Raw genomic sequence first — 144,179 nt, forward strand, 5'->3', positions numbered from 1 at the left:
AACAAGTTTTCTCTCCGAGTCAGCACGAGCAGGAAGACGAGCAGCGCGCCTCCCAGCTGGCCTCTCGCATCAGCATCCAGAGCTGCCCTGCGCGGTGTGTAGCTTCAGTGGAGCTTCAGAGTGCAGAGTGGAGCTTCAGAGTGGAGCTTCAGAGTGGAGCTTCAGAGTGGAGCTTCAGAGTGGAGCTTCAGAGTGGAGCTTCAGAGTGCAGCTTCAGAGTGGAGCTTCAGAGTGCAGAGTGGAGCTTCAGAGTGGAGCTTCAGAGTGCAGAGTGGAGCTTCAGAGTGCAGATTCAGAGTGGAGCTTCAGAGTGCAGAGTGGAGCTTCAGAGTGCAGAGTGGAGCTTCAGAGTGCAGAGTGGAGCTTCAGAGTGGAGCTTCAGAGTGCAGAGTGGAGCTTCAGAGTGCAGAGTGGAGCTTCAGAGTGGAGCTTCAGAGTGCAGAGTGGAGCTTCAGAGTGCAGAGTGGAGCTTCAGAGTGGAGCTTCAGAGTGCAGAGTGGAGCTTCAGAGTGGAGCTTCAGAGTGGAGCTTCAGAGTGGAGCTTCAGAGTGGAGCTTCAGAGTGGAGCTTCAGAGTGGAGCTTCAGAGTGCAGAGTGGAGCTTCAGAGTGCAGAGTGGAGCTTCAGAGTGGAGCTTCAGAGTGCAGAGTGGAGCTTCAGAGTGCAGAGTGGAGCTTCAGAGTGGAGCTTCAGAGTGGAGCTTCAGAGTGGAGCTTCAGAGTGGAGCTTCAGAGTGGAGCTTCAGAGTGGAGCTTCAGAGTGGAGCTTCAGAGTGGAGCTTCAGAGTGCAGATTCAGAGTGGAGCTTCAGAGTGCAGAGTGGAGCTTCAGAGTGGAGCTTCAGAGTGCAGAGTGGAGCTTCAGAGTGGAGCTTCAGAGTGCAGAGTGGAGCTTCAGAGTGGAGCTTCAGAGTGCAGGGTGGAGCTTCAGAGTGGAGCTTCAGAGTGCAGAGTGGAGCTTCAGAGTGGAGCTTCAGAGTGCAGAGTGGAGCTTCAGAGTGGAGCTTCAGAGTGCAGAGTGGAGCTTCAGAGTGGAGCTTCAGAGTGCAGAGTGGAGCTTCAGAGTGGAGCTTCAGAGTGGAGAGTGGAGCTTCAGAGTGGAGCTTCAGAGTGGAGCTTCAGAGTGCAGAGTGGAGCTTCAGAGTGGAGCTTCAGAGTGCAGAGTGGAGCTTCAGAGTGGAGCTTCAGAGTGCAGAGTGGAGCTTCAGAGTGCAGATTCAGAGTGCAGAGTGGAGCTTCAGAGTGCAGATTCAGAGTGGAGCTTCAGAGTGCAGAGTGGAGCTTCAGAGTGGAGCTTCAGAGTGGAGCTTCAGAGTGGAGCTTCAGAGTGGAGCTTCAGAGTGGAGCTTCAGAGTGGAGCTTCAGAGTGGAGCTTCAGAGTGGAGCTTCAGAGTGCAGCTTCAGAGTGGAGCTTCAGAGTGGAGCTTCAGAGTGCAGCTTCAGAGTGGAGCTTCAGAGTGCAGCTTCAGAGTGCAGCTTCAGAGTGGAGCTTCAGAGTGGAGCTTCAGAGTGCAGCTTCAGAGTGGAGCTTCAGAGTGCAGATTCAGAGTGGAGCTTCAGAGTGCAGATTCAGAGTGCAGATTCAGAGTGGAGCTTCAGAGTGCAGAGTGGAGCTTCAGAGTGCAGATTCAGAGTGGAGCTTCAGAGTGCAGAGTGGAGCTTCAGAGTGGAGCTTCAGAGTGGAGCTTCAGAGTGGAGCTTCAGAGTGGAGCTTCAGAGTGGAGCTTCAGAGTGGAGCTTCAGAGTGGAGCTTCAGAGTGGAGAGTGGAGCTTCAGAGTGCAGATTCAGAGTGGAGCTTCAGAGTGCAGAGTGGAGCTTCAGAGTGGAGCTTCAGAGTGGAGCTTCAGAGTGGAGCTTCAGAGTGGAGCTTCAGAGTGGAGCTTCAGAGTGGAGCTTCAGAGTGGAGCTTCAGAGTGGAGCTTCAGAGTGCAGAGTGGAGCTTCAGAGTGCAGAGTGGAGCTTCAGAGTGCAGATTCAGAGTGGAGCTTCAGAGTGCAGAGTGGAGCTTCAGAGTGCAGAGTGGAGCTTCAGAGTGCAGAGTGGAGCTTCAGAGTGGAGCTTCAGAGTGGAGCTTCAGAGTGCAGATTCAGAGTGCAGAGTGGAGCTTCAGAGTGGAGCTTCAGAGTGGAGCTTCAGAGTGGAGCTTCAGAGTGGAGCTTCAGAGTGGAGCTTCAGAGTGGAGCTTCAGAGTGGAGCTTCAGAGTGGAGCTTCAGAGTGCAGAGTGGAGCTTCAGAGTGCAGAGTGGAGCTTCAGAGTGCAGAGTGGAGCTTCAGAGTGGAGCTTCAGAGTGGAGCTTCAGAGTGGAGCTTCAGAGTGGAGCTTCAGAGTGGAGCTTCAGAGTGGAGCTTCAGAGTGGAGCTTCAGAGTGGAGCTTCAGAGTGGAGCTTCAGAGTGGAGCTTCAGAGTGCAGAGTGGAGCTTCAGAGTGGAGCTTCAGAGTGGAGCTTCAGAGTGGAGCTTCAGAGTGCAGAGTGGAGCTTCAGAGTGGAGCTTCAGAGTGCAGAGTGGAGCTTCAGAGTGGAGCTTCAGAGTGCAGAGTGGAGCTTCAGAGTGGAGCTTCAGAGTGGAGCTTCAGAGTGGAGCTTCAGAGTGGAGCTTCAGAGTGGAGCTTCAGAGTGGAGCTTCAGAGTGGAGCTTCAGAGTGGAGCTTCAGAGTGGAGCTTCAGAGTGCAGAGTGGAGCTTCAGAGTGCAGAGTGGAGCTTCAGAGTGCAGAGTGGAGCTTCAGAGTGGAGCTTCAGAGTGGAGCTTCAGAGTGCAGAGTGGAGCTTCAGAGTGCAGATTCAGAGTGGAGCTTCAGAGTGCAGAGTGGAGCTTCAGAGTGCAGAGTGCAGATTCAGAGTGGAGCTTCAGAGTGCAGAGTGGAGCTTCAGAGTGCAGAGTGGAGCTTCAGAGTGCAGAGTGGAGCTTCAGAGTGGAGCTTCAGAGTGGAGCTTCAGAGTGGAGCTTCAGAGTGCAGAGTGGAGCTTCAGAGTGCAGAGTGGAGCTTCAGAGTGGAGCTTCAGAGTGCAGAGTGGAGCTTCAGAGTGCAGAGTGGAGCTTCAGAGTGCAGAGTGGAGCTTCAGAGTGCAGAGTGGAGCTTCAGAGTGGAGCTTCAGAGTGCAGAGTGGAGCTACAGAGTGCAGAGTGGAGCTTCAGAGTGGAGCTTCAGAGTGCAGAGTGGAGCTTCAGAGTGCAGAGTGGAGCTTCAGAGTGGAGCTTCAGAGTGCAGAGTGGAGCTTCAGAGTGGAGCTTCAGAGTGCAGAGTGGAGCTTCAGAGTGCAGAGTGGAGCTTCAGAGTGGAGCTTCAGAGTGGAGCTTCAGAGTGGAGCTTCAGAGTGGAGCTTCAGAGTGGAGCTTCAGAGTGGAGCTTCAGAGTGGAGCTTCAGAGTGGAGCTTCAGAGTGGAGCTTCAGAGTGGAGCTTCAGAGTGCAGAGTGGAGCTTCAGAGTGCAGAGTGGAGCTTCAGAGTGCAGAGTGGAGCTTCAGAGTGGAGCTTCAGAGTGCAGAGTGGAGCTTCAGAGTGCAGAGTGGAGCTTCAGAGTGCAGAGTGGAGCTTCAGAGTGGAGCTTCAGAGTGCAGAGTGGAGCTTCAGAGTGGAGCTTCAGAGTGGAGCTTCAGAGTGCAGAGTGGAGCTTCAGAGTGCAGATTCAGAGTGGAGCTTCAGAGTGCAGAGTGCAGATTCAGAGTGCAGAGTGGAGCTTCAGAGTGGAGCTTCAGAGTGCAGAGTGGAGCTTCAGAGTGGAGCTTCAGAGTGCAGAGTGGAGCTTCAGAGTGCAGATTCAGAGTGGAGCTTCAGAGTGCAGAGTGGAGCTTCAGAGTGGAGCTTCAGAGTGCAGAGTGGAGCTTCAGAGTGGAGCTTCAGAGTGGAGCTTCAGAGTGGAGCTTCAGAGTGGAGCTTCAGAGTGGAGCTTCAGAGTGGAGAGTGGAGCTTCAGAGTGGAGCTTCAGAGTGGAGAGTGGAGCTTCAGAGTGGAGCTTCAGAGTGGAGAGTGGAGCTTCAGAGTGGAGCTTCAGAGTGGAGCTTCAGAGTGCAGAGTGGAGCTTCAGAGTGCAGCTTCAGAGTGGAGCTTCAGAGTGGAGCTTCAGAGTGGAGCTTCAGAGTGGAGCTTCAGAGTGGAGCTTCAGAGTGGAGCTTCAGAGTGGAGCTTCAGAGTGGAGCTTCAGAGTGGAGCTTCAGAGTGGAGCTTCAGAGTGGAGCTTCAGAGTGCAGAGTGGAGCTGCAGATTCAGAGTGGAGCTGCAGAGTGCAGATTCAGAGTGCAGAGTGGAGCTTCAGAGTGCAGATTCAGAGTGGAGCATCAGAGTGCAGATTCAGAGTGGAGCTTCAGAGTGCAGAGTGGAGCTTCAGAGTGCAGATTCAGAGTGGAGCTTCAGAGTGCAGAGTGGAGCTTCAGAGTGCAGATTCAGAGTGGAGCTTCAGAGTGCAGAGTGGAGCTTCAGAGTGGAGCTTCAGAGTGCAGAGTGGAGCTTCAGAGTGCAGAGTGGAGCTTCAGAGTGGAGCTTCAGAGTGCAGAGTGGAGCTTCAGAGTGCAGAGTGGAGCTTCAGAGTGCAGAGTGGAGCTTCAGAGTGCAGAGTGGAGCTTCAGAGTGCAGAGTGGAGCTTCAGAGTGCAGAGTGGAGCTTCAGAGTGCAGAGTGGAGCTTCAGAGTGGAGCTTCAGAGTGGAGCTTCAGAGTGGAGCTTCAGAGTGGAGCTTCAGAGTGGAGCTTCAGAGTGGAGCTTCAGAGTGGAGCTTCAGAGTGGAGCATCAGAGTGGAGCTTCAGAGTGGAGCTTCAGAGTGGAGCTTCAGAGTGGAGCTTCAGAGTGGAGCTTCAGAGTGGAGCTTCAGAGTGGAGCTTCAGAGTGCAGAGTGGAGCTTCAGAGTGCAGATTCAGAGTGGAGCTTCAGAGTGCAGAGTGGAGCTTCAGAGTGCAGAGTGGAGCTTCAGAGTGCAGAGTGGAGCTTCAGAGTGCAGATTCAGAGTGGAGCTTCAGAGTGCAGAGTGGAGCTTCAGAGTGGAGCTTCAGAGTGGAGCTTCAGAGTGGAGCTTCAGAGTGGAGCTTCAGAGTGGAGCTTCAGAGTGGAGCTTCAGAGTGGAGCTTCAGAGTGGAGCTTCAGAGTGGAGCTTCAGAGTGGAGCTTCAGAGTGGAGCTTCAGAGTGCAGATTCAGAGTGGAGCTGCAGAGTGGAGCTGCAGAGTGCAGATTCAGAGTGGAGCTTCAGAGTGCAGATTCAGAGTGGAGCTTCAGAGTGCAGAGTGGAGCTTCAGAGTGCAGAGTGGAGCTTCAGAGTGCAGATTCAGAGTGGAGCTTCAGAGTGCAGAGTGGAGCTTCAGAGTGCAGAGTGGAGCTTCAGAGTGGAGCTTCAGAGTGGAGCTTCAGAGTGGAGCTTCAGAGTGGAGCTTCAGAGTGGAGCTTCAGAGTGGAGCTTCAGAGTGGAGCTTCAGAGTGGAGCTTCAGAGTGGAGCTTCAGAGTGCAGATTCAGAGTGCAGATTCAGAGTGGAGCTTCAGAGTGGAGCTTCAGAGTGGAGCTTCAGAGTGGAGCTTCAGAGTGGAGCTTCAGAGTGGAGCTTCAGAGTGGAGCTTCAGAGTGGAGCTTCAGAGTGGAGCTTCAGAGTGGAGCTTCAGAGTGGAGCTTCAGAGTGGAGCTTCAGAGTGGAGCTTCAGAGTGGAGCTTCAGAGTGGAGCTTCAGAGTGGAGCTTCAGAGTGGAGATTCAGAGTGCAGCTTCAGAGTGCAGAGTGGAGCTGCAGATTCAGAGTGGAGCTGCAGAGTGCAGAGTGGAGCTTCAGAGTGCAGATTCAGAGTGGAGCTTCAGAGTGCAGAGTGGAGCTTCAGAGTGCAGAGTGGAGCTTCAGAGTGCAGAGTGGAGCTTCAGAGTGGAGCTTCAGAGTGGAGCTTCAGAGTGGAGCTTCAGAGTGGAGCTTCAGAGTGGAGCTTCAGAGTGGAGCTTCAGAGTGGAGCTTCAGAGTGGAGCTTCAGAGTGGAGCTTCAGAGTGGAGCTTCAGAGTGGAGCTTCAGAGTGGAGCTTCAGAGTGGAGCTTCAGAGTGCAGCTTCAGAGTGGAGCTTCAGAGTGCAGAGTGGAGCTTCAGAGTGGAGCTTCAGAGTGCAGAGTGGAGCTTCAGAGTGGAGCTTCAGAGTGCAGAGTGGAGCTTCAGAGTGCAGATTCAGAGTGCAGATTCAGAGTGCAGAGTGGAGCTTCAGAGTGCAGATTCAGAGTGCAGAGTGGAGCTTCAGAGTGCAGATTCAGAGTGGAGCATCAGAGTGCAGATTCAGAGTGGAGCTTCAGAGTGGAGCTTCAGAGTGGAGCTTCAGAGTGGAGCTTCAGAGTGGAGCTTCAGAGTGGAGCTTCAGAGTGCAGAGTGGAGCTTCAGAGTGCAGAGTGGAGCTTCAGAGTGCAGATTCAGAGTGGAGCTTCAGAGTGCAGAGTGGAGCTTCAGAGTGCAGATTCAGAGTGGAGCTTCAGAGTGCAGAGTGGAGCTTCAGAGTGGAGCTTCAGAGTGCAGAGTGGAGCTTCAGAGTGGAGCTTCAGAGTGCAGAGTGGAGCTTCAGAGTGCAGAGTGGAGCTTCAGAGTGCAGAGTGGAGCTTCAGAGTGCAGAGTGGAGCTTCAGAGTGGAGCTTCAGAGTGCAGAGTGGAGCTTCAGAGTGGAGCTTCAGAGTGCAGAGTGGAGCTTCAGAGTGGAGCTTCAGAGTGCAGAGTGGAGCTTCAGAGTGGAGCTTCAGAGTGCAGAGTGGAGCTTCAGAGTGGAGCTTCAGAGTGGAGCTTCAGAGTGGAGCTTCAGAGTGGAGCTTCAGAGTGGAGCTTCAGAGTGGAGCTTCAGAGTGGAGCTTCAGAGTGGAGCTTCAGAGTGGAGCTTCAGAGTGGAGCTTCAGAGTGGAGCTTCAGAGTGCAGAGTGGAGCTTCAGAGTGCAGATTCAGAGTGGAGCTTCAGAGTGGAGCTTCAGAGTGGAGCTTCAGAGTGGAGCTTCAGAGTGGAGCTTCAGAGTGGAGCTTCAGAGTGGAGCTTCAGAGTGGAGCTTCAGAGTGGAGCTTCAGAGTGGAGCTTCAGAGTGGAGCTTCAGAGTGCAGATTCAGAGTGGAGCTTCAGAGTGGAGCTTCAGAGTGCAGATTCAGAGTGGAGCTTCAGAGTGCAGATTCAGAGTGGAGCTTCAGAGTGCAGATTCAGAGTGGAGCTTCAGAGTGCAGCTTCAGAGTGCAGAGTGGAGCTGCAGATTCAGAGTGGAGCTGCAGAGTGCAGATTCAGAGTGCAGAGTGGAGCTTCAGAGTGCAGATTCAGAGTGCAGAGTGGAGCTTCAGAGTGCAGATTCAGAGTGCAGAGTGGAGCTTCAGAGTGCAGATTCAGAGTGCAGAGTGGAGCATCAGAGTGCAGATTCAGAGTGGAGCTTCAGAGTGCAGATTCAGAGTGGAGCTTCAGAGTGGAGCTTCAGAGTGCAGAGTGGAGCTTCAGAGTGGAGCTTCAGAGTGCAGAGTGGAGCTTCAGAGTGCAGATTCAGAGTGGAGCTTCAGAGTGCAGAGTGGAGCTTCAGAGTGCAGATTCAGAGTGGAGCTTCAGAGTGCAGAGTGGAGCTTCAGAGTGCAGAGTGGAGCTTCAGAGTGCAGAGTGGAGCTTCAGAGTGCAGAGTGGAGCTTCAGAGTGCAGATTCAGAGTGGAGCTTCAGAGTGCAGAGTGGAGCTTCAGAGTGCAGAGTGGAGCTTCAGAGTGCAGAGTGGAGCTTCAGAGTGCAGAGTGGAGCTTCAGAGTGCAGAGTGGAGCTTCAGAGTGGAGCTTCAGAGTGGAGCTTCAGAGTGGAGCTTCAGAGTGGAGCTTCAGAGTGGAGCTTCAGAGTGCAGAGTGGAGCTTCAGAGTGGAGCTTCAGAGTGCAGAGTGGAGCTTCAGAGTGCAGCTTCAGAGTGCAGAGTGGAGCTTCAGAGTGCAGAGTGGAGCTTCAGAGTGCAGAGTGGAGCTTCAGAGTGCAGAGTGGAGCTTCAGAGTGCAGAGTGGAGCTTCAGAGTGGAGCTTCAGAGTGTCAAGAGCAATGCCAATAGCTCTAACTTTAACAAAGGCAAAACCATTGCATTGTAAATGCTTGTTTATCCTTAAGGTTCAACGCCTTTCTCTGTAACATATATTTCAGAGCAAGCATTCTAGGATGCCCTCCTCCGAACGAGAAACAGGAGAGATACGAAAATCACCCCCACAACCCTACAGAAAATGTTTGCCATTTGCATATGTGAAACAGCTGCATCAAACATATTGCTTTATATCAGAGTGAAAATCAGAGATTTAAATCCACCTCTGCCTGGATGATGCTGTGGATGAGCACAGAACCCCTCCAGACACAGGTAAAATGTCATGGGCCTCGGACACTAGATGATTGACCCGCTAGGTTATTCTATAAGGTCATTGAAGCCCATCCTACCCCAGACTAGGGCTGAGCGAAATATTTTGTGGAATTTCAAAACTGGCGAAATTCTCCATTATTTTTGTCTGCAGAGTAATATTAGGGTTGCTCACCTGCTCCACAGCAGCATAACACGACGATTGGCAAAGCAAATAGATCTCGAGGATTGGCAAAGCAAGTAGATCTCGCTAGGTACCCATTGGCTTTGCACATGCACAGGGCCGGACTGGCCATAGCGGTCACCAGGCATTTCCCCATTGCGCTGCCAGGGCTGGGGGCCGGTTTTGGGCCCTTGGGGGCCGATCTTGTTACAGGGCCGTTTTTGCAGCATAGTTGCAATATCGGCAGTAGTAACGAAATCGGCAGAAACCGGCCCTGGTAAACAGCTCGGCCGCAGCTCCAAACCCCTGGGGGGCTGGCCAAGCACTTTGCCAGGGCTGGTTTTGGGTTCCAGTCCGACCCTGCACATGCAAATGGTTTTTAGTGATGCTATATAGAATCCCTGATGCTTTGCAGCATGGCTAAAGAGAGCCCAAAAAGACATAAAGGCTTCTGACACTGCGGCAGCGTCACTTTGTATGAGGACGCACCATGCACGAGCTCACAACAAAATTACACAGGTGCTTTTTTTGGATCAATAACTAAATGGTGAGGGTGACCTATTCAAAATATTTTCTCCCATGTCATCGTGATTCAGGATAATACGGGCCTATGTATGTATCTATTGCAGGCTTGAAAAAGTCTCTGTGACGAAACATGTGTCGGCTGGTATTCTTTAGTTGTTGTCATGCTTTATCCACAACTGTGAAAAATATTGAGAAAAACTAATATGACCAACACGTTATTTAACTTTTGAGTACTTTATTACTGTTCATACATTTTGTCTATTGGTCTTCTTTAAGTGCTTTGGTACTGTTTCCCCAATTGTTTTCAACATAGTTGTTTAATTGACTAATCACAACCTTTTCTAATAGCTCCATTAGAAGTAGAAGCAGGGATTATGGCTTGTGAATGGAAACATGCTGACGTTAAAACCACTCCTCAAAAAACTATCCATAGACCCAAAAGATCTCAAGAACTACTAACCCATCTCCCTGCTCTTGTTCCCTGCCAAAGTCCTGGAAAAAACAATCAACTGCCAACTCATCAACTATGCAGCGAGCAACAAGCTCCTGGATCCACTGCAATCTGGGTTCCGCTCTAACCCCAGCACAGAAACCTCCCTAATCGCAGCCACCGACAACATCAGGACTTTCCTAGACTGGGGATTAACTGCTGCCCTGATCCTCCTCGACCTCTCAGCAGCCTTCGACACCGTATCTCATGACACCCTTCTAAAGAGGCTCCATCAGATGGGGAGTTAAGGGGATGCCCCCAAGTGGATCGCATCCTTTTTCACCAGAAGAACCTAGAGTATCCGCCTTCCACCGTACACCTCAGGCCCCAATTACATCATTTGTGGTGCCTCTCAAGGGCCCTCCCTCAGCCCTACCCTGTTCAACGCCTATAAGACCCCACTGGCCAACTTGGTCAGGACCTATGAACTGAACATCATATCATATGCAGATAACACTCAGCTCATCCTCGCTTTGTCCCCAGACCCCTTAACCACCAAGGCAACTTTCACCTGTGTATGACCAGCAGGGCTGGACTGGGAACCCAAAGCAGCCCCGTCAATGTTCTCGGAACAACCCCTAGGAAAGCACTGACAGGCTCTAGGAGGCTGGAAATGCTTGCTTGCTGCTTTTGTTACTGGGGGCAAATATTGCAGCACTGTTGCAAAACCAGCCCCCACTGCTGCAAAAGCAGCCCCCACCTTTCCAGCATCCAAGGGAATTGCCCGATGCCCGGTATGGCCAGTATGGCTCTAAATGACCAGTGTTGCCCATTGGAGGCAAACCAACTGCCTCAAACTGAACACAGACAAAACAGAGAAACTCATCTTCTGGGGCAACATATCGCAGTGCGAAGACTCCTGGTGGCCAGCAAAACTGGGACCCTCACTCACACCCACGGAACATGCCAGGAACCTTAGCATCATACTGGACAGCAAACTCACCATGAATAACCAGATCAACACAATATCCTCAGTCTGCTTCCTCACTCTCCACACATTATGGAAACTCTTCAAGTGGCTCCCAGTCAGCACCAGACGCACTGTCGCCCAGGCCCTTGTCACCAGTCGCCTGGACTACGGCAACACTCTCTAAGTAGGAGTCACCTCTTACCTGTTAAAGAGACTACAGACCATTCGGAGCTCAGCTGCCAGACTCATCGTCGATCTCACCAGATGGGCCCACATCACCCCATACCTCAGGAAACTAAACTGGCTCCCCGTCAAGAAGAGGTGCAAGTTCAAGATGCTAACCCAGGCCTAAAAGTTCCTGCACAATCCAGTGGTTCCAGTGGTGAAAGCAAGGAACCTTGGGTTCATTTTTGATAAAGATCTGGCTTGGAAGCCACAGGTGAACCAGGTAGTGTCTGCATGTTTCTTTGTGCTTAAGGGGCTGAGAAAGATCTTGCCGTTTATCCCTTACCATCTCAGGAAAACGGTTATAATCGCCACTATCTTTTCAAAAATAGATTATGGCAATGCCCTGTATTTTTTTAGCAGGGTGTGCACGACTGGCCAAATTGCAGTCTATCCAGAACGCCTCTGCCAGATTGCTACTCTGTCTGCCCAAATATCATTCCACCTCACAGGCCATCAGGCAGCTACACTGGCTCCGAGTCCAGAGGAGGATTGACTTTAAAGCGCTGTGCTTAGTGCACAAAGCACTGGCGGGAGTTTCAAGGTACATGCCAACCCGCCCGCTGAGGTCTGCCTCCCGTGGGCTGGCTTTGGTGTCTAAGATCAATAGACAACGTTGGGGAGGGAAGAGCTTCTCCCATCTGGCTTCTAGGCTTTGGAATGCATTACCTCAACAGCTAAGGCAAATTTCCAATCATCTGCGGTTCAGGAAGGAAATTAAAACATGGCTTTTTACTAGATAGGATAGTGGCAAGTACTTCAGTACGTAACCCTGCATAGCGCCAAGACGCCTCAGCATTAGTGCGCTTTACAAATACCAGCACTCACTCACTCAATCAGGGGACTACATCAACCAATATGTGAGCTTCCACCAGCCCTCCAGAGAACTGGGCTCCACCTCCCTCTCCTAGACCCCATGAATCTACTGAAGCAAAAGCGGTGGTCCCTCTTTCTCCTACCTGGCCACCAAGACCTGGAACAGCTTCCCCCTCCTCTTCCGGGCCTCCTCCTCTCTGCAGGAGTTCAGAAAAGGTCCGAAATCCTGGCTGTTTGACTGACCCCATCAGCAGAAAAAGCCCCAGCGCCTGGATACCCTTGCGGGTGATAAGCAGCGCTCTACAAATCCCTTTTGATTGATTAATTGCTCATTCTGATGGATGTAAGGTGGGCTTTTTTAATAGAGACGTAATCAAGGCATTTTCCAAGGTTTAGGAATTATACATTTCAGCTGTTCAATATAGCTAAAACTATTTTCGAAACGAACGAAATCAAAGATTTCAGCCATTTTGCTGGGTCTGGATCATCCAGAGAACCAGAAGGATGAATATGCGTTAAAAAGTTACGAAACTGTGGGGATAGAAATGTTGTCAAACTGTTCTACTTTTTTAAGTCATTATTCAGGATGTCATATTTAATTTTACCTAATACACTGAGATTAAACTCCACTTCATCAGTTTGACCCTTGTCTATTCCTACTCGAATTTTGTTAATCTTACTTTCAAAGAAGGAGGAGAGCTGATTACACAATTCTTGTGAAGGAGTAGATTCGGACAACAGTGCCTGCGGATGCTGTGATTCATTAATGAATCTACATCATTCTTTTGAAGTAGTCACAGAATTTACAATATTGCCTGAAATATATTTTTCTGGGTCTCTTTAATCGTACACATTTAGGACATAACGGATATATCACTCTGGCATCCATACCATGCAATGGCAAGAGAGCAGTAGAACATGCGAAGGTCCAGAAAGATGATGATGCCACAGGACACATAGAATCAGGGCCTCCCAAAACTGACAGGGCAGTTTGAAGCTAAATAACAACAGTGGTTCTGTCAGGAATCACAAATAATTTGAAAAAACAGTAATCAATACATATCGAGAAAACATATCCTGTGAAGGATATAAGGAGACACACACTACCAAATGTGGTTCTAAAGGTAAATCTTTAGTATAAACCTTGATGTGAATCAATCCACAATTTATAGATAACTGTCCAAAACAAAGAGACACATAGACTATGTAAACATTTAGTGATCAGGTCGTGACTGGTGACATGGTGCTGTACAAAGCTAAAACAAATGATACATATTCATGCATATAGACAAAACATTAGGTCATGGATGTCCACTTTTGAATACAATTGTCACAACTGGATGAAATATTCCCTTGTTTTTGTTGAGACTTTGTGTGGACGGATACACGTAAAGAACGTCGACGTTTCAACCCTATATCTTAGTGCAGACTCGTGTGCATCTGTGTCGGGTCTTCATCAGGAGTCAAGAAGGGGGTAGGACAGCCTGTGAATGTAAGACAAGAGGGGGAGGGATCAGAACCATGTGTCAGCGATAATTGATGTAGGTAAAGGGACCCAATGGGGCTCACCTGAATGAAGGGAAAAAGCGTGCTTACTTTCTTCAGCGGGTCCTTCACGGAGGGAGAATGTCAGCCGACAAACTCGATAATCATTCTTGGAGTCGTAAATTCTATAAAGCAAGCAAGGCACAAATCAGGCCTCTACTAAGGATATCAGGTAATGTATTACCTAAATACATACGTGGTTAGGGAAGCTCATACCTTGTTTGCTTATTTAATCGATCTTCTACATCAGCTCGTGGAATAATCTGTGAGGGTGCCGCCGTAGCGATGACCTGGAACGAAAAATAAGGGTTCTTCTAATTAGCCCAAAAGAGGAGAACCTCCGGATTGTCGCAATGCATAGTGGTGGTGGTGGAGCTGTTAACATAACATCCTGCTAACAGTCTACAAGTCTGTTCTTCATTTTACGGAGTGCCCAAGGACAAGTTGAGGTGTACAAATTATGTATCGTGCCTATGGCGCTGTTGTAAGCAATACTCAGTGGAAGTGATTGCTGTAGCACGATTTACATTTTAATGTAATTTTAAAAACTGATGTAATTTTTTTAACTTGTATGGTAATCTGAATTTATTTCACGTACTCACTCGCACGGATCACTCAGGGAAGTCTGAGCTCAATCACTAGCCTGCACGCCTCGGTCCGACTCGGTGATTATCACCGTAGAGCGGAGGGCAGACAGGCATAGCCAGACACTTCCGCCTCACGAGCGGTTAGCGCTCTAGCTTTCCCAACTGCGAGGGCTACATAGGCAGCGAGGAGCGGTGGGCTCTTTGCGGTAAGGTGTGGACGGTGGCAGAGTCTCCTCTGACCCGCTTAGACGCCAGCAAGCGCTGTTGTAAGCAATATTCAGTGGAAGTGATTGCTGTAGCACGATTTACATTTTAATGTAATTTTAAAAACTGATGTAATTTTTTAAACTTGTATAGTAATCTGAATTCATTTCACTTACTCACTCGCACGGATCACTCAGGGAAGTCTGAGCTCAATCACTAGCCTGCACGCCTCGGTCCGACTCGGTGATTATCACCGTAGAGCGGAGGGCGGACAGGCAGAGCCAGACACTTCCGCCTCACGAGCGGTTAGCGCTCTAGCTTTCCCAACTGCGAGGGCTACATAGCCCTCTCGTCGCTCCGAGCGTGCAGCGGTCGCGCGCAGGGGTGTGCCTAAGGACGCGCCTAAGACAAGCCAAAGAGCAGCCCGTCTGCGCCCGTCCGCGACCGGACGGGGCAAGGGGCTATGGCTCTTACATCTGCTGATCCAGCCTGCCATGTCACAACTCGGGTAAGCTACTCATCATTGGACCTTTTAGGCTTATGGACGCCCTTTCAGTTGGGTTGTTCAGGGGAGGGGGGTGCACCCCCGGAGGGCCCTTTCTCAGGTCGAAACTGTTACTTTCAGGCTCAACACAACAGAATACCCTGTGACCATTATCATGTTCCCATTAAGGGGGTGGGATCAAACACGCAACTAGGTGGTAGGAACCTGTTGTGTAACATCAGATCCTTGCCTAAGCATTATAGTGAGGTCTGGGATTTAGTCTCATCGCTACAACCAGACCTTTGTTTCCTAACCGAAACATGGTTAAAACCCCATTCGGTCCCAGCTATCACCTTAGGGATTCCGGAGGGCTACAAAATAGTTAGGTTAGATCGCCCAGTTAAAACTGGGGGAGGCATAGCAATTGTTTATAGAAGCGATCAATCGATCTCTATTTTAGAGGAATGTAGCACTCCTGAGTTGGAACTTCTGATTTTTAAGGTCTGCACTTCCACTAAGATCAGCCGTAAAGGGGCACTAGTTTATCCCCCCCCCCCCCCCCCCCCCGGCCCCTGTGCTAATGTTTCAATCTCGCTGCTGGAGGCATTGGCTAGACATGTTAATTCGGAGAGCAAATTCATTCTCCTTGGAGATTTTAATGTTCATAGTGAACTGAAGGAATGTGGGGAGGCACAGTCTTTATTGACTGATCTCTCATTACTTGGCCTAGCACAGATGAACATTGGTCCCACACATCAGGCAGGACACACCCTGAACCTTATCTTTTCTATTAAACCCAATACCATTAAGTGCTCTCCCCCTACACAAGTACATTGGACAGACCATTTTGTTATGGAATTCCACACATTGTATTTAGGTAAAACCTCCTCTCAGGCACTAGTTCTGCCCAGTATACGGAGGCAATGGCATAAGGTGACTCCAGAAGCCTTTCAGGAGAGGTTTGTTAAGCCCCCTATTAGCTCCTCGGAGGGAGTGGAAATGGCTTTAGTCAATTTCAATCAAGCTATCCTCGCTGCTATGGATACTATTGCTCCTATGAAAGTGTTCAAACCACGTCCAGCACACAAGCAGGAAGTATGGTACTCTGAGCACCTACGATCTCTTAAACAGTCCGCTAGAAAGCTGGAGAAGGTGTGGAGAACAACCCACAGTGAAGACGATAAGAACCGTTACTGGGTGGCCCTCACCATCTATCATAAGGCTATTCAACGCGCACAAAAGAATCACATTGCATCCCTACTTTCAGCTGCGGGCAATACCCCTAGGGTTCTGTACCAAATCCTGCAGTCCTTTGTGAAACCAGTTGCGTGCGAAAGCCCTGAACTGTCTTCGCAGCAACTGTGTGATAAAGTATCACAGTTTTTCACAAACAAGATAGACAGGATATATGATAGCATTACCAATGCTAATCTGTCTTCCATAGGAGGTGTATTTTTGCCCCTGGGTGAGGAAGAAGTACCATGCCCGACCAACTTTAGTACATTCCCCCCTATCTCTCTGGAAGAGGTTGAATGCTTTGTAAGCCAGATTAAGAGTGGCAGCCCTTCAGACACCATTCCGGCTAGAATGATGCCGGTGGTGGGGAATACACTGGGCCCAGGGATCCAGCGCCTGGTGAATCTCTCATTGACCGAAGGCAGGGTTCCCGGGGAGTGGAAAAAGACATTGGTTAGACCCATCAGGAAAAATTCCGCTATCCCTTGGACGTATCTGTCTAATCTTAGACCGATATCCCTGCTTCCATTCATGGGAAAACTTACAGAAAAACATGAGAATAGGCACTTATCGAACTTTATCGAACAGGCCGGCAGTCTAGATCACTCTCAATTTGGCTTTAGGCCAAAACATAGCACTGAGTCTGCATTACTGTCAGTGACAGATGACCTTCATATGTACCAGGACAGGGGTCATTCTGTTGTCCTGGTGCTGCTAGACTTATCGGCGGCGTTCGATACGGTATCCCACAACATCTTGCTCGGACGGCTTGCTAAGATCGGCCTTGAGAATACTGCATTGGCCTGGTTAAGGAGTTTTTTATCTAATCGCACCCAATCTGTCAGCATGGGTACATTTCGAGCGGCAGAGACTGAACTCACCAAGGGGGTGCCACAGGGCTCTTGTTTGAACCCAACTCTCTTCAACATCTACGTGGCCCCCTGGCTAGAATCTTGAGAGAGTTCGGTTTCATCCCGGTATCTTACGCGGATGATACTCAGCTCTTGTTCCCATTCAGAGCTCTCACCGACGAAGTGAGGACGTCCTTTTCCGAGGGGATGAAGGAAGTGGCCAAGTGGATGTCATCTAATTGCCTCCAATGTAATGTAGGCAAGACGGAGGTCATGCTCTTTGGGGAGGCTAGGATCATGTGGACACCGGATTGGTGGCCGCAGGATCTTGGCCCAGTGCCTGAACCTAAGCAGGTCCTGAAAAACCTAGGGGTGCGCCTAGATCGTGAGCTCTCCCTTAAGCAGCATGGCAATTTTGTGGTGGGCTCCTGCTTTCACGTCATTGGTCTTTTGCGGAAAGTCTTTCCCCTGCTGCCTGATTTCACCAGAAAACCCTTGGTGCAGGCCCTGATACTTAGTCGTTTTGACTATTGTAATGGGCTCCTGTTGTCAGCCAATGATGGAGTATTAGCTAAACTTCAGGTGGTGCAAAACACGGCAGCTAGGCTGGTGTTAAACGCCCCTTTAAGATCGCCGTCAAAACCCCTCCTGGATAAATTACACTGGCTCTCAGTCCGAAATAGGGTAAAGTTCAAAACCTGCTGCTTAATTCATAAGAGTTTAAATGGATTAGGGCCATCATACTGGACAGATAAGTTTATACCATACAACCCTGTTCGGTCTCTTAGGTCCAGCAGCCAGCTTCTCCTGAGAGTGCCAGCGGTAAGGAAGGTCAGACAGGGTGGCAAGGCTTTGTCCGTTGTCGGGCCTACTTTATGGAACAAGCTCCCTCTGGCGCTCAGGCAATGCTCAGAACATCTGAGCTTTAGGAAACAACTCAAAACGTTTTTGTTTCAGAACTAATCTACTAATCTACTTCTTTACTGACTGTTTCGACTGTGCTTCTGGTTTTTTTTGGGCACAGAGATACTCCTCCGGGAGTCGATTCCAGCGCGTTATAAACCTGCAAATAAATATGGTGGATGGGGCGGGTAAACTGTGTGGTTAGTTGGACATGAATTAAAAAACGATCCTCTAACACTGTGGGGAGCTAATGAGGCCGATCGATTACGCCACCCCGGTTGATTAATCGTGAAGTAATAAGTGAATAGCACAACGAAAGTGATTGGTAACGTCCTAAGGTTTCCAATACAAGTGAATTAACGACGAGAAGGCAGACCTAATGATTAAACCGCCCCCGTCAAAGTGAAGTTAAAAATTATTTGTACACACTACAAACACGGTCCTACAGAGCTCGCCAGACCGCGCATTAAAAGTGTCAAGTGCATTCGCTGGTTGAAAAGGGGATATAATTCCAGCTTGGTCTTACGGAGCTTAAGTAAAATCAAAAGTACAGGGGGTGTTTAAAAAGTAGAACAGTTTGACAACATTTCTATCCCCACAGTTTCAGAACTTTTTAACGCATATTCATCCTTCTGGTTCCCTGGATGATCCAGACCCAGCAAAATGTCTGAAATCTTTGATTTTGTTAGTTCCAGAAATAGTTTTAGCTATATTGAACAGCTGTCTAATGAAATGTATAGTTCGTAAACCTTGGAAAATGCCTTGATTAAGTCTCTATTAAAAAAAGCCCACCTTACATCCATAAGAATGAGCAATTAATCAATCCAAAGGGATTTGTAGAGCGCTGCTTATCACCTGCAAGGGTATCCACACTCGGGTTCTGAGGGTTACTGGGTTACCCCATTAATACTAAGGGCAGTTTGAAGGGCAAGAAGGAATTCAGCTACGGTTCAGAGGTGATAGCATCATGTGAGTTGCTATGCCATGGAGCTTCAGAGTTCCATCTCAACCAATGTTAAGCCTAGCAATGTCAATGCCCACGCCTCGCCAATGAACCCCCAGAGTAATAGCAATAATCAAATCAAATGCATAAGCACTATTAAAAAGCAAATTATAGGGCCCCCTTCCCTTCTCTTTAAATCTGGACCCGAGTGAGCTGTATTTGCACATGCAAGTGAGCATCATCACAGAGGAGCGCATGTCGAACGTATGGAAAAAAAAAATACAAAATACTTAAAGAAGATGTATGCATTTTTCAACTTTGTGCTCTTTTACATTAAACGTAAGCAAAAACAAAATCATTGCAATATGCATTTCAATTTCATGTTTAGACATACTCATTTAGGGTGAACTTTCTAACGTATGACGGATGCTTGATATTTTAAGTGAGCCTTTCAGTGCTACTTGAGCGCTGAAAAAATGATAAACGTGTAAAAAATGTTCTTAAAATTAAAAATTAAAAAAAGGAAAACAATTTTTGCTGTTCTACAGTAAAAGAAACAGAAAATAGATAATGAAGAAACATATTGCTAACAAAACGAACTTGTCTTTGTTAGCAGTTAAAAGCACAGTGTAATATTTTGGTTAATTCTCTTAAAAAAAGAATGGTGATATTTTGAGTAAAGCACAGAAGTAACAACGCTCACAAGGCTGCGGGCAGAAAGGAGAAATGCAATCAACTGACAGAGCTGGGAGGCATGGCTGTTCCACACAGTTAAGTTGTTGTCCATGGATCATGCATTTGCAATGCACATTGTATGGCTAAATCTAAAAGGAGCGTGCAGAGCAGTGGCTAGCGAACAGTCATATTAAAGCTACTCATCACACGAATACGAGTGGGAAGTGGACGAGGTGGGTCAGCTGCAGCCTTTCTTCTCACATGAGATTGTAGCTGGGCCTGCTCTCTTCCCGTCCTGCTAACCTTGCCTTTACCATACAGTGAAGAGATGGAATACTCTCATTATAATGCTCCCTCCTCCTACATTACTGCACCACACTGTGAGTGTGATTCAGTGGCGTAACGCAAAATCCCCCCCCCCCCCCCGCAGAATATGGTGAATGTCCCCTGATTCTGCCATATCCCACAGGATATTCATTGGCCCTGGGCTGCATGGGGCTCCATTGAAGTGTTGGGGCTTCCCTAGTGAGTTGTGGGCCCCGTGTGCCGCAGGGGCCTCCGTTACGCCCCTGGTGTGATACTGTCAGTGGATCATGGTGCAAGTGATAGTGGTCACTTTGGGATGCTTTGTTCTGTACAACTTTATGGTGAAACTCAGGAATCAGCCTCTCTGGTTCTGCAGGTGAGAGTCTGCAGCTCTAAGACGGCTGCCGAGTGAGACACTGGTGTCTTAAGACTAGGCCAAACAGAGAGCAGGCAAAGGAGGAAACCACTCTGCTCCATTTGCAGGGCCGGACTGACTACCGGGCGTTTTGGAATGCTGCCGAGTTGGGGGTTGATGTCACTGCGGTGGGGGCTGATTTCGTTGATGGAGGTCCCCATCAACGAAATCAGCCCCCAGCTCAGCAGCATTTCAAAACGCCCGGCAGCCAGTCCGGCCTTGTCCATTTCAGGACAATTCATTTTATTGATGGGGCAATTATTGACACACCCAGGAAGACTTTAATCTAGGTGTGTAAATACAGACCATAGAAATACTTCTCAACTGAAGTCGGCACTGCAGCATTCAATATTTTTCAATGGTCATATCAAAAAGACAAAAGTACGTAGTGCTCAAGCGTTCACGGAGAACAAATAAAAACAAATTATAGCATTAGACTGATCAGAAATATAAAAGTGTTGGCACAAGATTAGTTAATTGCATCACATTACCCCATATATTTACTAATTGTCAATTGTGTCAATATCAGTTCCACCCAATGGTTCATCCTCAGGACGAGGTAATGATAGAGTAAAAGAAAATTTGATTTCAAGCTGAATTCGCACGGAAATTCAGGGTAATTTAACCTGCTCAAAAAGGGGGACTTGAAGTGATAATTCACAAGCTTTCCACCACTGAATTGTTTCAAACTCATTTTGCCTGCGGTTACCAAATAATCAAGTTCACATTCACCGTTCCTCTTGACAGACGTGGCCACTGTGTTGCAGCAGAGACAAGCTGAGTCAGGACTGGGCAGGCAGGCCAGACTTTGACAAGTGACATGGGTAGCAAAGTGTGCGAAAAGTGAGGCAGGCAAGGCTGTGTCCAGGGAAACCGGCCAGGCTGTGATGGAGGACAGCAAGGCCAGATGAGGTGTGCCTGGAAATACAAGCAGGGCTCTCAGGGCAGGTGGGCCAGACTAGGCAGCGGCCCACCTGGGTAAGTGTGGTGGGGTGGGTGGGGGGGGGGGTGTATTTCGGCAGACGACGTTGAGGGAAATTTACTTATTTATTTAAATTTCCCTCGTGGCCGTCTGTCAAATCCCACCCCAACTTGGACCCACTCTCTTACCTTCACGGGCCGCTGGCCAGACTGTGTCCCATTTGAGGGGCTTGTTTTGCCAGGACTGGGACATCACCTCACCAGACAGTATAGCAGCGTGAGTGAATGATCAGTAGTTGCAGATGGTCGTCAGTCCGCCTGCATGCGAAGGGCCAAACTGAAAACCAAATTCAGTTCTGCCAAAAAGTTTGTCAGCCCCATACTGCAGGGGGTTGTGACTATAATGTGTCAATGGGGCATTTTTGGGCCATGGCAGTATCCCCCATTGCCCTTACACCCACTTCTGAAAGCAGCAACCTAGCCTGCAGCCTATCAGGCATATGCCAGAGAGGCAGAATGGATGGCTTGTATAGCCCTGTGAATGGACTATGGACTTCCCTAAAACCTTTAGTGCTCTGCTTCGTCTCCAAGAGGGGCACACAGTCATTATTTAGTCCACTCCTGAACCTTTCACTGCGCTTGCTATCGCACCATTACAATTGCAGACTTATGCTCTCTATGTGCTCAGAACATGATTCTCCTTTACCACCGGCAGTTCTCATAAGCTGTGCATTCAGACCAGTCAGCCACAAATCTCATTACTTGGGCAAAACGGTGGAGGCAGGACATTTATAGATGGGGCAAAAACCTCGCCACCCCACACCAACAACACCACTAATCACCACATTGAGTTAATAATAGAAAATCAATACCCAATGCACAAATATTTGTACAGACTATTTTGGACCCACTCCAGATGATACCTGTTTGATCAGGCAGACTCTTGGGGGTAGATTTACTAACACCTTGCACCAGGTATACATCACAAAAGTGATGCAAAGCAGCGCAAAGTGTAGAATTTCGATTTACTTTCCAGCACAAAACGTGTTTTACTCTGGAAACTAGCTCTAAAGTAACTCAAAGTAGTGCTATGTGCTGCTTTTCATTACCTTGTGTCATGGGGCATACAATGGGTGGTCAGCCGCGGTCGGTAGTTGCAGCACCTGCAGGGCAGTGACGTGGGGAGGGAGAGGGGGAGGGGCAGGGTGCCCCTCCCACGCCCTGCAGGTACTCCCACTACGACCGCGGCTGTGGGTGGTACATGAGTGTCCCATGCAACCACCCATTGTTTTAAATGCAAAGTCCTATCTATGCAAAGTCCTATCTAATAATGTTTGTAGACAGGGCTTTGTTCCAAAAAACATAACGCTGGCCTTAACTTGGAGAAATTATGTAACCACTCGAAACATTTCAAACTTTGCATGTTTGCTCCACTATACAGCACACATACAAAGTGAGAAAAGTATTAACAGAGGGTTTGTACTGGAGGGGTCCTCCTCCAGCACAAAGCCTATGCTTGATCGAATACACAAATACACACACCCTTACACTACAGTGGAAGGAAGTATGCATTGGTGCCCGGCAGCTTAAAGGGTCTCAGCTCAGGGAGAGAGAAAAACAGTGGCACTTAGTAAATACGGTGCTGTTTTCAACCCTCCCTTTCATGCAACGCACTGCACTAACTTTGCTTGCTGCACTGCACTGTATTAAAATCTGCTCCTTAATGTTACATTACTAATAACCCACGAGCTTAAAACAGCTCTCATCCTCTTCATTACCCAATCCCATGCCTGCTTGCTATGGATATCGCATCATGAAAGGTAATTATTAGAAAAGCTGAAGCTTCTAGGAGTTAATTTTTTTTTAATCAGTTCCAGTATTAATTATAAGTCACGGGCTGAAATCCTTTGGAAAAAGTCACTGAGTCAAGCAAAGCCCAGCTTTGATCCTACAAGTGAATATAAATAAAACCAGCAAGTAGAAAGGGGCTGATGTTATTGAAAGTAAAATAAAAATATTGCTTTAAAAAAAAAACTATTTAACAAAAAGATTGTTAAAGTTATGCCCGCCTAGCTATTATTTAATGGTAAGTGATTAAAGAAAGTTTACTTTCTGTCCATATTTTATATTCCAATTATATCTAGTTTTCTGTCCTTGAAGAACAAAGAGCGTGCATGTGCGGGTGCAGGGGCTGCCTTAGGCATGTGCAAGCTGTGCACCTGCACAGGGCCGCCAAACCCCAGGGGCCGCCACGCCAATATATATCCTTAATATAATAATCCTCTGAGGATGGATACATATTTGGCAGGGATTTGGCGGTCTCCGGCTCTGTTCCACTTCCAAACACCCTGACCCCCCCATCTTCAACGGCCTCCGCGACTGCGTTCCTCCTGGTTCCTGATTGGCTGCTTTTTTTCCCTACCCATTGCTGGCCTGCTGGTACAGGCTTATATAACATTGCAAGCAAAATGAAGAGAATTCGAGTATATGAATCTGATTATTCGAAATGAAAGAGAAAGGCGGCTCAGCAGGCTTTCGTAGCATCACAGGAAGGAGCAATCCTGAACTTTATCACCCAAGGGAAACCTAAAGATGGAGAATCCTCCAGCCAGAGTACTGCTGATGCACTAGGTAAAACAGGCGCTGACGACCATAAACAAGAACAAAAAATGATGATATCCACAAGCAGAATGATACTCGTGGCGGCCCCTGGAAGGGATGTTTCCGGGCAAAGAGGCCACTGATTCTTTCTCTGTGGGGGGCTGTGGGTCTGGGGCCCCTGTTATGGCCCTGGCATTGCAGCCGTCTGTGCCAGTCCCTCATGTCGTGTGTAAAAACATACCCTCCTCCTACTAAATTTTATCGTTCTGAGACGAATTCGGAAGGGTAGGAGACGTCGCAGGTACTGATCATCTAATGCCTTTTCTGGACATTTTATTAAAACACCTTCCTGAGCTCCAGGGGGCTCTACCTCGCCCGGACCCCCTCTTCCGGGCCCCCTACCTATGCTCCCTTCCCTTGGCCGCCATGAGCCTAGAGCTGACCCTAGCGGGTGGATGCATGTGCATGAGTGTGCATGCGTGTGTGTGTAAGGTCACAATGGTACATACTGCCCTACTAGTGTATGAGGAGTAGATTTAAGTCGCTGTTGAAAATGATGGTACGTTCAATATGTGCAAAAATAGTGTACAATGTTTTGCTCCGATGCACAGATCCACAAAAACATGGTTCGCTGCAAGAGTTTGCTGGGCTTGAACTGCCCCTCATGTTCACTCCTCTCCCCTTATTGATTATTCCACAGATGATTGCGCGGCTCTTCTCTGCTTCATGAACCTTAGTGTGCAAGCGCCATCGTTATTTTAGTTTTTTTACCGACTACATGCGAAATATGTTTTTTGTTCATGCACAATACAAAAAATTATAGTTAACATGGCCTCCAACTCAAGAAAGTGCCTTCCATTTTTGTAACCCTTCCCTGGCAAAAGTGCAAACAAGTTGAAGTATGTGAGTTTCAATACCTGGGCTCTAAGGTCCTGTGACACAAACTCCCCCCATTGCTTTATCTTCATCAACCATCCGCCTATATGGTGCCTCCACCTTAACACCATTGCTAATATGGCGTGTTGAAATCCCACAGTGCATCCTTCTCCGACTGTTCCAGTTCTAGTATGCCTCCCACACAGTCATTGTTGACTTCCTTACTTTGACGGCAATTTGTTATCAATATTGATATAGATTTTATAATATTAGGTTTCCTTGCTTTTGCTCTTTTAGGCCTGAGCCTGTAAGATTGGTGTAACCTATGGATTATGTCAATTTACAAGGTTTCAGTAATCTGAATGATTGCTCTGGTGTCTAATCCTTTGAGATCTGTGTGCCTGAGCCTTGTGTCTAATGCCTCTGGTTGTGAGATCAGTGTAACAGTTCATTTTTACACCCTGACTTTTGGAAGTAGAGCCTCAGTCCTGGTATGCAGCAACTAATCTAAATAAAATGAGCAGGATAGGAAAATGAAAGGATGCTGACAGGAGAAGTGATGTAAGTTGATCTATACGTCTTAATAATTGTAGGGTAGTCATGTAACTTCCATACATAGATAATGTGAACTACTTATAAAATGCACTGTTTTGCCACCATGTTCTCAAGGTGTGGGCAGTGTGCTACTACTGCTTGGCAAACCTTGAATTACTAGAATATTTCAAGAGAGCCACTTTACACCTACGGTGGCATTTTGCCTATATGTGTTAGAGTTGTAATGTAAAATGCCCCAATTGGCCTTGTTTTCTCAAAAACGTTGTTGGGGTAACTCCCCCAAACCTCCATAAGGGAAGTCGGCTTGCTTGCTTCACTCATTTTATGCAATTCAAGGATCCCTTTCAAAGATCACCAGCTGATGCTGGAAATAATTCATACACGCCCACAGAAAACCCCTTATGTGTTTGATTTATGTTTATTTTTAGGATGCTGCCACGAAGCCGCTTTACTCTCTTCAGAGTAAACATAGAAATACGACAAGAAATCTCCTCAATGAGGGAGGAAGCTATATAATGGATATATTATTTCTACATTACTCCTTTGGGGGAACTCGTTAAGGCAGCGCCTTGATGCCCTTGGGTTTAGTCTGCGCTTAATAAATTTCACATTCATTCATTCAGGTACTCAATATGCAGAGTGGAATAATGCCTTTTCTTTATGCGGAATCATCAATCAGTAGCTGGTGTACATAACAAGCCCATGCAGGGAAAAGCATTTATATTCAGGATGGGAAGAGGTTTGTCTTGGAGGGCAATATGTGGGAGTGTGACTGCCCATCTGTTACCACCCAGAATGTTTCTTAGACCTAATACTTTCATATGTGAAAAGGAAAGGTTAGAAAGCCGGGGTGAGAGGCCTGTTTGTTGTCGCTCTCTATTGCCTTGACTTGGTCTAAGCTGTCTCGTGTATGTAGATATGTGTTTGGAATATACTGGTGTCGTAAGGAACACGAAACAATCCAGAGAGGAAATGAAACACAGGACACGTTCTCATCGTTTAAAGAAAGCGCAGCACAGACTGTCCACATCTGGGAAACTTGCAGGCCTGTCATCTCACGAGAGCAGTAGAAAGCCAGTTCCTTGATTTATTATCGAGGCCTCGAGATACATTTTCAAAGCCCCTTCCCAACATCTGTTTCCCTAGGAGTCAGTTCTCTTTATCAAACGGAGACTTCAGTTTTTATTTATTTTCTGTTACGTTCAGTTTTATCCACAGCTAATATTTCTCTGCATGATTTATATTACGAGTTTGGACTTCCAGTTTTTGTTTTAGCTGCAACGACCAATAGATGGAACTGCAAGCAATGACATCAACCTGGAGATGTTTAAAATCGGTTTTGTGCCTGTATAGTGTATGAGAGCTTTCTTTATCACACCGTGTATCTCTTCAGAATGTTGTCTCAAAGGAGCCTTCTTTACACCCCTCACAGGGCAGACTGTTGGGAATGCCCTTTGTGTGTTTATTTTAAATATTCAGCTCTATCAAAGGTTATGAGTGTAAATCATTTGTGAGTACGGGATCCGGGCACAGCAGCCGCCAGACATCTTTGCCGAACACATTTACTGGACTCGAATGCCCCCCCGTCCCCTGGTTGTGTAGTAAAAGGCAGCCTTGCCCGGTGCCTCTGCACCTGCTGCACCATTGAGAGCCTCGCCCCTGTGGATGGCATAAACTGATACTGGTGATCGGACACAATCTCCGTGTGCAACCATGCTGTTGGGGGCATATCTCAGGCAGGAAAACACTGTCAAGAGCACAATCCGCCTGTGACTGCTGCGATGTCCAGACTGACCGTCTGTCACTGGCAGTTTCCAACTGGGCACCAGGATTAGCCACTGTGTGACGGAACCAGGGTTCTCTTCTGCTGGCAGCCTTCTGCACTTTTTGCCAGGGCTGATTTTGATTTCCAGCCCGACCATGGTTGCTGCCATGGACTTCATTTATGGGTCGCCCGGAATCGCAGTTGTAGCTTCTAGCTTGCCTACCACTGGCACTGCCTTTGCAACCCCTGGCCTCAGTGGTGGCAAAATCAGTGCCAAGAACACAGGGTATCTAGCATTATCAGAGTCAGGTTCTAACCTCGTTTTCTGCTCAATTTTACTCCATTAATAGTAAATAATTGTTTATTAGTGTAATACAAAGTGGAGCAGCAAGATATAGACCTTCACTGGCATCTTAGATAAGAAAAATAAAATGGTTTTAATGTATGTTGTGTGCGTGCATGTGGGTGAAAGTGAGTTTGGGTGAGAGAGTGTGTATATGTGTGAGCATATATGTTTCAAATAGGATTGTGGATGTGTGTGTGTATGCGTCATAATGAGTAAGTATAAGTGAGTCAGAGTAAGAGTGAGTGAGGAAGTGCGAATGAGTGATTCAGGATGAGAGAGTGCACACGAGTAGGTGAAAATGAATAAGTGCAAGTCATTGCATGACAGAATGAGTGTTAATGAGTGAATGTAAGTGAGCATCTGTTGTTATGCTTGCTTCTTGGCTTATAGAAGCACCCATGACAGAATGTTGGCATGAGGATACAGGAGGCAATACTTGCATATGGGATTCCCTCGGTAAAATGCTACTGCTGGCACCTTGTCGGTAAATTATGGCGTGGAGCACCCATGAAAAAATGCCACCGCTGGCCTCCTGGAGGAAATTCTTGGCATAGTTGGCACCTGTGGCAAATTGCTGGTGATGGCACATTGAAGGATATTCTTGGCATATGGGAAGACAACTGTGGCAAGGTAATGGGGTCCTCCATGACAAAATGTGATGCTTGACATATAAGACATCACCTTTTACAAAAGGGAGCTCCATAGTGGAAAAGAAGCAGTATTAGGCAAATTCTGGCACTGGCATATTGTATATGTTTGGGTAAAAGGGGCCACTATGACAAAATGCTGGTCATAGCAATGGAGATAATTTTTTACATAAGGGGGCACCCATAGGACATTTTAGAAACATAATTGGGTGAACTCATTAAAATGCACTAGTAAAGCCCATTCTTTTCAAACCTCTCTCAGGGATGAGAACCCCCACCCTTTGTTCTCCCCTAGAAGAATATATAGTACTAATTATACAATTATGTAACTTGAGTAATGTAAATTATTGTGCTGTCATCAGGATTAAGGTTATATGACATCACTTCTTGGGATGATGGAGGATCAAAGGTCATATGATGTCACTTCTTGTGACATCATTATGGTCAAAGGGTATATGATGTCACTTACGCTACTTTACAAGAGAACAGAATTAGGGAGTGAAGAGGTTATGCCCCTCATGGGCACTAAGGTGGATGCGTCCTCTTCAGCGCGATTAATTTTAGAAACAAAAGGATCCACCTCAAAGAGGTTGAAAGTAAAGTATGCCCAGAAACTTGGTAGGGCATACACTGTTTTTGTTAAAATACCCCTCACACACCAAAAGGGCCCTTGGTGTCATGCTTCATCATAGGGGTCTTCCTGCCTCGCTGCGGTACGGGCGTGCTACGACTAGCGACTACGCTGGAGCACTGTTATTGTAGAGCTATGTGTGGTGTATATGTAGTGAGCGAAAGGGTCAGGGGTGGATGAGATGTGTGGCTTAAAAAGTACCTGGCCTTATAGACTAAAGGAATTTTTTTCGGTCACAGGCTGGTACTGTTAAAAAAGGTGATTCGGAGATATCACGCCTTTAATGTGCTGATACTCCTAGGTATGTATGTTTCGAAGCATCAAGGCTTCTTCATCGGGACTGAAGATGATCCCTTAGGTGCTCACTATGTTGCTTTCAATTGGTGCAAAAATAAGTGTTATATACAAAAAGTGACGTTAAAATACAGTACCTAGTTGGTATAGTTATCATGTAAGCTCTATCAGTATTTCTGAAAATAAGCTAGAAACGGAAGGAGTCAGTGCTCCATGAGCCTTCTTTTCGGGTGGGGAGGAAATGGCTATTGTATTTCAGTGTTTACGCCATCCCGTGGCTCCACGGAGCCGCGGGATGGCGAGAGAGGAGGCGAGAACTTCGTAAACACTGAAATACAGTGGCTTTTTCCTCCCCAACCGAAAAGAAGGCTCATGGAGCACTGACTCCTACCGTTTCTAGCTTATTTTCAGGTGTGTGAGGGGTATTTTAACAAAAACATTGTATGCCCTACCAAGTTTCTGGGCATACTTTCCTTTCGACCTCTTTGCGGTAGATCCTTTTGTCACTTACGCTATCCCTGGCATTTTGGTGAATCAATGTCCATGGTTGCTGCAGCACAAAAAAACAGAATGTTCTCTTCCTCCTCCACTTCCTGGGTAGCTGCCGAGTTTGGGTGGCACCATAAACAACTCCTGGCAGCATTAGTAGTGACTTCTGGGACTAACAGTGTCCTGCAGACATGGGTGATGCCATGTTTGGGTGGCACCATAATCAACTCCTTGCAGTGCTAGTAGTGCCTTCCTGGGGACTAACAGTGTCCTGCAGATATGGGTGTTTCGCCCACTTAATATATGTGAGCTCAATCTGACAATCAAATAGTTTCATATTGAAATTGAGGTTTGCCTCAATAAAAGCCTTCATCATTCATTGATTTGGTATTTCACCTATCAATTTGTAACTTCCTGCTTACTAAACTTTACTATTGCTAAAATTACCTCCCATGGCCAGAACTCTTTATAGGGCCAAATGAAGCAGCAATCAACATTCAAGTGGGCAACAAGGCCATACCCTAACTTGCTAGTTATCTTGGTTAAACCTTTTTATCCTTATGGTCCCTCAGGCTCCCATGCACGCAAACAGCTACGGCTGCTCCCTTGTATGGAGACCAGACAAGAAAGCAGACAGGTCAGGACTGGGAACCCAAAGCAGCCCTGCCAATTTTGTTAGCTGGCCACCCCCACAGGAGGTGGCAAGCGTGAAGCACTGCTACTTACCAAAACCGTCCCCCAGGACTGCTGCTTTTGTTACTGGGGGCCAATATTGCAGTATCGCCGCAAAACTGGCCCCTGGAAACAAAAAACCAGCCCACGTCTTTGTAGGCCTCTGGGCAAACGCCTGGTGCCAACTACGGCCAGTCCAGCCTTAATAGTAGACTCTGTCATCACCAGGAGCACCTTTTTCAATTCCCTGGTGATCTAGCCATCAGTACTCTGCATGTTGGACCTTGTAGTGTCATTGTTTCCATTGGTGGTACGGCCCTGCAAGCCCTAGCAGGTAAATGACTGGTGTCTACAGGGAATAAAGGTCTGACATGGAACCAGCTGGCAACTCCAAGATACACAATTAGCATCTCCATAAGTGCAGCGGACTCTGCTTTTCTTATAACAATCAAGGGTTGATGCTGCATCACTGCTGCCTGTTGTTAACCTAATAATGCCTGGGGTATAAGTGGACAGGGAGATGGTCTGTTTGCAATTATGGAGAATGTGGCCAATTTGGTGAGGTCAGTTTTCATCAAGTGTCATTTGCAAGAGTTCCTGTTTCATCGTCCTTTCTGTCATTTTGTGCTGTCATCCCTTCGGATTGCCCTTTCCACTTTCCCTTTGCCTGCAGCCACAGCAGGCACATGTTATGAGAGTCTACACACACACCACTTGACGGACTTAAACAGCTGGCCAATTTCCGGGCACTCTTGCCTCTTTATTGTCTCTAAAGTATTGCAAATTAAAAAGTGTCAGTTGTGAAAAGCACCATCCTTGACCTTATGATGTTAATGCACACAGATTATTGAAAGCGTTTAATAAATGATAGCACAGAAATACAGAGGGATGTGTGTCAATAAATAAATAATAGCCGTGCTTTATGTAGCATTCTCGGTTAAGCGAACAGGCAGATGCTACCCCTCTCCCACCGAAGCAGGAATCTAATACAGCCACGGGCCTACATTATGGACAGGCGCGGGCGGCAGTGTGCGCTGGAAGCAGTCATAGCCCTGCTCGGGACATACCATCGGCCTATGTCCCATTTTTGTTGATGCACAGAAAATGCTTACATGAGAAATACGTTCTGCCCTGTATACCAAACAGTTACAATTAAGAAGTATTCTTGCCTATCCCTATGAAGGCGACAATCCGATGCCCCCTTAGTTTATGAGACATTCTCTAAACAGAGCAGGATTCGCACCAAGAATAGGCACAGCCACCCAAAAGGTGGCCACATTTTTGGATTGTGACCTTTTGTGAAGCATCAGGTAATAGATTTTGGGAGAATTTTAGGGTAAACATCATTTTTCTTTTTGGAGGGTCAGTAGCATTGATCAGGACTGAAAACTCCATTAGTCCACTGAATCCCACCCTCTGGTTTCCTGACACTGATCTTCATACCATGAATTTCCCTTAACCCATGCTCCGCCTCATATTTCGGAGTCCCCTCTTTGCCATTAGGTCCTATAACACCTGCTGATTCATAGGCGAAAACAATCACAGATATTTTCTCATCTTTACTGCTCAATATACAAATATAATCCATACAAGTGTGAGACCATCACAAATAATTTACAAAATGTCATCATCTTTTTATATCAACCAATATTTAGGAACTTTATATTTGATAAGTACATTGCAGAGTAGACTGGAAAGATGTAAGAGAAGTGGTCAAATAAGACTAGTAAAATTAACAAAGAATGCAGGTAGAGAATCGATTTGTCTCCTGCTCAATAGAGAAGAAATGTGAAATGTAAGTAATTGATTAAAATAACATCTTGAATTAGATTTAATAGCTTCCCTCGCATGACAAAAATAACTAATATGCAGATTGGTGATGGGAATTAAACAATGAATTGGTATACAAGTCATAGCACCGAACACTACATACTCCATCTATCAGGATAATTGCATATGATTAGATTACGAGCAGACCACAGATGATGAAATCAATTCGATCGTAGGAGGCATATTATATATAAATGAAGCCACTGAAAAAATATGGCAAATCATATTAGTTACAATCAAAATCTACGTGTATCCTAATGAAAGCAACAAATGATGAGCAGAAATGTTGTGTATAGAAGTTGATATGTGTTGAAAAAACAGCTATCGAGGAGAAGGTACTATTGGATAGAATTGTCACTAACTAAAGTAATGAGATCATACTGCTCTGTCCCCTCTGACTAGGATTTACTAAGCAGATTTGTGGGAATGAGAAAGGATGGCAGTAATAATATTTGAGTTTTTGTAATATTTATACGGACTAAATGTTATTTGCTAGAAAAGGATGATAAAAAAATATAAAGAACCCTCTGATGGCCTAAAGTTTATTTGGATTCCTTTACAATTCCCTGTTTTTAGTTTCTATTTGTTGTGAATTATGTTGGGGCTTTCATATTTTCCAGTGTTATAAAAATTGTGAAAGTCTGTGGTTATCAGAATGTATTTATGCACAATAGAAAATTGTGTGGATTGTAATTTGTCAGTTCTGAAAGAATTTGGCTTTTTTATTTTCTTCATGATGCTCAGTATATTTTCTTGAATTTGCTTTTTCAAGTAACTCATCAATACTGCCCCTCACCATGTCAGCCTATCTCATTTCCCAGCAATCATACTCCTCTCTCTAGCAGTCCAGTTTCGCTCCATGTTCAGAATGTGGATGTAAGGGGATAGATTGCACCCTGTTTAGATTTGATGCAGCAGAGAGAAGGTTAATGGTGAATATTTAACACACTTTCCAGCTTCTCTATTATTCAAAGATCGACTGAATAAAGGTGTGCTACTTAGGATATACAATACATATATTTTGGGGTGCTTAGTGCTCTATTGCTGCAAGCCAGTGTCATACTTCCTGCTCTTTGTATCAAGATACAAGAAAGCTCGAGGCTATAAATGTTAAATTCCTGTCTGATCTGAGTCTATTTCTGCTTTACATGGTCAAAAAAGAGAGGACTGCTAAAGAAGCAATGTGCATAATGTTAGCTACCAGGTTTGTGGGTACCGCAAACTCTGCTACTATATAAAGAAACAGCTGGGATAGTAAATAAATGTCATGACCTGCTGCAGGATGCATTCTTCATTTACCTGTGCAGTTAACATCATGTATGAAGTTTATTTTACAATGTTCGGCCATGCATATGGGAATTCATGTGGATTTGAAAGTCCACACAGGGACTGCTAAGAACAGATTTTTACAAAGCATGTGGTATAACGTAGTGCCGGAACCGTTCTCCTTCCATTCATATGTGAGTTGTACAAGGCATTGTACTTTTGTGTTCTAAGCAGTGATCTCGGTTCTAGTGCATTTTCTGTCTTGGGGACTTGAAGCAGTAGCGGTCTGTGATGGGAGTCGCTGCCGGCAAGGCCGGACTGGCCGTTGCGGGCACCGGGCAATCCCCCGGTGGGCCGCATCGGTAGGGGGCGGTTTTGAGCCCCTGGCTGCAAAAACGTCCCTGTAACAAAATAGGCCATAAACCGGCCCCGGCAAAGAGCGGGGTCTCACCCTCAACTCCCCCCTCCCCCCTGGGGAGGGGAGGGGGGCGGCCGTGCACTTTGCCAGGGCCGGTTTTGGTTCCCAGTCCGGCCGTGGCTGCCGGGCGGTGACGTGGGGTTGGGGCAGGGTGGGGGGTAGTAATCTATGGATTACGGAGGATTACGGATAAGTAAACATATAAATAAATAAAATTAATTTCGTTGCTCGCACTTCATCCCCAAATGTGATGCAGTGCACGCAACGGAATTTGTTTTATTCATTTATATGTTTACTTACCTGTAATCCTCTGTAATCCATAGATCACTACCCCCCACCCTGCCCCTCCCCCTCCCCACGTCACCGCCCGGCAGCTACTCCCACCACCGACCGCTACTGACTTGAAGTAAAATCAATGTTTTCCTGTTTTTTCTGATAAGGAAATGTTTCCTTTGGTGGTCTTCTCTCAGTTATAATTGGTTTTAAGTGAAAATTAGACACACTAATTATTCTTGAATATGGAACAATAAAGAGATCAGACAATATCAGTGCTTCTCTTCCTTTCAATAGTTGGTGGGATGATATATATATATATATAATTGAAATTGACAGGATTAAATCAATTGAGAGGGCTGATAACAGAGCTATCAATATGGAAATTAGATTTGATGAAGAGTGCCTAGATACTCTCTAGACCTAGCGAGCAGTATCTAGACCTAGCCAATTGTATTATAAATAAGACTCAGACTCTTACCATGGACAAATGAATGGGAGAGGGAGGAGACAGACACGCATTGTAAGAGCTGAGTGGAAGGGACAGATATATCTGGCATGGACAAAGGCTGGAAGAGATCGGGTCTGTGTTATGATCTGTTGTACCTGACTAACAGCAAAGGGGGTACTGGTTCCTATCAAGATAAGAATTAAGAGAACAGTTGGTGTAGATAATAGTGAGGGAGATCTTCCTTAATAGGAAGTGATGCCCTCACACACCCATGTGGGTGCCATGCTTCATCATCAGGCTTTTTGCTCCTCGTGGGGCCGGCGCTGCAATGCCCCACGGGCCCCGCAAGAGGGCTCTTTGTTGGAGATCTTCTATATAAAACAGCCATGATGATACATGCGGGTGTGCGGAGCAGATGAGGGGGTGTGTCAGTGATCTAAAACTAGGTTTATTCGTGGGTCCCTTTGGTAGGGTTAAAAGAAGTCTATAGAGGTTGGGTCCGGCACTGCAATGATCCACAGACCCCATGAGAGGGCTCTTTGTGGGTGATCTTCTAAATAAAACAGCTGTGATGATGCAGGCAGGTGTGGGGAGCAGATGAGTGGGTGTGTCAGTGATCTAAAACTACCTAAAGCAGAGGTCTTCAAACTGGGGCCGGGCCCCCCTAGGGGGGCCTCAAGTGATCCCAGGGGGGGCGCCAGGCTCTGGCCAGAAGAAACATTAGACTTTGCTTTCAGCCCAAAAAAATGAGCAGCAGTAAGCACGTCTGTAATGGGCCATCATTAACATCCTTTGTCATTTAAATCCTGGCTGGGAGAAGGCGTCAAGAGGGAAGGGACTCCAAATTTTCTCTGAAACCCCCACTACCATTTCGAATAATCACACTGTGGATACTATTACACATTACTAAGGCCTGCCTCACCAGAATAGTATGTTTGGAAATCCTGTATTTGTTTGCATTTCTAAAACAGTGATAGAACTTAGCTGCAATGTTTAAATAAGTCTAGAAATATTTAAACATTGACAGTTAAATAGAATAATTAATTGTGAAAAATGTTCAGGGGGGGCGGCAATTTTTTTTCTACACTGGGGGTGGGGCGCGGAATTAAAAAGTTTGAAGACCACTGACCTAAAGGGTACCCAGTGATAGGTTTATTCCCAGGGTCCTCTCAGTAGGGTTAAAAGAAGTCTAAAGTGGACGGTTGGCGCGGAATTATGAAGCACGAATGTCTGGTGAGTGAAGTGCAATGACCGTATGGTTATACTTGGTCAGGTAAACATGTTTCACACCCTAGTGGTCCAGGGGGATCCATGGCATTTCTTCAGGGACAGAAATTGGTGTAGACTCTACTCTAAATCAGAGAGGGTGTCAAGGTGCAATCATATGTAACATGCCCTAGTGGTGAAGCATATGATCAAGAAAGTACCTGTGATATGCTCACCTTATCATGTTTCCTAATCCAACCTGGAGATAAAAAGAAAGGAGAATAAAGAGAGGAAACAACCACAGAATACATTATTCAGTGTCGTGGTTAGGACACTCACAGTAGAAACTTGCTGCAACATTTTGTTGTGTGGTGCAGAGTCATGCTCTAGCCTATAGGCATTACATGTATTTGTTCCAACAATGGGTGCCACCTGTATCCATGTATCTAGGTGTCACCTCCATGTATTCTAAAAAGAGTTTTGCTTTAAAGTAGGTCAAGACAGACTGACATTTAAAAAACATAGAAAACGACTCATCACACAGTAAATTATTTCACATGATATGAGGTATTAGCGCTGACATTCGTAATTCCTAAAAAGGCTGTGCGGCATCTCTTACCCCCAATAGTAGGCCTATGTGTGCCTGAGATCAAGACAGGGGATCGCATAACTACTGCGGTTGTCAGTCTGGAAAAACAAACAAGGAGGAGTAGTTAATGAGAATGAGCTCCTCAGAGTACTGACTAGTATTCACGTACACCCAGCGTCCTTTTTGGTGGCCATACACACAGTCTCATATGCGGAGTGTTGGGTCGGACCTACCCCTATCCTTGCCTTCCTGGAAGTTGGAAATCTGTGATGTCTCTGGTATGTTTAAGCAAATTTGAGTTGCATTAGGTGAGGCCGGTGAACAGGAAGTGACTCACGGGGGCGGTCGGTATGAAAAAAACATGGACAGAGCCTAATTCATCTATTTACAAAGTGTGAAATATAGGTATCCATGCAATATAGTTGTATTTTTGCAGAGCATTTCGATGGGATACACTAGGAAAAGACAAAAAGGAAAAAAGGAAACATTGTGAGCAAAACTTTTAGTAATAAGCAAGGTGTTAGTAAGGCATCTTGTTCAGAGTGCACCTATTTCATTACTATGCTTATTTGTTGTCTTCTGATTTCTTTAGCTATTCGATTCGATTCAATTCAGTAAGCTTTATTCGGTTAAAATGTAGCAACCATAAAAGCACAAGTACAGACATAAATAAAGTAGAGAACCTGACCTAGAGATGGACCAACCTGATTTAAACTTGCTTCTGCCTGTAACCTAAACTGACCCCTAAAGCTATCATAGACCCCACCTCTTCACTAAACCTTGCCCTAACTCTACATGTCACCTTAAACCTACACCTTAAAAACCCAAAGGCTTATCTAAACCTTACAATACCCCTTATTGTAATCCTAATCATTATATGTTATTTGCCTTAGTAGTATATTATCACAAGTGATAAGCATGTATGTGGTGTCTTCTATGTAATTGAATATCCGTTTAGTAAATTAAAATGTTGTCTTTTTTTTACCATTTCCAATAGAAGACTACATCAACCAGATAGCAAATTTGCAGTTTTCCTATACGGATCCTCTCTAAAGTATGATAGTTCCATGAGGGAAAGTCCTAATGGCATTGCTGATTACATTTGAGATCAGTAAATACCATTCTTAAAATCAAAACATCATACAAAATCAAAGCATTTGACCTACATTTCTAATACGTATGTGGATCACATTTCAGGAGAAGAAAGAAGGAGCTTTCATGGCCAAGTGACTATTGTCATACACGTAGACTATTGCAATATGTTGTTTCAAGGAGCCCTAAAAAACTGGAGATCTGCCTTCATTAAAAACGAACCATAAAGCCAGTGGAATAGCACCACTACCCAGAACCAAGCATGTTCAGGGCATATTGAATAATCCACTGAGCCTCCCAGGGAAAAGGACCATTAACCACTTCGACGCTAATGACAAAGCCAGCTCGTCATGGGCGTTACCTGCCCTGCGCTCATGACGAGCTGGCTTTGTCACAAACAAGCCATTTACTCCTTTCTCAGCGCAGGGCAGGTAAACGCGGTAGCGCTGAAGGTGTTAATCCTAAAAAAAGCAACACAAACAAAACAGGGCGCTGAACAAGGTTAGCTCCAAGAATGCACATATTGCCGTACAATAAGAAATCTATTGGAGGCTCCACATTCTTTGTATAAGCCGCCAGGCTCTTGAACTCATTGTCAAACTAGACTTGGTTCATTCAGGAGCATTTAAAGTTCAGAAGAGAGGTGAAAGCATGGTTGTTTCCACTAGTAGCAATTAATGTATAGGCCTTGGGTACATATAGTTCCAATTACTAGGGACTTACAAGTAAATTAGATGTGCTAATTAGAGGTTTACCTTGTTTGAAGGAAAGCGCACAAGCACTTTAGCACTAGATAGAAGTGTTAAAGTGCACAGAGTTCTAATGCCTACAAAGGGTCATTGAGCAATAGAAGACAAACATCTTGGAGAGAACCTGTAAAAAGGGACCAGGTCCAACATATGTGATGACTGGAGATATCTGCCACGTATTGCTAGTCACTACAGGGCTCTAACATATTCAACCTGCTTGTCCCAAATACCCACACACTTAGAGACACTGACAGTGGAGTTAACCAGCGGCCCAGGTGGGCTGACCCACTGCCCCAAGTTGCATATTGTAGCAGGCGGAAGACATTTGCGAGTAGCATCACAAGAGACAAAAGGATAAAGAGGGCTGGATAAAAACAACTACATTTAAGTATACTTGATTGATTAAGAACATCGTTGCACTAACTCCGCTGCTGCAAGGGTTTTAAACTTGTTTATTATATTTAAAAAAATACTGTTTGTCACCTTCATTTGTTAGTGTGCTGACTCCCCGGTCCACCGCAGCAATTTGTGCTGTTTGACGTGGAGGGAGGAAAGCGCCTTCACTTCCTGGTTGCTCCACGGCGGGCGGCCATTTTCCTAGGGTGACGCTCTAGTTTCCCCTCCTCCCCTGACTACAAAAGAGGTCAGCACTGCCGCGCACGATAGATTGATTGAGAACATCGTTGCTCTAGCGTGTTTGCACTAACTCCGCTGCTGCAAGGGTTTTAAACTCGTTTATTATATTTTTAAAAATACTGTTTGTCACCTTCATTTGTTAGTGTGCTGACTCCCCGGTCCATCGCAGCAATTCGTGCTGTTTGATGTGGAGGGAGGAAAGCGCCTTCACTTCCTGGTTGCTCCACGGCGGGCGGCCATTTTCCTAGGGTGACGCTCTAGTTTCCCCTCCTCCCCTGACTACAAAAGAGGTCAGCACTGCCGCGCACGATAGATTGATTGAGAACATCGTTGCGCTAGCGTGTTTGCACTAACTCCGCTGCTGCAAGGGTTTTAAACTCGTTTATTATATTTTAAAAAATACTGTTTGTCACCTTCATTTGTTAGTGTGCTGACTCCCCGGTCCACCTCAGCAATTCGTGCTGTTTGATGTGGAGGGAGGAAAGCGCCTTCACTTCCTGGTTGCTCCACGGCGGGCGGCCATTTTCCTAGGGTGACGCTCTAGTTTCCCCTCCTCCCCAATCTACTTATTTTCCTTCCTAGTCGCGCAGCGGTAACGCGCAGCGGGAGCGCCGTAGACGCGCCGAAGAGGCGCCCAAGAGAAGCCAGTCTGCGCCAGTCCGCGTCCAGACGCTTCCAGGCCTAGCCGGCACCATGGTAGGAAATTTCCTTTCATACAGCTCCTCCTCCCTGCACGCTTTACGTCCCTTCACCAACCCTTTATGCCTTCACTCGGTTCTCCCCATTAACACGAAGGCTCACTGTAAATTGTGTGAGTGGAATATCCCCCTCCCTAATACTGGTAAACCTCATCCCTTATATAAATGGAGAATGTTTCTTCTTAACTGTCGGTCTTTACCAAAGCATCATATCGAACTGACCATGTTGATTGAAGAGCTCAACCCCGATGCCCTCTTTTTGACAGAGACATGGCTCCAGTTAGAAAGCGACCAGACTACAGTATGGGCCACCCCCCAGGGTTATACTCTCAAGCGTCTGGATCACCAGACAGGCAGAGGCGGTGGATTGGCTATCATTTATAGAGATATCTATAGATGCCGTGTCACCTCATCCACCATGCCAACCTGCGAGAGCCTACACTTCATTCTAGAATTCTCTCCTACCACCACCTTCTCTGGCATCCTAGCTTACCGACCACCTGTTACCCTTGGTAATTTTGTTACCAACATAACGGACTTAGCCGCCAATCTAGTGCTCACCTCGGCAAATTTTACCTTGCTGGGTGACTTAAATCTACACCTGGATGATCCCCATGACTCTGCAGCCAATAGTCTCCGATCCAACCTTCAGGCTATTGATCTGCGCCAAAAAGGCTTTCACTCGACACACACACCAAGTGACATCTTCTAGATCACATCTATAGTAATCTAGATAACCTTACGGTCGAGATACCCATTCCACTGCCCTGGACTGATCATTTTTTTAATACCTTTCACTTGGTCCATAAGCTCCCCCCCCCCACCTCACAAAATCGCAAGAAACACTGGGGAAGAAAATGGGCCTCGCTCCCGCTCCCTGAATGGGAAGGGGCTCTTACCAAGCACCCACCTCCGAAGGTGACCAATCCTAATGTTGCCCCGGTCAATTTTGTCAACTGGATCTCCAGTAACCTTGATCAAGTTCTCCCGAGGAGTTCCCTGAAATCCATAACAAGATCCAAAGTCGCCCCTTGGTATTCTCCCGCCCTTAGAACGATGAAATAATCCTGCCGCAAACTTGAGAGAGCCTGGAGGCAGGACCGGTCTCAACTGAAGAAGGCAGAGTACAGAGCCGCTATAAGGCTCTATAAAAATGAAATAAAATCTGCACAGGCCCAGTTTTATGAATCGAAAATTAGTCTGGCTGTGAACGCCCCTAAAGAAAATTTCAAAATAGTTACATCTTTAATCTCTCCCTCTCAGGAGCGTCTGTCAGCCGACGGCGCACAAACCCGTTGTAACAATCTAGCTACTTTTTTCTCCCAGAAGATTCAGGGCATCTATTCCTCTTTCAGTATAGGTAATGATGACACAGACCCCACCACCACAATAGATTCCGACTCTCCCGTCCCCTGTCTGCTGGACAGATTTCCACTTCTTGATTCCATCACATTAGATAAATTGATTCCCAAAATCACCTCGGAATCTCCTAATGATCCAGCACCTCCACAGACTCTCATGAAGGTCATTGATGCCATCTGTCCGGTCATCTTGGATGTCCTCAATGCCGCCATCACTTCTAACTCCGTCCCAGCCCCTTGGAAGTGCGCGATGGTTAAAGCTTTATTGAAAAAGCCCACATTGGACCAGAACAACTTCGCCAACTATCGCCCAATTTCCTTGCTTCCCTGGATGAGCAAACTGCTGGAGAGGCACGTCAATAACATCTTAGTAAATTATCTAGAGTCTAACAATCTGCTCTGCGCGTCTCAGACGGGGTTCCGTCCTCAGCATGGAACTGAAACTGCTTTGTTAGCGGTGACGGAAGAAGCCAGAGCTGTGCTGGACCAGGGTGGGAAAGCAGCCATCATTTTTATCGATCTCAGTGCCGCGTTCGACACGGTCAGCCATGCCACACTATTACATCGATTGGGTGGTTTGGGCGTGTCGGGCGTGGCCCTGGAATGGCTGACCTCCTTCCTGGAGGAGCAATTCTTCCAGGTGTTTGAAGGCGAGACAGTTTCCCCCAAACATCCACTTACTTGTGGGGTCCTCCAGGGCTCCTCCCTAAGCCCCACCATTTTTAATGCTTATATGCGACCTCTAGAAAAGATAGCTCTTCCCTTTGGTGTGCGTATTGTCACCTACGCCGACGATACCCAACTGGTGGTCTCTTTGGACCACTCTGATGGGTCGTCTAACACCCTAGGCCCCTGTCTAGAGGATGTCGCTAAGTGGATGCAATCTTCGTGTCTTAAACTTAACGGGGAGAAGACGGAGATCATGCTGCTGGGCAACCCTTCTCGGTCCGCCCTAACATCTATCTGCCCCACATGTCTCGGTCCTCCTCCCCCTCCCAAACCTCAGATAAAGAGCCTTGGAATCTGGCTTGATAAAGCGCTTGACTTTTTGGTCCAAGCCACAAAAACAGCCTCTACATGTGTGGGGCTAATGAAAATGCTTCGCAAAGTGTTTCCTTTGCTTCCATTCCAGGCGAGGAGGGTCATGGTTCAGGCCCTGATACTCTCCCGCCTGGATTATGGAAATGCCCTTTACATAGGTGTCCCGGCAGGAGTGATCAACAGGCTTCAAGTCACGCAAAACTGTGCTGCCCGACTACTGTATAATATCCCTCGCTGGCAATCAGCCAAGAAAGCTCTAAAAGAACTTCATTGGCTCCCAGTAGCGGCCAGAGCGCAGTTTAAGGCCATGTGCATTCTGCACAAATCCTTCCACCGTACTGGCCCTGCTATCCTGCATCCCATAGTTGTGCCCTACGTCCCGTCTAGAGCCTTGCGCTCTAGCGCATTACACCTAGCAACCACAACTAAAATTAACAAAGCCCGCTGGGGCGGTCGCTCCTTTTCCCATACTGCGGCTAGGCTCTGGAACTCTCTCCCGCTATCCCTCCGAGAGAATAGTAACCGGATGTCCTTCAGAAAGGCCTTGAAAACCCATCTGTTCGCTAAAGCGTGTTGAATCACCCTGAGCTCGCCACTGCAATCAGTTAAAAGCGCTGCGAGGCCTCCGGGTAGTTATGCGCTATAAAAAATGCAATTTTTCATTTTCATACTACCTATATATTTTCAGCAAAATCAAAAGGTCTTAGCAAACGCCAGGCCTAAAAATGATCACTGCAATACACAGACATACAGAGCTAATCAGTGCTTCCAGCATACTGCAACTATAAAAAATGTGCCTGTCTCTCACACTGCCTCATATATCATACTACCGAGCCCTGCATCCTATAACACAGTCTCTGCACCTCGGTGGTCATCATGCATAACATTAAAATACTTCCCGGGGCGTGGCTTAGCTAGCGATGTGGTAGGACGTGACTCTCGGGAGCTCCCGGCGTCCACCACCCTTATAAGCGATTTTCAGCGGACCCCGGGGCGATCACTACTTACCCAGAGGTAGCTGCAGTCCTGTGGTGCCCGGGGAGCCTTGAGTGCCCTTTCCTCGAGGTCTGTGGCCGCAGCAGTGCCCGGCCGTGAGAAGACGAGGATGGCCCTCCGGCGGGAGCCGCCATTTTGCCTCGTCCGTTCGGAGCCCAAACCGGCGCTCTGTTGCTTCCGGTGGGGTCGCTGGCCCCGAGAACGTGCTCCCTTGCTGGTGTCTGCGGGCTGAGGCATAGCGGCGGCGGGCTTGACTGCGGAGCCCCCAGGCTTCTGTACTCCCTCTGGCCATTTTGTGTCCCTAGTGAGGGGACTCGGCCTACTGCCCGTTGGCTGCCGGTCCTTGAGGCGGCCCTGGGGCCCTGAGGTGTGGGCTCCCCTCCCCGTGAGCTGCAGCGTAGGACCTGGCGAGAGGTGTGGCCCGATGGTGGTGGTGACGGCGCCTCCTTCCCGGGGATGACGGCGGACCCCTGCTGGGCAGTGTGCCCCTGTGGTGACGGGACGGCAGGAAGGCTGCAGTCGGGGCCGGGAAGACACTCCCTACTGTCGGTGTCGCCCGCCTGGCGGGTCGACCCTGCACACACTGGTGAGGTGAGGAGTGGGTTTGGAGGTGGGGGCCCGCGCTGGTGCCTGTGACGGAAAGTTTCTGGCGCCTGTGTCCCTGTGAGCCCCCGTATAGCGCGGCTACTGCTTGTTGGCCGGTGGTGAGGTGCGGGCTTCAGAGGTGCGGACCCCCCTCCCCTGACAAGGCGTTCGACGGCGGAGCTACGCCTGCTGCTGTTGGACCCTGGGCAAGGGCCTTGGTGCTGGCGGGGCCCCCCTGGCCTGTGGTGGCCCTTCTCTGCACTATCTGGGGCCCCCTACTGCGAAGAGCGCTGGCTGGTGCACGTGGCTGGTGATCCGTTGCCCCTGAGCTGCTTGTGGGTCGGCAGCGCAGGCCCACTGCGAGAGGACATATAGCGGTGCCTTAGACTGAGGGGCCCGGGCGGGTGACGGCGCCTGGTGTATCTGGGGCTCCCCCTTCCCCCCTATGACTGTACTGCGAACCCCCCCTGGCCTGGGGACCCTGCTGCCTGCCCCGTGGTGCTGGACGGGCTCTACCTGTGATCGGACCGCCGCCTTGCGTGCCTTGGAGGGGTGACCCTGATATTGAGTCTTTGCTGCGGGACCTCTTAGCGACTAGTGCTTGGGTTACCTGGGGTCCTGTTTTGAAGTGCTCTGGGGGGCCTGTCGAGAGGACCATATCCCACGATCTGATTGTCGCCTACAACAGCTCCGACCCCGGCTCTTGAGGAGCTAGTGGACCGGCGGGGTCCCGCCATGACGCGCTCCAAAGGGAGCAAGGCTGAACCGACAGTGCCCCCCAGGGACAATTCAGTGGTGGCAATGTGGGGCAAAACGGGGGCAACGGCACCAGCGGCGGAAGCGCCGCGGGCCTCGGGGGACACAGCCCCGGTAACGCAGGCATTTATGACATCCTTCATGTCGGAACTGAAAATGGAGATCGGCTCCCTTCGCTCTGAGGTCCACACTTGTGTGCGGGAGCTGCGCCGGGAGGTCATGGACCTGGGAGATCTCGTAGACGGCCTGGAGAAGACAGTTGATGCCGGCACTGAGGATCAGGAGCTCCTGTGGCAACGCCTGGCGACGCTGGAGGAACAGCACATAGAGCTGCAGGCCAAACAAGAAGACCTGGAGAATAGGAGCCGCCGGAACAACCTCCGTATTCGCGGCGTACCACTCGGAGAAGAAGGGAAGAATGTCCTGACTTTTGTTGCGCAGCTCCTCCATGAGGTTTGGGGTGACAGCGATGCCTCACCACTGACCCTGGATCGCGCCCACCGGGTCTCCGGGCCGCCAGGGCGCCCAGGACTTCTCCCGGATATCCTGACGAGGGTCCACTTTTTCACGGAGAAGAAGGCCATCCTCCGGGCCGCGCGAAGCAAACCAAACCTTACTTTCAGGGGTCACAAAATCCTACATTTTCAAGACCTAGCGCCTAACACCCTCCAGCGGTGGAGAGCGTTCAGACCGGTGACTGAAAAACTGCGGCACCTGGGCATTGCTTACCAATGGGGCCATCCCTTTGCCCTTATCTTCCAGTGGGAGACCAAACGGAGAGTTATGCGGAAATTCGTGGAGGCGGCGCAGCTTCTGCAGCTCCCGACATCACCGCCAGCGAGTCCGGTGCGCCCACAAAGGCAGGAGCGTATTCCCGCTAAATCGTCCTGGACCACGGTCCAACGCCACCGCCAATCGCCCTGAATGGATGAGCAGTCTGCCTCCCAGACCAAGCAGGACATTATCACCCACATCAAGTCCCTGGAGGGAGACCGAGAGGAGGCTGCTTCTCGCTCTCCAACTCCCGTGATCTTGCAGGAGACTGTTCAGGACGGCTCATGATCTACTTGTTCGGGGGGTGAGTGCTCTCCCCCTTCCCTCAGGGCGCCACTGAGGATGACTGCCCTACCTGATTTTGCACCCCGGCTCCTATCTCTAGGGTGGGCGATGCTGGGGCTCCTACCCACGATGACCCCGGGACAGGCTATGCCCCTACCCCTGGTGATCACTGAGGGAGTGACATCCCTGGGCATACCCGAACCCCTGGGTGTAGGATGCCCGTTGGCGGATCGACTGGACTTGGCCCTGTTGGCCACTGTTGGATCATATATTTCCTCTTTGTTTTTCTCTTCCTTCTGGCCTTCCTTCCTTTCCTTCCTTCCTCCTCCTTTCTTCTTTACTTGTGCGGGGTGGGGGGCGGTGTGGCGATGGCGCCTGGCTCGAGTTGCGCTGGTGTGGGGTGTGGATGCAGATGGGCGGCTGCGGGGGGGGATGGAGGGGCGCAGGCGACTCCCCTTAGAACTTCAATATGACTGCCCCCTTGCCTAGTCCCCTAAACGCTTAACGTCAAGGGCCTCAGCTCCCCCAATCAGAGGCGACAGACCTGGCGATCCCTCTGCAGCAGAACCCTGACATCATATTTCTTCAGGAGACCCATCTTCTGCAGGCAGACGTTGGGCACATGGCTCACCCCAGATACCCCCTTCAATTTTGGGCTGCAGCAAGCACTAATACAGCAGGCGTGGCGATTCTGTGTAGACAGGGCTTCAGGCGGGGGGACACCAAGCCCTTCAGGAGTGACGACGGGCGCTTCCTCTGGGTGAGTGTGGGCGTTGGCCGATGCACTTTCACTTTATGTAATGTGTATGCACCCAACCAGCTGCAGGATCAGTACCTATGCATGCTTTTTAACACACACGTCCAGCGGGGAGATCCCTCCCTGATTCTGGGGGGAGATTTTAACCTAGTCTGGGACCCGATACAGACCGTAGTGATACCGCGGCCTACGGCTCTGGGGCTATGTCCTCTGTGCTGCGTACCCAGATCATGGACCTGGGACTCTACGATGTATGGCCGTACTGCTCCCCAGGGTTGACTGACTATTCGTTTTACTCCCATGCCCACCGCTCGTACTCCCATATCGACTATTTATTTATCTCTCATGCCCTGCTGAGGGATGTCTTGGGCTCCTCCATCTCTGCCATCTCGCTATCGGACCATGCGCACGTTGAATTGCTGCTACAAGATCCGTCCGTTTACCCCACTGAGAGGCGCGCTGGCGTCTACTGCCGAGCGTCCTGAGGGATGCAGCCGATGTAGATAGCATCAGGGTGTCCATAGACTCTTACTTCGCTAGCAACGACCTACCGGAGTCGCCCTTCCCTGTCATATGGGACACCTTCAAGGCGACCATTCGGGGGCACATCACCACTCTCTCGATTGCACGGGTTCGCGCGGCCAGGGCCCTCGAGGATACGCTAGAGAGAGATATAAAACATGAGGAGCAGCGGGACCACAAGAGCACCTCCGCAGTTTCCGCGCCTACTACACCGCGCTCTATCAGGAGGAGCTACCGGACCCAGGAGCTATGGCGGAGGTCCTGCAAGCCTATACGGGGATGCAGCTCCATCCGTGCCATGCACCGGCCTTGGAAACTCCGATTGTCCAGGAGGAGATAGCAGACTCCATACGAGGTCTTCCCCTAGGGAAAACTCCAGGACCGGATGGTCTGCCTTTATCTTTTTACCGTATGTTTCAGGCGCAGCTCGGAACTCACCTCTTGAGATTGTTTAACTCATTTACCGATGCGGCGGGCCCGTCCCGAGACATGAGAATGGCGGAGATAGCGCTGATTCTAAAACCCGGCAAGGATCCAACGCAGTGCGCCTCGTACCGCCCTGTAGCCTTGCTGAACACTGATTTTAAGATCTACACCAAACTACTGACGAGGCGTTTGGACCCCCACATGCCGGGTCTTGTGGACCCGGATCAGGTTGGCTTCATCCGCAATCGGCAGGGGGCAGACAACATCCGCAAAGTGGCTCACCTGGTGGGGAAGGCGCGTCACTGGAAAATTCCGGCCTGCCTCCTCTCGCTGGACGCGGAGAAGGCCTTTGACCGGGTGGCCTGGACCTTCTTACGGTCGGTCCTGGGCAAGATTGGATTGGGACCGGACATGATCACTAGGATCATGGCACCATACTTTGCTCCGCAGGCCCGAATTCGGATCAATGGACAGCTCTCGGCGCCGATCCCCATCCGCAGGGGCACCCGACAGGGATGCCCCCTATCGCCCTTGCTCTTCGTCCTAGTGGTGGAGCGGCTGGCGGCAATGATCCGTCGACCACCTGACATCCATGGCATCCACATGGGGGGCTGTGAGAACAAGGTGGCGCTGTTTGCTGAAGATCTTCTCCTCACCCTCACCCGCCCTGACGAGATTCTGCCGGCACTCCACTCTGCGCTGACCCTTTTCGAGCGAGCCTCGGGCCTTAAGATTAACCACGGCAAGTCCTGGGCCCTCAACATAACCGTTCCTGAGGCGGACGTTCCTCGCCTCAAGCAGCTGGCGCCATACCAGTGGGCCGCCCAGAGCATCCGTTACCTCGGATTGCAGATAACCCCTTCCCTGGACACATGGTCGCAAGTCAACTGGCGGGAGTGCCGACGATCGGTCCTGGAGGAATTACGACAGTGGAAGCCCCTGACATGGCTGGGCAGGCTCAACGCCGTCAAAATGTCAATCCTCCCTAAAATCCTTTACCTATTTCAGTGTCTCCCCACGCCCATCCCGCTTAGCAACATCCGCGATCTCCAGCGTGCCCTCACAGCCTTGATCTGGGGCGGTAAGAGGCCTCGATTCTCTCAGAAATTGTTAATGACACTGCGGGATAGGGGGGACTGGCTAGCCCTGACTTACTGGATTACTACTGGGCTTCGCACCTCCGCTTTGTGGTGGAGTGGGGAGTGATGGAGAGTGAGAAGTGATGGCATCACATGGACCGGGCTGTTACGGGGCGTACCATCTGGGACCTAGCCTGGCATCAGCGGGCGGCACGCTCTAAGAGTGCCTACTTGGCGGTCCCCACGAAGATGGTGCTCGACATCTGGGATGCGGTAGCGGTGCGCAGAGGCCTGATGACTTTTCCTTCGCCTCACACCCCGATCGTAGGGAATCCGTCTTTTCCGCCGGCACATCGAACGCGGGCCTTTGCCAAGTGGATGCAAGGGGACTGCAGGGTGGTTACGGACCTATTTGAGGGGGGCAAACTAAAATCCTTCACCCAATGTAGAGAGTTCTGTGTCCCTGTGACGGCACAACTGCTGTATACCCAGCTACGTCATTGGGTGACGGCAGATACAATGTACCAGGCACCCACGCGCGCCTTCACCCTTTTTGAGCGGCTGGCCCGCCACCCCATCGAATCCAAAGGACTGGTGTCTCGTATTTACCAGATCCTGCAACACCCGCAGACGCCGCCTTCCCATCCTTCTCAGGACAGATGGCAGGCATTGTCAGACACGGACATTACCCCTGCGCAATGGCATAGGCTCTGGCGGGACATCCCCAAAATATACCGTAGCATCCCACAGCGGGAAAATGCCTATAAATTAATGACTCAATGGTATTATACTCCTCAGCGCCTGCAACAGATGTTTCCTACCTCCTCACCACTGTGTTGGCGGTGTCGATCTGCAACGGGGGATCTCATTCATATCTGGTGGGCGTGCCCAGCACTAACTCTCTACTGGAAGGAGTACCTTAGCCACATCAGGGGGGTGCTGGGGTTCCCTCTGCCTGAACTCGCTCCCACCATCCTGCTGGGTGTTAAACCTGCTGCCCTAAAGGCCCTTACCAGGAGTGATTGGATCCTGGCGCTCCAAATGCTGGGTGCTGCCAAACAGCTCATAGCCTTATACTGGAAGAAGCCCAAAGCCCCTCCAATAGCAGCTTAGTTCGTACACCTCTGGCATGTCCTTACGATGGAGCTCTTCACAGCCCGCTTGCAGACGCGCGACACCCGCTTCCAAGCTGTGTGGCAGCCCCTAGTCAAATACCTTTGTGCAGTTGAACGTGCGCGCTACGTGCCTATCAAACTCAGGGCGCTGAGATTGTTTGAGGATGCTCTTGCCCCCCTTGATCCAAGCAGATTGCTGCCATGACTGCCCCCCTATGCTGCGCCTCACCGCTGCCGTCAATAGGCTGGAACATAGAGTCCTCCTCTCTCCGCGCACTGTCTCTATTCTTGCTCTCCTATCCCTCCTCCTTTCCCTGCTTATCCTTCTCTGGCTGTTCTTCTTCTTGCTGTCACGGTCTGCCATTCGGGCCCTGATGCCCTGTTGCAATGGTTGTTCCATACGGGCCTGTTGCCCGTCTATAGCATAGAACGGCGCCCTGGATCCTACCACTCCACAGGTCTACCTAATGTTGTGCTCTGCCATTAGATCGCGGCCGGCCCCTCTGGGGTTGTAGGCGCAACACTGTGTATAACTCTCCCCCCCCTGGAATTTAATGCCATCTGATTTGCTCTTCTTTTACGCGGCCGGCCCTGAATAGGGTTGTAGGCTTATCGCTGTGTATCTGATTCCCCTGTGGAGTATGACCCTTTCACCTTGCTGAAAATAAAAACAGATTTGAACAAAATACTTCCCACACAGGCTCAAAGCAAAGAGAGCACAAGTCCAAACACACACACACACAGTGTAGTGTGCCATTTGTGTGGATGAGCCCATCAGCACCCCATGACTTTACAAATGCTAAAATGCAACACAATGCAATGATCCAGACACTAAAAGACTGCTCTGGTTACCTCTTACATCTTATTAAAATTCAACACTGCAGTCCTCACTTGTAAAATATCAGGGAATTAAGATCCTAAACATAAAAAATTGTGAAATGTGACGTGGCAAAACTAAGTTTTTGTATAAATGGAACAAGGGAACCCAGGGCGCAATAAGCTAAGGACCTTGGGTAGGTATTTATTCAAGAGGAACAGTGGTCCTTAGACAATGGGGAGAATATTTACAGGAATAAATATAGACTAAATAGAACTATATTATTAGGAAACATATCCAGCCGGATAGTTTTTAATATCACAATAAAAGTTATTCGTAAAGAAATTTACATAAGGTGGAAGTGGGACACCAGCCGATGTCCGACTAACCCAATGGACACACAAACATAACATACACAAATAATAGGCAAAAGAAGGTCATCCAAATATCATAAATTATAAACAGATGATCCGCAGTATACACATATGCATGAGCAATTGTTTGTCAACTATGCAGTTAGTGCATTTATGGTCGACGACGTTTCGAACCGTACAACATTTTTTGGTTCATCCTCAGGACAGACAATTATTGCCTAAAGGAGTGACAATCCAAATCATGTCACACAATGGGGCAGAGCTAATGGTATATTTAGCTCGGAGTCGATAATTATAGAAGGAGGGAATATTTGTCCTTCGGGATTGCCAGTCGACAACTGATAAGTGACCGGAAGTCTTGCCGCGTGACAAGCGCACAATTTGTAAAAATGAATCGTCTGGGTCGGTGCCCAGGGAATGCGATCGGAATATAATTGCGTAGGTCCTCAATGGGGGTCCTTACACGGAGGGGAGATTCCTGCACCTTGCTGAAAATAAAAACAGATTTGAAACAAAATACTTCCCACATAGGCTCAAAGCAAAGAGAGCGCAAGTCCAAACACACACCCACACAGTGTAGTGTGCCATTTGTGTGGATGAGCCCATCAGCACCCCATGACTTTACAAATGCTAAAATGCAACACAATGCAATGATCCAGACACTAAAAGACTGCTCTGGTTACCTCTTACATCTTATTAAAATTCAACACTGCAGTCCTCACTTGTAAAATATCAGGGAATCAAGATCCTAAACATAAAAAATTGCGAAATGTGACGTGGCAAAACTAAGGGCTTATTACCAGTCTGGAGGTCCACGGACCGCCTGAATCAAAGCGGCACTGCAGTGGTAGTTTTCCGACCACCCTATGATGACCAGGATGGTTGGGCCACCCTGGGACCACCACGACCGCTTGTTGGGCGGCGGTATTGAGGCCTCAAAATGCTTGGCAGGGCCGTTGCAGCCCTGCCAAGCTTATTATGAGTTACCTCACTGCCACACTTTTCTTGACAGTGTGACCGCCATGAAAAGTGTGTCGGTGAGGAAACAAAGGGGGCCCTACAGGGCCCGCTGGTGCCTAACACCATGTGGATCCACGCAAGGGGTCACAAAGTGTGCCCCATGCGTGCATGCACACCAGTATCTGCACAGCATGGACTGCATCAGTCCGGGCCGTGCAGGTACTGCCTTTGATGTTCATAGGCACCGCCCTGGGAACGCCAAAAAACAGCCCGCCAGACAGGAGAAAGCTCCTAATATGGCGGGCAGTTCATACATGGGTTTGACAGTGCTGGAGCAGGGCGGTGCCGCTCCTGAACCGCCAAACTCATAATAAGGCTCTAAGACAGAACGCGTGCAGACACTTTCAGTGCCCCAGGATGGAAAGAATTTGAGGTAGAAGGAGTTTTACATTCACAGACAAACCAAAGTTATCTATGGCATACACACAACCAACCAAGTGAGACCATGTTGTGTGTGTGTGTATTTCTGACTGACACTTGGTATGCACTACCCATGAATGTCAGGGAGGAAAGCACTCCCCCAAGTTAAGGAAACTGCTGAAAACCAATTTTTTTTATCATATGGCTTGGTATTAAGGTCAGGGCTCTACCCTTTCCAGGACCTCAACTTTTTTAAACTTGATTGGTTTGCTCATTGTACAAATCATATTTTTTTTAAGTTGTCTGAGAAGAAATTACGTTGTGGTCTATGAGAAGGTAGCTGCATCGCACTTTCGCAATGGACGAGCACACGTGGGTGGGAGGGAGGTACGGAAAGTGTCTCTTGAGTTCCCCTCTTAAATTGTGCTAGAGTGATGGAGTGCGTCTTTGGACCACATGTTTCAGCATTAGGAATAGCGAATACCTAAATGCGATATTCTGCGAATTGCAATTAGGTAATCGCTATTCCAAATGTATGAAACTTCAAGACTTTCATTTAGCGATTCCTAGGGGGTCGCAAATTGACCTACCTCATTAATAATAATGAGGTAGGTGGCAATTTGCGAGTCCCTAAGAAAAAATGACGGGGATGGTGGCCTCCTGGGGTCAGCTGAGCAACATGTCTGTGATTGCTTTTCAATATAGCAATCATTTGTTTTTAAATGCAGTCTATTTTAATAAAGGAAATCAGGATCTGTTTAAAGAAAAAAAATGAAAAGTTTTCTTGTCATTTTTTAAGAGCAGGCAGTGGTCCATGGGTTAAAAGATGTTTTCGCCACCATTGCCAATGGAGAACCCCTTTCCATTTGCGAATGGGTTACCACCAATTTGAAGTTGGTGGTAAAATGTGAATATTTTGCAAACGCATTCATGGTCACAAAACATTCATATATACTGCTGCGAATCGGTATTTGGAATGGATGCCCTAAACACGCCCCTTCCAAATACCGAATCGGAAACCCATTTTGCGATTCGGTAACAGGTTGCCGAATCGCAAAATAGGGTTTGATACATAGAAAAAGCCTTTTTGGCATTCGCAAATGGGCCTATTCTGTGAATCGGTCTGTTTGCAAACGCAAAATAGGTTGATACATGTGGCCCTTAGTTTTGAACAGGCCTAGGATTTAAACTAAACTTTGGCCTGTCAAAAATGTCCAAGTGGTTCCACACTTCTGGAGGCTGTGTCTCGAAAAGGGCAATGAGGGCATGGTTGAATCATGGCAGCCGACCCTGTCCTGAAAGCAGCTTCGCAGCGTGCAACTCGCTGGGGAAATGCCCTGGAGGCTGAATGGCTAGTCCAGTGTCTTTCAGGGGTGATTTATCCACAGCTTACCTGCAAAGACATAGCAAGCTTGCTTCTTTTTAATCTCCTGTATGCTATCAACATCCCCATCCTTAACAATCAGCATCAAAGTATTTGTGGTAAATTAAGGGAAGAGAAGGCACATTTTTAGCATTTGCCCTGGGAGGAAATGTATTTTGAAATGCAACTAATTGCTACCCATCACTCAATCACATAATCCGCTCTCACAACCAGACTCCTGCTGCGATGTAACTTCAAGAATTACTGTTCCTTTGAGTCAAACACATTTCCTCTCAATTCTCTTTAGATTCTCAGATTCAAAGCTCACATCTTCGAGTCATGGCTCTGCAACATTTGCAAAGATTAAATGAAGTATTTTGAGTACATAATTCTTGTGGGTGGTAAACATTTCACATGGTTCCTTTTCAGTGTAGTTCACACAGCCACTGCTGGTAGTCTTGATCTTCTCATTGATAATGTGGGACTACAAGAACTAGAACTTAAGAGTAAAAGTAGGGTTTGATTGCCTACTCTTGCCATGTATGCACAATGGAAGATTGCTTGCCCAGTAGCCAGCCGCATGGCACAGTTCACCTTCCCCTTTTCTGGCTACCGGTCCCCATTTAATCAGAAGCACTGTCATGACTTCCTAATTTTGAAACCAACATAGCTTTGTATGCTGGAACTTGTAGGCCTGCCGCTGTAATACTGAATGTACCTATCCAGACAGCAAACTGCTGTTGACTAAGAAGCAAGAATTGGAAAACAAAGATGAGATGAAACTCCGCTTCCGGCTGGACTGGCCAATCTGGAACTCGGTCATTTCCCGGTAGGCTGCAGGCCAAGGAGCCGGGAGCTGCTCTCACGTAAGGATGGGCTGCGATGAGGCAACATGCCCTCACTGCCTCATCCCATTGGCTGGCTGCACCCTGCAGTCGATGGCGCTAGTTTTTCACTGGGATGAGTTCTGTTTGTTTTCTCTGGGGTTTTTTTCTTTCGCGGAATTCCTATCGTTGCTCGCAACCATTTTGCCTCCCTTCTATAGTTGTTGATTAGGGTGACCAGAATTTTAAAGCCAAAAACTGGGACATTTCACAAAAACAGAAGAAGGACTACAATTTTACTTCAAGTGATGAGAGCGCTCATCAGCAGAGATTTACAGAACAGGCAGTAAGTACATACATAAAATGCAATTTTTAAGCCCAGTAGCTTGCCTTTTTAGGTCGAGGACCTAAAGGCTGCGCTTGCGCAGTCTGGGGTCGGAGATTTAATGTCTCTTAGTAGCTCAGTAGATCCCACCTCCTTGCCCCGTCTCTTCCCTATTGGCTGGCTTCCGAAACGGAGGCCAGCCGTTGGAGGAGAGATCCGTCACTCCGATGTAGCCCCGTCCTTTTAGGATTTGGGGGCGTCATTTTTGATGTTCTTTAGACAGTGACGTTGTCTGTCACTCAGAACTTCAAAACCAGGCCCCCATGTCCGAAAATGGCCGTAGCATTCTAAATGCCATTTTCCCCTGATCGTCTCTGCTAGAAGTCGCTGTTACGAAGCTCTTGAAACGGGTAAGTATGTTGTTGTTGTTTTCGTTTAGATGTAAGCCATGTTTGTTTTTTTAGGCTAATCATATGTTTCTTTTCTTTTTTCTAGGTCCAACATGGCCCGTGGCGTCTCCCTGCAGCCGTGTGCACCGCTGTGCACGAAGCTGTTCAGACGGGTATGTATGTTGTTGTTGTTTTCGTCTAAAAGTAAGCCATGTTTGTTTTTTTAGGCTAATCTTATGTTTCTTTTCTTTTTTCTAGGTCCAACATGGCCCGTGGCGTCTCCCTGCAGCGATGTGCACCGCTGTGCACGGAGTGGTTCCGATCCGCGGCTCTTTTGCAGTTTGAGGTAAGCTATCTTTTCTTTTGCAATAATCTTATTTTTTTTTGTCTTTTAGAGGTCCAACATGGCCCGGGGCGTCTCCCTGCAGCCGTGTGCACCGCTGTGCACGAAGCTGTTCAGACGGGTATGTATGTTGTTGTTGTTTTCGTCTAAAAGTAAGCCATGTTTGTTTTTTTAGGCTAATCTTATGTTTCTTTTCTATTTTTCTAGGTCCAACATGGCCCGTGGCGTCTCCCTGCAGCGATGTGCACCGCTGTGCACGGAGTGGTTCCGATCCGCGGCTCTTTTGCAGTTTGAGGTAAGCTATCTTTTCTTTTGCAATAATCTTATGTTTTTTTTGTCTTTTGTAGGTCCAACATGGCCCATTTTGTTTATTTCGCTAATCTTATGTTTATTTCTTTGTTTTTCAGGTTTAACATGGCCCGTGTCTTCTCCGTGCAGCTGTGTGCTCCGCTGTGCACGAAGTTGTTCCGACGGGTATGTATGCTGCTGTTTTGCTGTTAGAGGTAAGCCATTTTGTTTATTTTGCTAATCTTATGTTTATTTCTTTGTTTTTCAGGTCCAATATGGCCCGTGTCGTCTCCGTGCAGCTGTGTGCACTGCTGTGCACGAAGTGGTTCAGACAGGTATGTATGCTGGTGTTTTGCTGTTGGAGGTAAGTCATTTTGTTTATTTTGCTAATCTTATGTTTATTTCTTTGTTTTTCAGGTCCAATATGGCCCGTGGCGTCTCCGTGCAGCTGTGTGCTCCGCTGTGCACGAAGTGGTTCAGACAGGTATGTATGCCGCTGTTTTGCTGTTAGAGGTAAGCCATTTTGTTTATTTTGCTAATCTTATGTTTATTTCTTTGTTTTTCAGGTCCAATATGGCCCGTGGGTCTCCGTGCAGCTGTGTGCACTGCTGTGCACGAAGTGGTTCAGATAGGTATGTATGCTGCTGTTTTGCTGTTAGAGGTAAGCCATTTTGTTTATTTTGCTAATCTTATGTTTATTTCTTTGTTTTTCAGGTCCAATATGGCCCGTGGCGTCTCCGTGCAGCTGTGTGCACTGCTGTGCACGAAGTGGTTCCGACGGGTATGTATGCTGCTGTTTTGCTGTTAGAGGTAAGCCATTTTGTTTATTTTGCTAATCTTATGTTTATTTCTTTGTTTTTCAGGTCCAATATGGCCCGTGGCGTCTCCGTGCAGCTGTGTGCACCGTTGTGCTCGAACTGGTCCAGATATGCTGCTCTTTTGCTGTTTGAGGTCATCTATCTTTTTGATTTTGCTAATCTTAGGTTTTTTTCTCTCTTTTCTAGGTACAACATGGCCCGTGTCGTCTCCGTGCAGCTGTGTGCACTGCTGTGCACGAAGTGGTTCAGACAGGTATGTATGCTGCTGTTTTGCTGTTGGAGGTAAGCCATTTTGTTTATTTTGCTAATCTTATGTTTATTTCTTTGTTTTTCAGGTCCAATATGGCCCGTGGCGTCTCCGTGCAGCTGTGTGAACTGCTGTGCACGAAGTGGTTCAGACAGGTATGTATGCTGCTGTTTTGCTGTTAGAGGTAAGCCATTTTGTTTATTTTGCTAATCTTATGTTTATTTCTTTGTTTTTCAGGTCCAATATGGCCCGTGGCGTCTCCGTGCAGCTGTGTGCACTGCTGTGTACGAAGTGGTTCAGACAGGTATGTATGCTGCTGTTTTGCTGTTAGAGGTAAGCCATTTTGTTTATTTTGCTAATCTTATGTTTATTTCTTTGTTTTTCAGGTCCAATATGGCCCGTGGCGTGTCCGTGCAGCTGTGTGCACTGCTGTGCAAGAAGTGGTTCAGACGGGTATGTATGCTGCTGGTTTTCAGTTAAGGTAAGGCATTTGGTTTATTTTGCTAATGTTTATTTCTTTGTTTTTCAGGTCCAATATGGCCAGTGGCGTCTCCCTGCAGCTGTGTGCACTGCTGTTCACGAAGTGGTTCAGACAGGTATGTATGCTGCTGTTTTTAAGTTAAGGTAAGGCATTTGGTTTATTTTGCTAATCTTATGTCTATTTCTTTGTTTTTCAGGTCCAATATGGCCCGTGCCGTCTCCGTGCAGCTGTGTGCTCCACTGTGCACGAAGTTGTTCCGACAGGTATGTATGCTGCTGTTTTTCAGTTAAGGTAAGGCATTTTGTTTATTTTGCTAATCTTATGTTTATTTCTTTGTTTTTCAGGTCCAATATGGCCCGTGGCGTCTCCGTGCAGCTGTGTGCACTGCTGTGCACGAAGTGGTTCAGACAGGTATGTATGCTGCTGTTTTTCAGTTAAGGTAAGGCATTTGGTTTATTTTGCTAATCTTATGTTTATTTCTTTGTTTTTCAGGTCCAATATGGCCCGTGGCGTCTCCGTGCAGCTGTGTGCACCGTTGTGCACGAACTGGTTCCGATATTCTGCTCTTTTGATGTTCGAGGTAATCTATCTTTTTGATTTTGCTAATCTTAGTTTTTTTTCTCTCTTTTCTAGATACAACATGGCCCGTGTCGTCTCCGTGCAGCTGTGTGCACTGCTGTGCACGAAGTGGTTCAGACAGGTATGTATGCTGCTGTTTTTCAGTTAAGGTAAGGTGTTTGGTTTATTTTGCTAATCTTATGTTTATTTCTTTGTTTTTCAGGTCCAATATGGCCCGTGGCGTCTCCGTGCAGCTGTGTGCACTGCTGTGCACGAAGTGGTTCAGACAGGTATGTATGCTGCTGTTTTTCAGTTAAGGTAAGGCATTTTGTTTATTTTGCTAATCTTATGTCTATTTCTTTGTTTTTCAGGTCCAATATGGCCCGTGCCGTCTCCGTGCAGCTGTGTGCTCCACTGTGCACGAAGTTGTTCCGACAGGTATGTATGCTGCTGTTTTTCAGTTAAGGTAAGGCATTTTGTTTATTTTGCTAATCTTATGTTTATTTCTTTGTTTTTCAGGTCCAATATGGCCCGTGGCGTCTCCGTGCAGCTGTGTGCACTGCTGTGCACGAAGTGGTTCAGACAGGTATGTATGCTGCTGTTTTTCAGTTAAGGTAAGGCATTTGGTTTATTTTGCTAATCTTATGTTTATTTCTTTGTTTTTCAGGTCCAATATGGCCCGTGGCGTCTCCGTGCAGCTGTGTGCACCGTTGTGCACGAACTGGTTCCGATATTCTGCTCTTTTGATGTTCGAGGTAATCTATCTTTTTGATTTTGCTAATCTTAGTTTTTTTTCTCTCTTTTCTAGATACAACATGGCCCGTGTCGTCTCCGTGCAGCTGTGTGCACTGCTGTGCACGAAGTGGTTCAGACAGGTATGTATGCTGCTGTTTTTCAGTTAAGGTAAGGCATTTGGTTTATTTTGCTAATCTTATGTTTATTTCTATCACTCACTGCTGCACTCTCTCCTCAGCCTCTTACTGCACCATCCCTTCACTCTCTCCTCAGCTCCACTATACCGTCTCTTCACTGTTGCACTCTCCTTAGTCTCTCACTGCGCCATCCTTTCACTGATGCACTCTCTCCTCAGCCTCTCCCTCCACTGTCCCTTCACTGATGCACTCTCCTCAGCCTCTCACTGCACCGTCCCTTCACTGATGCACTCTCTGCTCAGCCCCCCATTGCATTGTCGCCTTAACTGCTGCACTCTCTCCTCAGCCTCTCCCTGCACCATCCTTTCACTGATGCACTCTCTCCTCAGCCTCTCCCTCCACTGTCCCTTCACTGATGCACTCTCCTCAGCCTCTCACTGCACCGTCCCTTCACTGATGCACTCTCTGCTCACCCCCCCATTGCATTGTCGCCTTAACTGCTGCACTCTCCTCAGCCTCTCCCTGCACCGTCCCTTCACTGATGCACTCTGTTCAGCCCCCCATTGCATCGTCCCTTCACTGCTGCACTTTCCTCAGCCTCTCACTGCACCGTCCCTTCACTGATGCACTCTCTGCTCAGCCCCCCATTGCATTGTCGCCTTAACTGCTGCACTCTCCTCAGCCTCTCCCTGCACCGTCCCTTCACTGATGCACTCTGTTCAGCCCCCCATTGCATCGTCCCTTCACTGCTGCACTTTCCTCAGCCTCTCACTGCACCATCCCTTCACTGCAGCACTCTCTCCTCAGCCTCTTCCTGCGCCATCGCTTCACTGCTGCACTCTCTGCTCAGCCCCCCCATCCAGGCTGCAGCCCTCACTCCTCCACTGCACCATCACTCACTGCTGCACTCTCTCTCAGCCTCTCACGGTACTATCCCTTCACTGCTGCACTCTCTTCAGTCTCTCACTGCACCATCCCTTCACTGCTGCACTCTCTCCTCAGCCTCTCCCTGCACCGTCCCTTCACTGATGCACTCTCTCCACAGCCTCTCCCTGCACCGTCCCTTCACTGATGCACTCTCTCTACAGCCTCTCCCTGCACCGTCCATTCACTGATGCACTCTCTGCTCAGCCTCCCATTGCATCGTCCCTTCACTGCTGCACTCCCTTCAGCCTCTCCCTGCACCGTCCCTTCACTCATGCACTCTCTGCTCAGCCCCCCATTGCATCGTCCCTTCACTGCTGCACTCTCCTCAGCCTCTCCCTGCACCGTCCCTTCACTGGTGCACTCTCCTCAGCCTCTCACTGCATTATCCCTTCACTGCTATGCTCTCTCCTCAGTCCCACTGTACAGTCCCTTCACTGCTGCACTCTCTGCTCAGCCCCCCACTGCACCGTCCTTTTAATTCTGCACTCTTCTCAGCCTCTCCCTGCACCGTCTCTTCACTGCTGCACTCTCTGCTCAGCCTCTCCCTGCACTGTCCCTTCACTGATGCACTCTCTCCTCAGCCTCTCCCTGCACTGTCCCTGCACTGTCCCTTCACTGCTGCACTCTCCTCAGCCTCTCCTTGCACCGTCCCTTCACTGATGCACTCTCTGCTCAGCCCCCATTGCATCGTCCCTTCACTGCTGCACTCTCTGCTCAGCCTCTCCCTGCACTGTCCCTTCACTGATGCACTCTCTCCTCAGCCTCTCCCTGCACTGTCCCTGCACTGTCCCTTCACTGCTGCACTCTCCTCAGCCTCTCCTTGCACCGTCCCTTCACTGATGCACTCTCTGCTCAGCCCCCATTGCATCGTCCCTTCACTGCTGCACTCTCCTCAGCCTCTCCCTGCACCATCCCTTCACTGACGCACTCTCTGCTCAGCCCCCCCATTACATCGTCCCTTCATTGCTGCACTCTCTGCTCAGCCCCCCCATCCAGGCTGCAGCCCTCACTCCTCCACTGCACCATCACTCACTGCAGCACTCTCTCCTCAGCCTCTTACGGTACCGTCCCTTCACTGATGCACTCTCCTCAGCCTCTCACTGATGCACCATCCCTTCACTCTCTCCTCAGCTCCACTATACCGTCCCTTCACTGTTGCACTCTGCACCCTCCCTTCACTGCTGCACTCTCTGCTCAGCCTCTCCTTGCACCGTCCCTTCACTGATGCACTCTCTGCTCAGCCCCCATTGCATCGTCCCTTCACTGCTGCACTCTCTGCTCAGCCTCTCCCTGCACTGTCCCTTCACTGATGCACTCTCTCCTCAGCCTCTCCCTGCACTGTCCCTGCACTGTCCCTTCACTGCTGCACTCTCCTCAGCCTCTCCTTGCACCGTCCCTTCACTGATGCACTCTCTGCTCAGCCCCCATTGCATCGTCCCTTCACTGCTGCACTCTCCTCAGCCTCTCCCTGCACCATCCCTTCACTGACGCACTCTCTGCTCAGCCCCCCCATTACATCGTCCCTTCATTGCTGCACTCTCTGCTCAGCCCCCCCATCCAGGCTGCAGCCCTCACTCCTCCACTGCACCATCACTCACTGCAGCACTCTCTCCTCAGCCTCTTACGGTACCGTCCCTTCACTGATGCACTCTCCTCAGCCTCTCACTGATGCACCATCCCTTCACTCTCTCCTCAGCTCCACTATACCGTCCCTTCACTGTTGCACTCTGCACCCTCCCTTCACTGCTGCACTCTCTGCTCAGCCTCTCCCTGCACCGTCCATTCACTGATGCACTCTCTGCTCAGCCTCCCATTGCATCGTCCCTTCACTGCTGCACTCTCCTCAGCCTCTCCCTGCACTGTCCCTTCACTCATGCACTCTGCTCAGCCCCCCCATTGCATCGTCCCTTCACTGCTGCACTCTCCTCAGCCTCTCCCTTCACCGTCCCTTCACTGGTGCACTCTCCTCAGTCTCTCACTGCACCATCCCTTCACTCTCTCCTCAGCTCCACTATACCGTCTCTTCACTGTTGCACTCTCCTCAGTCTCTCACTGCACCATCCTTTCACTGCTGCACTCTCTCCTCAGCCTCTCCCTGCACCATCCCTTCACTGATGCACTCTCTCCTCAGCCTCTCCCTGCACCGGCCCTTCACTGATGCACTCTCTCCTCAGCCTCTCCCTGCACCGTCCCTTTATTGCTGCACTCTCTCCTTAGCCTCTCCTTGCACCGGCCCTTCACTGCTGCACTCTCCTCAGCCTCTCCTTGCACCGTCCCTTCACTGATGCACTCTCTGCTCAGCCCCCCATTGCATTGTCCCTTCATTGCTGCACTCTCTGCTCAGCCCCGCCCCCCATCCAGGCTGCAGCCCTCACTCCTCCACTGCACCATCACTCACTGCTGCACTCTCTCCTCAGCCTCTTACGGTACCGTCCCTTCACTCTCTCCTCAGCTCCACTATACCGTCCCTTCAAACTCTCTCTCTCACTACCTCACTCTCACTACCCCACTCTCTCTTTCACTAACTCACTCACTACCTCACTATCTCTCACACTACTACACTATCTCTCATTCACTCTCTCTCTACCTCAATCTCTACCTCACTACTCAACTCTCTCTTTCTCACAGCATCACAATATCACTACCACAGTAACTATCTCTCTAACACACTACTTCACAACTTCACTCTCTCTATCTCACTACCTCACCCTCTCTACATCACTACCTCACTCTATCTATTACTATCTCACTGCCTCACTATATCATGACACTCTCAAAAATTCACTACAACACTCTCTCACTATCTCACAACTTCTCTCTCTCTCTCTCTCTAACTCACTGCTTCACTCTCTCTCTATCTCACTACCTCACACTCTCTCTATATACTACCTCACTCTATTTCTATCTCACTATCTCTCTCTCACTATATCACGACACTCTCTCTAAAGTTCACTACATCACTCTCTCACTACCACACAACTTCACTCTCTCTCTAACTCACTACTTCACTCTCTCTCTATCTCACTACCGCACTCTCTCTCTCTCTCTCTCAAATAGACTAACTGACTTTCACTCTCTCATACACTACCTCACTCTCTCTCTAGCTCACTACTTCACAACATCTCTCTGTTTCTATCTCAATACAGCACAACAACTCTCACCCTCACTACCTCATTCTTTCACTACCTCACTCTCTCTCACTACCTCTCTATATCTACTTCACTCTCCCACAAAACAAAAATAACTACATCACTACTCAAATTATATCTATAACACTATCTCACTCTCTCTCTCACTAACTCTCTCCATAACATCACTCTATCTATTTCCATATCACTCTCACTACCTAACTATAACACAAGTCACTCACTCAAAAAATAACTACAACACTCTCTCGCTGACTCACTCTCTATCTCACTAGCTCACAAGTTCACTCTCTCTCTCCAACTCACTACGTCACTCTCTATCTCACTAACTCACTCTCTCTCTTTCTATCTCACTAAGTCACTTTCACTCTCTCTTACACTACCTCAGTCCTTCTCTATCTCACTATGTCATAACATCACTCATTGTTTCTATCTCACTACCACCAAAATCACTCTCCATCACTAACTCACTCTTTCACTACCTCACTCTCTCTGTCTCACTCTATCTACCTCACTCTCTCTCTCACTACCTCACTCTCTCTATTTCTATCTCACTAAGTCACTTTCACTCTCTTTCACTACCTCACTCTCTGTCTCTGTTTTCGTTCAGAGGTAAGCCATTTTGTTTTGTTTTTTGCTAATCTTATGTTTATTCTCTCTTTTCTAGGTTCAACATGGCCTGTGGCGATTCCCTTCAGCGATGTGCACGGCTGTGCACAGAGTTGTTCAGACAGGTATGTATGTTGATTTTAGTTTATGTTAGAGGTAAGGCATATTTTTATTTTTACACTGCACTGTCCTTTTACTGCTGCACTCTCTCCTCAGCCTCTCCCTGCGCCATTGCTTCACTGCTGCACTCTCTGCTCAGCCCCCCCATCCATGCTGCAGCCCTCACTCCTCCACTGCACCATCACTCACTGCTGCACTCTCTCCTCAGCCTCTCACGGTACCATTGCTTCACTGATGCACTCTCCTCAGCCTCTTACTGCACCATCCCTTCACTCTCTCCTCAGCTCCAATATACCGTCTCTTCCCTGTTGCACTCTCCTCAGTCTCTCACTGCACCATCCTTTCACTGCTGCACTCTCTCCTCAGCCTCTCCCTGCACCATCCTTTCACTGATGCACTCTCTCCTCAGCCTCTCCCTGCACTGTCCCTTCACTGATGCACTCTCCTCAGCCTCTCCCTGCACCATCCCTTCACTGATGCACTCTCTGCTCAGCTCCCCTTTGCATCGTCCCTTCACTGCTGCACTCTCCTCAGCCTCTCCCTGCACCGTCCCTTCACTGATGCACTCTCTGTTCAGCCCCCGATTGCATCGTCCCTTCACTGCTGCACTTTCCTCAGCCTCTCACTGCACCATCGCTTCACTGCAGCACTCTCTCCTCAGCCTCTCCCGGCGCCATCGCTTCACTCTCTGCTCAGCCCCCCCATCCAGGCTGCAGCCCTCACTCCTCCACTGCACCATCACTCACTGCTGCACTCTCTCTCAGCCTCTCACGGTACTGTCCCTTCACTGCTGCACTCTCCTCAGCCTCTCACTGCACCATCCCTTCACTGCTGCACTCTCTTCAGTCTCTCACTGCACCATCCCTTCACTGCTGCACTCTCTCCTCAGCCTCTCCCTGCACCGTCCCTTCACTGATGCACTCTCTCCACAGCCCCTCCCTGCACCGTCCCTTCACTGCTGCACTCTCTGCTCAGCCTCTCCCTGCACCGTCCATTCACTGATGCACACTCTGCTCAGCCTCCCATTGCATCGTCCCTTCACTGCTGCACTCTCTTCAGCCTCTCCCTGCACCGTCCCTTCACTGGTGCACTCTCCTCAGTCTCTCACTGCACCATCCCTTCACTGCTGCACTCTCTCCTCAGCCTCTCCCTGCACCGTCCCTTTATTGCTGCACTCTCTCCTTAGCCTCTCCTTGCACCGTCCCTTCACTGCTGCACTCTCCTCAGCCTCTCACTGCACCGTCACTTCACTGCTGCACTCACTCCTCCTCCCCACTGCACCGTCCCTTCACTGCTGCACTCTCCTCAGCCTCTCACTGCATTATCCCTTCACTGCTACACTCTCTCCTCAGTCCCACTGCACCGTCCCTTCACTGCTGCACTCTATGCTCAGCCCCCCACTGCACCGTCCTTTTACTGCTGCACTCTCTGCTCAGCCCCCCACTGCACCGTCCTTTTACTGCTGCACTCTCCTCAGCTTCTCCCTGCACCGTCCCTTCACTGCTGCACTCTCTGCTCAGCCTCTCCCTGCACTGTCCCTTCACTGATGCACTCTCTCCTCAGCCTCTCCCTGCACTGTCCCTGCACTGTCCCTTCACTGCTGCACTCTCCTCAGCCTCTCCCTGCACCATCCATTCACTGACGCACTCTCTGCTCAGCCCACCATTGCATCGTCCCTTCATTGCTGCACTCTCTGCTCAGCCCCGCCCCCCATCCAGGCTGCAGCCCTCACTCCTCCACTGCACCATCACTCACTGCTGCACTTTCTCCTCAGCCTCTTATGGTACCGTCCCTTCACTGATGCACTCTCCTCAGCCTCTCACTGCACCATCCCTTCACTCTCTCCTCAGCTCCACTATACCGTCCCTTCGAACTCTCTCTCTCACTACCTCACTCTCTCTATCACTACCTCACTCTCTCTTTCACTAACTCACTATCTCTCTCACTACCTCACTATCTCTCACACTACTACACTATCTCTCATTCACTCTCTCTCTACCTCAATCTCTACCTCACTACTCAACTCTCTCTTTCTCACAGCATCACAATATCACTACCACAGGAACTATCTCTCTAACACACTACTTCACAACTTAACTCTCTCTATCTCACTACCTCACTCTCTCTACATCACTACCTAACTCTATCTATTACTATCTCTCTATCTCATTCTCACTGCCTCACTATATCACGACACTCTCTCAAAAATTCACAACACTCTCTCACTACCTCACAACTTCACTCTCTCTCTCTAACTCACTGCTTCACTCTCTCTATCTCACTACCTCACACTCTCTCTATATACTACCTCACTCTATTTCTATCTCACTATCTCTCTCTCACTATATCACGACACACTCTCTCTAAAGTTCACTACATCACTCTCTCACTACCCCACAACTTCACTCTCTCTCTATCTCACTACCGCACTCTCGCTCTCTCAAATACACTAACTCACTTTTACTCTCTCATACACTACCTCACTCTAGCTCACTACTTCACATCGCTCTGTTTCTATCTCAATACAGCACAACAACTCTCACCCTCACTACCTCATTCTTTCACTACCTCACTCTCTCTATCTCTCACTACCTCACTCTATATCTACTTCACTCTCCCACAAAACAAAAATAACTACATCACTACTCAAGTTAAATCTATAACACTATCTCACTCTCTCTCTCACTAACTCTCTCCATAACATCACTCTATTTCGATATCACTCTCACTACCTAACTATAACACAAGTCACTCACTCAAAAAATAACTACAACACTCTCTCGCTGACTCACTCTCTATCTCACTAGCTCACAAGTTCACTCTCTCTCTCTCCAACTCACTACGTCACTCTGTATCTCACTAACTCACTCTCTCTCTTTCTATCTCACTAAGTCACTTTCACTCTCTCTTAAACTACCTCAATCCTTCTCTATCTCACTACGTCACAACATCACTCATTGTTTCTATCTCACTACCACCAAAAATCACTCTCCTTCACTAACTCACTCTTTCACTACCTCACTCTCTCTCTCACTACCTCACTCTCTCTATTTCTATCTCACTAAGTCACTTTCACTCTCTTTCACTACCTCACTCTCTCTCTCTATCTCACTACCTCACAAACTCACTCACTGTTTCTATCTCACTACCTCAGAACATCCCTCTACCTCACTCTTTCACTACCTCACTTTCTCTGTCTCTCACTACCTCACTCTCTATCTACCTATCTCTCACTACATAACTCTCTACCTCACTACTCCACTCTATCTCACTACCTCACAACTTCTCTCTCTCAAAACATCACTACCTCACTCTCTCACTACCTCACTCTCTAGCTCACAACCTCACAACTTCACTCTCTTTCTCGAACTCACTACCTCAATCACTCTCTATCTCACTACCTCACTCTTTCTATCTCACTAACTCACTTTCACTCTCTCTTTCACTACCTCTTTCTCTATCTCACTACATCACAACATCACTCTATGCTTATATCTCACTACCTCACAACATCCGTCTCCCTCACTACCTCACTCTTTACTACCTCACTCTCTATCTCACTACCTCACTCTCTCTCACTACCTCACTCTCTCTCTATTTCAATACCTCACTCGCTCTCTCTATCTCACTACCTCACTCTCTCTCTGCTAATGCAATAGGCATCACATATGCAAAAAACAAAGCTAATGCCAATACAAATGACAATGCCATTTATTTAGGGATACAAAAAAGATAAAAAAAATAATGAGCAATTCTAATAGCTTTACCTATAATATTGCCGAGACCATTGCATTGTAAATGCTTGTTATTAAATTGTTTTCTTGAAACAACTGCTAACTATCCCTGCTTTGTAAAACATAAAAAACACCTCCCACCGTTTTCAGTCGACCCTCTCTAAAAACGGGGACATGAGCTACATTTCTTGAAATTTGCTGGGACAGCTGGTTAAAAACAGGGACCGTCCTGGCAAAACGGGGACCCCTGGTCACCCTATTGTTAATGCTAATTTTGAGCGATTCTAAATATACAAAACGATGTAACACATTTTTGGCGAAGAGCTATAGACTACTCCAAGTCTTTATTTGCAAAACATTTCCCTTGCATGGTTTCTTGCGAGCACTGAACCTCGGCCACGTGAGATAAGTATAATTTTCAGATAATTCAGAAGAGATAATTACTGTACCAGATGCCGGTGCCAGCGTGAGAGTGCCGTGGCCACAATCGTTTGCAATTGGCTCCTTTTCACACAGCTGTGCAGATGACTAGCAACGCACCCCCGGTTAAATCACTGGCTGGTAATTTCTTTCAAGTCACATTTAATCACATTTTTATTATGACAGAACCTCTTCACGCGACAGCTGGATTCCGGAGTCATGGCCTGCCTGGCGTGCCGCCGGCGCTCAATTGGCGTAACTGAAATGATTTCTAAAATCAGGGAGAGGCAGTTATTGCCCCCAAGGGCCAGCGCGGGAATCTGTTCTCTTAAAAATCCCTTCCCTTTCAACAAAAAGTCTAATTTATGTGAAGACAGCCCTGGCAATTACAGAGCTCGTAATGCAACATACTCCAATGGGGAGTGGATTTTACGCTGTGTTTCCTTGGTTGACATGACAGGCGAGTCCAATTTAACGGCGGCTTCCATTACTGTAACGATCAACTTGAGAAGGGGAGCTGCCAGCAGAGTAACACGTAGGGGCGTAACTTGGCTAGTACGTTTTGCTGGGGGAGGGGTGGTGAGCCTCAGATTTTCCAACAATCACGCTGGCATATCACATAGTTGCCAACATTCGAAAAAAAATTCCAGAGGCATTTTGCAGCACAGCTATCAACTACTTACTTGAAAATTTACCACACCCATTGCCCCACAGCTGTACCCAGTCCGCCGGACCCACATAATTACCGTAATTTAACTCTGCTTACTTATCATACATAGGATCTATTCAATAAGGAGAGAACTGCAGGGAATTGAGACACAAATTTCAAACTTAAGGCCGAAGTAGCTGAATTGGAAAAATTCTCCCATTCAGCTGCATTGGAGAATTTTTCCAACTCGGCTATTATGGCCTAAAGATTGAAATTCTGATCACAATTACCTGCAATTCTCTCTTTATTGAGTAGGTCCTTATAGCACCAAGTTCCCACCAAATCACCTTAGTAACCAGTCGCGGTCGGCAGGACTCTCGGGTAGGGGTAGCGCTGGGGGAATTATAAAAAACAAAAAACTTACTTTACCGGGTCCTGCGCCGTGTTCGCTCCTGGCCGGGTCCCGCATTTTCCTGCTGCTTTTCTGCTCAACAGGAACAGGAAGAAGGCAGCCTCCCTCCCCTCCCCAAAGCCAATCACGACGCTGCAATGGCAGCGTCGTGATTGGTGAGGACGGCGCCAAGCCGGGCACCAATGGGGAGGCCATTTTCTCTATGTACGCTACATGCAGCCAAAATAGAGAAAATCCAGAGTGTGCATGACTGGTTTGGTTGGCCCCAGAGGGCTGACCAAACAGTCAGGGCCCACAGCAGTGAACACGCCACTCCTCCCCAACCCGCCCAACCGCCCGCCCCCAACCAGGCATCCCCTTCTGCTTTTTCACAGAGTGAGAAGCAAAAACATAAAATGGTATTTAAAATACCATTTTATGTTTCTGCTTCTAGCACTGCGAGAAAGCAGTGAGGCGACGCTCCTCCACCCTAATGGAGGAGCCGCCCCTGTTAGTAACGCATTTTAAGTCACTGCACCACATTACCGCAAGTAAAAGGATTGTCACCGTGACAATCCTTTAACTTGCGGTAATACGGTACAGTGTCTTAAAATGCGTTACTAACAAGAGATGTGTCACACTTGGCAAGGCTGGAAGGGCAATTGCCACAACTGTCCCGGGATAGTGAATTACCTGAGACAGTCTTTAACTTGCCGGGACTGTCACGGCAAAAACAGGACAGTTGGCAACTACGATATCAGCGACAAGCTGGGTGCATGAGAGGGGCTTAAGGGGCAGTGGAAAGGGAGAAGAGGGTGTATTGGTGGGAGCACTAAATGAGAGAAAACGCAATGTTTTGGAAAATTGCTGGCATTTTTTTAGGACTTTTAAAACAGAGAGAGGGAGAGAATGTGTTTGCATTTTTGTCTGTGAGAATGTAAACATTCCTGGAGAAATCCGACAGACACCTCACCATACCTGGCTGAGAGCAGCTGAACTCAACTAGTTATCAGAAAATACATTAATTGGGGGGTGTCACACCCAAACCCCCCCCTCCCTCAAAGCTATGCCCCTGGTAACACGTAATACGTAATCAAGGATGAAGTGCCTGTAAATCAACGTGCAACTTCGGACGTAGCAGAGATTAAAGGAAACAGACACAATCAGAGTAATCAATAAGGAAGCAAGACTGTTAAAGAAGGGTACCCAGTAGGGTGTTTTTTTTTCGGAAAAGTGCGAACATGTCCTTTGTGTGCCATCTCAGCAAGCCCAGTCCTCTCCACAGGTTGACCCCAGAAGTGATGCTTCTAGTGGGATACTCATGTTTAAGCCCCTCTGGCATTACAAGCCAAATTCCCCATCCTGTAAACTTTATAGAGTGGGGTTGGGATGTGCCCTGATGTAGGCGTAGCAGGATTAAGTTCTTGTCCCTTTAATGTTGCCCTGTAAGCCACATGATCAGCTTTTTTGGAGCAGTTAAAATTAGTTTCTTTTAGACCCTACTCCATCACATGGATTTTGGGATATTGGCTATTTTAGTCACGGTGAAATAGATTAAGTAAGTTTGGCTGGTTAAAGAAAATTACCTACAGAAACCAATAGACAACTCTGGACATCAGTAATCAGTCCTAGGAGGTGAATCAAATGGCATTCCGAGGCATGTCTGGTACTCCAGAGTAGTGGTGGGGAAATAATAAATCAAACTCCCCTTCTCCCCATAGCGTAAACTTAGAAGGCCCGAAGATATGTACAAAGATGGCCGTAAACAGGAAAATTACAAAGGAGGATAACGAGGGAGCAGATGAAGGCTGTGTCCATCACCCTGAGAGTTACACATGGATGAGGTGCTGCTTGAAGAGACAGTCTTCAATTCCTTCCGAAAAGCAAGAATTATGGAGCTTGCTGGATCTGGCTTGGGAGAGTGTTTCAAATCCTAGGAGCATTTCAAGACAAGTTTTGCTATCTTGTCTCAACATTCATGTAGTTTGTTGTGTTAAACCTGATAAGGTTGTTCCAACAAGTGTTGTATAGGTCACCACAAATCTTGATCGTGCCTGCCAGATATGGTGGTGTACTTAGTTTCACTGCTGTATAGGTTATGATCCATAATTTGTGAAGTGCAAACATATCACCATAAGGTTTCAAGGCACTGGGGGCCATCGGGGAGATTAAGTGAGCTCTTGACCAGAGTCACATGGTGCTGAGTTGAGCTGCTGCCGGTGCTGGGGATCGAACTATGAGCCCCTGCTCTGGAGTCAGCTGATGATCCACACCTCTCTCCAATACTTTGAAGGTGAGGCAGGGTCGCTGAGAGAGATTGTGGAGTTCTCTGTGGATGAGTACGATTCTTCCAAACGCCTTCATACCCCTGATCAGTCAAAGTGTAGCATGAAGACCACTCTTCAGAAATGTAAGATGTTATAAACGCATATCACCACTCAAGGTTTGTTGCCTTCTGACTATGTGAGCTGAGACCAGGGCTTGTAGAGCTGGTATAAAGTCTGGCTGAAGGAGAAAAGCTTTCACTTTGCACAGCACTTAACACAGCATGCTGGGCAGTGTGAGGCTTGTTTGTCATTTTGTTTTACATTTGGTTTGGAGCATTTGGCCAATTAAGAGGTGAAGCTGTCAAACTTAACTCCTTAAAGTCCTTACTGTACACATTCCTTTTGGTTGTATTAATGGCACTCGGGTACAACTTGGACATCCTGGCTAAGGTGGGGGTAACCTGTAAGCAGATAAAATATCCCTTGGAAGTGGAATCACATGCACTCAAATCCTTTTTCACACATTCAAAAGGCTCTATACCAGCGATTGCAAAGTCCTAATTGTTAACCATTAATAAACCCACAAACTGTGGCATAATAATTAAACCCCAAGCTGAAATGTAGTGCTAACACAATTTTATTAATAAAAAAGCAAAAATATGCCTTAATCCATACATATATTAAAAATCCTTAGTCAGTACCACAAAAGGATAAATGTGAAATAATACATACACTTTAAAAACCAATACAGTACTTTTTATAAAGACATTTATCTTGTACATTAAAAACACATTTAAAGAAAAAAAACTGAGACCCAAACATGGCAGTTATCGTATTCAGTTATAACCAAAATATGATCCAAACATCATACATTATACAGAGAGATCTTTTGGTAAAAAATGTTATTCTTATCCAAAGTCCCTTGTTTTTTGGATTTTTTGTAGGAAAGTGCGTCAACGCGTTTCGGTGGTATCGAAGCTCGTTTAAAAGAACCACCATCTTCAGGACAAGATTTTTTAGAGAGTCAAGTTTCTCCACTTTATAAATATTTTATCTACATGAGAAAAGACAGGTATCAGCCAAGCTTTAAACTATATATATTTTCACATCACATCTATAAATGCTCTGTAGCATAATTCAATGGTCCCTGTATCATATATAGACGAGTGTACAGGTTTACATTGTCCTCTAGACGCCCTCTCATCCCCCTAGAGGATATCATATCTACATGCACTACATTCCAATTTAGAGCAAAACCAAAAGAGTGCCACTCCCTTATCTTGCGTATTTCCCTTATTTAGCCCTAATGTGCGTTCTTTCATACCATGCTCAAACATCCATACTTAAAATAGTTTCCTTTTCCTCCTCATTGTACTAACCGTAGCAAGTGAAGGGTTATATCACACAGTCCATGTGCTCCTTGTCTTGTATAAAAAACATTCCTTTAGAGAGGCGACCACACCCCGTTCAATCTATATCGGGGAGAGAGTAGGTAAGAGGCGCTCTTGTTAAGTCTTTGTATTTTTAGCAAATAGAGGTATTATCATCTTTACTACTGCCTCTTGTCTCTTACCTGAGGAGTTGGTATTTATAAAATACACCGCCTCTTATTCTATCTCACCGCTAAATCATCCACCTTTCTTCTTACCAGATGGACGCGGTGCCGTATATATACCAATTTGGCTGATGTACCTTTAATAGAATTCATAAAGAGAGGGAGAGAAACTTGTTTTATCTTAATTTTCATCCTACTAATAAATTTCCTCCTCAATGGATGCTTACAATGCTTACCTTAACTTGTAATACTAGTTTGATCTGCACAACGTAGTGTGGGATTCCATTAATCTACCCTCACACTGCAATGAATCCCGTAGAATTCTGGTCTATCCGGGTTTACAGGCTTTCGGTAATTCTGACTTGCCCGGTGTATCTGTGAATAGTAAGGATATACATACTTGATTTTATTCTCTGACCGTAGCTTCTAAATCTATCTTTCAATCTATTACATTTGTCATTTTATTAGTTTTTTAGGGCCAATATCCCGCTAGCTTTTACTAGGTGCGATGTAAATCTGGCACCTTTTCGATAATCCGAACGCATTGCCTTCATGAAGAGAGCTCTTTCTTTTTGTTATGTTATGACACCTTCGTATCCATACATACGGGGCCGAATTACAGCACCCTTTTGCACACCCCCTATAGTTAGGTCTTCTTCCTGCTCTAAGAAGTGACCCATTTGCAACAGAGAATCCTTCCTGATCCCGCACTATATTCTCACCTTTGTTTCACAACCTCCGTCTCCCGACCGCCTCCAATGTTAAAGCGGCTACTCTGCGCTCCATTCTTATGCATCTCTACTGCTCAAAACCACGCGGGAACTCTCACGTTCTCGATGCGGCACTTCCCCTTGCTGCGCATGCCCCGCGGCCATCTTGAGAGTACCTTATATTACCATCTGTGTTAAAAGTCATCTCGTAAACCTACATTCATATTCAGAGTTGTCTTTCCACCATATTGCAGTTGGTTACCATTACTGCTTTCCTTCCTTTTTAACAGGGAAGAACTACAACCCATATCTCTACGATGTTGACTGTGATCCTTATTAATTTTGAGTGGCATTCTCTGTTCTTCCTCATATTGTTTCATATATAAATGTATTCTTTATCTAACTACAACTGTTTGTATTATTAGAAAGGATTTTCTTTTCTTACTTTATTCTGAGATAATCTTCTCCCAATCCTCCCTGCTGTTCAGACCATTTTTAATAGTGTCAAATTTAATCATAAACCACTGTGTTTGATGTTTTCTACGTTGTGTACAATTTCCTGTTCTTCTCTGTTCTTTCATCTTTTCTAGTATAACCCATCTAATTTCATTTGCCTTATGTCCCTTCTCTCTCCAGTGGCCCACTAGGGGTGCATTTTCCTTATTAGTATTTATTGCAGATCTATATTCACGCACTCTCTGTCTTAGTTCTCTCCCCGTTTCACCTATATATCCCTGCCCACATGCGCATAGGATGAAATATACAATGTTTTAACTTCTACAGTTATTTAGTGTTTTCATAGCATATTTCACTGTATTTAATGTTATACTCTTAGTAGTGATACAGAGATCACATACACTACAGTTTCCCCATTTGTGGTTGCCCATAGCCTTATTTCCCATGATAGTATGTTGGGTTTCCACCACATCCTCTCTATATGTATGTACACGAGAGTTGCGTAGGTTCTTGTTTTTTCTATATGCAAACATAGGTTTGGGCAATCTAGTTTCTTCACCATCATTTAAAATCTTCCAATTATGATTAATGATGTTCTTCAATTTGTTTCTTATGTTGGAAAACTGGCTGACCATCACTATTTTGTCCCTATTCCTATCTTTCCTCTTTCCCTCCAGGAGACTTTCTCTATCGTAGAATCTTGCCCTTTTAAACAAATGATTAATATATTTCTTGGGATAACCTCTTGCTTTAAACTTGCTCTTAGTTTTCTCTGAATGTTTATAAAAATCTTGTAATGAGGTGCAATTCCTTCGTAATTGAAGAAATTCGCCAAACGGTATATTATCTTTTTGTCATTTCGGGTGGTAACTATTGTAATGCAGTAATGTATTGCGATCTGTTTCTTTAGAAAATAGTTCCACCGCCAAATGTCCCTCATTATGTTTGATACTAATATCTAAGAAGTTAACCTTACTGTTACTGTACTGGACTGTGAATTTTAAGTTTTTATCCCCTAAATGTATCCATTCCAGGAACTCCAATAACTCTTCCTCTGGGCCCGTCCATATGAAAAAAATATTGTCTATGAAATGGACACAGTTCTGTACGTTCTCAAACAATGGACTCATTTCATTGTCTATATGTCTCTCCTCAAATGAGCTTACACATGTACATGCCAGGCTCAGCGCACAGGGGGTAAGGCACTATTTGAATCAGGGGATTTGATTTTTAGGTCAGCGACCTGCACATACTGACAAATCTTTTGACATTTTAATGGGTTGTGTATATATGTTGATAACTATTAGAGATAGGATGGGTTCCTGTGGCACTCTGAAGGTCACAGGGTGAAACGTGAGATCTGGGTTCTCATCTTCACCAGCTGGGATCTGTTACTCAGATAGGATGTGAATCCCAGATGGACAATTATATTGACATATTGACACCTTTGTTGAGGAGAGGGTGTTGAGTAGGTTTTGATAATATATTGTGTCACCTGAACAAAATGAAGTGTTAGAATTTTAAACTGCAAAAAAGAGGAAGCGTGTAACAAGTAGGGAAAAAATGACATTCAAAAGAAAAAACACAACAAATAGATTCAACAAGCATTTGCAATGCAATAGGTCTCACATTTTATTTATTGTAAATGACAATACCTATTTCTTTTTTTTAACATAAATAAAAAAATGTTTTAGAGGTGGACAGACTATATGATTCTAGTTGCTAGTAAAATACCTCTAGTTGCTTTACAGTTTTACATTTTCGAATTACATGCTACACCAAAAGGTTTCCTAAAATCATACCTGTAATTCTGACCTTAATTAAATCTTTCGAATATTCCCTCTGTCCTTTTGAATTACCCTGCCTCTCCCTACCAATGTCCTCCACATTCCTTCTCTCGAAGCACAGACTATTCTAAGTTCTATGCCTCACTTCTTTATTATTATGGGTTTTCAGCAAATCTTCTTCAACTCATTTCACACACAGCCACCCTTCTTTCACGCCATATCCATGCACCCCAACAATAACTAACCTCATTTTACCAAATCTATGGGGCATCTATTTGTCTCACCAATAGTTTGCAATTGGCATGCTGAAATTACTGTAAATGATGTTCTGGTGTCAACACTGAACAGCAGCAGAGCACGATAATATTGGCTTAGTGCCAAAGGCAACACCTGTATTAGGGCTACTTTTTCAAGCCTAATAGCATGCCTAGAAAGCTATAACTTCTAAGTGAACTACACAAACATTGATACTTAAAAAAGTGCAGTTTCTTCAGTACACTTACTCGAGGATACAACTTTGTAGTAAATAACTACATGAAGTAGGCTGAGTTACTTCCCAAATACACTGCTAATATTTGTGTCACCACGTTAACAACCAAGTGTATTTTTACTCACAACTGGAAGCAAAAGCCTTCCTAGTTTAAGACAAATAAGCAACGTTCCCTACAAACCAGTGTTCTTAGTCCATGATAATTCCAAAGGCACCCTCTAGTAATGGCGACTGACAGCTGTGACTTAAGAGCAGATGGCAGAGGAAACTTACATCTAGCAGAGAACAAGTATATGACCCACAGCTCATATTGATTATGATACTTAAAAAGTTTGTGTTGTACAACTTTGTGAAAATATAGTTTAACTCTAAAAGAGGGTACTGAGTAAACTTGGCACCAACTATCAAGAGAGCGGGTGTGTTTTGGACAAGCTAACCTAAATGCCATATAGGTCACAATCTGAGACAATCATCTGATGTCATCCACTACTTTATGGGTTGTTGAGGTAAATTCTGACACATAGCCATTTTGGTGAACTGACAATTTTTTAATTATCCTTTTATTCCACTAAAGCATTTCTGGAAGCGTTCACAGCGGACTTTAATTGTACAGGCTGTCCAGTGCAGATTACCAGAGCATTCATACTGTTCGACTACGAATGAGTAGGATTCGTGGAACATTAACAGGGACAAACTGTTTATCAAATCGAGAAAGCAAGAATTGTAATAGTATAGTTTGGCCCTCCCCCAAAACTTCACTGGCTGATGTAAATGAAAGTCGTTATGTCCAACCATCTACTGCACCACACCAAGAGCCATACAAAAGAAAAGCACCTGTAATGTGCCGCAAGTATAATAACGTGTACTTATTCAGATGCAAAAGAAAACGAAACCACGTGGAAAATAAGCAAAACCAGCACTATTCCGATACAACTAAATGTTTAGACCGTTATGCACGAGTTCATAAAGTTTTGGATTCTCTGATTACACACACGCACAAAAGAAGCTTCACTGCTACATACACAGCAAATATTATTTTAGTACAGAAGACGTGACAGACGCGAAGGCCAAGGACAGTGATGGTTGGAAATCGTGGTTCTGTCCGATAAAAAAAAAATAACTTTGCATTCAGAAATGGCTGTTTACGTTTGTCGTGTAGTTATGGGCACAATCATCAGAGACTCACAGGACACCAACGGAGGTTAGATACTTTCTTTATTTGGTTCTCAGTCCCTGCGTGTCTCAGCACGTCTGTCTTCGTCCTCGGTCTGCCTTCGTCTGTCTACTTCCTGTCCCCTACAGGATGTTGTGTCCAGTGACCTGGTCACTGCCTTGTGACCCACAGGGTCCTAGTGCCCTACGTCAGTGGTCACTACATCTCCCCCTTGTCACAAACAAACGTCTTTGTCACATGCGCAAATTCTTGGTATACTATCCGAAGAAAGGACAAAAGAAGAAGAGATAGAGAGAGATAGAGAGAGAGAGAGAGAGAGAGAGAGAGAGAGAGAGAGAGAGAGAGAGACAGAGATTCTCTACATTTCTTCTACTAATCTTCTTGGCTTCTTGCACACTCTTCTTGGTCTTTGTTCTCTGTTCAGTTCTTGTCCTCCGTTTTCCACTTTCAGTGATATTGTCTCTCTGCTAGTTCCTTGCTCTCTTTCTTCCACCTTTGGCGATGTTGTCACTGGTTCTTCCTCTTCCACTTTGAGCTCCTTGAAGTGGGAACTGTTTCTTGTTATTCTTTGATGTTCTGAAGCTGCAGTCACCATTGATCCCTTTATGTTGGTCACAACTAGCGGATCTTTTGAAAATGGACTATCTGACTTCCTTTGTTGTTTCTGTCTCACTACCACCAGATCTCCTTCATTTAGCTGGTGTTCAGATGCATTTTTCCTTTTGTCAGCATATTCTTTCATTTTTTTCTTTGCTTGGTGATCTCTTTCTGCAATGTCGCTTCTATTCGTGCTTGCCGTTGCGTCTATTTGAGGTAGCCTTGTTTTGCTTGATCTTCCCAGCACCAGCTCCGCTGGGCATCTACCAGTGGAGCTGTGAGGGGTGTTTCTATAGTCTTTTAGCACTTGACAAAGTGTTTGTCCAATTGATATCTGTGTCAATTTTGCTCGCTGGATGGCTTTCTTGATAGTCCCCATGAATCGTTCTGCCATTCCATTGGCCTGTGGCCACAGGGGAGTTATTTTCCGATGCTTGATCCCCAAGTATTCCATGAATCTACGGAATTCCTCTCCAGAAAATGGAGGGCCATTGTCTGTTTTTAATGTTTGTGGTGAGCCCCAGGCGGCAAATATGTCGTCTAGCACTGGTAATGTGGCACTTGCTGATGTCGACGATACTTCTCTCACTATTGGAAACCTTGAAAATTCGTCGATGACCACTAGCAGGTATTTTCCAGTCTCCAATGGTCCATAGAAGTCTGCTGCCAACTCGGTCCATACTGCTGGTGGCAGTTCTGACATTTTCAATGGTGCGGGCTTGGCAGGTGGTACTGTTACTTGACAGATATGACAGTGCGATACCTCGTCTTCCACCATGTTGTCCAGTCCCGGGAACCATACTTTTTCTCTCAACATCTTCTTTGTCCCTACAATGCCTCGATGCGATTCGTGAGCTAGCTCAACTGTTCTCTTTCTCAGGCGATGTGGTATTACAATTCAGTTTGAGCGCGATCGCCTCGCGCTTCTGTTCGGTACTGTCGCTGCTCCTGGGCGCTTCTTACCGCGCTTTGTTGAATTTTGTAGGACGCTGATCGGGGTGGGCTCCCGTGTAGCTCCTTGCGTCTCCGTTTAGCTTCCTCGATGTTTTTCATGCACGACGGATGTTTCACGCGTGTTGTGGTGATTCTTTCCCTTCTTCGCCAGATGTCGTGTAGTTATGGGCACAATCATCAGAGACTCACAGGACACCAACGGAGGTTAGATACTTTCTTTATTTGGTTCTCAGTCCCTGCGTGTCTCAGCACGTCTGTCTTCGTCCTCGGTCTGCCTTCGTCTGTCTACTTCCTGTCCCCTACAGGATGTCGTGTCCAGTGACCTGGTCACTGCCCTGTGACCCACAGGGTCCTAGTGCCCTACGTCAGTGGTCATTACAACGTTCTGCAGTTCAAACCTCGATTTCAGCAGATCAACTTTGTAAGATGTTCCAGCACTACTCCATCACTCGCCCCCCTCAGCCCCACCAGCACCACAACACGAAAAAAGCACAAACTGGCGTAATGTTTCGACAGTTCTAGGCTCCTACCTTCCTTAGGTTGCGCGTTGGTAATCTGGAGGTCACAGTCAGCCGCCTTCAGCTTCTCCCGGCCCATGATCTGCTTCTACAGGTCGCATAGGGAGATGTGCATCCCGTCGAAGGTCTCCGTGTCATAGTTCAGTTTGGAGGAAAACTTGTAATGCACTCATGACATGTTAAAGGCTTTTTGACCCCCTCACCCCAAAGATACGGGACCCCAACTCCTTCCCTTCAACAATCACACTCCACCTCCCACCAACCACACACATACAGGGACCCGGGCCCTCCTAGCGGGGCACAGACTCTACCAGAAGGACACCACGGAAAAGCAACATACATACCTGCACAGCGTGTATTAGAGCAAGGGGCCAGGCACAAGGCTATAAGAGAGGAACAGAGGTACAAGCCAGCACCAGTGAAGTAGTGTGGCTCAGTGAAGTAGTGTGGCTCACTGGTTAGAGGCGGCAGACCCGAGAGCAGAGAACGGCCCGGGACCAGGGTTCGATTCCCAGCGCGGCAGGTTTCTGGACCAGGGTCAGCGGACTCGATAATTCTCTCGCCTCGGTGCCCACTCTGATCAGCGTTCACACTCGGCAACTCTGGGCATTAGCTTGCCTCATCTTCACTAACGGCCCCACCAGACCGCCGGGGATGCCTGGTCTCACCCTGGAGATACCCATTAAGGGACCATCTCTCAGGGAAGCCAGGAAGGGTTTCGCAGCGGTCGAAGCGCCTTGGGACCCTACGGGTAAGTAGTGCGCTATATAAATGCCTATACATTCACATTTACATCACCAGAGGGGCAAAGTAGTCTGCAGTCAGAATCCGATGTCTGCCGCCCTAGTGAAGCACCTCAGTCCTTACTGGAAACAGAACGTTGGTGTCGCTCGCTATATTAGTTATTGTGGGCTGCGATTTATTTGAAAAGTTTTATATAACGCTGGCTAGACCCGGAGGTATCAGAGCGCTTTACATGAGACAGGACATTGTTTCAGAACATTGTTACATAGTTACATCAGTTACTGTTACCAGTATATGCTTAGGAGAAAAACGTGAGCTTACACAATATTACAAGATATTAGCTCGTAGCATATCCAGGACAAACGTCAGATGGGGAATGGGAGGTAGTGGAGGAAAGGTAAACCGGGGAGAGGAAAGCAGACAGAGTCAGGTAGATCTGAAGGGGGAAAGTACTCCAAGGGGAACAAAGCAGTCAAGGCAGTCGAGGAGAGAGACAGATAAAGCCGGGAAGAACCGTGAAATACAATGTCCGATGACCGGCTGGGTAGGTGACGGCTGAGGAGGTGACCCAGGGCCAGGCTCCGCTATAGCTGCATAGGACAGCTTCACCGGACAACGTCCAAGGGTACTCGGGCTTCGCTGTCAGTACAAGCAGTTGTAGTTTCAGCCCGTGGGGCATCGGCATAGTTTAATGATATCATATTTAATCATATTTAATGATCCCTTCTTGGCCTCAGCCCCCCTTCTGCATCGTGCTGGTACTGAGTCTTTATGAGAGACCGGGCTCAGATCCTCAGTCCTTCTGGGGAGCTGGGCGTCTGTATCAAGCGGGCCAAGTGCTGTCAATCCTACAGGGGTTGCGGGCACAAACAATTCAGTCCTTCCAGTATCCAAGTAATGGAGTCAGTACGTTCCCTCTGCGGGGTTCCGCGAATATCCAAGCACGGTTCCTTGTCTTCCCTCTCGATCTCCTGCGGGCAATGGCGGCAGCTTCTTCCTGAACATCACCTTGGGTGGCTGCTTCTAAACAAGCATTTGCAATGCAATAGGAAGCGCATTTACGAGAGACCTATTGTATTGCAAACGGGAGTGCGGGCGGGCCTAAAGGCATGGACAACAGGAGTGGGGGGGCCCCGAGAAGGCACGGACTTCTGGAGGGTGGGGGGAGGCACGGGAAGAAAATAGTACTTATAATATAAATAAAACATAATGTACAACACTCGAAGTAAAGGGGCAGGTAGCCATGGAAGGATACAAATGACGACATGGCCGTCATAAGGAGGAACTTATAAGCCTAAAACCAATCAGAAGGCAGCACTTAGGAACTAAGCCAATGAAAAATATGGGCAGAGAGTGGGCAGAGCTTCCACAGAGCTTCTACTCCATATTGAATACTGCATGCCTCGCAAAGCGAGCAGCGCATGCGCGCTGCCTCTATAGGCTCGACCTATAAACTGGTAATCACATCGCAGCAAGCTAAAGTGTTCGACCTAGGAAGGAAACAATCCAAATAAAGCATAATGCATCCACATGTGTAAGCCTTTTTTGCACTTTTTTCATACACTGTCTGTCCACAGAAGATGGGGCAAGACAGATGGTTCAATGAAGGCTAAACAAGATGTTTGTGAGTGGTTCTTTTTAATTCTAACAATGTGATGGAGGATCTTCAAGCAACTCTGTCCCTGATCTGATGCACATGAATACATATATCCTACTCCATATAAGATTTCTTACCTAGCTCTGTAATGGGCAGCGTGCCTCCTTTAGGTCATATGAGTAACCTTGGCATACTCTGAATATGTATGCTTGTGCCATTTTGTTATATAACACCAGCATGCCACAGTATGGGTGCTTCAGGGAAATTTGAGACTCTGTGAATATATAGAAATATAATAACAGAACAAGAAAATAAAATAAAACTCCAGTAAATAATGTGAGCATCATGTATCGCATGATGTAGACAATGGTGTGAGCTGAAGGCTATATTTTTGGGTACTGAGATGTGGCCCCAATTCATTACAAATCATACAAAGAGAAAGCATAAAAAGAGCTACAACTAGCATTGGCTATAATTGTGATTGGCATTACTTCATGCAATTCCTGTTTTTTGTACGATTAAGCATAGTAGCGCTTCAGCACCACAGAGGAGATCGATCACTTTAGTAATAACAAGAAAATAATGGGCCCTTGGGCCAGAAGCTAAGGGACGTTTCACATATCTTTGCTTTTGTCAAAAAATGCTTTTATTGGTTTGTAAGCCCCATGCTACACAGAAACAGCTGGCCACATTGGAATAGGATTCTTTTGTTCCAATTCCCAGGAGCAGAATGAATTTTACGAGTGTCGTTTTTTTTTAGATCAAGACTACCAGACAGTGAAAGCTGTCTGGTTGCGAAAGACCTTTCGTCAGCTTATCAAGAACTTACAGTGGGCTCAAAGCCTGTCCATTGCTACTGCTTACCATTGGTTGGCTTTACTGTCACCTTCATTTACTTGGTTTTTAGGTCTCACCTACACAGTGCATACGCTGTGTTGTGACACGTATTGTTTACAATTCAATGGGCTTATTCCCCATTCACACCATATCATTAATTGTTTTAGTTGTCACTATCATTTGCAATCTTTCTATTTCTTAGCTCCTGTAGGCTCCCCTTCCTCTCTTGTGTTAGCGCCTCCCTGGAGCATGGGCAGAGTACATGTGTTCTTTCTCTTCTTTATTCTTCCGTGCCTTTTTTGAAACACACCATTTTTTTTCTGTTATAAGCATTGAAGTATTATTCCTGGGCGTGCAATGAGCTTTCCTACTTTTAACATAGGCATACGTATTCTTATTTATGTTGCTTTTACCCAATCTGCAGTCTCTCTTTACACTTTAGTTACATACACCCCCAACTGTACTATTCTATGCCACTCTATTCTACTCCACTCTACGCTACTCCACTCCACTCCACTCCACTCTAAGGCAGTTTAAACCACTCCACTCTAGTCTACGCCACTTTACTCTGTGCCACTCTACGCCCCTCGTCTCTACGTCACTCTACTGTAAGGCACTCTATTGTACCCCAGTCCACTCTACTCTATGCCACTCTACTCTGCTCCATTCTATTCTGTGCCATGCCACTCCACTCTATGCCACTCCACTGTATGCCACTCCACTCCACTCTAAGGCACTTTAAACCACTCCACTCTAGTCTACGCCACTCTACTCTGTGCCAATCTACGCCACTCGTCTCTACGCCACTCTACTCTAAGGCACTCTACTGTACCCCAGTCCACTCTACTCTATGCCACTCTACTCTGCTCCATTCTATTCTGTGCCATGCCACTCCACTCTATGCCATTCCACTGTATGCCACACCACTCTACGCCAGGCTACTTTAAGCCACTTGAGTCTATGACACTCTACTCGAGTCTACTCTTCTCCACTCTTCTCTATGCCTCTTTACTCTGTTCCACTCTACTATATTCCGCTCTTCTGTATGCCACTCCACTCTTTGCTACTCCGTTCTATGCTGCTCAACGCCACTCTACCCTATGCCACTCCACCTTACACCACTCCACCACTCCATTGTAACCCACTCTCCTCTATGCCACTAAATTTTAGTCATGCCTTGCTGCTGTACAACATGGTTAAAAGACATTGATAAAGCCAATAGCTCTCACACCTGCAAGACCTACTGACTTTGTCACTGCTTGTTATTAGATGGCTTGCCTTGTTCAACTTGTGCTTGTACCTCTCCTGGAGTATATCCTCTTAAATTGCGTCCTTCCACTGCTCCCTTTTAGGGAACTACTTTTTTCTTCTTGCTTAAACACTCCACGACAGTGCATGCCAGCTGTGCTTCTCTCTCCTCTGTGTTGCTCTCTTTCTTTCATGTGCCTCTCGCCTCCTTCTCTCTCTCACCTGTTCCCTTATCTTCCCAAAGTGTTCCATGTTGCATCTCTTACTTGTGATTTTCTCTCCCTCATGTTCTGCGTTACTGTGTCCCTCATGTGCTTATTTCCCACCCACATGTTCCTGTTTCACGAGTGTGCTTCCCTTCCAGCCCCCACGTTGCTCCCTTATTGCCATTTTATTTTGCAAAATATAGAATAAAGTTATAAGATATGTATAAGCGTATGGAAAATGTATTTTGTTGTAATGTTAGGGCACCTAACCGTTGAAATGTCTTTCCCTCTTTCACTCAGCATAATCTAAACCAGAGCATTTGGTTCTGGTTGATACAGAGTGTGTTTGTGTGTGTGTGTCCGTGCACGCTATATACCATGGGTACTCACAAACTTTCTCTCGGGGGCCAAATTTACAGTGTGGTTTGTGGCTGAGGGCCGCATCGGTGGGGGCGGGGTCAGAGGGGGAGGGGGTAGGGCTAAAGCAAACAAAAATTGTGACCATGAGGTTAAATACAGATCCCTGCAGCAGACACCTTCGTCCACTGAGCCACCAGACCCAGCATACACACATCTTTCTCTCTCTCCCTCCTTCTCTCCCTCCTTTTCTCTCTCTCCCTCTCTCTCTCTCTCCCTCCCTCCCTCTCCCTCTGTGTCTCCCTCCTTCTCTCTCCCTCCTTCTCCCTCCCTCTGTGTCTCCCTCCCTCCCTCCCTCTGTGTCTCCCTCTGTGTCTCCCTCCCTCCCTCTCTGTCTCCCTCCCTGTCTCCCACTCTCTGTTTCCCTCCCTCCCTCTGTGTCTCCCTCCCTCCAACTGTGTCTCCCTCCCTCTGTTTCTCCCTCCTACCCGGTGTGTCTCCCTCCCTGTCTCCCACTCTCCCTCTGTGTCTCCCTCCCTGTCTCCCACTCTCCCTCTGTGTCTCCCTCCCTGTCTCCCACTCTCCCTCTATGTCTCCCTCATTGTCTCCCACTCTCCCTCTGTGTCTCCCTCCCTGTCTCCCACTCTCTGTTTCCCTCCCTCCCTCTGTGTCTCCCACCCTCCCTCTGTGTCTCCCTCTCTCCCTGTCTCCCTCCCTCTCTCTGTGTCTCCCTCCTTCCATCTGTGTCTCCCTCCCTGTCTCCTACTCTCTGTTTCCCTCCCTCCCTCTGTGTCTCCCTCCCTCCCTCTGTGTCTCCCTCCCTCCGTGTCTCCCTCCTTCCCTCCGTGTCTCCCTCCCTCCCTCTGTATCTCCCTCCCTGTCTCCCACTCTGTTTCCCTCCCTCTGAGTCTCCCTCCCTCCCTCTGTGTCTCCCTCCCTCCCTCTGTGTCTCCCTCCCTGTCTCCCACTCTGTTTCCCTCCCTCTGAGTCTCCCTCCCTCCCTCTGTGTCTCCCTCCCTCCCTCTGTGTCTCCCTCTCTCCCTGTCTCCCTCCCTCTCTCTGTGTCTCCCTCCTTCCATCTGTGTCTCCCTCCCTCCCTCTGTGTCTCCCTCCCTGTCTCCTACTCTCTGTTTCCCTCCCTCCCTCTGTGTCTCCCTCCCTCCCTCTGTGTCTCCCTCCCTCCGTGTCTCCCTCCTTCCATCTGTGTCTCCCTCCCTCCCTCTGTGTCTCCCTCCCTCCGTGTCTCCCTCCCTCCCTCCCTCTGTGTCTCCCTCCCTCCGTGTCTCCCTCCCTCCCTCTGTGTCTCCCTCCCTGTGTCTCCCTCCCTCCCTCCGTGTCTCCCTCCCTGTCTCCCACTCTCTGTTTCCCTCCCTCCCTCTGTCTCCCTCCCTCCCTCTGTGTGTCTCTCCCTCCCTGTCTCCCTCCCTCCCTCTGTGTCTCCCTCCCTCCCTCCCTCCCTCTGTGTCTCCCTCCCTGTCTCCCACTCTGTTTCCCTCCCTCCCTCTGTGTCTCCCTCCGTGTCTCCCTCCCTCCCTCTGTGTCTCCCTCCCTGTCTCCCACTCTCTGTTTCCCTCCCTCCCTCTGTGTCTCCCCCCTCCCTCTCTGTCCTCTCACCTGTGTGTGTGTGTGTGTCAGCCCTCAGCCCGGGCTGAGACAGCTTCCCCGGCCGCGCGCACACAGCCCCACCAAGTACTTCATGGGTCTTTAAAAGACCATTTACATGTTAATTAGACTTTGTTGAATTTCACCTCTTAGGCCCCTGCAGCTCCCCTCTGACAATCACTGGAATCCCCCGGGTCCCCCGGACCCCATAGAGCAGAGTCTCAGTCTGCGCTGCTGTATTTGCGAACACTATTTAATTTATTTAATTTTAAACACAGGTGTCTGCAATGTCCGCGGGCTGCCCAGGAAGGCTTGCCGGGCCGCCACCGGCCCACGGGCCGTACTATGAGTACCCCTGCATATACAATCAATGGTTGTCTGTACGACAGCACATTAAGGGAGTGGTGGTGATGAAGCAAGATTTCGCATATTTCGCGACTTGCTTGACATCAAGAACCTCGAATAACATTTAATCCTATAATTCAACCTGTACGTCTTACTAATTTTCCTTTATCTTTATATTTGAGTGTCGTAGTGACGCTTGCCTATGTGTTTACTAATACAAATAACCCGTGTCCCTAAAATGGCCGCCGCTTGATGGGTTTCTTCTGCGCATGCGTTAGTCACACTCACGTGACGTGACGTAGTTGCAGTTCTGGTGGGAAAATGTGCGCATGCGTACTTGCGTCTAAAATGGTTGTCTGTGTCCTAACGTGGTGAAGCTTGCGCAAATGCTTTCGTGTTCTTGTCTGTTGCACTAACTATAATGCCATAGTATAATTTTCAATTTAAGGAGTATAAAGTAGCTACTCATAGTATACAGTGAAATCATTTATATTCTATGTTTTAATTTGTTTTCGCTTACTTTCCATGTACCGCGGTATTGAGGGTCTGATGCAAGTCTCAAGACTCCATATTAAGATGATGTTCTGCGCATGACCGTATTCTGCCGGTGGCATTGACAGGGTGCCAACTGAAGGTCCCTGCAAGACGTGCCTGGGAAGATGCACCTTCACCCAGCCGGAGAAGCTGAAAAATGTTACATTAGAAACAAATGTATTTCTCCCTATTGTATTCTGTAGAATCGGTCGTGGGAACCCCAAATTCAATAGGCGGTTCCAGAATATGTAAAACTCGGCTTGTAGACGTAAATTGTGATTGGTGTGTTAGCCTATCCTAGGTGGGGACCAATCGAAATTGGGGATTCTGACACTTGCAACATTTGGGGGGTGGTACACTGACCCGAAAACCGTATAACTAGCCTAGGTTTAGCTAGAGAAGTCGTCCGACTTGTCTGAATAGCTGACCTGTCACTGACCCAACGCACTCAATAGGTGACTGAATACGGAGCGCTGCGGAGCACTCTGTCCAAATTTGACCATAGACTCTAAGGTTTTACTAAACCTTAAGTGCTGGCGGAGCACTTTGCTGGAGAGTTCGCTAACCCAATCGGGGTTCTGACTGATAGCTGCAGAGAGGGTGGAGCGCAGGCGTTGCTTCCAAACTGCGGGTGCTGGTCGTGCCTTGGTGGTCCTGTCCTGATCCTAATCTGGTTTTCCTGTCCTGTCCTGGGGTGTCCAATCTACACCTGTTGTCCCATAGATGACTGTCCTTCCTTGGGGTATTTCCTGTCCTTGACTGATCCGTGGCCAGGGTTGGTCTGCACACCATTCTAGGTAATTATATAGGGCTAAGAACTCTATACTGCACTCTCTATTTTTCTGTCTTTGCTTAAATAAAGACATTCCTTGCATACGTTAATTTTCCATGCTTTCCGCAACCTACTATAAAAGTCATACAGTATATTTTCCTTAGCATGTCCCTATGCTTCCCTATCTTTTAGAACATATTCTCTCCATACTGTTTATGAATCATAAATGTGGTATATAATTTTCTCCTGCAATCTGATTTTGACGTAATGATGCTAGAACTATAGCGTGTTCCACTTTTTCCCCCTCCTATAGATGTATAGGATTTCCAATCTTTTACTTTGATGTATTTTCTAAACAGTAAAATTCTAGTTCATGATCCATTTCCAAAATCTATTTAGCATATCGCTTTGTTATTACTTTCCTATAGACTCATAAATGGTTGCCTTAGTTTTCTTTTTATATGGTTATGTGCTCTTCATTATTCTGATTATAGATTGTCTTCTCGTTGTAAATTGCATACTCTCAGAATCTGATTTTTAAGATAAACTTTTAAAACTTCCCAGTAGTCTTTGGTTATTTAATGAATACAGAAGAAATAAAAGTTGGTATTGTATTTTGCCTGCCTTTTCTTTTACAGCTAGCTCCCTGATCCGTTGTGGTCATAGGTACCCGTAACGGTGGATTGGTAAGTCGGGTACAATAGAAATAAATAGGAAGGAACCAGGGTTACTGGTAGTAGAGTGTTAGGTCACCCGATTAATGTATATGATAAATTGGAAAAATATGGGCCTGGTACGTGTATGGTGAAATTATTGGCTGGGTGACCTGCGATCTCTATCAGTAATTTTCTGGTAGCAGAGCTATGGTTAGGGACTAGTTAACGTTAGGTAGGACTAGTTAAGCTAGATAGGTTGGATGCTGCTAAAAATTTTTTTTGATGCTAACATTTTATTGCTGCTAAAAAGGTAAACAATTTTTGTGACTTGATCAATCACGTGAAATGTTTGCTTTGAAAAAATTATGAAATGTTTTAAATTGTTTTTCTTATTATTATACTGATATATGTATTAACCCACTCGTTGGTAAAGTGTTTTATGTTTGTTGGGAATCCCCGGGGAATTGAATAGCGAGTGGTAAAGAGAATCCACTTTGCTTTAAGGTCACTGGCTTAAGGAAAGTTAGTGCAGGTTAGGCAGAACTGGAAGCACTAATTAGGGTTCTTTTTGAATGTATGTTCGAACAACTGATAGCAACGAGTTCGCTGGCAAAACTTCTATTGTGATATAACCTGGTAAGGGTCGCATCGGAAGGAATAGCAGGTTCGTCGGAGCTTGGGTGATAGCAAAGGGGTTCGCTGGTGAAACTTTAGACTTAGTATATGTCCCGGAAAGAAGTGGATAAGTCTAAGAAGTAGCAGGTTCTCTAATGCTTGAGTGAAGGGTAGGTAGAAGAGATCTATCCGTAGTGTGTGAAAAGTAAATGGAAGTAGTTTACTTGCAGTGAAACAAATCTTTACTGTCTAGACACTTGAGTACAGTGGCGAATGTGTATTCGTTGTCAAATAACAAAAGCACTTGCACTTTTAAAGAGAAATTAAGTTTCCGTTACCTTGTGAGGGAGGGAGTCAGTTGCGGAGCTGCTTTGACGTCACTCTGTGTCGCGCTGGGATTGGTAGACGCAGCGGGTGTGTAGCGGAGCTGAAATTGTAAAGGAGGGGTGAGCGCCGAAGCGTGAGAACCTGTCTCGCGAAAGGCCGCGCACCCATTGGTCGAGATTATTTGACTCTGTGCACTTGATTGGTTGTACGAAAATAAAAGGCGCATTTGGATTGGGAGTAATTTGTAAACAAAGTCACTCGCAGAAATCGTATGTGGCATTCGTATAGACCGCATACTAGACCTGATCCACGACATTTAGGGTTTGAGAACGATCAGTGGAAAGGGCATAACACCAGCATTATGTACGGAAATAAGAGAAAATTATCTCTTGTAAATAAGGTGAAGAATTATTTCAAAAAGGACAAACCGATTAGAACCAGAGAAGGGGTTGTCATACCGCCACCTAATACTCCCGCATCTTTCATGATGTTTGATAAAGGGTACCACTCATGTGTATGGTTGGAAAACTGGGCGGAATACACAAAGGATGACAGAATTTTGGCTTTTCCGTTAGAGGGTACATTTAATGGGAGGATTTTATTTAATTTGAGAACCCGAATGAATGATTTGCATCCCAGACCTAGATTAACCCAATACGAAGCGTTAGAGGAATGGGAAATTGAGGCTTTTGAGAGAGATAAGCCCCGAATGGATAAAGGGTTAACAAAATTTTATCCAAAACTAAAACAAGAGACCAGAGATAAAAAGATGAAACAATGGAGACAGAATATGATTGTAGAAGGGCTGTTTCCAATGATGCCAATGGGTGGTCCTCCTGCAGGAGAGAAGAGAACAGAAAAATGCAAACATTGGGTGCCCATTGGGGAGTCGGATGATGAATTATTAGATGACATGTTTATGAGAAGTCCGCCTCCTTATAATGAAGGACACCGACCCTCTAGTGAAGGGGATAATTCTCGGAGACCTCCTCCCCGAGAAGAGGCCAGATCAGTAAGTGTAGGAGAGGGTTGTCAAATACCTCCGTATAATGAGAGTTTAGGACCCCTAGGTGCTGGAGATATCTGTCAAAGAACACCATTTAGTGGGGAGTCAAGATATTCGAGAGAAAGAGACTTCTGCTCTAGACCTCCCTATGAACTGCACCATCTTTTGCACACCAAAGGGCCTCGAAATTTAAACCCCAGACGAGGATGGCATATACAAATTAATGTTAATTAGACCAGACTCAGAAATTAAACAAATTACTATACAAGACTTACCTGAAGAACTCCAAAAGACAGTGAAACCAGAAGTATGGGACTTTACTGGAAAGGATGTAGGATTAATGGCAAATGTAGACCCAATTAAAATAGCCATGAAAGAAAATGCAGTTTATCCCAATACCAAGCCATACAAAATGAGTGCAGAAGTGAGAGCAGGAGTTGCCATTGAAATAAAAAGATTGCTAGAAGCAAACATCATACAAGAAGTGATGAGTAGCCCATGTAACTCACCGATAATTGGAATCAAGAAACCTAGTGGCAAGTATAGGGTAGTGCAAGACCTGAGAAAGGTAAATAAAATCGTTGTTCCATGTTGCCCTATTGTTCCAAACCCTGCAGTAATCCTGTATCAGATTCCCTGGGATGCTGAGTGGTTCACCGTGATAGACCTATGTCATGCATTCTTTTCGATCCCATTGCATCCTGACAGCAAATTTCTTTTCTCATTTGCTTTCGACAGTCACGTGTACGTTTGGAATCGTGTCCCTCAAGGGTACCCAGAAAGCCCCTCTATCTTTAATCAGATTCTAAAAAAGTGCCTTGAAACTTTAGTGTTACCTGGAAAATCTGTTTTAGTGCAATATATAGACGACCTTTTGGTGGCGTCTAAAAGTCATAGAGATTGTGTTATTGACACCATTGCTTTACTGAATCACCTAGGTGAAAAAGGACATAAAGTGTCCCCTGACAAATTGCAGTTCTGTACAAAGTCAGTGAAATATCTGGGGCACCAAATAGAAAAAGGTATCAGAAAAGTTACCTCAGAGAGAGTCAAGATAATTCGAAACATGCAGTTACCCCGTACACAGAAAAAAGTCAGAATGTTCCTTGGGGTGGTAGGTTACTGCAGGCAATGGATTGTGGGATTTGCAGTCCTGGCAAAGCCTTTGATAAAAATGACAAAGAAAAGAGCAAAGGACCCTGTGGAATGGGATGATGAAAGCTTAACAGCATTTACTAAATTACGAGAATGTCTGTGTATAGCCCCTGCTTTAGGGATGCCTGACTATTCCAAGGAATTTGCACTATTCTGTGACACACGAGATAATTGTGCACTGTCGGTCCTAACTCAGGAGCATGGGTTGACTAGACGTCCAGTGGCATATTTTTCTGCCACTTTGGACCCAGTGGCTGCTGGATTACCCGGATGTTTGAAAGCAGTAGCTGCCACTTGCACGAGTCTAGAACAGAGTGAATCTATTGTCATGGGACATCCTGTAACTGTGTATGTTCCCCATGCAGTTGTGATTTTATTGACCAGAACTAAAACTCAGTATCTACCCCCTAGTCGGCTGACTAAATACGAGAGGATTCTCGTGGGTGCTGCGAATGTAATCATTGCTCGATGTAACATTCTGAATCCAGCTACCCTGCTCCCTGACTCAATGCTTGCAGAAGCCAAGGGAGAGGACGAGCATGACTGCATTGACCTGACAGAATTCAGTACTAAACCCCGCCCAGACATTAAGGAAATGCCTTTGCCTGTGGAAGATGAGGAGCTGTTCGTGGATGGCTCATGTATGAGACACGAACTTGTAGGCCTAAGTGCTGCTTATGCTGTAGTCTCTGTAGACTGCATTAAAGAAGCATCCTGTTTATTTGGAGTAAAGTCTGCACAAGTAGCCTAATTGATTGCATTAATAAGAGCCTGCAAAATTGGAAAAAACAAAAGAATAACAGTATATACTGACAGTCAGTACTGTTATGGGGTTGTGCATGACTTCGGCCAATTGTGGCTACAGAGGGAGTTTCTGACTTCTTCAGGTACTCCCATCAGAAATGGGAAGGTTGTACAAGATTTACGGGAGGCAATCCAATTACCAAAAGAATTGGCAGTGGTCAAATGTGCTGCTCATAAATCTGGCATTGACCATGTAACTTTGGGAAATAGATTTGCTGATGAAGTGGTCCAACATTGTGCCAGAAATCGCATGTCTGTAAATGTCAAACTGGGAGGACCTGGAAACAGCTGCCAACTTATGGTGTTTGAGGAGGTGCCCACTTGGGAAGAGTTGAGAGATTGGCAGCATGCTGTGCCTTCAAAAGAGAAGGAAAAATGGAAGAAACTTGGTTGTCGACCGAGAAGTGAGGATGGTGTCATTGTGGTATGCCTGTGTTGCCTAGACATCTGCTTGCTTCTATGAAATGAAATGAAATGAAAATGGGTTTTATAGAGCGCAAATCTACCCGAAGGCCTCGTAGCGCTAAGGTTGCTTACTTCTAGGGGAAAATTGCTGAATTATGTGGAAAAAAGAAAAGTTTTAAGGGATTTTCGGAATTTTAAGAGATTGGGCTCATTTCGGAGCGCAGAGGGTAAGGAATTCCAAGTAGTGGCAGCATTAAGGGAGAAGGAGCGTCCGCCCCACCTGGCCCGTTTAATTTTACGTGCTGTTGCCAGAAAAGCTGTGCTTGACCGCAATGATCTTTGGGGGTAGTAGGGAGTGGCTAAGGAGCAGATCATTGCGGGAGCATTTTTCCACATAGCCTTGTGCATGATGCACATCGCTTTAAATTTTACTCTGGCTTGGATGGGCAGCCAGTGTAAATTTCTCAAGGCCATGGTGCCTGAGTGACTACGGGAGAGGCCTAGCAGCAGACGTGCTGCTGCGTTCTGGGTGACTTGCAGTGTTTTGAGTGTGCTACTCGGTGCGCCCAGATATAGGGCATTCCCGTAGTCCAGGCGAGACAGGATAATGGCCTGGACCAGTATCCTGCGAGCCTGAAAAGGGAGAAGAGGTAGAACTTTCCGCAGCATGCGCATCAGCCCAAAGCAAGTGGCGGACAGTATAGTGGCTTGCTGATTGAAAGTGAGGGTGTTGTCTAGCCACATGCCCAAGCTTTTAATTTGTTTTTTTGGTTCAGGGGGGGGACCCATGCAAGGTGGCCAAGGTAGGATGGGGCTGGGGTGAGCTGAATTTCCCAGGAACATAAGTTCCGTTTTATCCCCATTTAGTTTCAGGTGGGAGGAGGCCATCCAGTTTGTGACTGCTACCAGACAGCTACTCAGGTTCGAAGAAGTGTGGCCTGGCTGATTCAGAGCTAGCACCAGCTGAGTGTCATCAGCATAGGTCACAATTTCGAAGCCAAATGGGTGAACAATCTCTGCCAAAGGTTGCATGTATACATTAAAGAGCGTGGGGCTCAGGGAGGAGCCCTGAGGCACACCTTGGTTAAGAAGCCAGGTTTTTGAGTGGATGTCACCCTCCACCACCTGGAATGTTCGATTTTCCAGGAAGGATTGTAACCATAGGATGGCGCTGCCCGTTACTCCAAGTTGTTTTAAACGGGAGAGGAGGATGTTACTATTCACGGTATCAAAGGCGGCACTTAAGTCTAGCAGCATTATTGCTGTAGTGCCGCCTTGATCCATGTGCCTGCGTGCTAATTCAGTCACAGTCAGAAGTGCCGCCTCTGTCCCCAGTTTAGGACGAAACCCCGCTTGAGAGTCGTGAAGCAGATGGTTTATTTCCAAGTAAGACATAAGACTGGTATTGATATGTTTCTCAAGCAGCTTAGCCACCCAAGGAAGGAGTGAGATGGGGCGGTAATTGGTCATTTTGCTAGGGTCAAGATTAGGTTTTTTTAATAAAGCTTTGACTTGCACGCATTTCCAAGTTCCTGGGACTCTTCCTGAGCTAATTGACTTATTTACGATGTTTAAAATTACTGGTCTGATGGTGTCAGCAATTTTCAGGAGCTGTCGTGGGGGAGCAGGGTCTAGCGGAGAGCCTGTTGTGACTTTCAGCATGAGGGAGTCAAGCAGATCTTCATCTAATAGTGGACATTCAGCGAGTAAACTGCCAGTAGAGGAAGGAACTGAGTCAGTGACCACTGGCTGTTGGCTGGCCTGAACAAAGGAAGAGGAAATAGTTGGCCAGACTGATACATGGGGATTCACACACTGGTAGGGATGCCATGGTTCTGGTTTTCCAACAAACATGGTACAATCCGAAGTTCAGGAAGGTAACAGAGTCACTCTGCCAGAGGTGCTTAACATGTCAGCAGTTTAACGCTGGGAAAAGAACAGTAGTCGAATTGGGAAAAATTGGAAAATCAGGAGGTCCCTTTGTAAGAATACAGATTGACTTTATCACACTGCCTCGCTGTGAGGGAATGAGATATGTCCTTGTCATTGTCTGCCTGTTCTCAAAGTGGGTGGAAGCCTACCCTGCTAGAAAGAATGACGCCATAACTGTAGCAAAATTGTTACTACGAGAATTAATACCTAGGTTCGGGGTTCCAGTCACTATTGAATCAGATAGAGGCGGACATTTTCAGAATGAGATAATCGATCAACTCTGTAAAGCATTCAAGATCACACAGGTGCTGCACTGTGCATATCGTCCAGAGGCTTCTGGAGTGGTGGAGCAAATAAATGCCACTATAAAATCGAGACTAGGAAAAATGTGTGAATCTACAGGCATGAACTGGATAAATGCTTTGCCTCTTGTTCTGATGGGACTTAGAAGTATTCCAGACCGGAAAACAGGCCTGAGCCCTCATGAGATTCTGATGGGAAGAGTGATGAGACAAGCATGGGTACCAGGACATAAACTGCTAAACATTTCTGATGATTTAGTACTTGAGTACTGCAAGCAACTGAGTGACCAAGTGCGTTCTATCTCTCGCCAGATTAGGGAAGACGCCGTCGCAAACCCAACGACTCCAGTCCATAAATTGGTTCCAGGCGATTGGGTCGTTATAAAGAAGCATACTCGTACAAGTTGCCTTGCACCGAAGTGGGGAAAACAACGCCAAGTGATACTGGTGACCACGACAGCGGTGAAGTGTGCCGGCGTTCCAAAAGTGGATCCATGCCAGCCATACACAGAAGGTGATTCCAGACGAGAAAACTGACGCTGAAGGTTGTCCAGCTGAGGGGTCTGCAGACATTGGTCCTGAAGTAGCTGATGACGAACAACCGAGCACCAGTCAAGATGATTGGATACCCATAATCGACCTGACTAATGACCCAATCAGAACAAGAAGTCAAACCTACGAAGATAGAGAGTGGGATAGAGAGGAGGAGATAGGCACAGGCGAAAATCCTCAGATTATTGAGATTCACGTCAAGTCTGAGGAAGAAGAAGGTCAGACAGGGACAGAGCAAGTGATCGACACACCTCCACAAACTCCGGAAGTCGAAAAGGGACAGACCAGAACTAGTGTAAAAGTTCGAGCAGAAGAAAATCAAGGGATCGAAGTGCTTGAACAGGATCAGTTAGAACTAGAAGAACGTGTTCAGGACACAGAAATAGAAACGCCCAAAAGCCAAATCCAGTATACACCTGAACAAGGCCAGCTTAGTGACCAGGCAGAAGAAATAGAGACAAGACCTGGAACTAGTCAGACAGGAAGGGAAGAATCAGAAGTGCCACAAGCAAATGAAAATAAAAGAACATTAGAAGAAAGCCAAAACACAGTGCCAGCTAAAAGACTCAGGAAAAAGAAAAATATCGAACCCAGATATATTAAGAGACTGAGACTAAGAATAAAAACAGTAGAGGAGAAACTTGCAGAAAGAAGGAAAAGTCCTCGTATTGCATATCAAGCTGGAGAAAGCTCCAAAAGAAGAAGTGACCGAATAAAAAGACTGAACAAGAAATACCAAGATCCTGAATGGACATATTTGATCTTGGAGGAGTTTGAGGATCTTGATATAGCTGACGAAAGTGACGAAGAACAGACAGCTGATTATTCTGCCGAAGAAGACGAACCAACCTGAATTTGCTCAGTGTAAGCTACCTGTGCAAAGTTACAAAGAGGGGTTGAAAACTTCTTCTGAACGAAAATGTCTGATTCAAATGTGAATGGAAGGCCTAGACGCAGTTGTTGTAAAACATGCTGCAGAATACGTATATGTAGCATAGCTATAGTGTTAATATTTTGGATAGGACTAACAGTTTTCATTCCTTATATGGTGAGCAAAAATACTAATATTGACCCTACACAGACTGTGACCACTGACACTGAAGAACTGACAACACGAAGTATAGAAAGACGTGAAAAAGCACTTAGACAAACAAATTCAGACTTAGAAGCACCAGATGAGGAAGGACTACATTATCACGGAGTTAAGAACCAGACACATTTAAATGTATTCGCTAACCTTTTAGTACATTATGTAGAAACTATGGAAATAGAAGACTGCTATGTCTGCATGAAGCTACCTACTTCTGTAGCTGAAGGCGTGACTTATCATCACCTACCTTTGACCTATGGAATTTCCTGTAGCATTTTAGCTAGCTTGTTTTATAAAAGAGGACCGTTACAGTATTACTACTCTAACTCTGACGTGATATTTTCTGAACTTCCCATACGTGGAAATATGAATCCTGTGCATACTAAAAGTGACGTTACACGTTATATGGGAGAATACTTTCTGACTATAGGTACCATAGACTTAAATGAAGCACACAGAGATAACTTGACCTGTTCATTACATGAACAAGAAAAAATGTTTCTAAACATGGCAGAGAAAAGAAGGGAGAGTTTCCAAAGAAAGGCAAATGATAAAAGACAGAAAACTCCTAAATGGGCTGAAAACATGGAAAGCACCTCAAATGGTGGGAGTGGTCCTGCTTTGTTGCTGGATTTCGAGAGAAAAGGGAAACTCTGTCTTCACCGCGAGAAGACTAGTTATTATAATAACATTTTCATTGGTTCCAGTCAATGTGAGCACAATTACAAGGTAATTGGAGGTTGGGGTTTCAAAAATGGGTCAGAACCTGTGTTTCCCGGAATTTATTATATATGTGGAAACAAGGCTTATTTCAAATTGCCGGATCACTGGTATGGAAGCTGCTACTTTGGCATTGTTTTCCCGAAGATATACCATGTGAATGAAATGGCTGGAAGCAATGAAAACACTAATGGCTTAGTGCGTAGTAAAAGAGAAAGCGTAGGTGAAATAATGGGTAGTATTTCTAGTGCACTGATACCTGGAGTGGGAGTGGTTCTGAACACACACAGAATTTGCAAATTATCCACAATAGTGGATGTGTTGTCTACTGACACAGCTCATGGATTCCTGCTGGTCAATACTGAAATGGTTGCGATCAGATCAATGGTTTTGCAGAACAGACTTGCGCTTGACACCGTATTAGCAAAAGAGGGCGGAGTCTGCCGGATGTTGAAAGCGCAACATTGTTGCACTTACATACCGGACAAAAGTGTACAAATTAAAAAATATGTGAAGAACATTACAAATTTGGAAAAAGAACTCAAACCACTGGAGGTTGATAGTGCCTGGAAGAGACTTACTGATGGTCTCTCCGCTGTAGGTCATTGGTTTGCTAATTTAGGTAAAGGTTTATTGTTTAAGGTACTGATGCCAATTGGAGTGATAGGTTTCGTCATATTTCTCATATTTGTCTGTTGTAAATGCTGCAAACACACAAAGAAATACGCTGTGAATAAGAGAGGTGTGAAACGGAGTGTGGATGAACTGAATTGGAAGACTTAAATAATCAGATCTACAAAAAGATGAAAAATTCTCACCCTGATAAAGATGTGAAAGAGAAATTAAATCGAATGTTGGAAGAAATCGAAATGCACAAAGTGTGAGAAAAGTTGGCATCTGGTTCCATTAGTTTGTGATGATAGTAAATATCATCAAAGAGGGGATTGATGAAGCAAGATTTCGCATATTTCGTGACTTGCTTGACATCAAGAACCTCGAATAACATTTAATCCTATAATTCAACCTGTAAGTCTTACTAATTTTCCTTTATCTTTATATTTGAGTGTCGTAGTGACGCTTGCCTATGTGTTTACTAATACAAATAACCTGTGTCCCTAAAATGGCCGCCGCTTGATGGGTTTCTTCTGCGCATGCGTTAGTCACACTCACGTGGCGTGACGTAGTTGCAGTTCTGGTGGGAAAATGTGCGCATGCGTACTTGCGTCTAAAATGGTCGTCTGTGTCCTAACGTGGTGAAGCTTGCGCAAATGCTTTCGTGTTCTTGTCTGTTGCACTAAGTATAATTTTCAATTTAAGGAGTATAAAGTAGCTACTCATAGTATACAGTGAAATCATTTATATTCTATGTTTTAATTTGTTTTCGCTTACTTTCCATGTACCGCGGTATTGAGGGTCTGATGCAAGGCTCAAGACTCCATATTAAGATGATGTTCTGCGCATGACCGTATTCTGCCGGTGGCATTGACAGGGTGCCAACTGAAGGTCCCTGCAAGACGTGCCTGGGAAGATGCACCTTCACCCAGCCGGAGAAGCTGAAAAATGTTACATTAGAAACAAATGTATTTCTCCCTATTGTATTCTGTAGAATCGGTCGTGGGAACCCCAAATTCAATAGGCGGTTCCAGAATATGTAAAACTCGGCTTGTAGACGTAAATTGTGATTGGTGTGTTAGCCTATCCTAGGTGGGGACCAATCGAAATTGGGGATTCTGACACTTGCAACATTTGGGGGGTGGTACACTGACCTGAAAACCGTATAACTAGCCTAGGTTTAGCTAGAGAAGTCGTCCGACTTGTCTGAATAGCTGACCTGTCACTGACCCAACGCACTCAATAGGTGACTGAATACGGAGCGCTGCGGAGCACTCTGTCCAAATTTGACCATAGACTCTAAGGTTTTACTAAACCTTAAGTGCTGGCGGAGCACTTTGCTGGAGAGTTCGCTAACCCAATCGGGGTTCTGACTGATAGCTGCAGAGAGGGTGGAGCGCAGGCGTTGCTTCCAAACTGCGGGTGCTGGTCGTGCCTTGGTGGTCCTGTCCTGATCCTAATCTGGTTTTCCTGTCCTGTCCTGGGGTGTCCAATCTACACCTGCTGTCCCATAGATGACTGTCCTTCCTTGGAGTATTTCCTGTCCTTGACTGATCCGTGGCCAGGGTTGGTCTGCACACCATTCTAGGTAATTATATAGGGCTAAGAACTCTATACTGCACTCTCTATTTTTCTGTCTTTGCTTAAATAAAGACATTCCTTGCATACGTTAATTTTCCATGCTTTCCGCAACCTACTATAAAAGTCATTCAGTATATTTTCCTTAGCATGTCCCTATGTTTCCCTACCTTTTAGAACATATTCTCTCCATACTGTTTATGAATCATAAATGTGGTATATAATTTTCTCCTGCAATCTGATTTTGACGTAATGATGCTAGAACTATAGCGTGTTCCACTTTTTCCCCCTCCTATAGATGTATAGGATTTCCAATCTTTTACTTTGATGTATTTTCTAAATAGTAAAATTCTAGTTCATGATCCATTTCCGAAATCTATTTAGCATATCGCTTTGTTATTACTTTCCTATAGATTCATAAATGGTTGCCTTAGTTTTCTTTTTATATGATTATGTGCTCTTCATTATTCTGATTATAGATTGTCTTCTCGTTGTAAATTGCATACTCTCAGAATCTGATTTTTAAGATAAACTTTTAAAACTTCCCAGTAGTCTGTGGTTATTTAATGAATACAGAAGAAATAAAAGTCGGTATTGTATTTTGCCTGCCTTTTCTTTTACAGCTAGCTCCCTGATCCGTTGTGGTCATAGGTACCCGTAACGGTGGATTGGTAAGTCGGGTACAATAGAAATAAATAGGAAGGAACCAGGGTTACTGGTAGTAGAGTGTTAGGTCACCCGATTAATGTATATGATAAATTGGAAAAATATGGGCCTGGTACGTGTATGGTGAAATTATTGGCCGAGTGACCTGCGATCTCTATCAGTGGTACTTCAACCCTTTCGTACTATCCTGCCGAGTCCCTTCGTTTTAGCTGATAAATTGCTGAAAATGCCGATGGTTAGTCGCATATTACTAAAACATTTAATGGTTAGCCGATTACTGCTATGGGGATGGGTTTGGACTGATGTCAGTTTGCACTGCTGTGTTAGGAAGGAGGGGTGTGGCTCCGTCAGGTGCGTGCACGTTACCTAGACAAAAACCAAAAATAGCAGCAAAGTAAGGAAAATGGGGAGTAAGGAGGGAAGGGAAAATAAGGGAGCAACCAAAAGGGAAACTAAAGAAAAGGATATGAAACAAAGGGAGTAAGGAGGGGAGATAAAAGAAAGGTGCAACCCAAAGGGAAACCAGAGGGAAGAAAGTGAAGCAAAGAAAGAGAAGAGAGAATATCCTTCTTTTCTTTTGGATGAAAAAGGGGGGCTGCCCAGTCCTTTTATTTATTGGCCCACCTCCTTCTAACGGGCATTCCCCCCCCTAAACAGTAGCACACTTTTCACTATCACTAACCTTCACTTTTGAGAAATACGGGCGGGACACTTACCTGCTTCTCTGTTTCTATTGAGGGTGATGGCGGAGAGGAACTTCGAAGGACCTGGAAGAAAAAAGAAGATGCTGTGAAAAGTTAGACTGAAACTTCCATCTTTTGACAATTAGAAAACTGTACTTCTCTAAATAAATAGTGATAATGATCCCTGCAACGATCTTGAATAGCCCTTAAGTGTTAAATCCCTGTTTCCATCACACACACCTTCTGAGGTATCCTGCTCCTTTACCGTGAAGGGCTTTGAAGAATATTACCATGGCCTTGACCTTTTCCCTATCCTGCACTGGAAGCTAGTGTAAGACCTTCAGATGAGGAGCCATATGAGACCTGGGTTTCAGCCTAAGAATCGCCCTGGCCGCTAAGTTTTGCACCACCTGGAGTCACTGGAAGAGATAACCCAGCAGGCACAAGTAAAGGACCTTGGCATTTTCTAATCTAGATGTCACCAAACCCTGAACCACTATCTTCCTGGCACCAGGTGGGAACAGCAGAAGGAATTGTTTAAGCATGCGGGGTAAGCCAAAACTGGTACCCACCAGGGCCTGGACTTGGGATCTTATAGAGAGGGCATTATCAATATAGATGCCCAGGTTTTTAACCGTAGTTTGGGCAACACTTGGGGGGAGACAATTCCTCCAGCCGCCAATGTCTTCAACCATTTAAAAACCTTTGTGAGACAAGTTCTGATTGTGTCTCTGTCAAAGTCTGCACCTTTGTCACAAGAGTAGATCAGCTGAGTATCGATAGCATATGAAATTATCTCGGCGCCGTTTGCCTCCGCCAGAGGTGCTAGGGGAGAAATATATAGGTTCAAAAGATTCTGGCTCAGGACAGAGCCCTGAGGCACTCCTGCATTCATGGTGGGCATGGGGGCTGCAAAAGGGGGAATCCATATTTCCTGATTACTATCCTTCAGGAAGGACATTATCCAGGCTAGTGCCAGACCCCAGATTCCAATGGTCCTTAGTCTATCAAGGAGCATCTCATGTGGCACTATGTCGAACACCGCTGACACGTCAAATAGAGAATCACTCTGCCCCCCTGGCCGAGCTTGCCTTTAAGGTGCTCCATCACCACCAACAGAGCTGCCTCAGTGCTATAGTTAGCCCTAAAGCCAGATTGATTGAAATGTAAAAGATTGTGACTTTCAGCATAATCAGAGATCACCCTATTGACATGTTTCTCCAATACCTTGAAGAAGGCCGGTAGGAGGGAGATTTGTGGGAACTTTCAGGTCTGCTGTAGGTTTTTTAAGGAGTGGCACGATTTTTGCCTCCTTCCAGAGGAATGGCACAATGACCGTGGTAAGGGATGAGTTAATCACCTTATTTATTGAGGGGTGTAAGGTGGAGGCTAGGGCGGGTAATAATTTAGCTGGTCATGCGTATGCCGGTGAGCCCAACTTAAAGCTCTTAAGGTATGCAAGTGATTCATACAATTCAATAGTCGGGAATTGTGACAGTGACAGGGATTGTGGAAGTGCCGGGGGAGACTGGGACCTGTTTACGTTCTAGAACTCCGATACAGCTGTGATCTTCTCTCAACAAATATCTATCTCTCTCTCTGTGTTACATTGCTGTGCATACCTATATGACAAGGTTCACATGTTCATAAATGGAAGCTCCAATTCTGTATTGTGTTTAGGTGCGAGTGACTGACCAGAACAAAATAACAAGGGACATTGTTATTCGAACTTGTCTGCTGTTCAGACTAAATCCCAGGAAAGAACAGAACAAGAAAACAACTACAAGGTCTGTGTGAAAATGTAATGTGACAGGGAAGCAAACCTGTTTATGTAGTAAAATGTGCAAAGCTAATGTGGCCTGTGTCGTGCTCAGTTAGGCTAACATAGGGAAAACTACAATAGGCCCTCTATAGAACATATGACATGGGCAAGTGGTGTCCTGGTGGCAGAAAGTCACCTACTAAACCTATATATACAAAAAGGTCTGGATTCCCAGTCATCGTAGGTGTGAGGCAACCACGTAAAGACCCTTTACAACCTTTACAACGCGGTCATTGCATAACACTACCTTTACAACGCACTCATTACATCGCAACATCCTTTACATTCCATGTCACTACCACGCAGCCATTACATCACATGTCACTACAACACGTCATTACAACGCATGTCACTATAACACAGGCATTGCATCGCAAGTCATTACAACGCATAGTACCCTTACAGTATCTGACACCTACCCTACTGTTGCACTCACTAGATTTAGAATAGTAATTTTTACCCCTACACTACCCAACACTTACCCTACAGTTGCACTTACTGGAGTTAGAATAGTAATGTTTACCCCCACGCTATCCAACACTTACCCTACAGTTGCACTCACTGGAGTTAGAATAGTAATGTTTACCCCTACGCTATCCAACACTTACCCTACTGTTGCACTCACTGGAGTTGGAATAGTAATTATTACCACTACACTATCCAACACTTACCTTAAATGCGATGTAATTGTATGCGTTGTAATGGTATGATGCGATGTAATGGAATGCGTTGTATAGGTGGTTTCTAAAAATGCAATCTAATGGCATGCGATGTAAAAGAATGCGTTGTAAAGGATGTTGGGATGTAAAAACAGCGTTGTAAAGGTATGCGTCGTAAATGTATGTGTTGTAACGTCATACATTCCGTAAAAGACACGAGGTGAACACCAGCAATTCAATTCCAGAACCAACAAGCATTAGCAAAGGCAATATGTCCCAACTTTGATACCTACTGACTGTGCCAGTATCTTTGGTACATGCTGTACAGCATCAGCAAGAATGCAGATACTGTACAACATGAAAAATAGGGGGGGAAACGTACTGACACGGCCCCAGGCAGCCCTATCACTTTGTAGATGCGTGCGTGTGTCACGATGCATCCGAGTGACAGGGGCAAAATAAATGTAACTACCGATCTGAGATGTATCGGTACATAAAAAACACTATTAAAATGAAGTAGCACGACAGTACTTTTATTTATAGAGTGGAAGGGCCGGCAGCAATCTGTTGTCTGGCCCTCCCATAGCTGGTCATGGTATCGGGTGGGGAAGGGGAAAGAAGCACAGAGGCAGCAACAAGGAGGATGGAGGAGATGCACACAAGTGAGAGAGCATAGAGCAAAGGGAGATGCATATGGCTGAGAGCAAGTCAGAGTGTGGGAGGGCAGAAGTACACGGGCGAGGGAGAGCAACACAGCACATGGGGCAGAGAAGCATACAGACAGGAGTCAGAAATATGGAAAATAAAGAGAGAAGCACATGAAGGAGACAGCTGGAAAACACATGCGCTCTCATGGAGTGTTTAAGCAAAAAGAAAAAAGTACTTCTCTAAAAGTAAGCAGTTGAATGACACAAGTAAATAGGCTATACTCCACGGGAGGGACAAACATAAGACGGACAGGACAAGCCATCAAAAGCAAGCAGATGAGAGTGACAATGAAGCTATTGAATCATAAGCAATGGTCGGGCTTTAAGTGCTTTGGTAATCTGGCAATAGGTCTTTCGCAACCAAACAACTAGCCATGACATAAAAAAAGAGTTATTAGAACTAACCGTCAATGCTACAACAAGATATGCTCTACTAACCTGCACACCTTGGCTAGACTAGGAGCCAGATGTACGACCCTACCAATATGCGAGTCGCAAATTGCGTCAATTTGCGACTCGCAAATTGGAATGTACTCAGACACTGTTTGCGATTCCTAATGGGGTCGCAAAGTGCATGCCTCATTAATATTCATGAGGCAGGTGTAATTTGCGACCCCATTAGGAATGGCTAGCACTCCCAGGGATGGTGGACCTACTGGGGTCAGCAGACCACAATGTCTGTGACTGCTTTTTAAATAAAGCAGTTTTTTTTTAATGCAGCCCGTTTTCCTTACAGGAAAATGGGCTGCATTTAAAAAAGAAAAATTAAACGTTTCTGTTTCATTTTTTAAGGGCTGGCAGTGGTTGCATCCATTCACAAGGGTTTGCGAGTGGCTTACCACCTAAACTGCAAGTGTTTTGAGGCCGCAAAACAATGGTACATTCCATTGTGACTCGCTATTAGGAAGGTACGCCCCTTCCTAATAGCGGGAGTCACAAATGCTATTTTGCGTGTCACCGACTTGCAAAATAATGTTTGTACATGCCAGGACCCTTTTTTGTGATCACAAACGGGCTGATTTCCAGTTTGCGACTGCAAAAAAACGGTCGTAAATCTGGCCCTTAGAGTTCATTGACCTCCAGTTGTGTGGGCATGAAAAATAATAATCATGTTTATGTGGAAAAACTTAAGAATCAAATTAGGCAAATAATTGATAGCACCCCACTATCAGATACATTGGGGAAGGACCTGAGGCTAAACTTTACTGTCCCATCTCCTTCACATTTCTAAAGTGTGCAAGAGAGGAGTGAACAATGGTATGTGACGCACATCCTTCACCGTGGCCGTGCACGCCACTTACCAAGCCTCTCTTGCATGCTTCTCAGTGCAGAGAAGTTAAACTGAATGAATGGTTCATGAGATCGTATGCAGACACCAGGAGGAGAGAAGTGCACCTATTGATGGTACACAGCACCAAATCGCTGCTGACTTTAGACGTAAATGTCTTTTTTAAGACCTCATGAAATTGAAAAAAAGATCCAGCAAGGTCGTATCAGGGAGGGGTTAGCAGACTGGTGGGATATTTGGGAAAGATAGAAAAGTGAGACGTCTCTTAGAAGGCAGCAACAGTTGAGCTATCCTTTCGATTGGGCTAAATATATTTAATATTTTCCTCAATATCAGTAGGTGTACATCTATGACTGAAGCCTCAGATAGATTTACTCATCATTTTATAAGATGCATTTTGAGCACTCAGGGGCAGATTTACAAGCCACTTGCGCCACTTTTGCATCACTTTTAACATGGGAAAAGTGACACAAAAGTGACGCAAAGGGCTTGTAAATCTGCCCCTCAGTATTTAGTCAGAGGTGTTCTCCTGCTGTTGATACAAATATATTGATGGCTGTTGTTTTATCAGGTTTACGCAGAGAACTGACAGAGCTGCACTTATGGCTGTGACTTGAGGCAGAAACAAGCACAAGCTTTCTAGAAAGGAGACAAATCCATAGCAAAAACTGAACCTTTGAGATTCAAGCAGGCTCATGCATCACTGAAAAGCTTGTAATTAGGTTATCATGTCTCAGTGTGGCTTGAGGTATTTCCAGATGTGCTCCTACTACAGTGGAGAGGATATAACAGACTTGATCCTCTAAGGGCATTACCTGCAGAGCAGCATTAATGATCCAAAGCCATTGAAGGCAGCTTCATTTGCTCAGCATCTCCTGCTGCTCCTCAGCAGCTGAGGGCTTTTTTCTCTAGTTAATTCCCTTTCTCATAAAAGAAGTAGATGTGATGCAGGAAAAAGCTCCATCCAAAAGTAATGTGCCCTGAATAAAATATGGACACGTGTGGCGAAATGAGCAATGAGCAGGGAGGTGGGGAAGAAACCTGCAGAAGAAGAGACCGAGTGGACGTGCAATGAAGGAGAAGGCATCGCGGAGTGAGGAGGTGGGCAGGGATATAGAGCGGAGTGGACAGACAGGAGAGGTGAAGTGGAGGGAGACAGATAGGCCACAATGCAACCTCAGTGTCAGAGCATGATAAAAAGTCCAAAGCAGCAGTGTTTGGTGTCAGTAAGGAAGGTGGAGCGAGAAGAGCAGAGTTCGGTCTCAGCAGGGAAGGGGAGGATGGGTGCACAAGATGCATGCCAGAAGAGAGAGTCAACACTCACAAGAGAGATACTGAGGCCTAGGAAGGTGATGGGGATAGAAAGAGAAATACCAAGGCAGTATAACTAAGAAGAGAGGGGGGCACACAATCACCAACACATATAAAGGGAAAGAATGGGCCACTGGTTACCTGTAGTGTTACAGACTGAATGCTGCAGAAACATGGAAACAATGAGTTCCCTGATATCAATAGTGGAAGGGTACAGTCAAACAATCAAGATGCAGCCTGGAACCTAAATGTTCCAGGGGTGGAGCAGACACATGAATAAGGGGAAAGCCATTGAATCAGGAAGAGGGGAAAGAAGTAGATGTGAAAGCCACCCAGTCCCGAGTAAGGGGCAGTTCCACATGAGGGGCAGTCCCAAAGCCCTCTCTATGTATATGTTAAAGTATTGATTACAATGATTTCTCCACAGGCAGCTTAAGCAGTTTTTGGCAAGCTCGCTGTAGGAACTCCACTTTTTTTGCGTAGTAACCCCAGATTATTTATACCTATTGCTGGCCCCTATATTCTTGCTGGCTGTAGAACTCTGTGCACTTTACGCAGCTAACCATGAATTGAGTGCCAGTGCTCCCCCTTTAAACTTGGTTGAACTCGCTTATTCCTAACTAGCACGTTAAACTTGTAGTAGGGAGTAGACAGTGCACCCGGACCTGGGATTAAATCCACTGGTGGACTACAGCACCCAGTGTGCCATTCACTACAGTGGCAGGGCAATCATGACTTCATGCCTACCATGTGTAGCCTGACAAACAGTTTAACCTCTATAGTAAAGCCTGTCAAAATAACCCTTTTTAACGGATGAAACATTTTCTTTAAAACATTAATAAATCACCCCTATGTTGGCTATGTAGCCCAAATGGTACGGTGCATGATATTTAAAAGTAAGATATGTAGAAAATTAATGTTAGCATGTCCCTATAGTGACAAGGCCCCAAAAGCTATTTTTACTGTGGCAGGCCTAGCTGTCCTATGTAGAAAACATAGTACAGGTTACAAACTAATAATGATAACTCAGGAAAGGGAACAGCTTGAAAAATAATTTTAAAACTATTTTTAATATTTAGTAAAAATCGAATTAAAAAAGATGAAGTTGTATATTTAGTAAATATTAAGGAAACTTAAGTTTTAGAAAGTTACCCTTTACCTGGACTGTTGGAAAGCTAATTAACATAAGCCTTTGCCCGCTCTCAGATTCTGTTCAGCCTTGAATATGTGTGAAATAGATGTGAAATGCCTCCCAGTAGCAAGCAATGTGAGAAAGTCAGCCCATAACGCACCTGATGCCCAGGCTGCTGGCGCAGGACGCCTCTTAGTTCCCATCTTGAACAATTACCAAATAAAGAGACGGGCGCTGGCAGCGGGAAAACAAGAATAGAGTTTTATTTCTCATGAGGAGAGCCTGTCATTTCGGGTACCCGCATGGTGTCTACAGGGTGTTCTCTCTCCTTCCTACCCAACACACACACACCATCTAACCATCTTTTCTCTGAGGCTTCGTCTTTTATACACATGTTTATGATGCACAAACATTCCTTATTACAATAAGGACACTTTGAAGTAGAAAAAAGACATGCTTGGAATCCTAGCTTCAGGCCTATTCCCATACCAGTCGGTCAGATGTCATCCTCCCCTCCTGAATGTAACAAGAGATTGTGATCTCTCAGCCGGACATTCCTACCGGACACGAGGGCAGGAGGGGATGATCAGGTCAAAGGTTGGGCAGGCGATAAGATCGGGCACTTCGGTTGGTGTATCACGGTTTTGTTATGTTGGGCAGGGAAAAGGGGGATGTACATCCACGAGGCTTGGTCTTAGGACTTGGGACCGGGTCGAGAGGCCAAGTGCAGCCGGGGGGGGGGGTTGTCAGCTGAGGGGAAGGGTGTTCTTGGGAGGAAATGGGGGGTGTGGGTCAAGCAGGAGTGCTACTTCTAGAGCAGGGTCACGCAGAGGGAGAGGGTCTTATGGCCGATGCATGAGCAATGCGCGCGGGGAGGGGTGCCGGGGGTTTAACAAACGGGCAGAGAGGCCATGGTGCCTAAAATGGCTGTCGTGTACGTGTGTGCATGGGTCTATGCTGGCGGGATAACACAGTCAGTGTTTAGCGATATCCGTTCTGCTTACAACAAGGGGTACAGTGAACACAAATGAACGCCGCTTATGTACATATACATTGCCATTTTCAACAGTCGCCGCTTTTTACATAAGCTAGTTCAGTTCTATGCAGTCGATACGAAAGGCGGAATGCGGTACATATGATTTTACATTTGTTGTGTTATTCATACAAGTCTAGAGATCGGCATAATACTTAGTCGGGGTCAATCAAGAAAAATGTTCCGAAACATTATAGAATCAAGTTCAGACTTTTCTCTCCGGCGACATCAACATACAGTAAAAGTACTCTGATACCTTCGGGTCTTATCAGTGCTATAAGAGACTTCTGCTGTTAGATCACAGTCCTGTTTCCTAACTGATCTTCTTAGGGGTGCCTCATGCTGGGCACCTGCGTGTCTTTCTTCTTCCGTGGCAAAACCTTATTCTATAGTCAAAAGTTATGCGAAAAGGGTGATGTTGTTGAATAATCAAGGGAAGAGAGGGCGGAGTGGGATCAGATCTTTGAGCACACCAAGGGACCACAAGGAGCAAAGGATGACGAGCAGGCAGGCCCATCGGTCGGGCTCAAAAGGGACGGGGACTTCAGGCACGAGTGGGTCAGCAAATCGAGGGCTTCAAGGCAGCCCTTCATTCCTTAATCTGCCGAGTTTGAGAGTGGTGCCTCGTCCCGCGTCTCGTTGCTCTGTGGCTCCACCTTTGGCTGAGGTCACACGTGCTTCATGATCTGTGGTCAGGCTTTGCGTCACGTCCAGCTCCTCTCCTCTGGTGATTGTATCTTTGAATGGGTACAAAACAAGTTTTAGAAAAACTGGCAGGAGAAGACATTTATACATCTCAATTCCGTCCCCAATCCTAAGTAGGTGGGGGATAGGTTCATCGGTCACAGTCAGAAGTCATCACTTATGGAGTATGTAGGAGGGTATTTCCATTGAATTCGTAAGCCTATTTGGCGTTCATTCGTGACGTACGTGGAGAGAAATTGGACTCCTATCGACAGTGTATTATAATCAAACTCGAAATCGAGTCCTTAGGTAGAGACTCGCCCTTTTTCTTTTTAACCCAGGTACTGACAATCTTACATTTCCCTTCGGGGTCGGCTAACTCTTGCAAGCAGGGGGTTATCATCATGAGAGGGGGGCAGAGGTTACACATGCTTTTCTTGGGGAGCGACCGTTAATCAAGGTCATCAATTACGCTTCGGGGGTAGATGATATGGAGCTGGGGTTAATCGGGAGAGGCGAGGACGCTTTGGACAGGGAGCTGGGGTCAATCGGGAGAAGCGAGGACGTTTTGGACAGGGAGTTGGGGTCAATCGGGAGAAGCGAGGACGCTTTGGACATCCGCACTTAAGTGCAGAGGGGTGAGGTAGTCTGGGCATTGGGAATTGCATTTCTGACGAACTGACAAACAGATGACCATTGACGTTATAGTCCCCCTATAAAAGGGCCAGATTAGGGGACATCAGTCGTCTTACCTGTCCTTTCCTTCATTACCAACTCGGGTTCAATCGTTTTGCAGAAAGGAGAGGTAGTAATATGGCAAGTTACAATCGTTTTAGTTTCTGTCAATTTTGCCGAACACCTTTGTGTTCGAAGAGACCCAATTAGGTTTGTGCCGGGGGCACAACGTTACCATACAAAGGAGGAGGGAACAGTGGGATCCTCAGAGAGAGAGAGAAAGAGAGAGAGAGAGAGAGAGAGAGAGAGAGAGAGAGAGAGAGAGAGAGAGAGAGTGAGAGTGAGAGTGAGAGTGAGAGTGAGAGTGAGAGTGAGAGTGCGCACTCTAAACGAATCATTCGGTACACGTATGACATGGAGAGAGAGAGAGAGAGAGAGAGACGTGTACAATAATGGGTCATTCAGTGCACACACAACACAGGACAGCAGGGGTCAAGTAATACGGAAACACAGGCAGAGGGACGACGTAGATCCAGACATTACGTACACACAAACTCAGGCGGGGGAGACAGTACACGTATTATTTACAAAAAAATCCAAGACAAAACATATAACGGTTATTGGCCATAATGATCTCTTCCTGTATGCTGCGCATCCTTAGCGTCCTAAGCTCTTTTTACCTTTTTCTTAGACTTTTATCGTCGGCTGCCTTTAATGGTGGTTTTGGTTGTACACACTTACGCCTTTTGGCAATTGGTCAAGAACTAACCTGGTCGGGCTAATGTGTTTCCAGGCTGAGGCAACAGTGGGTGTCAGTTGTGAGAACAATGGGGCAGCTTTGAGTTTCATGTCTATGAGGGTGCGAAAGGAGGTAGTAGATTTTAAACACTGGCAACATTCCTAGTCCTCCAAGCGGAGGGTACTTGGGTAAACCTCACCTCAAAATATTGTTTAAACTTTCCCTATTTAGTTAATTGTAGGATGCTTATTCATTAGTGCACGTCATTTTTGGTTGTATTATTCGGGGTGCCAAGCGAAGTCATATTTTGTAGTTTCCGCCTCAGGCTGTCCTCCCAAGCGCTAAGTTCAGGGAGAGAAATAGCCACTGTTCGCTTGTCGTGTGTATGTATCATAATCGAACCCCTTTTTCCCATTTTTGTCCGCTAGATCACCATCTTCTTTTTCGTACCTTACTCAACGTTCCGATGTGACCTGCAGAAAGAGGGAAAAAAGAAGGGGGGGGGGGCAGGGGCAGCATTTTAAAAACACATCAGCGCGCATAAACTCGAAAAGGCTTTTACTTACTACATACTCGGGCTATCTCCACTGGACGCAGTCCCTGCCAATTTGGCGTTTAAGCCCAGGTGGACCGTTTAGTGTGGGAGAGATGATTATCGGAAGCCTGTGGATAGCATAGGTCGCCCAAGTGTGGTATTAGGGATCGTGTGCAGGGGGGTCAGGTGGCACTCCTTCGGGGTGACTTAGGGGCATTTTAAAACAACTTTCCTGATACAGATAGCATATAAAGTATAGGCTAAATACCAGGATCTTTAGCGGTTGCTTTAGGCTGTACAAAAATGCAAAATACATACAACAAAAACCTGGACCATTCATATTTGCAATATTTCTGTGTACTATACTTTTTAACCCTTAACTAGTCGAGCTGAGCCATTTCACCTGTAATCTAGTTATATCGGAAATATTGGTCATTTATTCGAAACTTACCAATTTACGCGTGACAACTACGTTTGCTTTTTTCAAAAACTCTTTAATAAAAATGTCAGTGCATAAATACGGGCCTACAACCCCGTGGGCCGGCCAGAACTGTACATGGGAGGATACTTATTAGTGGAAAACTTAATGGAGTCGGTGGTCGTTGATTTCATAATAAAAAATGTGACAAGTGCAATAAAATCATATCGGAGTTTCAGTGTGAGCGAGTATCATAAGTGTTGAAATTCGAACTTTCAATAATCATGGTGCGCCACAACTCAACAACAATTCATTGTCCGAATGTTCAATCAGTACCCATCTCACTTCAATTCATTGTCCGAACACATTATCAGTACCCATCCCATATCAATTCATTGTGTCTAAAAACTGCATACATATTTCATGACACCAAGGCTGAGCAATCGGGGTACAACAAGGAGTTGAAAGTTTCATTTGTACCAGCGCCATTTTGGGAGCAGCCAGGCAGATCCAGGCATAGTCAAAATCTCCACCAACTCGTGGTTGGCCCAGAGCCTCTTTCGGCAGTCCAAAAGTTCCGTTAAAGGGTAACAGAAAGGATCGGCAGTATGAACCATCAGTCAAAAGGGGGAGGGAGGCAACAATTTTTTCTACCGGGTCATACTGGGTTTTCACCGGAACTGATCCGAACTGTAATCTGCAGGATTTTAGTCATTCAAACTGAGGCTGGCGTCAGCATGGGAGCGCCGACGTCTCGCGGCCACATTTTCATCGTTCCACGGAAAATCATGGCAGTCATTCCCCATCGGGGGTGTCCGCGGGGGTCGGGGGCCCCCGTGGCTCTTATAGAATCTTCAAAGTTGAGGAGAACACCTATGATGGTGGGACTCGTTCCTTAATCAACAAGCAACCGGGCCATCTCTTCACGCCGGGCCCGCTCCAGCAGGATCGACCGCCATTTTACGAGTGGGCGAACCCTCGTCGAGTGAGTGGAGCGTTGGGGGTGCCACTGGGGGCCTCCACCTGGGGAGGTGGGAGAGGCTCGTTCGCGCCGCCTCTCCCTCCCAGCGCACCCACGCCGTTTTTCTCGGCGCTAATATTCATGATGGCCGGGCCAGGCGATGAGAGGGGTGGGGGGGTCGGAGGCATAGGCAAGACATCCCCCCCCGGTGGCCTGCAAGGTGCCGCTTCAGGGCCGGACGGGGAACTTCTACCAGGCCGTGGCTGGACCAGGAGATGCGAGGGGGGGGGTCGATGGCATGAGCAAGACATCCCCCCGTGTTGTCGCAGCCATTATTGAAGAAAGAAGAGGGGACGCCTGGATCCCGTCGGCCTCGGCTCCTCTTTTGGCCCACCTTACTCGACGACCTCCGGCCGACGGCTGGCAGCAGGACCCGCCCTACACGTGCCGAAGATCTCGTCTTCCGGATGGGCGTAGCCGCGAACCTGTTGCACTTCGGGAGTTTCCAGAATGGGGGTAGGTATCTGTTGACTTGTATCTATCTCATGTTACCGTTATTGGGGCGTGGCGGGCGGTGGGACAGACATGTTTGGAGCAGTGAGGGGTGGCGAAGCCTAGTTGCCTTGTGGCTGCCGTGATGTCAAGCTTGGCTTCTCTCACCATTTTCACGTTTCTTATTACGGACTTATTTCTTAACGTTTCTTATTTCTAGCGAAATCATGTGTTTCGTCGTGAGCTATTTCTAACGTTTTCTTATTTGTAGCGAAATCAAAAAACTCGTCAGTGGCCTACTGATTTTGCTTTCTTATTTCTTTCTTCCCTTTTCTTCCTGGCGTGTTTCATGCTAAAAGTTTCTGTTAACAGGATACGATGATTACTTCATTATTATTACATATGTCCTTTTTATTAGGGGTGCCCTCTGATCAAGCCAGATGACCTACCTCTAATAAATGGTCCGGGTGGAACTAGTTTACCAATCAGTGGGGAGTAGATAGGCCCGGGAGATTACAACGGGGGACAAAGGTCCGCATTACCTACCCTTCACTACTTGTAAAGATTAGACAGAATATATTTTTTTCTACGTTATTTGCAAACAGAGGATACCTTAAAAGAACTATTCCTTGAACAATAAATGTCCAGACAATCAATCAATCAATGGGGAGAAAAACAGGCATGACGGATTACAACGGAGACAAAAATCTGCATTACCTATCCTTCACTATCTGCAAAGGGGGGCAGAATATTTCTATTCTTCCCTGTTTGTAGACAGAGAATATCTCAAAGAGCAATAATCGATAAAAATCGATAACAAACAATCAGTGGGGAGAAAAATAGGCATGACGGATTACAATGGGGGACAAACGTCTGCATTACCTATCCTTAACTATTTGCAAAGAGAGAGGAACGGTCCTATTCATCGCTGTTTGCAAATAGAAAATGTCTCAAAGAGAACCAATACTTCAAGTACAATCAATCAATCAATCAGATGGATAAAGCCATCCTACCAATCGGACGTAAAGACGTCCTACTTAATCTTACCCGGACCGGACCGTGTGGGCAATTCTTCGCCTTCCCTTTTCCAGCGCCCAATCGTTCTCTTTCTTCCATGTTTTTACCGCAGCATTCCTGTGGGATTCCAGTCAGGACAGTAGGTCACTTGAGAGAGGTCCGTTCGGAATCGGTGAAGTTCATTCAATCGGCAGCCGGACGAGGGCCCTCTCAAGGCAGGTATACTCCAATCGTTTAGATGTTCACCCCATCATCTGGACCTCTCTTACCGGACCTTATGTCGCTGATGGACCCCGCGTTGGGACGCCAATTGTGAGAAAGTCAGCCCATAACGCACCTGATGCCCAGGCTGCTGGCGCAGGACGCCTCTTAGTTCCCATCTTGAACAATTACCAAATAAAGAGACGGGCGCTGGCAGCGGGAAAACAAGAATAGAGTTTTATTTCTCATGAGGAGAGCCTGTCATTTCGGGTACCCGCATGGTGTCTACAGGGTGTTCTCTCTCCTTCCTACCCAACACACACACACCATCTAACCATCTTTTCTCTGAGGCTTCGTCTTTTATACACATGTTTATGATGCACAAACATTCCTTATTACAATAAGGACACTTTGAAGTAGAAAAAAGACATGCTTGGAATCCTAGCTTCAGGCCTATTCCCATACCAGTCGGTCAGATGTCATCCTCCCCTCCTGAATGTAACAAGAGATTGTGATCTCTCAGCCGGACATTCCTACCGGACACGAGGGCAGGAGGGGATGATCAGGTCAAAGGTTGGGCAGGCGATAAGATCGGGCACTTCGGTTGGTGTATCACGGTTTTGTTATGTTGGGCAGGGAAAAGGGGGATGTACATCCACGAGGCTTGGTCTTAGGACTTGGGACCGGGTCGAGAGGCCAAGTGCAGCCGGGGGGGGGTTGTCAGCTGAGGGGAAGGGTGTTCTTGGGAGGAAATGGGGGGTGTGGGTCAAGCAGGAGTGCTACTTCTAGAGCAGGGTCACGCAGAGGGAGAGGGTCTTATGGCCGATGCATGAGCAATGCGCGCGGGGAGGGGTGCCGGGGGTTTAACAAACGAGCAGAGAGGCCATGGTGCCTAAAATGGCTGTCGTGTACGTGTGTGCATGGGTCTATGCTGGCGGGATAACACAGTCAGTGTTTAGCGATATCCGTTCTGCTTACAACAAGGGGTACAGTGAACACAAATGAACGCCGCTTATGTACATATACATTGCCATTTTCAACAGCAATATGTTGACCTGAATGGGCAGACATGACTCCTCTTAACTCCACCGAATATTTAGAGTGGAGGCTGTGGGGATCTTGTGACACCACACTGTTAGATCCTGCTTGGCAGATATTTTGAGGCATATGTAACATGTGGAGCACACTTGAAAGAGAGAGCATCGGATGCCAAGACAATTCTTGTGTATCCACTGTCTGGTTGCTGAAGGGCTCTGCTTTTCTCATATCAGACTTCTATCTCTGGGTTTGTTGTGGGAACAGTGCCTGCTTCAAACCGTATGTTAGTGTTAGAGGTCGGAGGACACTAGGATTAACATAGTGCACTCCTCACTCAAACCCTCAGTCCTCAGAGCCCTAATGTGGCTGAAGAATTTCACCATCTTAACAATTATCTAACTCATCGGTTTTTGGTCCTGTTTGTAACAGTGCAGACAGGAACTGCTATAAAAGTGGGTAGGGTGACCGCTGGGAACTTTTACCTCATCGGTTAATTTATGACTTGGAGGATTCACCCTGACAAGGGTTGTGATTGCTCCTTGAATTGGGCAGTTGTCCAACTCCAGTAATAATCCAATTCCTTACAACCGCAAAAAGGGAAACTGAGAAAAAGAGGGTGAGAAAAAATCATGCATCTCGCCTTTGGCGTGTGACACCTGCACCGTGGGAGGTGGTGGTGGTGGGGGTCTCTCACTAGTTCACCCAGTAGCCTCCATTCTTTACCTGCTTTTTTGCAACAGGTTCTGGTGGACAAAGTTTGGGCATTACAGCTTCCTTATAACTTAATGTCCGTGTACAGCACTTATTACCTCTTTAAATAGCAGGTGTTACTATTTCCTAATTTTTCATCAGTCAATAGGTGGCAGGATGGCGAAGTCGGCCATGACGGGTTCAACCTCATCATCTGCTGCTCATTAGTTCATTCAATTGATGACATTGAACTAAATGAGCTTCCCTTGACAAGGGGAATGCTTTCACAGCTGATAGAAGAGTGCTGCAGGACAGTTCCCCTGTATGAAAACATCACGGGCCATATGTATGAAGCCAATTTGCGATAACAAATGCTGAAATTCACAGAATTTCAGCATTTGCGATCGCAAATTAGCAGTGTGCAATGTAGCACACGAAAACCCCCTCACAAAATAAGGAATCGCAAATTTGCGATTCCCAATTTTGCGATTGCATGTAAGGAATCGCAAATTGTGATTCCTTAAATGCAATGTAAGAAGCACATAAGAAAGTGCGATTTGGCCTTAAGGAATCGTAAATTACCACCATATGTGCGGGAGGAAGGGAGGACAACAGGGAGAAGGCCTTGCAGTCCAGGGAAGTTTGCAATCAAAAACAGTCGCAGGAATTCTTCGAAAGCTCCCTATAAATTCACCCGGTCTGCGATGGACTGCGGGAAGCACTGGTGTGGCACTGCTGGGAGAAAACGTGGCCTGCTAGGTGCTCCCACCTACAGTGCTGCAGAAAACTGGTGCTGGGAAGCTGAATTGCTGGGCAGGAACACTGTGGGAGAGTCCTGGAGCTTGTGAGCCCGAACAGGGACCGACTGAAAGATAACAATGCAGGAAGTTGCAGGGGCGGCTTTTGGCATGGGCGAGCGCCCAGGGCGCCAATCTTCAGCGAGACTCACGGAGCTCTCTTCATGAAGGGCCTGTTAGCTCCAGCAATTAACTTTACGTTATTTTATTCTTTTTAACGTGTGCAATGGCTGTATTTAACAACTATCAGCCCCCTCTGTGCCCACCCATGTACCTTTCAGCACCATACACCAACACCCCTTTCCACCCCAACAAACAACTTGAGCAGCCTGACGGAGGTATGTGGGTGATTCAGGTGAATGGGGGAGGGTGTAATATGTTTGAAATGCGAGGCAAATCACTGCTTTGATGTAGCCAGTCAGGAACTGGCCTGTGAACAGCGATTCCCTGCCGCCCCATTTCACAGCAGAAGGACGCAAATTCCTTTCCGCCCAGGGCGCACTCCGAAAGAGGGCCGGCTCTGGCTGGAACACTATAGACTATAGTATAGCAAATCACTGTTGTGTGCGTTCATAAGGTTGCTGGAATATCACCACAATCAGACACTGAGCTCTGCTTCATACTCCATTTTACATCCAGTGATGTGTGCACTGCTGCTTGTGGTGATCTGACCATTCTGTATGTGGTGATCTGTAAGCTGCTACATGCAACATGGTGTGTGCCCTGCCACATGCTCCAGTCTTCAGTCGGTAATCTGTGCCCTGCTAAATGCTCCATTTTATATGCTATGGTCTAGGCTATACTTTTTATATCATGTGAGATTTTATGTAGCAATGTGTGTTTCTATGCTCTATAGCTTTAAAACAAAGCAAGCAGGGGCATATACATTGGAAGTGTTTTACCTACGATTTCATATTAAGCCCCAGCATGGTATCCCTGTGTAAAAGAAACTCAGGTTACTGGGTTACAATTTTGTCAGGTTTCCCCTAGTAGTAAGTTTAAGAAGCTTTGACCTGGAATCACCATTGACCAAGCAGAAAATAAGCTATATCGTCTATAAACATGTACATGAAAATACATCTGGCAGTGAAAACACGTGTGATATAAACTGATGGAATAAAGAAATCATACAATGTACAGTTTTAATAAAGACACTTTTAAAATTGTAAAACTAGAATAAATGGTTAGTGTGTAACTAAAGTTACTAAACATAATAACAATGCAACATACTGTTTGCCTGTATGACCATAAGACTTGTTCCTAGTGCGCCCCAATGTGCAACTCGCTGCCCCCCCCCACACTGAAACAACTCCCAAGGAGATAGACACATGCCATTAATGTGGCTTAACCAAGGGCATAGCTTTTTATTCACATAGTCACATCGCATCAGTGAGATAATAACCATAGTTAAGCATACATTATTGATATAAGAACAAAGGACATAAGATCGGCCAAAGACATTATTGTTATGAGAGGGCGTAAGATCAGAAAAACAGCTCAAAGATTGTGCAAGCAATAAAAAAAGTCAGTAACAGTTCGGAATGTAAAAGTGCCAACAGGCCCCTTTTTCATATCCATCTCCCAGGCACTTACCCAAGGGCATCACTTAGTGGCAACTTCTCCTCCATCACTTAGAGGGATAGGCAGTACCCACAGTTCTACATACACCAGGGCACTGCATAGCGCTCCGTCCTTGCCGGGGTACCTGTCACCAGGCAAACCACCCAAAATGTTCCACTCCAGGCACCCCAGGGTAGGACAGAAAGGTCCAGGACCACGAGCAGGCCAGTCCCCCCTCCTGCCTGCTTACTGCCCTCACAAAACAACACCCCTCTAAGGTGCAAGTTTAGTAAGGGAAACAACTTTTACAACGCAACCATTACATCACACTACACTTACAACGCAAGCATTACATCGCAACATCCTTTACAATGCATGACATTACAACTCAGGCATTACAACGCATACCATTACAACGCATGACACTACATCGCATGTCACTACAATGCAGGCATTACAACGCATACCATTACAACGCATGACACTACATCGCCTGTCACTACAATGCAGGCATTACAACGCATACCATTGGAGTTAGAATAGTAATTTTTAATCCCTACATTATCCAACACTTACCCTACTGTTGCACCCCCTGGAGTTAGAATAGTAATTTTTACCCCTATACTAGCCAATACTCACCTTAAATGCAATGTAATGGTATGCGTTGTAATGGTATGTGTTGTAAAGGTAGTATGTGATGTAATGGAATCCTTTGTAAAGGTAGTTTTTTAAAATGCGATGTAGTGTCATGCGATGTAATGGAATGCGTTGTAGTGGATGTTGCGATGTAAAAATTGCGCTGTAAGTGCATGCGTTGTAAATGTATGCGTTGTAACGCCATACATTTGTTTAGTAAATCAGTGCAAATGTTGGGTAGCCCCCTTTTTCAGCTGCAACAAATTCCACCAATTCCTCCTTTCTCTAGGAGAGGGTGGTTGATGCAGTATGTCGGTGGTGCGCAGTGGAGAGAAAGAAGAGGCTGATACCTCGCCTCGGAATGCTTTATAGGTTGCTGCTCCGGGCACCCCCAGATGGAATAGGCAACGTTACATCGCATACGTTTATAACGCATGCCATTACAACGCAGTCATTACAATAACCACGTTGTTACATTGCATACCATTACAACGCAAGTCATTACAATGACTTGCTGTAGGGGGGGCACTGGATTTTAAAATAGTATAATTTACAATTCCAACTCCAGTTTGTGCAACAATAGGGAAGGTGTTGGATTTTAAATCTAACAACTTCTGCCCCCTACAGCAAATCGTTGTTCCAACTTGCGTTGTAATGGTATGGGATGTAACAACACAGTTGTTGTAATGACCGTGTTGTAATGGCATGTGTTGTATCGCATGTGTGGTAAACAATGTTTACCCCCAGATGACGTCACTGGCACCCCCTTCCTGTTAAAACAGAAGAGGGACTCCCTGCTTTGGCTCCTGCCCGTGGGGCTACTAAGGGTGCCCTACTGCTATTTGCAGGGGGCGCTAGTCGTTCTCCACCACACCCACCCAGGGAAGAGATCTCTCCCACACCCTCCACAACTCCCTCCCCACACACACACAAAGTATTACGCTGCTTTGTAAACTCAAGCACTGCACAGCATAACACAAAGATTTTTCAATTATTGTTAAAATCAACAGCTATAAACACGGACTCAAATGCAGCCTGTTTCTTTGATACAGCTATATAAGTTTATAATATAAGAAGTAAAGTTTAATATTCGCTTATCATAACGTTTACGTGCAAAGCATTTCAACATTGCAGATGGATTTATGTGAGGAAACCTGAGACTCAGGTGCAGAGCTCTAGAGTGGACCAGAGTAGAGTGAGTGTGTAGAGTGGAGTGTGTAGAGTGGAGTGCGTAAGGTGGGCAGCAGAGCAGAGTGTGTAGTCTGTGGAGTATGTGGAAGGTAGTAGCGTTGGGTGAATGGAGTGGAGTGAGTGGGGTGGAGAGAAGTGTGGTTGAGTGGAGCAGAGTCGAGTGCACAGACCAGACTGGAGGTGACTGGAGCTTGTAGACTGGAGGAGAGTGGAGCAAAAGGGAGTGGAGCAGAGTTCAAGAAGTGGACTGTGTGGAGTGAGTGCTGCACTATGGAGTGAGTGGAGTAGAGTGGAGACGAGTGCACTAAAGAAGAGGGGAGTAGAGTGTGTATGGAGTGGAGCGCAGTGGAGAAGAGAGGAGGTGTGTGGAGTGGTGCAGAGTGTGTGAAGTCTGTGTAAGGGAGTGCCTGGAGTGGAGTAGAACATAATGAAGTGGAGTGGAAGTTGAGGTTGAAATGGAGTTGACCGTAGTGAAGTGTGTTTACAGTGTGCGATAGTGTGAAAGAGGCAACTATATTTAAGATGGGAATTGTATGTATTTATATATATGCCGAAAGGTTGGGGCCAAGATAACAAGCGCTGCTGGATTGAGAAATAAAAATTCTTCTTCAGTAATGGGCCTCACTTTGTGTCTACATGGTGATGTTTTGAAGGGCTGCTCCGTGCCCTTGTAACGAGAGACTGTTTGTTTTTATATATATATATATATATATATACACACATATATATATGGAGAGAGAGAGAGATAGTGCAAGTGTAGTTATAGTTAGGTCAGAGTTTCCATTGGAAAAGTATTTTTGTTTACTTAATAACTTAGGCACAATCCACGAATCTGCAAGAAGTTTTTTTTAAGCCAAACAATCTGGGTTCTTCATGGCAATATGCATTTATATAGTTATATGTATATTTATATACATATTTATTTATTTTTTGTGGCTTGCAGAAGTATTGTTGCATATGGCTTGAAGCACTTACTTAAACCACAAATCCCATGCAAGGTGGCGGTTATAAAATAAATTGAGTCCTGCGAGAGTGTACTGTGTAAGAGGCTGCCCTTTTCCTTCTGCTAAAGGAAGGCAGAACAGATTGCTATCAAGTGCTGTACTCAGAGAAAGGATAATGCTTTCATGATGGCTCTGTGAAAACTCTCAGACTCTCTCAGGGGTGATAATAACATCTGATCCCTGACAAATGCTTAAATTGCAGGTTTGTTGCCGGCACTGTGTAAAATGTAAAGCTGGACAGAGCTCTGGGAGGAAGTGGAAGCAAAAAACGCTGACTTTCGGTGTGGTATTAGCAAATGATAACAGAGACAGAAGTCGGAACGAAACTGGAGCTGAAGTGAAAAGCAAATTCTAGTAAACTCCACCTTCCCATTTTGTAATATATGTGGGTGCCTGGGAAACAACTGCAAGAGTGCATAAAGTGCGCATAAAGCTGGGAAAGCGAACTGAACATAAAAAGGAGAACTGAAAACCACCGTTTGCTGCTTTGTGAGCTGTCCCTATTTTCAGTGTGAGACATTTCAAGCATACTGGAAACGTAGTGCGTGAAAAAACCAGCACTGATAAGGCCAGTAAGTCTCACCTTTGCAAGAACTATTGGTTTTGCCAATGTGTTATAGCCATGTTGTATACCAGCATGGGTGCTGTTCAACATGGCTAAAAGTTAGCACATAGAAGAGAGTTTCTTGGAGTGGAGTGGCATAGAGTGAAATAGGATGACGTAGAGTGGCGTGGAGTGGCAGAGAGTGGAGGAGATTGTTATGGAATGGCATGGAGAGGAGTGCCTTAAAGTGGAGCGTCATAGAGTGGTGTGTGTCGTGGAGTGGAGTGTTGTGGAGTAGAGTTGAGTAGAATGGAGTAGAATGTCATAGAGTGGAGTGGCATAGAGCTGAGACGAGTGTTGTAGAGTGGGGGGGAGTGAAATGGAGCAGAGTGTTGTAGAGTGGAGTGTCATAGAGTAGAGTGCCATAGAGCAGAGTGTAATAGAGTGTAGTTTCGTAGAGTGGCCTAGAGTGGAGCAAAGTGGAGTAGAGTGTCATAGAGTGAAATGGTGTAGAGTGAAGTAGAGTGTTGTGAAGTGTCGTAGAGTGTAGGAGAGTAGTGTGTCGTTGAGTGGAGTGTCACAGAATTGAGTGGCATAGAGTGATGTAGACGGTGTAGAGCAGAGTGGCAAAGAGTGGAGTGGAGTGAATCGCATAGAGTGGCGTAGTTTGGAGTTGAGTAGACTAAAGTGGTGTGGAGTAGAGTAGAGTAGCATACTGTGGGGTAGAGTGTCATGGAGTGGAGTGCCGTAGGGTGTCATGGAGTGGAGTGCCGTAGAGCGGAGTGGCATAGAGTGTCATCGAGTGAAGGTGCGAAGAGTGGCATAGAGTGGAGTAGAGTGTCGTAGAGTGTAGGAGAGTAGTGTGTCGTTAAGTGGAGTGTCGCAGAGTGGAGTGTCACAGAATTGATTGGCATAGAGTGGTGTAGACAGTGTAGAGCAGAGTGGCAAAGAGTGGAGTGGAGTGAATCGCATAGAGTGGCGTAGATTGGAGTTGAGTAGAATAGAGTGGTGTGGAGTAGAGTAGAGTAGCATACAGTGGGGTAGAGTGTCATGGAGTGGAGTGCAGTATGGTGTCATGGAGTGGAGTGCCGTAGAGTGGAGTGGCATAGAGTGTCATCGAGTGAAGTTGCGAAGAGTGGCATAGAGTGGAGTAGAGTGTCGTAGAGTGTAGGAGAGTAGTGTGTCGTTAAGTGGAGTGTCGCAGAGTGGAGTGTCACAGAATTGATTGGCATAGAGTGGTGTAGACGGTGTAGAGTAGAGTGGCAAATAGTGGAGTGGAGTGAATCGCATAGAGTGGAGTAGAGTAGAATAGAGTGGAGTGGAGTAGATTAGAGTAGAGTAGCATAGAGTGGGGTAGAGTGTCGTGGAGTGGAGTGCCATAGGGTGTCATGGAGTGGAGTGGCGTAGAGCAGAGTGGCATAGAGTGGCTTCGACTGAAGGGGCGAAGAGTGGCATAGAGTGGAGTAGAGTGAAATGGTGAAATGGTGTAGAGTGAAGTAGAGTGTTGTGAAGTGTCGTAGAGTGTAGGAGAGTAGTGTGTCATTTAGTGGAGTGTCGCAGAGTGGAGTGTCACAGAATTGAGTGGCATAGAGTAGTGTAGATAGTGTAGAGCGGAGTGGCGAAGAGTAGAGTGGAGTGAATTGCATAGAGCGGTGTATATTGGAGTTGAGTAGAATAGAGTGGTGTGGAGCAGAGTAGAGTAGTATAGAGTGGGGTAGAGTGTCATGGAGTGGAGTGCCATAGAGTGTCATGGAGTGGAGTGCCGTAGAGCGAAGTGGCATAGAGTGTCATCGAGTGAAGGTGCGAAGAGTGGCATAGAGTGGAGTAGAGTGTCGTAGAGTGTAGGAGAGTAGTGTGTCATTAAGTGGAGTGTCGCAGAGTGGAGTGTCACAGAATTGAGTGGCATAGAGTGGTGTAGACGGTGTAGAGTAGAGTGGCAAATAGTGGAGTGGAGTGAATCGCATAGAGTGACGTAGAGTGGAGTAGAGTAGAATAGAGTGGAGTGGAGTAGATTAGAGTAGAGTAGCATAGAGTGGGGTAGAGTGTCATGGAGTGGAGTGCTGTAGGGTGTCATGGAGTGGAGTGCCGTAGAGCAGAGTGGCATAGAGTGGCATTGAGTGAAGGCGCGAAGAGTGGCATAGAGTGGAGTAGAGTAGAGTGTACATGTGGTGGTAGAGCACTGTCATTACAGACACAATATTTTCATTTGAAAGGACCATTACAATTGCACAGATATCCAGTTTTACTGATAAAACTATATAGCACACAAACACTAATGAGTGTAAATGGCATCACCTAGTGTATTGATTTGTTTTGATTGTATTTAAATATTTGTCTTTAGCACACTTCAGAATTATAAAAAATGTGCTTCATTTATGCTTTCCTAATCCTGATATGTTCTGAAATATTCTGAAATATTTGCACAGTTCATTTACAGACATATAACATTTTATCGGGTGCTGGAAAGAAAAAAAAATCCCGTCCCACCCCTAGATTGTTAGATAAATCCTCTTACTTTGAAGTATGAGAAAGAAAAGTGGCCATGCAACAGGCAAGCTAGACAGTAGACCATAAGCTGCTGCACCTATCCCGTGTTCCAATAAAAATAGTGATCAATCAGTTCATGTCAACGTGCATTTACTATAGGCACCTGCTGCCAAGGTGCAATTTTTTGGTCACAGAAACATACTAATACAAATAGGGATGCACCGCAGGAAATATTTTCACATGAAAAAAAGATCCATTTAAATTCCAAGATTTTCCATTTCTTTACTTCATTTCCTTTGTTTAAAAACGGAACTTTGAATGTTACAGCGAAGACAGCCAACACGTTTTGTTCACATAATTGGATTTCTTCAGGGCATTCCTGGCCTTCCCAGGCCACGGAATTTGTGCCAGGCTTAAGAAAGGAATTGTGACTGAACCTCCTCAACAGTGCTGCTTGGAGTTCAGTCTGGCTCACTCTGTTGGTCTCTAACCTACAATGCCCTAAATAAGTCAATTTCTGTGGACGAAATGCACTGGCTGCCTTCACTGTAAAAAAGTGAAGAATGAAAAATCTTGTAATCTGAATGGAACTTGTTTTCACGTGAAAATATTTACTGGGGTACATTTCTATTTGTATTAGCAAAGAAAAGAAACCATTACGCTCCCTCAGAAGACAGAGCATGACATTTGACCTCTGTATTTGAATGCACAGCAAATGTGACGAGACAAACAATATTTAAAAGCCTTTTTAGGTCGAGCTGGAGTGCATCCGATAGGATGCTCCAGTTCGACAACTTTAGTCAGCCGTCTCGGGGGAATTAGGGACAAGAGGGTGTTACGAGCTTTTCCTTTTGGATTTGGGTGCGCGAACGCGCACGTCCATCCCCGCGCCGTGCCGTGCACATCCCCGGCTCCGATTTCTTGAAATTGGTACACATGCGCGCGCATCTACACACACAGACAGCAGACTGACGGGCGTTTCTCCTGCCGGAGATTTGACCTCGTGGGCGCGCTTTGGCGCCTTGGCTGCTTGTAACGTGCATCACGGTGCGCGCGCTACATGGTCAGTTTTGCTTTTTTTTTCTTTTCTTCTTCAAAGGGGCTGGCGTCAACGCGTCTGGAAGTTAGTGAGAAGCCTTGAATAAAACGGGGCTTGCGTCAAGTTACAGCGCTGTAGTGAGGAAAACAGAGACGGCGCTTTAAAAACGGAGACATGCACACAGTCTGCAGCAGCTTTGCAGAGTTACAGCGCTGTAGTGAGGAAAACAGAGACGGCGCTCTAAAGACGGAGACGCATGCACAGGCACACACACACTGCATACACACACGCACCCCCCCTTAAACAGACCCCCGCACACACAGACAGACACACGCACAGACACACTCGAACACACACAGACACACGCGCGTACACCCCCCCCCCACTCACGGGCTCTCGCGCACACATACACACGCACACAGACACACACACATATCCCCCCTCCACTCACCGTGACATACAGGCTCCGCACTCCTCTGGTGTTTTCTTCGGTGCATCACCATACGCGGGGCTTCCCTCACGCTTGTTTCTTCTTCTGGTCTACTACGGCGCTGACGTCAGTACGCCCAGGGCGCGTGCACGGGCACGGCCTTGTTTGATTTGCGGACAGTCGCAGAATCGAAAGCACAGACTTTCAGTGAGTGTTTATTTTTATTTATTTATTTAAATTGATTGTTATGACTACTTCTATTTGTCTTCTGTTTTAAAAATACTATGCATTAGAATACCGTATGCAGGCTTATCCAAGGGCTAATGGAGAAAAAGTATGACTTGTGAAAGTGAGTTAATACTTTTTTTGATGTATATTATATTTCCAACTCTAGGCATGCTTATACTTGTTTCCAGCAAGATGGCTCTGTTTCTCAATTCCAAGTGAATATCTTCTAATCAGCTGTATTTAATTCTCACTAAAAACATTTCCCGGCTTCTTTACTGTGGTTGTCTAGCCATCTCCCTTCGTGCATTTAATTATTTTTCAGAAAGTGGCCTTTAACTGCATCGTGACATAGTTCCCACAATTCATGCGGAGAGTGAGGGATTCTGCCGTCTGTCAAAAGCAGACAGAATGTAAACAGCTCTTAATAGTTTTTGATAAAAATATTTAGCATTTTCCATAAGACTGCAAGCACGTGGGCAACCTTGGTTTGTGTTATCCACTTAAAGTATTTTCCATCTGGGAAGTGCAGAGCTCTTCATCGCAGAAGCCTAACGTTTCAAAGGTAGCAAGCTGAGATTCCTAAAAAATGGCGAATATACTTTAGTTACTGTAAAGAGAAAACGGTACAGAACATTAGTCAACCATTTTCATGACCTTATTTAGCCGCCCCCCCTTAATTACAATACAATATGATCAGTGATTTTATATATATCCAAGGCATTGTATAAAGCTGTTTTTAAAAACAAAATACATGCATAGTTCTGTTACTTGGGTGGATCTTGAAAACGGGAAGAGGTATGCACTTTTTTTCAGCTACTCTATTTCTGTACGAGGGTTGCTGCCGAGCTCATTTTGGCAAACGCCGTATTTACAGCGACGAATCGTCCACACACACACCCACAGCTGACCCGGACTAACAGCCAAGGCAAGTGGCGTCGCGAGTATATTAACATTAACAATGCAACCCCCTGGGCCCCAGTAGAAGAGCGCCGAGCGTAGCAGCCACGCACCCACCTTCATTTTTATTTTACTGAAAAAGGCATACTGTGCAGTGGCTATTGACCTTGCATGATTCTGGGATGCAACTATGATGCTCTCTTCTGGCAGTCAGAATTAGTTTCTTTTGTTCACAGGTCAGTACAGCAGTCAAGAAAAATAAAATGCATTATGTTTAATTATAGCCACTCCTAAATAAAATCGCTAAGGCTCGCATTTCGAGTAGCAAAAGCAGTTACCATTACTGCCGTGATTCTGATCGCCAGGAACGCCGTGTATGTTCAGGTTTTTTTCCCCTCTTAACCTGGAGAGTAATCTCTAGGTTAAAGTCTGTAGGAGAATTTGGGGATGTGATAAGGGACAAACGAGCCTTGAGAGAATCACATTTAAATGTCTTTAGTAGTTTGCATACTAATGTTCAGGCATAATAAAGCAAAACCGGAAACTGCTCGAAGACCTTCAGCAGTAGCTTATGCATGCTAATAACAAATGCCCCATACAGCTGCCACAAGCACACAGTCCATGAGCGTCCAAGTGATACTTGATGAAAAATGTCTTAACAGGTAATGGGGGAGCTGTTTAGCCAAAGTCCTTATTTGCTGGATTCAGTGTCCGATGGTAATTTTAATTGGAAGCCATGGAATGTAATGCAGCCCTACAACTCACTGACTCTCCCTCCCATTCACTGACTCTCCCTCCCACTCACTGACTCTCCCACCCACTCACTGACTCTCCCACCCACTCACTGACTCTCCCACCCACTCACTGACTCTCCCACCCACTCACTACCTCTCCCACCCACTCACTGACTCTCCCACCCACCCACTCACTGACTCTCCCACCCACCCACTCACTGACTCTCCCACCCACCCACTCACTGACTCCCCCACCCACCCACTCACTGACTCTCCCACCCACCCACTCACTGACTCTCCCACTGTCCCGCTCTCCCACTCTCAACACAACACATATTGCATTACAAATGCAATAGGTGTCACATTTGCGAAAGTTTAAGCTATTGGCATTGTAAATAACAATGCTATTAATTTATCCATTTTCAAAACCAACAAATACAAACATATTGTCATTTACAATGCCAATAGCTCAAACTTTCCTAATGCGAGACCTATTGCATTGCAAATGCTTGTTTACAGAAAGTGAGCACTAGAAGAAGAATACAGAAAATAGGATATTCTGTACGGGAGGGACAAAGACATGCTGGACAGCATAAAGCAAAGCAAGCAAACAGAAAGCAAGAAAATGTGAGGTACAAAACCCAGAACCAATGGTAAGCAATGGACGGGCTGCATTCTTAGGTCAGCTTTCAGAATGTCCCCAAGAAGTCTTTAGCAACAAGACAGCTGTGCTGTGTGGTGGGCTTTGACCTAACCATGGGAAACAGCACAGCCTTGCACACACACACACACACATTTCTGTGTGAGTTGTCAACAAACATCCCTACAATCTACCACCTAGCTAAAAATACCTGCCAACACATGAAAACACTGGTGCTTCATCTGTCAGTTTACAGCCCTGCGAACAATTTGCTTGAGTATGCAGGACAACAGGACACACTGCATTGCACCGCCCTCAGAGCGAGATAACCCAGCAGGGGTACCCTTCAAGACAGTTATGGGTCTTTCTCACTCGCTGTTTGTATGGACCTCTCTCCTTTTCTCTTTTTGTCTTACTATATCACCACTTTGTGTTGGAACTTGTTTACCCTGGTCGCTCTGACCATTGTTTTACAAATGCACCCCAAAGTACTTTAGAAAATGACAAATCTGGTCACGAACTCTTGGAACACTCTTACACTGGGATGCTATGTTGTTTGAAGGCATTTTGGCCCATTAGGGAATTTGGGAGGGGAGTAGGGCAATTCAAGGCAAGTTGGGGAGCTGATGTGGGAGGAGGGATGGGTGGGCACATAGACGACACAGCACATGCAGTATAAGAATGCAGGTAAGCAGTATTTTACAGACGGACAGTTGAAAGGCGAGACCTGGAGAGGGCAACGCGATTGGCTCTTTGCAAGATAGTCAGTGGGTATGTCCACTAGCAATGGGCCGGAAGGCCTGAATCTATTAACATGGAATGATCAGAGGATGGGAAATCCACGAAAGCAGAGGCACCTCCAGCGCTACCTCGATAGGACAACATACACATCGCCCTGATACAGGAGATACCCATGGCCCTGGCGATCACCCCTACATTTGCCTCGTGCTGGGTAGTACTTAGACACCTTTCCTCCTACTCCTCCTGCTCAAGGGGGACTGCCATTATTGTGCAGAAACAAGTCTCGTATGTGGTCAGGGGGGCCATTAACCCGTTGACTGTGGCACGAATTCCGCCGCAGTGTGGGTGAAATTCCTTACATCAGAATTTGAGGAGGATGAACTAAGAACTGCCATTATGCATCTGGGGTCGGGTAAGGCTGCTGGACCAGACGGGCTGCCAGCCGAATTATATAAAACATACATAGACATTCTAGCTCCTTTTCTTAATAAACTCTACAAGGAGACTCTACAGATGGAAACACACCCGCCTACCATAAGAGAGGGCCTCAATATATCCCTTTTAAAATAAGGCAGGCCTGCCGATAATACTGACTCCTACATGCCCCTGCCATTAATAAATTGTGATGTATGAATATTGGCTAAGCTATTGGCAAATCGCCTAAGCCTGCTGATGGATGGGCTTGTGCGACCAGATCAGGCAGGTTTTGTCCCAGGAAGGGCCACCTCATATAACCTAAGCACCCTGTCCTCAATCATCCAAGATATTGATCCGGAGGTCAGTGGGGTGGCAGTATTCCTTGATGCTACTAATGCTTTTCACTCCCTGGAATGGTACTATTTGAAGTCTGTCCTGCAGCGGATGGGCTCTCTATTAAGGTTCTGTGCATGGGTACAGTTATTGTACCGCAAACCCACGGCAAAACAACATATTAATGGTGCGGTCTCTCCCCTGTTTGATATCACTAGGGGCACAAGGCAGGGATGCCCTCTGTCCCCACTCCTGTTTGCCCTCGCGGTCGAGCCCCTGGTGGCTGTGAACAGAGGTACCCTACCAGGCATGGGCTGGTGTCCCTATACGTGGACAACATCACGCCTTACATCCGAGACCCCAGGAAAATCTCCATGGAGTTCTGCAGGAATTTATCAGGTTTGGAGGGTATTCAGGTATCACAATAAATTGGGAAAAATCCCAGATCTTCCCACTCACTCCTAACACTCCGCCTTTTTCTTCAGATTCCCCACTCAGCTGGAATGAGACGCAATTAAAATATTTGGGAATTGTGATTTGTCGCAGCAGAGAGGAACTGATTAGAGAGAAGTATAGCAGGGCTTTGGACAGCATAACCAGGTCCATTGCAAGGTTGATGACTATGCCCCTTTCTATGGCAGGGCGCATATTGCTCATGGAAATGATACTACCACGACTGCTGTACTTATTTATTAATATCCGTACGCCCATGGGAGCCCTTTTTTTCAAGGCCTTGAAGACACAGCTGATTCGCCTTGCCTGGAGGCGTAAACAGCCTAGAATAAAGTGAGCCACCTTCACCTTGCCCTTCGCCAAGGGTGGATTCGAAACTCCGGACCCTGAACTTTACTACTTGTGTGCACAGGCACATTATGCGCAGTATTGGTTCTATCCGCCACCGTTCATGCCACACTTAGCGGTGGAGCAGGGCTACATGGCTCCCACAGCACCATATGGTTTCCTTGGCGTAGAATGGGAAAAGGCGGGGAATAGGCACTCCACGATGGCTTGCATGAACACAGCATGGAAGGGCATCACAAAGAAACTGGGGTCCACTATGGTGTACTCCCCCAGGCTACCACTGGAGTGTCATAGCAACCTCCCACTTGCCCATGAGGGAATCTGCGGCTGCATGCTTCGCGGCTGCACTATAACCACATGAGGGGATCTGTTTTGCAATGGGAAGGTCTGCGAGAGAGAGGATTTTTGGGGGGAGCATGACCCCTCACCAATAAAGTTGTTCATGTACATTAGCCTGAGATGAGAAGTGGCCGCTTACACCCCAGCTTTCCCAGAGGAGCCGCCAACCTTAGGACCCTTGCATTACATGCTTCAGGTCGCTAGCTCCTCACATGTGGTGTTGCGATTGTACAGAAATACGCTTACAGAAAGAGAGTGGCCCCGGGACAGATCACTGGAGGTTTGGGAAGGGGAGCTGGGCTTCCTGCTTGAAGATGCTTAGTGGGAATTCTGCTGTCAGCATCCCGGACAGATAACGGCTAGCAGCCGTTCACGGAATATTCGTTATAAATTTCTGCATAGGATGTACTATACCCTGGTGAGAATGTACTGATATGGGCATTGGTCCACAGATCATTGCTAGAGATGTGGCACTGACTACCTTCATCTGGCCTGGTCCTGTATAAATGTTTTGAGCTATTGGCAGGAGGTCGGGAAAGCTATTTCCCAAATGTTGGGAATAAATGTGAGCCTTACCCCACTTAACGCGCTACTAGGCAACACAGAGCACATAGAGGCCTCTTTTAGGTGATTCGTATCCCTGGGGTTGCTGCTGGCCCAGCGGAGGGTAGCATGTAGATGGGGTCGGAGGGAGAGCTCTTAAATTTAAGGAATGGATACAGGATATGGTTTACTGCCTGGAACAACTAACCATATCCTCAGAGCTATTGCCCCTTTGCTCACGAGACATATGGGACCCACCAAAAAAGTATTTACTGCAAACTCCGAGGGGGGGGATGCCCCGGAAGACATACATTCATTATAATGAGACACTGCATACTCACCAATTCCACCCATGCGAGACCACTGAGGAGAAGGGAAAAAGTTTTCAGCTACACGTAATACTAAACAGATGAATAAATGCAGCCTTGTAGAGCTAGGATTGTATGGTACCAACTCAGAGTATGTAGCTCGAGAATTTTTGTGTGCTTTGATAAAAGTGACTACCTGTAAGATTGACGTACTGCTGTGTGAATATCAACAAAACTTAATGAAAAATAAAATAAAATAAAAAAGTTTGCCATTGTGAATCAGGCCCAGAGTGAATTTCTAAGATATCTCTACGTTCTAGGTAACTGTATGAAAAACTCAGAATAATGATGTTCTTCGGTCCCCTCCCCCGCTATTAACCAACATTATTCAGAGACTTAAAACCTTCCTCAAGTCAATTCAGAAATGGATGTTAAGTGCATAGCTAAAGCTAACCCAAACAAAGGCTGAAGTTCAACTGCTCACCAACAGCCCTCAAACAACAACAGATTCAAACCTGTCTCTCCCGCAAGCAACTGGGGGGCTTCACCCCCTCCCCCAGCTCACAGATTTGCAAAATCATTTGGTTTCACCCATGAGACACATCTTACATTCAATTAACACATCACCGCAAACACCAAAACACTATGATGCAAGCTCTTCCTCCTGACGAAAATGATACCCTTTCTTCCAGGGTCGATTTCAGAACAATAGTTCAAGCCTTGGTCCTCTTCAATCTGGAAGGAAATAATGCTCTGCTCAGTACACTTACATACACCACTAGTATTACTGTTGGGTTATAGCCCTAAAGTAGTATATTTAAGGCTCCACTCCTACACGTCACAGAAACTATATATATATATATATATGTGTATGTGACACTATATACTCTGTGTGTTCTAGTTTTATTAATGTAAAGTGAAGCACCAAAAGTGTATTTCTAAGATGTGTTCACTGTAGAAACTAGGGATTTATACATGTGTGTTTTAACGTTAGGCCTGTGGATACCTGCACTTAGCACTGAGACACCTCATGTGAGGTAGCTATGCAATTTAGGAAAGGTATTTTTACTATTATTATTATTATTATTGTTGAGGCCGATTCACAGAACTAATCTGAGATAAAATCCAAAACTTACTACATTTGGTATTCACAGAAGGCATTTAGTAGTAGTAAAGTTAGGACTCCTAACTTTACTACTATTAAACTGAGACAAAATCCTAACTTTACGACTTTCGGTATTCACAAAAGGCATTTAGTAGTAGTAACGTTAGGAGTCCTAACTTTGCTACTACTAAATGCCTTCTGTGAATACCAAAAGTAGTAAATTTAGGATTTTATCTCAGATTAGTTCTGTGAATCGGCCCTGTTGTTATTGTTATTATTATTATTATTATTATTATTATTATTATTAACATGAAGATTTGTAGTTCTCATTCACATTTACATTTGTATTTCAAGATGCACTGCATTTATTGGAAGTACATTACATATATAGCTATGAATTCATTTATTCACGCTTTGCAATTATTTTGATATAATATGTCCATAATAGTCATGTATTTGAAGTGCATATTTAAATGATTCACTAAAGTTAGCTTGACTAGGCCTTTAATCCTAAAATGAAATTCATTTTTCCTTGCTCTGCATGCTCCTTTCCTTTGCAGGTGCCTTTTCATGATTTCATAGATAGAGAAAGGAGTATTGTGTAATAGAGTTAGTGAGGCCAGAGAAGAGAAATCTTGTCAAGAACAGGACGATTTAACAAGCAGAAGAAGTGAGAGAGCACAAGTCTGAAAAATGTATAAGTGCACCATATTTACAAGCACGTAGTTAGTTTAAACATGCTTTTGCACACGAGTGTTTTATATTTAGAAGTGAAATACACAGAGTGTCTTATATTCAGTAGTGAAATGTATAGAATGTTTAAGTAGAGTAACAATAATCATAACTGTGTGAGATTAATGTAGAAATGTTGGAATGAATATGAAAACCTCATGTTCTCATGTTAAAGGAATCATGTTAGAGTTGAATAGAACTCTAAAAATCCAGTATATTGTGTAGGCCTTAGGGCAATTCACAGCAAATCTAAACGTGCTGCTAAAATAATGTGAGATGGGGTTAACCTGGTTCTTCCACAAATGTATTATCGAATTAAGTTTAAAATATATGCTTTATAGATGTGTTATTTTAGAAACGTATGCTAGTTAAGAATGTTGCTGCTTAAATCAAATTAATGTTTTAAGAGTGCAGGGACCTGCTTCATGTAAATCAAGTAGGCCTGAAATGATAATGTCATATCGTTTGAACTGCCATGTGCTCGTTAGGGAAGAAGTCGAGAGGTGTCCAGCTCCGAGCTTTGAGTGTGTTTTACGACCTAAAGATATGGTGGAGTCTGGAATTCGAGGCCCACTGCAGGACGAACTGTATGCAGGTGCGAGGGTCTTAATCAGCTCGAATGAAAGGGACTTTGTTCAGTGGCGCCTGGCGCAGGCCTGTAGGAGTTTCCAGGAATTTCAGGGGGTATCAGCGCACTGGAGAAGAAGCCTGGGAATCAAGGTCAACTATAACGAGGGTCTTGAAGAGTACCATCATGGAGTTTACCGCGCAAAGATGTACCACGTGAGGGGCGTCCCAAGGGGCGTTTCTATTGGAAATGTGATTTGGTATTAGGGAAAGCGACCCGGGAGGAGAGCAGAGCAGATGATTTTGGGAGCCTAAAGAAGTGGATGGGTAGGCAGATAGGCTGATCAGGAGAGACCCATTATCAGAGAAGAGACAAAGAGAAGTGCGTGATCTTCTTAGGAAGTCACCACGGCTGACACCTAGAGGGGTAAAGATCTTGCTAAGTAGGGATGTCACTTAGTATAGTGTAGGGACAGACTAACCTTAATTTTCCTTTCTGTAATGACTTTGAGGTTACAACTTGTATCCATTTTGGCAACCCTTATGGTTTTCGAGCTTGTACTTATTATTTTGTTTTTCAGACTCAGATTATTCAAAAAGTTCATGTTCATAGTGATACCGATTTATCTTCTGAATCTCATCTTGAGAAGTTTGTATCTTCAGTTATCTTTGACTTTATATTAAATCTTTGAAACTTAAAATTTGGTCAGTGGTCCTTTAGAGTGGTGTAAGTTCTTAAATTGATTGACTTATTGTTAGATTACCTTTTACTCAATGACAGGTACCAATGATTCAGTCGACTTAGTTTGGGATCTGGTAAGGTAACTAATAACCAGTAATCCCGCGTTAACAGTTGGTAGCAGAGTGAGGATGGTTATCTTCTTGAGGAAGGTAATCTAGAGAGGTTAGTTTACCCCAAGGCCCCGAGACGTCGAGAAACGAGCAGCGGAAGAATCGTGTGCCGAAAGGTGCAGACGGTGCGAGAAAAGCAGCAGTATCGGAGGAGAGTGAGTATAAAAAGGGTCATGCGTGAACAGATTGCGGTGTTTTGTGTTGTATTTGTATTGTAATGTCTTGCGGAGTTGAATGCCTGTAGTGTGAATGAGAGAAGGTTGTGAGCGCGCGCAACCTGGTAAGCTGGTTACCTGGTAAACGGGTGAACTGGTGAAATCTTAAGGTCAGGCCAGAGCTTAAGTGGTTTTGGGTGTATCGAACATCCAGGGTAGTTGTCGACCATAGTACGGAGGTCACGAGGTACCATTGACCGCCGTGGATCCAAGATAGGGGGAGTGTAAGAGTGAGTGTATGAGTAACGGACGCTGGTCGAAAGTTACTGTGTGTGTGAGTAACCTATCGGAGAAGGCGATTGTCTGGAAGTAAACGGAAAGACATTTCGCCAAAGTTAAGGTGACAACTACAGAGAAAGACTGTGGGCGTACAGTCAAGAAAGGTGATCGCTTGGACGGAAGTAATCATTTTTTCAGAGTATGAATGGGACGCGTGCATGACCGAGGAGACGAGCTGAGAAAGGAGGGGAACTGCTGCAAAGGGGGACGGGTGACGTCGGCTAGAGCCGCGCTGTGATTGAGCGGTTGGTGTGACGTTAGCTAGAGCCGCGCTCTGGTTGGGCGGCTAGAGTGACGTCGGAGGAAAGTCGCGTACGGATAGGCCAGTTAGTGTGAACGGGGCTGAGATTGGTGGAATATCATCAGGAAGTAAACAAACGCAGAGAAAGAGCGAAATCATGAAGTGTTTTAAGTGTTTGAAAGGGATTTTTAAACGTAAACGAAGTGAACATTATTACGGGGAAGAGGCTCTGCCGGAGGGTACACCAGCTCATTATATGGCAACGAATGTTGGGCTGCATACGATATTATGGATTGGGGCTTGGAATAAGCTTACGGAAGGGAATGAGGAAATGCAGTTCCCGAGGTACGGGACGTTTAAGTTAGAGGTGTTACATCGGCTAAAAGCAACCATGTCCTCATTGAAACCCTCGCCCAGACCAACACAGTTTGAGGCCCTTAATGCATGGATTAGGGCTGCACACGACAGAAATTTGAACAGGCGTCAACAAAGACTGACGCGATCGGTAAGAGCAGTGCGAGATTCTAAATGGGATGAGGAAGCAAAGCGGTGGAGGGTACAGGTTATTGAGGTGGAAAAAATGTATCCGATGAGGGAGGTGGCAGGAGGAGGAGGAAACCTCATGGAAGAAGACGAGGAAAGCGAGTCGGAGGACAATCTGATAAACAGATTGTTAATGGATAGACCACCTCCGAGAGTGGGGGTGATAGAAGATAGAGGGCTCGCAAGGGAAGATGGAAATGCCATTGAGGGGTATACACCACTCCCTATATCGGAATGGACACCTACCAAAGGTGGGGAGACACCTCAACCCAGCACAGTACAGAGTGTAGTGGGAAGGTTTGTGGTGCAGAAAACGCCAGCCACCGAAAGGGTTGAGTCCTTTGGATTGCCAGATGCTCTTCAAGTGCCTGTTACCATAGGTCCTATAGTATCGATCTATAACCCAGAGAGAGATAGAGAGGAAGAACAGAGGCAGTTGGATAGAGAAAGGATCGAGATGGAAAGGAGGAATAACGTGACAAATGCATGGAAGCAATTGCCAGGTTCGGTAACGTGGAACACCCCATTAGATACCTCTGTAGGTCCCAACACAGGACCGGGAGGTCAGAGAGGACTGATGGACCTAAGGGGACCGCGGCCAAAGTCCTATACAGAATTAAGAGCTGATTTGAGGGAATGGGATGGGTCCGCAGTAACCCCGAGTAATAGGTCAAGAACAGAACCAAAATGGGAAAGCAGGGGTAATGGGACTGTATCTCATTGTGGGGCCAGCGAAAGCAGTCAGGGGCGGGAAGGCCAAAGTCAGGAGAATAGAGGAGTTACACGTCCTACGGAGGAGAGGGAACAGCAGGAGCAAAATAGCAGGAGTGTAGAGTGTGAGGAGATGTCCCGTCTCTGGGAGAAAGGAGGAGACCAAATGGTACAGGCTTTTCAGAATAGATTTAGGTGCCCTCATCATACACCCGGGGAAGACGTCCAACATTGGAGAAAGGAGAACAGCGATAGGTCCCGCCACGCCTCGAATAATCAGGAATCACAGGGGAGTAGTGAAGAAAGAGGGAGTAATGGAACATCTTACCCTGCATCCCGTGAAACTAGCCAGGATGGGGAGAGAGGGGCTATGAGGCATGAAGGAGTGTTTCACCACCCACCTCGAGAAGATGGAAAGGCATGGGACCAAGAGAGATGGGAACAGGGGAGGACTCCCTATAACTCACCTATACCTAAACGTAGATCTCGGAGCTGGGATGGGAGAGATGTGGATGGAGGAGCTAAATTGAGTGTCTTGAAAGCTGAAATTAAGGCAAAGAGGCTCGATGTTACTAGTTTAAAATCAGATGTTGATGAGATAATAGATGGAACATTGCCTTTGGAAAGGATAGAATTGTATGAACAGGATGAGTTATTGTTCATGGCAAAGGATATTACTAGGAAAGCTAGAGCGTTTCATAAGAAACTGACTGATTTGGCAGACAGGTATGCCGTGGATTTATCTAGGACAAGGGCATTGCAGAGTAACCACAGATTACAGTACGCAGACCAGGATCTAGATGAGAAGAGAACTACTGGATTAAAAACACACATAAGAGAGCTGGTATCAGGGATAAGAGTGTGGAGAGAATTGGACAAATGGGAAGAAAGGTGGTCGAAAAAGGGCACAGTTAGACGAAGTGCAAATGTGATGACCCCAGAGGGAAGGGTAATGCATATGGAGGCATTCCCTTTGCGAGAAATATCAAACGGAAATTATGTACACGTGCCCTGGAGTAGAGGAGACTTAGCTGCATTTACCAACTCATTTCCGAAGTTAAGGGACAATCCAGTAGAGTGGTATAAGCAGGTAGAAAGGTTTGTCAAGATCTCGAAAGTATTGTGGATCGATTTGAACACGTTGTTTGACATCGTGGTCCCATCTGATTTATGGACCCCGTGCAAGACTAGTGTTGAATGGCCAAATACTGAACCAGTGAGGGATGCTCGGACTAATGGACCGTCCGAGATTGTCATGCGAAAATATGAAAGGGTAATAGCTTGGTTGAAAGATAAGGTACCACCACAGGATATAGATTGGGTGAAAATAGACCGAACGAGGCAGGAACCCAAGGAGACAGTTCACGAGTTTTATGAAAGATTATTGAAAACATTCAAGCAATACAGTGGACTAGATGTAATGGATCCCAAGGATATAGGGCAGTTTGTGTCAAAGTTTGTCTTGGGGTTGAGACCTGATATTTGTTTGATGATACAGCAACATTTAATCTGTTGGCAGAACAAACCACTAGATGAGATTCTACGTTATGCGAGATACTGTAGTGACGAAATAGATTCTAAAGCTAAGAATTTAAAGGAGAAATTAATGGTGGTGCAAATGCAGTCCGCTGGGAAGGGGGGCCAGCAGAAACAGGGGATGGGACGAAAACCAAACGGTCAGAACAAAGATAATGAAGGAGGGCAGAGACCTAGGATAGACTTTGCCACTTTAAAGAAAACGACAAAGTGCCATCAGTGTCACCAGGTGGGGCATTGGCGACGCGAGTGTCCCTTTAACCCTGAAAATGGAGAGCTAGAAGTAGAAGAGCAGGTTCAAGAAGTCCCAACTCCAAAGGTGACAGTTCCAGGAGGCAAGGTGGCCAAAGGGGGGACTTCGGCTCCACGGGCCCAGTTCCCACAGCCACCGAAGGTAGCGACAGGGGGAAAGGTCTTTAAACAAATGCCTCTATTCATCGAGGAAGAAAAGTGTTATTACATTGATCCATTGACAGGACAACGTGTGAGCAGTGAAGAGGACTGTACCCTCGGGGCAGTCCTAGAGGTGGATCAAAGAGGGCCATTTGTTGAGGCAGAAGTGGCAGGGTGTCCCACAACGTTCTTGGTGGATACTGGGGCTACCCGATCAACACTGAGATCGGCGGTGGTTCCAGACTTGCCGATGTCAGGGGAAACAATTCAGGTGGTAGGAGTCGCGAACAAAAGAATGACTAGTCCCTTGACAGAACCAGTGTCTGTGAGGATAGGAAACCATATGAACGAGCATCAGTTTGTGGTTTGTGACTCGAGTCCGGTATGTCTGTTAGGAAGGGATTTGTTGTGCAAATTGAACTGCACCATATACTGCACCCCGCAAGGAGTGGAGGTACAGACTACCGACGATGATGCTACCTTTAAGGTGGCCAATTCAAAATCCTGTGTAGAACTATATCCTACTCTGACAGTAGAAGATCTTCCCCAAGACTTACGAGATGCAGTGGCGTCAGAGGTATGGGATTTCACAGGAGAAGAAATAGGATTGATTAAAGGGGTAGAACCGGTAAAAATACTGGTAAAACCAAATGCCGAGTTTCCAAGAACGCCTCAATACAAATTGTCCCAGGAAACGATTGCGGGGATAAAACCTGTGATCGAGTCAATGATACAACAGGGAATACTGAAAGAAATCGTGGGTAGTCCTTGTAACTCCCCGATTATGGGTTTACAGAAACCTAGCGGAAAATTCAGGATAGTGCAGGATTTACGAAAGATTAACAACATAGTCGTTTCATGTTGTCCCGTGGTACCGAATCCTTCAGTGATACTGTTTCAAATACCATGTCAAGCAGAATGGTTCACAGTGATAGATCTTTGCCAGGCTTTCTTTTCAATCCCATTGGATGAAGAGAGCAGGTATCTTTTTGCTTTTAAAATGGAAGATCGCGTTTTAACATGGTGTCGAATCCCACAAGGATTCACAGACAGCCCATCCATCTTCAATTAGTTGTTGAAAAAGAATCTCGAAAATCTAGTACTACCCCAGAACTCGGTTCTGGTCCAGTACATAGATGACCTACTTGTTGCGTCAGAGACAGAGGAAGCCTGTAAAGCAGATTCAATTGCCTTACTGAACCATTTAGCTGAAAATGGACATAAGGTATCTCCGAGCAAGTTGCAGTATTGTCTGACAGAAGTACCGTATTTAGGGCACCGGTTAGAAAAAGGGAAACGCAAGGTGTCCCCAGAGAGGATTGAGGCGATAATGAAGATGAATGCGCCTACAACACAGAGAGAAGTTAGAATGTTCCTAGGAATGGTGGGTTACTGCCGACAGTGGATAGTTAACTTTTCACTGAAAGCAAAGCCCTTACAGAAACTGACGCACAAGGAGGTGAGTGATCCGGTACCATGGGATGAAGAATGCTTGGTGGCGTTCTTGCAGCTGAGAGACGATTTGTGTCGTGCTCCGGCTCTGGGAATGCCCGATTACGAGAAGTCATTTTCACTCTATTGCTGTGAGAGAGAGGGATGTGCTTTGTCAGTCTTGGCACAGACCCACGGAAATGCCCGTAGACCAGTTGCATATTTTTCGGCTACATTAGATCCAGTAGCCGCAGCGTTGCCCGGATGTCTCAAATCCGTTGCTGCAACGGGTGTCAGCATTGAAAGGAGCGAGAGTATTGTGATGGGACATCCAGTGGTGGTGTATGTACCACATTCAGTTGAATTGCTAATGACCAGGACGAAGACGCAGCATCTGACCAATAGTAGGCTCACGCGCTATGAGCAAGTTATTCTTGCCGCGGAGAACGTGACTCTCAGGAGATGCTCTGTCTTGAATCCTGCTACTTTAATGCCATTACCTACTGTAATAGAAGGCGAAGGATGTGAAGACCACGATTGCCTTGATGTGACTGAACTATGCACGAAACCCAGACCAGATATTGTGGATGAGCCGTTGTCTGACCCCGATGAAATTTATTTTGTTGATGGCTCATGTTTAAGAGACGATACTGGTCGGTTGAGAGCAGCTTATGCTGTTTGTACCATTACTGGAGTTGTGGAAGCTGCTTGCCTGGAAGGAGTACATTCCGCACAGGTAGCAGAAATCATTGCCCTAACTCGTGCCTGCATAGCAGGAAACGGAAAGAGAGTCACCATATACACTGACAGCCAATATGGTTTCGGTGTGGTTCATGATTTCGGGCAGTTGTGGTCTCAGAGAGGTTACATGACCTCCTCTGGTTCGCCCATTCGAAACGGAGAATTTGTGAGATTGTTGTTAGAAGCATTACAAGGTCCAGTTGACATCGCAATAGTAAAGTGTGTAGCACATACTAAAAATACAGATTTTGTGTCACAAGGCAACAGATACGCTGATGAAGTCGCACGTTATTGTGCGGAACAAGATTATTCGTTTTCAAAAGTGGAAATAGATGGTGCTGAAGAAAAGACAGAATTAAGCATGATGTTAGAAACTGTAGACACTTGGGAGGATTTAAGAATAATGCAGGAGAACGCACCTGAAACAGAGAAAAAGGCTTGGGAAATAGCAGGTTACGTGCGAAGTGAAATGGATTTTTGGGTTTCAGCAGATGGGAGGGCTGTGTTACCTGAAGAATTAGCTAATCCCATGGCGAGAGAAATACATGGTCCAGTACATCTAGGAAGGGATGCTATGATGAGAGTGTTTAGGCAAACTTGGTATTGCCCTAAATTTAGAATAGCAGCAGAATCAGTATGTAAGAGATGTGTTACCTGCCAACAACTGAACGTAGGTAAACGAACACCAGTCACACTGAGTCACATTGGGAGGTCGGGGGGGCCTTTCAATAGAATGCAACTAGATTTCATCGAAATGCCAAGAGTAAATCGCCTTCGGTATGTGTTGGTGATAGTATGCGTATTTTCCAGATGGGTTGAAGCGTACCCTACACGTAGGTGCGATACACTCACAGTGGCTAAATTGTTGCTCAGGGAGTTGATACCGCGCTTCGGGGTGCCTGCCTCTTTGGAATCGGACAGAGGAAAACATTTTAACAGCGAAATAGTGAAGATGTTGTGCTCCACACTGAATATCGATCAAAAGCTGCATTGTAGTTATCGACCAGAAGCTTCAGGAATTGTGGAACAAGTGAACGGCACTTTGAAGAATAGATTGGCTAAAGTAGTGGCATCCACATCTTTGAGTTGGCCAGATGCTCTTCCTTTAGTGCTTATGAGCATGCGCAGCACCCCTGACAGGAGGACAGGTCTCTCTCCACACGAGATTCTGATGGGGAGGGCCATGAGACTTCCCACAGTTCCAACTGCTGCCCTATTGAATATTACAGATGATCTGATCTTGGATTATTGTAAAGGACTGTCTGACGCCATCCATTCTGTGTCCCTTCAGGTGCATGCGGCTGAAGTTCCAGCATCGAGGAACCTGTGTCATGACCTGAACCCAGGGGACTGGGTGTTGGTTAAAAAACACGTCCGGAAGAACTGCCTAGATGTTCGCTGGCGTGGGCCCTTTCAAGTAATCCTGATCACGAACACCGCGGTGAAGTGCGGGGGGCTACCAAATTGGATCCATGCATCCCATACTCGAAGAGTTCCAGCACCTCTAGAAGAAACAGCTCCTATCCCAGACGAAAGCCCGGAAGTGGAAGAAGAGTCGCAAGAAGGGATTGAGGCAGCTGAGGGGGTGTCGGAAGAAGTTGGGAACGCATCGGATTCAGAAGAAGAGCGAAGGCAGAACGGCAGTGAGACTGAAGACGCAACTGAAGGAGAAAGCAGCAGTGAATACGAAACAGACACGGATCAGTACCAAAGTGATCAAGAACCGAGTGTGAGGACGAGATATAGGAGAACAAGGTGTGAGGCTGCCACTTGGCCGGGAAGAGACAGGAGGCTAAGTTTGAGGTCGGCCCAGGAAGAAACACTTGTTCCTATATCCGAAGACTCGGATCAGGAGGAAGATACCCAAGAGGGAACTGAGGAGGGCCCTAGAAGATCAAGGAGGGTGCGAGTGCCTAGTAGAAGATACTCTACTCCTGATTGGACCTACCTCGTTGCAGATGTCGGTGGGGCACAGAACCGGGAGGGTCAGGGAAGTGAACCTGATCAGAACTGACCCGATCATCACTGTACAAATTCTGTTCCTGCTACCGGGGGCGGAGACTGAAAGGTTGCTGACACTCAACATCGTCTATCCTCCTCTCCTTAGCGGAATAAGAAAATTGATTTTAGAAACAGTTGAGTTTCCAGTTTGCTGTTCACGATATCCAGTGTTGGAGGGAACTCTCCTTCGGTTAGAAATGCTTGAGCGAGTAGTGGAAGCTCTTGGAATGCTCATTGTTTTGGACTAACACTTTGTTGTAAAAAGACTTTTTGAAAGGACTTTGAAAAATTACTGCAAGATAACCTAGCGCCGAGTGGAAGAAGAAAATTGGTAGGGGTTTCCTTTTAGCGGATGGAGAAGGGCTAGGGTTGTCTGTTTTCTACAGGACTTTAAATTGTTTTGCGGAGTAAATTGTCGGCTTCCAAGTGTTCCAAAGAGGGACAAGATGTAAAAGAAAGACTTTGTACAGAGAGAAGAAGAAGCGAATGCCGGAAGAAAGTCAAGAACTACACTGTTTGAGAACATGGAGGCTGGCAACCCGAACCGCAGGGCAAAATGTATAGTTGGCACACTATTGGGAGTGGTAATTTCCCTGATAGTTTTAGTGGTTACTGTTTCATACATAGTGGGACATGAGAGAGATGCAGCTGCAGTCAAGGAGGTCAAGGGAGTTTCAACACCGAGAACCACTATTGTTAATGATGAGGGAAACATCAATGATAAAGACAAAGCGTTGTTAGATGCAGAAATAAAAAGGTTACACACAGATGAGTCACAGGGAAATTACAGGTCAAATGCTTATGCTAAATTGCTTTATGAATACGTTGATGCCATGGAGGTGAAGAATTGCTACGTTTGTATGCAATTACCAGCTTCTGTGGAGGAGGGTATCAGATACCATCATCTTCCATTGACATATGGAATCACATGCAGTTTGTTGTTGAGCATATTTTATGGACGAGAAGGATTTGAGTATTATTTCTCGAATTTCGACTCGACATTGCCAGAGGTCCCGAATTTCAAGCATTTGAACAAGTGGGACTACTACAAAAGCGAAGACAGATTACACAAATGGTTTATTCCATGGAAAACATTAGATACTTCACATGCTCGAAGAAACAATCTGACTTGTCAAGTGTCAGAAATTGAGAAAAAGTTTATAGGGCAGGTAGATACTAGATACAGGAGGCAGAAGATTCTGAAGGCCTCAGGACAATGGGAAACTGATTGGACCAAGGAGGAAAGGGCACATCAAAGAAAGGGTAGTATTGGTCCAATTGCTTTAGATAAGGAGAAACGGGGGAAACTGTGCATCCACAGGAGTTACTCCTATTATGAGAATTTTTATGTAGGTCAAGTCAATTGTGAACATGCCTTTCAACTGGAGTATTACTCTAAGGACTTTTTGAAAGGGATGCAAGCAATTCCAAATGTATATTTTGTATGTGGAAGAAATGCCTATGTGAAGCTACCAGATAATTGGTACGGATCATGCTATCTGGCTGTTGTCTTCCCTAAAATATATCATGTTGAGAATTTAGAAACAACAAAGAAAGAAATACCAACTAGGTGGAAGAGAGGGCTGGGTGCAGCAGAAGTAGTTGGAGATGTACTCGGTGCTGCATTCCCTTTCTTAGGACTGATATTGAATGACATTAAGATCAGGAGGTTAGCTACAGTCGTAGATAGGCTATCTGCCAGTACTGCTAGATCATTGATGCTGATAGAAGGTGAGATGCAATCGATTAGGGCAATGGTTCTTCAGAACCGACTTGCTTTAGACGTTCTGTTAGCTAAAGAGGGAGGAGTCTGTAAGGCTTTGAAGGTCCAGGAGTGCTGCACTTACATTCCAGACAATTCAAAACCTCTAGAGAAGTATATACGAAACATCACTGCCATACACTACGAAATTGAGGATCTGACAAAGATAAATGTGTGGGAAAAAGTAGGTCATGGAATGGGTAAAGTTGGAAGTTGGTTTGCCAACTTAGGAAAGGGTATCGTTTGGTACATATTGAAACCCATCATCATAATTGTGATTTGTGTAATCACTTTGTGGGGATTGGTGCGTTTGTATCAGTGGTATAGAGCAAATAGGTTACAGAGAACTATGAGGAAACAGGAGGAAAAGTTGACAGCGATGCAGGACACCCAATACAGGAGTCTAAAGGCATTAGAGACAATGAAAAGAGGTGGCACTGCCACGACTTCACTTTGAAGGGTTCTACATTTTGTGATGGTGTCTTGATGGTGATGACCCCTGAAGGTCATCAAAGGGGGGATTGAGAGAGCACAAGTCTGAAAAATGTATAAGTGCACCATATTTACAAGCACGTAGTTAGTTTAAACATGCTTTTGCACACGAGTGTTTTATATTTAGAAGTGAAATACACAGAGTGTCTTATATTCAGTAGTGAAATGTATAGAATGTTTAAGTAGAGTAACAATAATCATAACTGTGTGAGATTAATGTAGAAATGTTGGAATGAATATGAAAACCTCATGTTCTCATGTTAAAGGAATCATGTTAGAGTTGAATAGAACTCTAAAAATCCAGTATATTGTGTAGGCCTTAGGG

At 46.4% G+C, this 144,179-nt stretch overlaps 1 long non-coding RNA gene across 2 annotated transcripts; it reads right to left on the reverse strand.

Annotated features, from left to right (window-relative positions):
* Positions 1-12,514: 12,514 nt before the first annotated feature.
* On the reverse strand, positions 12,515-71,978 carry LOC144771488 (uncharacterized). 2 transcript variants are annotated; one of them, XR_013599313.1, is made up of 8 exons: positions 71,874-71,978; positions 71,388-71,526; positions 71,170-71,288; positions 70,976-71,068; positions 35,030-35,052; positions 13,165-13,238; positions 13,000-13,073; positions 12,515-12,887 (listed from the first exon to the last, which is right to left on the reverse strand). It is a non-coding gene; the product is annotated as an uncharacterized LOC144771488 (long non-coding RNA). The 2 variants fall into 2 exon arrangements; XR_013599312.1 differs by lacking the exons at positions 12,515-12,887; positions 13,000-13,073; positions 13,165-13,238; positions 35,030-35,052 and adding an exon at positions 70,224-70,650.
* Between the last annotated feature and the right edge of the window lie 72,201 nt (positions 71,979-144,179).

The sequence above is a fragment of the Lissotriton helveticus genome, chromosome 1_1, assembly GCF_964261635.1.
Source record: "Lissotriton helveticus chromosome 1_1, aLisHel1.1, whole genome shotgun sequence".
In the NCBI taxonomy this organism is placed as follows: Eukaryota; Metazoa; Chordata; class Amphibia; order Caudata; family Salamandridae; genus Lissotriton; species Lissotriton helveticus.